The 138285-nt window shown below is 43.2% G+C and overlaps 15 protein-coding genes and 1 pseudogene across 19 annotated transcripts in view; 8 read left to right on the top strand and 8 right to left on the bottom strand.

The window, feature by feature from the left end:
* Positions 1 to 2741, top strand: part of sall2 (spalt-like transcription factor 2) — a 9031-nt gene extending 6290 nt beyond the window's left edge. Inside the window, exons 3-4 of the mRNA XM_076162104.1 lie at positions 1 to 1371; positions 1479 to 2741. The exon at positions 1 to 1371 is cut by the window's left edge and continues 2471 nt beyond it. Of these exons, the coding sequence (XP_076018219.1) occupies positions 1 to 1371; positions 1479 to 1802 (1695 nt within the window). The 3' untranslated portion in view covers positions 1803 to 2741. The remainder of the gene's footprint in view (positions 1372 to 1478) is intronic.
* Positions 2742 to 3668: 927 nt separating this feature from the next.
* mmp14b (matrix metallopeptidase 14b (membrane-inserted)) lies at positions 3669 to 14397 on the top strand. The gene is made up of 10 exons (XM_076162172.1): positions 3669 to 4292; positions 10696 to 10844; positions 10955 to 11077; positions 11246 to 11553; positions 11999 to 12160; positions 12270 to 12430; positions 12531 to 12669; positions 12899 to 13049; positions 13148 to 13263; positions 13347 to 14397. Exons 1-10 carry the CDS (start codon positions 4191 to 4193, stop codon positions 13883 to 13885), a joined length of 1950 nt encoding a protein of 649 aa, XP_076018287.1. The 5' UTR covers positions 3669 to 4190; the 3' UTR covers positions 13886 to 14397.
* A 7659-nt stretch (positions 14398 to 22056) lies between these two features.
* On the bottom strand, positions 22057 to 35733 carry acin1a (apoptotic chromatin condensation inducer 1a). 2 transcript variants are annotated; one of them, XM_076162189.1, is made up of 18 exons: positions 35563 to 35733; positions 34115 to 34180; positions 33854 to 33965; positions 33707 to 33762; positions 30847 to 33564; positions 30584 to 30727; positions 30363 to 30448; positions 28020 to 28077; positions 26098 to 26137; positions 25752 to 25894; positions 25505 to 25648; positions 25218 to 25413; positions 24753 to 24898; positions 24504 to 24611; positions 24261 to 24368; positions 23865 to 24171; positions 23580 to 23680; positions 22057 to 23481 (listed from the first exon to the last, which is right to left on the bottom strand). In XM_076162189.1, the coding sequence occupies exons 1-18, from the start codon at positions 35698 to 35700 to the stop codon at positions 23146 to 23148; spliced, it is 5007 nt and encodes a 1668-aa protein (XP_076018304.1). In that variant the 5' UTR covers positions 35701 to 35733; the 3' UTR covers positions 22057 to 23145. The 2 variants fall into 2 exon arrangements, with proteins under 2 accessions (XP_076018304.1, XP_076018305.1); XM_076162190.1 differs by having other exon boundaries at positions 30363 to 30445.
* A 227-nt stretch (positions 35734 to 35960) lies between these two features.
* On the top strand, positions 35961 to 37747 carry cunh14orf119 (chromosome unknown C14orf119 homolog). The gene is made up of 2 exons (XM_076162193.1): positions 35961 to 36619; positions 37180 to 37747. Exons 1-2 carry the CDS (start codon positions 36239 to 36241, stop codon positions 37351 to 37353), a joined length of 555 nt encoding a protein of 184 aa, XP_076018308.1. The 5' UTR covers positions 35961 to 36238; the 3' UTR covers positions 37354 to 37747.
* A 96-nt stretch (positions 37748 to 37843) lies between these two features.
* Positions 37844 to 51454, bottom strand: LOC143010053 (uncharacterized). 2 transcript variants are annotated; one of them, XM_076162191.1, is made up of 45 exons: positions 51342 to 51454; positions 51016 to 51089; positions 50873 to 50917; positions 50770 to 50794; positions 50478 to 50543; positions 50287 to 50376; positions 49776 to 49844; positions 49541 to 49636; positions 49262 to 49348; positions 49081 to 49179; positions 48702 to 48767; positions 48526 to 48615; positions 48313 to 48399; positions 48119 to 48208; positions 47855 to 47947; positions 47144 to 47239; positions 46997 to 47059; positions 46825 to 46887; positions 46664 to 46732; positions 46423 to 46506; positions 46126 to 46212; positions 45473 to 45556; positions 45314 to 45382; positions 45137 to 45226; positions 44786 to 44875; positions 44606 to 44695; positions 44460 to 44522; positions 44296 to 44358; positions 44149 to 44217; positions 43754 to 43843; positions 43404 to 43490; positions 43209 to 43292; positions 43042 to 43110; positions 42862 to 42951; positions 42690 to 42779; positions 42498 to 42587; positions 42323 to 42412; positions 42138 to 42218; positions 41910 to 41972; positions 41752 to 41814; positions 41248 to 41391; positions 40144 to 40290; positions 39315 to 39461; positions 38919 to 38966; positions 37844 to 38803 (listed from the first exon to the last, which is right to left on the bottom strand). In XM_076162191.1, the coding sequence occupies exons 1-45, from the start codon at positions 51415 to 51417 to the stop codon at positions 38256 to 38258; spliced, it is 4164 nt and encodes a 1387-aa protein (XP_076018306.1). In that variant the 5' UTR covers positions 51418 to 51454; the 3' UTR covers positions 37844 to 38255. The 2 variants fall into 2 exon arrangements, with proteins under 2 accessions (XP_076018306.1, XP_076018307.1); XM_076162192.1 differs by having other exon boundaries at positions 42714 to 42779.
* A 3058-nt stretch (positions 51455 to 54512) lies between these two features.
* Positions 54513 to 59922, top strand: dhrs1 (dehydrogenase/reductase (SDR family) member 1). 2 transcript variants are annotated; one of them, XM_076162181.1, is made up of 9 exons: positions 54513 to 54677; positions 55260 to 55403; positions 56347 to 56490; positions 56566 to 56645; positions 56876 to 57008; positions 57393 to 57539; positions 57619 to 57676; positions 57805 to 57885; positions 59214 to 59922. In XM_076162181.1, the coding sequence occupies exons 2-9, from the start codon at positions 55260 to 55262 to the stop codon at positions 59348 to 59350; spliced, it is 924 nt and encodes a 307-aa protein (XP_076018296.1). In that variant the 5' UTR covers positions 54513 to 54677; the 3' UTR covers positions 59351 to 59922. The 2 variants fall into 2 exon arrangements, with proteins under 2 accessions (XP_076018296.1, XP_076018295.1); XM_076162180.1 differs by having other exon boundaries at positions 54516 to 54677; positions 55255 to 55403.
* Positions 59923 to 60665: 743 nt separating this feature from the next.
* Positions 60666 to 64923, top strand: homeza (homeobox and leucine zipper encoding a). Its single transcript, XM_076162179.1, has 3 exons — positions 60666 to 61105; positions 61827 to 61917; positions 62300 to 64923. Exon 3 carries the CDS (start codon positions 62324 to 62326, stop codon positions 64328 to 64330), a length of 2007 nt encoding a protein of 668 aa, XP_076018294.1. The 5' UTR covers positions 60666 to 61105; positions 61827 to 61917; positions 62300 to 62323; the 3' UTR covers positions 64331 to 64923.
* A 1396-nt stretch (positions 64924 to 66319) lies between these two features.
* LOC143010010 (uncharacterized) lies at positions 66320 to 69218 on the bottom strand (annotated as a pseudogene).
* Positions 69219 to 70520: 1302 nt separating this feature from the next.
* Positions 70521 to 72555, bottom strand: zp3f.1 (zona pellucida glycoprotein 3f, tandem duplicate 1). Its single transcript, XM_076162355.1, has 10 exons — positions 72455 to 72555; positions 72208 to 72374; positions 71985 to 72088; positions 71595 to 71683; positions 71329 to 71509; positions 71153 to 71258; positions 70975 to 71060; positions 70801 to 70895; positions 70655 to 70724; positions 70521 to 70579 (listed from the first exon to the last, which is right to left on the bottom strand). Exons 1-9 carry the CDS (start codon positions 72513 to 72515, stop codon positions 70675 to 70677), a joined length of 939 nt encoding a protein of 312 aa, XP_076018470.1. The 5' UTR covers positions 72516 to 72555; the 3' UTR covers positions 70521 to 70579; positions 70655 to 70674.
* A 1492-nt stretch (positions 72556 to 74047) lies between these two features.
* Positions 74048 to 76003, bottom strand: LOC143010009 (zona pellucida sperm-binding protein 3-like). The gene is made up of 10 exons (XM_076162117.1): positions 75937 to 76003; positions 75684 to 75868; positions 75507 to 75610; positions 75336 to 75427; positions 75076 to 75256; positions 74885 to 74990; positions 74590 to 74678; positions 74401 to 74489; positions 74247 to 74319; positions 74048 to 74153 (listed from the first exon to the last, which is right to left on the bottom strand). Exons 1-10 carry the CDS (start codon positions 76001 to 76003, stop codon positions 74138 to 74140), a joined length of 1002 nt encoding a protein of 333 aa, XP_076018232.1. The 3' UTR covers positions 74048 to 74137.
* Positions 76004 to 76419: 416 nt separating this feature from the next.
* nedd8l (NEDD8 ubiquitin like modifier, like) lies at positions 76420 to 78106 on the top strand. The gene is made up of 4 exons (XM_076162201.1): positions 76420 to 76578; positions 76793 to 76840; positions 76931 to 77013; positions 77728 to 78106. The coding sequence occupies exons 1-4, from the start codon at positions 76561 to 76563 to the stop codon at positions 77849 to 77851; spliced, it is 273 nt and encodes a 90-aa protein (XP_076018316.1). The 5' UTR covers positions 76420 to 76560; the 3' UTR covers positions 77852 to 78106.
* Positions 78107 to 78217: 111 nt separating this feature from the next.
* ap1g2 (adaptor related protein complex 1 subunit gamma 2) lies at positions 78218 to 89837 on the bottom strand. Its single transcript, XM_076162200.1, has 22 exons — positions 89729 to 89837; positions 88649 to 88851; positions 87661 to 87785; positions 87429 to 87570; positions 87063 to 87159; positions 86898 to 86974; positions 86704 to 86799; positions 86461 to 86541; positions 85796 to 85894; positions 85639 to 85694; positions 84944 to 85057; positions 84283 to 84423; positions 83724 to 83778; positions 82651 to 82773; positions 81925 to 82014; positions 81710 to 81837; positions 81457 to 81561; positions 81147 to 81285; positions 80897 to 81044; positions 80528 to 80670; positions 79938 to 80036; positions 78218 to 79621 (listed from the first exon to the last, which is right to left on the bottom strand). The coding sequence occupies exons 2-22, from the start codon at positions 88847 to 88849 to the stop codon at positions 79526 to 79528; spliced, it is 2355 nt and encodes a 784-aa protein (XP_076018315.1). The 5' UTR covers positions 88850 to 88851; positions 89729 to 89837; the 3' UTR covers positions 78218 to 79525.
* Positions 89838 to 90801: 964 nt separating this feature from the next.
* slc7a8b (solute carrier family 7 member 8b) lies at positions 90802 to 97775 on the bottom strand. Of its 2 annotated transcripts, none has more exons than XM_076162301.1 (12): positions 97687 to 97775; positions 97153 to 97305; positions 95451 to 95655; positions 94946 to 95097; positions 94207 to 94332; positions 93352 to 93505; positions 93108 to 93231; positions 92789 to 92892; positions 92345 to 92441; positions 92110 to 92259; positions 91823 to 92000; positions 90802 to 91401 (listed from the first exon to the last, which is right to left on the bottom strand). In XM_076162301.1, exons 2-12 carry the CDS (start codon positions 97253 to 97255, stop codon positions 91277 to 91279), a joined length of 1518 nt encoding a protein of 505 aa, XP_076018416.1. In that variant the 5' UTR covers positions 97256 to 97305; positions 97687 to 97775; the 3' UTR covers positions 90802 to 91276. The 2 variants fall into 2 exon arrangements, with proteins under 2 accessions (XP_076018416.1, XP_076018417.1); XM_076162302.1 differs by having other exon boundaries at positions 91264 to 91401; positions 93014 to 93231.
* A 1299-nt stretch (positions 97776 to 99074) lies between these two features.
* On the bottom strand, positions 99075 to 104736 carry prmt5 (protein arginine methyltransferase 5). The gene is made up of 16 exons (XM_076162391.1): positions 104611 to 104736; positions 104196 to 104314; positions 103567 to 103652; positions 103315 to 103449; positions 103030 to 103142; positions 102860 to 102909; positions 102598 to 102761; positions 102348 to 102509; positions 101960 to 102037; positions 101701 to 101759; positions 101421 to 101543; positions 100764 to 100939; positions 100382 to 100585; positions 100171 to 100281; positions 100017 to 100081; positions 99075 to 99805 (listed from the first exon to the last, which is right to left on the bottom strand). Exons 1-16 carry the CDS (start codon positions 104706 to 104708, stop codon positions 99653 to 99655), a joined length of 1896 nt encoding a protein of 631 aa, XP_076018506.1. The 5' UTR covers positions 104709 to 104736; the 3' UTR covers positions 99075 to 99652.
* Positions 104737 to 105937: 1201 nt separating this feature from the next.
* psmb11a (proteasome 20S subunit beta 11a) lies at positions 105938 to 106750 on the top strand. The gene has a single exon (XM_076162116.1). The coding sequence runs from the start codon at positions 105938 to 105940 to the stop codon at positions 106748 to 106750; it is 813 nt and encodes a 270-aa protein (XP_076018231.1).
* A 416-nt stretch (positions 106751 to 107166) lies between these two features.
* psmb5 (proteasome 20S subunit beta 5) lies at positions 107167 to 112736 on the top strand. The gene is made up of 3 exons (XM_076162353.1): positions 107167 to 107436; positions 108151 to 108457; positions 112083 to 112736. Exons 1-3 carry the CDS (start codon positions 107212 to 107214, stop codon positions 112364 to 112366), a joined length of 816 nt encoding a protein of 271 aa, XP_076018468.1. The 5' UTR covers positions 107167 to 107211; the 3' UTR covers positions 112367 to 112736.
* Positions 112737 to 138285: the final 25549 nt, after the last annotated feature.

Here is a 138285-nt window from a genome sequence, read left to right as displayed (position 1 = left end):
CCAGCTGGTAACCTGGCGATCAACCAGTGTGGCGTTTGTCTCCGGGTCCTGAGCTGTCCCAGGGCACTGCGTCTGCACCAAGCTACGCACCTTGGAGAACGACCTTTCCCATGCAAGCTCTGTGGACGCTCCTTCTCTACCAAAGGAAGCCTGCGGTCACATGTGGCCACCCATCACGCCCGTTTACCTAATGCAAGGATCCAGAATTCTTGCCCACTGTGTCAGCGTAAGTTCACCAATGCTCTTGTGCTCCAGCACCACATCCGTATGCACCTTGGTGGGCAGCTGCCGCCAGACGGCGCGGATGATTCTACAAATGAGACCCAAGCTGAATTGAACACCAACCCTATACCACAGTCTCAGTCCCAACCCAATGACCTCACCAGCGCCCCTAGTGAAACACCTCCTCTTGCTATAGAGGGCCAGTCTTACAGCAAAGCTCCAAGCTCACAATTCCAAACACCGACAGTAAGCTCAGTCACTGTGAATCCTGTAGACTTTACTATAAACCCCAGCAAGTCAGGATCCTCCAGTCCAGACCTCATCCCTCCTGTTGACCTCAGCCCAGACCCCTTCTTAAATCCCACCCTACAAAGTTCACCTTTGGGCAGCGTAGATCCCCCTGTGCTTTGTGTCAGCAACCCCATTCCTGCCACTCAGCAGAAGGATCACACTTCCTCGGTCGATGAAGATGCCATCGTGGAACAACAAGCCAGTGTTGAAGGGCATCTATCTAAATCCATCTCCTCACCCACTTTCTCTGCTGTTACCAAAACTGATGTGTCTCCTAATGTTATGATAGTGGACCCTGCAGAGGATGAAGCTCCTGCGTCATCTGATGTCTTTCCTGGCTCCAGAACAAACCTGGAGGACTTACAAAGTATGCCGGTCCCTTTTGCCTTCTCCTCCTCGACCCCCATCCTGAATGAAGACATTCCTAATGTAGCACCAACTCTGGAATCAGGGGTTTCCCCAAGATCTGAATTTCTTGAATCCATGGAAGAAGACAAAGCCCAGTCCCCTGCACCAGCAACACCAAAGCAAGACCAAGCAACTGTGCCTGATGAAGACCCCCAAATGGCATCCACGTCAGAAGGCGCAGACACTATGGATGCTGAGGTGAGAGTTGCATCACAGAGAGCTGCAACTTCTGCAAGGGAGACGCGTCAGAGCTTTCATTTCGGCTCGTATGGGAGGGAAGACCAGGTGGAAGGTGATATGATAGGTGGATCAGGACCAGTGGAACCAGATGAGACGTCCGCCCCTATCAGCCTTGCCCCGACCCTCCCATCGCCTATGTCTCGCTCAGAGAAGAAGACCTACTGCTGTGCTGAGTGTGGAAAAGAGTATGCCAGTCGCAGTGGACTAAAGGTGAGGAGAAAGAAATATATTATCCTAAATTTCATGGATGTGTTGGTACAATGTCTTTGAAAATCCCAAACAACATATTAAACTCTTATAATTCTGTTCCTTCACAGGGGCACATGAAGCATCATGGTGTGGCAACCAAGACGGCACGGCCACCAGCCAGGAGTAGCCGTTCCTCCTCAGATCAACTTCCCGCTTCCACATCTATGACTTCCTTGAACATTCCCGCCACCAGGAGCTCGTCGGGCTTCTGGAACCAGTACCAAGCCTTCCTCAACACCAGTACCGAACCAAGCGACGACCGGACCCTCGGCCCAGCCACCGGAAGCCAAGGAGACAATGAGACAACAGCACGTTCAGCAAAATCACCTGCTAGGTCTCAGATGGATCCGAGGGTCCCTGAGGAAATGAAGGAGGAGTCAAAGATGGAGTGATTTGCGGCGTGATGTTCTGCTCTTTGCCTTTTGGGGCGAAACTGTACAGACTTTGACATGAGCACTGCTTCCTAAACACATTTCAATAGTCTGTCACTTTAATAGAATGTTTTGTCTGTTTGTGAAAATTGTGAGTCAACCACTTTGGTCTTGTGTTAAAAAAAAGAGAGAGATAAAGATAAATAAATATAAAAAAAACATATTTAAGAAAGTGAGTCTAGTTATTTCTGGATTTGTTTAAAAGTGAGACTATCTTTCTGAAGGTGAAGTTGTTTATCGTTTTTTGCAAATTCTAACAGATATATGTTTGGATGTTTCATACCAGGCTCCAATAATTCTTTTGTTTGTTCTTACAGGCTTGAATTTGGCCTCTTAAGAACAAAGCTGATGTTGTCAGCTAATTGATGAGTCGTGGAAAAACAAACTAAAAGAATTTGAAATAATTATCTGTCATCATCTAAATATTCTGGTACTCATTGTGTCGTCCATGCGCCAAATTAGATTGCATTGTCTTTGCTAACTCAATTTGACTGAGGCGTTTCCTAAAGATACGATTCTTTCCTTCAGTTACCTAGGGAACTGATATGAATGATGTAAGGCGGTGAAACAAATTCTCAAGCAAGGCCAACAAACTGATTGTTTCTGTGGCAAGTATTGAATTCTTTGTCTCCATCGTGTTCTTCAGATAAACTTCTCACACATATCGTGTTTTGTTTTTCCGTATGTTGTCCTGTCAGTGTGTGAGGCCAATGAGGACATGGGTATTTAGTGTGACCTTTGACCCTTTAGCTTTGTGAATATCATGACTGTTGTTTGGTCCAAAAGTAATATTGTAACAAGCTATCAGTTACTAATTATTTTTGTTCATGTCATTTCTTTATAAATATATATAAAGGAACCAGAAGTCAGTGTCCATTTGTTGTAAGCTGTACTTTCAGTATCTCCATATTAAAAGCAATTTGGAAAAAAGAAAAAATCTTGCTCAATTTTATTTGACAGAATTAGTGTGTTGCAGCTCTTATCGTCATAAATCAGTGTGTAAATATGCTTGAAGGTGTTGTATTGTATTGCATTTGGATCCGTGGAGACACAAGAGTCCAGCTGTTACCGCCATGTTTGTTCCCCGATGCATTTGCCACCGAAGAAGAAGAAGAGACAAGCGGAGATCAGAGGAAACGAGAAGAAGAAGAGAAGAGAGTAGTGTGGTTGATTAAATACATCGTGTTTGCGCTAGAGGGCGACATTTTCCTTCTTTGACTACACTGCAGTGACTACCTTCTTTTCTTGAGTAATAAAGCCCAGATCCTTACTAGTCTCACAAACACAAACAATGTGTCAATTAAAAAAAGGGTATTAATTAATTACACCGATAGGAAAATACCCTAACTTATAAACTTAAAACAGATTTGTACCAGTAAAACTTTTTTAACACAATGACAACTCAGGTATGTAGGATTTGTGTTTCCAAACTAACAAAATAATCAATTAAATACTGTATGTCACTAATAATGCATCCAGAGTCAATATGTAAATAAGTGAAGTTACATTTATCAAACTTAACCATGATTAACATGCAGTTTATCACTTTACAACACTTTGCATTCGTTATGTATCCCCATATAGGAGTTAGTTAGTTCGCAGTAATGAGAGTTACCTGTGATTTATTACACTCATTATATTTCGTTTATTGCGAATTGTTTCCTCGGGGTTGCACAAAGCGGCAGTTTGTTGCATTTTAAGGGGACATAAAGGCAAAAATACAACGATGCCAAGTCTAATGTCAAGGTCACTAAGTTGCTTCCAGCCCTCCGTGACAGAGGGGGCGGGCAGATGTTGGGAGGTTTACTCCCCTCCATTTTCCAGCGAATGCCTCCAGGGACCATCAAACTACCACGTACGCAGCGGACAGGGAAGCAGGACGAAGGGGGGATCCAAACAAGCCGACTGGAGGATCGAGGAGACCGGAATGAGTTGAGATAGCTTCATGAAAACAAAGTCAGGCAGCAACATCAGGCGCATATTGAATTTGGAGACAAAATACGCACAGCCCGCATATACAGAGTCTCCTTGTGCACTTTATCCGCGTTAATTTGGTTTGGTTTGGTTTGAAGGCGCATAATAATGCATAGACCAGATAAGAACCTGCCGTGATTTTAGTAAGTTTAGCCAGAAACGCGCAGTTACTTCGCTTGGAAACCATTTTTTTTAAAATCTACCGAAAGTGATCGTTTGCTCCGTGCGAATTCTTTCAGATGATCTTTTTTTTTTTTTTGCACCAGATGATGTTTTGACAAATAGCAAAAAGTCAAGGCTGCGCTGTAAAGTGTTTACAGGAGGGGGGGAGAGAGAAGTGTCCGGTTGAACTGCGTATTTGTGGAGAGTGAGAGGATGGCACAGGGGATCAACGCGCTCAGGCTGCTGCTGCTGCTGCCGCTGCTGTGGGAGCAGAGCGCACAGCAGGGAGACAGCCAGCGACAAGTCAACCCAGAGGTGAGCAAGGAGACTGAAGGGGGTCAGGGTGGGGGGTGAGGGAGAGCGATGAGGAGGGATCAAAGGTGAGGGGATGAGGGGTAAAGTCAGGTAATCAAGCCTGGAACTGTGCACGCTTTAATGTCTTTACATGTCATCTTGTCTCGTAGTCAGATTTCAAACTTGTTGATGACACAGAACAGGACTTAATCAATCAAGTAGAATGTGGATCTGCGTTGGGAAAAGTTTAAAGACAATTCTATTATTCATGCACATTGATTTGTTTCGCTTGTTCCAAAAAAAAAGAGACTCCAGGAGTGAAGAATGAAGCTTAGCAAATGAAGTCATAGGTGAAGAATCAAGGAGTAAATGAAAATATTCCTATCAGTTTGGAAGAATGATTAAAGAGAGCAAAGATAGAAGAAGAGCAGCCCTGCACTTCGTCATATACTGGTTTCCCTTCATGCCCTTTAAAGACTTACTTTAAAAGCCTTTAACATTAGTAGGAACATTTAAACACTAAATGGTCCACAATACCACAAGCCTGTTGTTTGGGCGCGGGGATCTGGGAAGGGCTCTGACCCTGGGCTAAGAGGAAGCAGCCCATAATGATGACAGCCTGCAGGAAAACACAAGAAAAGTGCTGAGAGGGCAAAAGCAGCTGAGCAACAGAAAGAGGAGAAATACTGGGGCTTGTACTGTGGTCGGAGGGAGGGCAGAGACAGACAGACAGGGGTGATTTTTGTGGGAACGGGGTGATTGAGTTGAGTTTGTGGGTATAGATGTTAGAAGCAGAGGGATGAGGAGATGCAATTGTTGACATCTGTCCTGAGTTAGGTCCTGGGTGGACTGGGGGAGGGGAGCTTTATCTCAGAGGCTCTGCAGCATCTCAGCCTCAGCCAACTCAACTGGGGGAAAACACTTTTTCTGCAGTTCTTTGCTGCTTTAGTATTGATATGGATCAGGCAAGAATGAGCCACAACCTTCTCCTGCCATTGTTCTGTTCTCTTCCTTTCTGTTACATTCTATTGTCTTCTACTTTGCTGCCACTTGCAACTTCTGCACTGTTCTGGTTCAGTTCTCTTTGGTTCTGGTTCTTCTTGCTTTCCTTTATCTTCTGCTGTGCTGCGTTCTCTCCTATTGTCTCATATTCTGTTTCTCCCCCGTGTCTTGCCTTCTGCACTATCAGCAGTCGGTCCTCACAGTCAGAGTAGCAGTCAGGAAGTTCTGCGTTTAGCTTTCAGGATGCAATTTTGTTATGATACACCTACACACCTGCTTCCTTCAGCATTAAATACCATCTTTAGTGTGTGTGTGTGTGCGTGTGCGTGTGCGTGTGTGTGTGTGTGCGAGCGTGCGTGCGTGCGTGTGTGCGTGTGCGCGCACATCATGGGTTTCTAGGTCATATAGTGGCGCCAAATGTCTCTTCGATCATTTCTTCCTGCATATGGACTCTGAATGAAATCTCCAGCTGTGCCAGTGGAAGAAAGTGAGTGTTCCATAATGAGAGTTAACTCAGCTGACCTACATTAGGAGTCTGAAGTTAAAGGCTACAGTCTTTGATCCAAATGTAAATAGAAGAGTAGCCCCACTGTCAACGTTGTGATCAGAGCCTGGACTGGAACATTCTGTCAGAAAGTACATTCATCAATTGGTCTTTTAAAACAGTTCTAAGTCATTTAATTAATGTCTCCATTCGATCTGTTTGGATCATAAATATTTGTAAATACAAGAATACAATCTATTATCATTGAAATGACCGATCGGGCCTTTATTTTGAAAGACTATTGGACTATTGAAAGACCATTCTGTGTCTTAAGTCACAGGATTTAAAGAATGTAAGTGTATGATGCCAAACACTGCGGTGGTGTTTGAATTTAACAGTAGGTGTAATTAAGTAAGCAGTGAGCTTGTGTGCAGTGGTCAGTGGGTCGGGGATCGTCAGGATGTGGTAGATGTGTCATTTCCTGTAGTCTGGGGCATAGACAGGAAGTGGACAGTCGCGTGGTTGAACACCTTGTTATGTCAGATTGTGGCATCCTATACAGTCACTGCAGTACAAACAGATCAAACACACCTTCTCCATGTGTGGACAAATCTGGAAACACACACACACATTCACATATACACACACACGTATACACACACATATATATATATATATATATATATACATACATACACACACACACACACACACACACACACACACACACACACACACACACTGTAATGGATCTCGACTACAGTCTGAGGTCATTCACTACAAAGGCAGATAAAGTGACATGAAAATGAGAGGCGGGTGACAGAAGTGGAGCAGAGAGGACAGTGAGGGAGCTGTTACAGCAGCTCGGCACTGAGAGGATCAGAAAGGACGGCATTGTGGGGAAGGCATGATGCAATCTGGGAAAAGGACAGCTGGGGAATGAAGCAATTAGGTAGATGAATAAGACAGGATGTAAGGAATATGCACCACGCACAGTGGTGGCACTGCTATGACGTCTGCGTCCTTCTTCCTGCTTCCACTGTGAGAAGAGTAGATTTAAAGCGTACGTCGGGAATTTTACAAAATTGTATTGTTTCTCCGGAAAATTTCCATTCAACCTAAGTGACATACCGGGTCAGAGTCTATAGAACAGTCCTTTATGGAGCCATGTTGCTCTTTCATCAACAGCACAAAGATAGTAGTTATGCTCGCCACAATAAAGGCTCATGCTGTCCCTCCAGCTTTATGGGATTCCACACCGCAGAATTTAATGCAAATTCAAGAAAAGGCTTTAATTTTCCACGATGCTGCAGAATTTCAAATCATTGGCACATTTCTTTAAGGACACATGAATGGGTTTGAGCGATGACACCAGTACACTCGTGGTGTCTTACTGGTTATTCTGGGGTAGGAAGTGAATAAGGAAGGGTGCATAGTGTTCAGACAAAGCCACATCCTAATGGTCACCAGTGGGCGGCCTGAATGTGGCCTCACTGACGAAAGAGAGGACGAGTTACAGGACATAAGATAATACACAAAGTCATTACCTCATTTCCTGTGCGTAAAGGAAGTGAAACATCAAGCCTATTCGAGTTTTCAGAGACAAAATCCGCTGATTTTTGATTGCTCTAATTTCCTCGGTAGTGATTGTGTGTTTTTCCGATCATCTGTTGTCACTCTTGTTGTTGTTGGCAATGAAATGGTTGTTTTTAATAGACAGCAGCTGGAGGGACGCACTCGCACACAAACACACCCACACAGGCACTGCCTCTCTCTCTCTCTCCCTCCCTCTCTCACACACACACACAAACACACACCCTGGCTGGACAGGTCAGAGCGGCCAGCTGTCTTTTTGGAGGAGCAGCATTATCCTTCAAAGTAAAACACATAGAGAGAGAACGGACAAAAGAAGTGTAATCTTACGTCACAGACACACACACACACACACTAACAACCATCAACAAGCTGTTTGAAGTGAAGCGGGAGCAATAACTTCACAGGTTTATGGCATCTGACATGATCCCTGAGTACTCTGGACAGCATAATGAGGAGCGCTGCATGCTCTATACCCAGTCTGCCTCATTTGGCCTCCCATCGCTCTTGACCAGAGTTTTTTCCATTGGCTCTCACAGAACGGAACAACTGACTCTTTTTTTATTTTCTGAAATGCAATCCCTCCTCTCTCTCTCTCCCTCTCTCTCCCTCTCTCTCCCTCTCTCATCCTATGCGACGAGAGCGCTCAATCCGCTGACATGCATAGCAACTGCTGTTTTATTCTTGTGTATCTTCCATTCCACGATAAGGTCACACATCACAGAGTGTGAGCCAGCCGCACCCTTTACCTTCTACCCATGAGTTAAGTTCTCCGAAATGGCATCGGGCGCAATAAAACTCTACCGTTCACGTATTCAAACACTCATCCAGTACAAAATGACTGTTTGAACTCTTCTTCTTCCCTGCTATGACTGTGGAAAACAATCTGAAGCATTGTAAACATTGTAGAACATCATCTATGTGAGGTGGGGGCTGGGGAGCAATGCTGGGAAAGGCTTGACTAATGTGTTTGCGATCCTATCCCAGCGCGTCTTTACTTTATTTGGCTCTCTTATTTATAGGCTCATGTTGTAACCTGCAGCATCTAGAAACAAATTCAAGACTGCAGTGACTATGACTGATTATTGTCAAGTATGAATTTAACAGTTTTTGTAGCGGATCATCAGAATTCGTCCAGCGTTGCCCTTTAACTTTATTTCATTACTCAGCAGTGGCTTTCATGTTCAAAAGTTTCCAGGCCACATTTGTAGGTGTTCCACATCAAAAGCCTATATTAGGTTTGCCTGTCATCGCCGGTGCCACTGTAAATAAAGGGACCGTTTCCTCTTTCTGCTACTGCTTTAGTTAGTCAGCCCATTACTGTGGTCAAATATAGCCCAGTGTGACGGTGAATAAGACGTTGTCAGGGGCTATGGAGGAGGAGGAGGTGTGGGAGCCTTGTTCATTCAACACCAGCCTTTTGACAGAAGTTAGGATGTTGTAAAACCTGAGACATTGAGTGAGAAGGATGGAAACACTACAGTATAAAAGGAATTACTACATTAGTTAGAGGATCCACAAAGTGCACAACTGTCAAACAGTCAGTCTAAGTTAGGACTTCTTGATTCAGTGACCTTCCATCTTTGCTGTCTTCCCCACTCCCCCCCTCCTTATGGATGTGCTGGCCAACAGTGAGTCTTTATGTGTCCAATGGAGTTCCCAATGGTGAGTCAGAACCAGAAAGGGCTCATTGAGGGGTGAAGTCTAAACACTGAGACCTCCATGTCTACTACTACTGGAGAGGAAGGGACAGAGAGAGAATGAAGGCTGACTGACCTGATCTGTGGCAGCTAAATACAGGACAGATACAATTAGTTTTCAATATCTGCTATCATTAAGTAGGTCGACAAAAATAATAAGAATAAACAGTCATGCATAAGATAAGATTTGCAAGATCTGCAAAGTTTCATGGCGAAAGTTTCTCATGTTTAGTGTGAACTCTGCTCTGTAAATTAATATAAATAAAAGAAAATATTCTGAGTCCGTGCCGACATCCCCACCTTAACTTGTTGTCATCATTACATTTAGCAAACATTAGCTTTCCAGCAGATTGGGTGATCTGGGCGTTGTTGTTCATACGCATTTACCCTCAAGTCCTCCGGTTTTCCATAAGAGACAGCGGAGGCAGAGGAGAGGATAGCAGCAGGAGGAGGGGTGGAGTGCGGAGGCGAAGACAGAGACAGGGACGTGGGGGAGAGTTTGACTTTGAGGTTTGGATGCCATGAGGAAGAAATTCCCAGTTAAATTACTGACTGACGCTGCTGCTCGACTGGAGACGGAGGCCTGCGTCTCACCCTGGGACACTCCCTACATCTTTCTCTCTCTCTCTCTCTCTCTCAGCCCTCCACTTCCCTCTCCAAACAAAAAATGTTCATGCAGCAGTTATTGACAGGGAAGCTTTGTGTGTCTATAAATCCAGTCGCGCTTGTTGTATTTCTAATCCATAAAAACACATCCTGGGAGCGGATCACAAACTCCCTGTTGTGTCCTGAGCAGAATATCTAAGCGGTCTCGATTTTCACTGCCCTCACAATAGTCTCAGTGATGTTTTTTACCTCTAAATTGACAGGAAAAGAGTCAAGGAGAGACTGTGTGGGAGAGGTATGGAACTAAGTTGCTGGAGCTATTCCAGATGCTGCACTTAAATGGATTTTAAGGGGAAAGTAAGGTCAAGTTTAGACATGTAGGCCTGAAGGATTGGACATGTGACGCTGAGTCAAATGAATACAGGAATATAATGGGTCTAACCTCCACCACGACTTCAGTGTAAACATACCTTTAATCTGCAACTCTTGTGTTTAATCTTTAACTCAGAGGGGAATTTCCTGGTTTGGTTTCTGTGTTGCACTCTCAGTTGAAACACGAACCTGTTATTTATGCCGAAGTTTCACCCACTTCTCTCCTGATGACCACACTTTCAGTTGACTGCAGTCCACACCGTCACCGGAGAGCCCGAGTGTTGATAGTTGAATAGTTCTGCATTTAGTCATTGTTTGGAGAAAATCCAGATACTTGTGATGATGTCGCTCCTGCTGGCCAAAAGAGACAAAAAGCAAAGAAAGATCATTATTTAAGCTTATTTTCTCTGTCAACGTGGAATGTATTTTCAGTGCAGTGATCCGATTGCAAAAACATCCAGCATCATACAACCTGCCTTCTTCAGCCTTATGTTTCATTACCATACAAATCCGTTCCTTTTCCTTTCCCATGGTTTGATTTTGTTAAACAGAAAATATCACACGAGAGATGAAATGTTTATATATGCTGTGTGTTTACCTCCTAAACTGGAACAGAGGTCGTGAGTCATTCTGTTGATCTTTGCCGTCTCCTTGCTTTGCTCCGCAGTCGTGGTTGCAGCAGTATGGTTACCTGCCACCAGGAAACCTGAGGACTCACTCCCTCCGCTCCCCTCACTCCATCACCTCAGCCATTAGCGCCATGCAGAGGTTCTACGGCCTCACCATCACCGGCACCATCGACACCAACACCGTCGAGTGAGAACCTCCAAACACATTCGTTCTCGCTCGCAGTGACAGCGGAGCATCCACAGAGAGGGGAGGAGGTATTTCTGGGTTGTGACTGGGATGTGTCTTGTGTCTGTCAGGGCCATGAAGCGGCCTCGCTGCGGTGTGCCGGATAAATTTGGCGCCGAGCTGAAGACCAACCTGAGGAAGAAGCGATACGCCATCCAGGGCCTGAAGTGGGACAAGAATGAGGTCACATTTTCGTGAGTGCTCTACATCTATCATGAGCACGCCATCTTTACCAAAGTTTAGATTTTACATTTGTATCTTCTAATCATTTGCCATCACACACTCCAGTATCTGACACCAACTGTCTTGTCTCTCCCTGTCTCACCTTGCCCCACCCACACACTCCCTTACCCCCTCTATAGTATACAGAACTACACGCCTAAGGTGGGCGAGTATGAGACCTACGAGGCCATCAGAAACGCTTTCAAGGTGTGGGAGAGCGTCACGCCTCTTCGATTCCGCGAAATCCCGTACAGTTACATCCGGGACAAGGTGGAGGAATTTGCAGATATCATGCTCTTCTTCAGCGAGGGTTTCCACGGTGACAGCAGCCCATTTGACGGAGAGGGGGGTTTCCTGGCACACGCCTATTTCCCCGGTAACGGCATGGGTGGAGACACCCACTTCGACGCAGCGGAGCCGTGGACAATTAAAAACAAGGACCTGATGGGTGAGGGGCTGATATTTGTTTCCCTTTTTGATTCCTTATAATTGAAGAGGAGCATAACCACTGGGCGTTCCTTTGCTTTTGTTGAGTTGGGGATCTGTGTTTTGCTGCAGTGAAGATAACAGCAGCAGCAGCAGGTCCCAGCATGTGTCGGTGTGTTTGCCTGCAGGGGTGTGTTGACGCAGGAAAATGGAGAAGTGTTTTATTTCTGGAGTTCGGGAAATCACTTATGTGTAATCCTGCTGTGTCAGCTGTATCGTCACATGATAGACAGCAATGACAACATGTGACCTAAATACAGAAGAATATTTTTATAGCCACAGATATTCACGTGGTTAAGCCTGCAAATGCCCCGTTGGCGTAAAGTCAAACCATGTAAAATTCCCCTCCCATGCTGATGTCGTACATTGTGCGTTTTCTGCTCTGAAATGGTGATTTGGTGTTTTAGGAAATGATGTTTTCCTGGTGGCGGTGCACGAGCTGGGCCACGCTCTGGGTCTGGAGCACTCCAATGACCCCTCGGCCATCATGGCTCCTTTCTATCAGTGGATGGACACCGATAACTTCCAGCTTCCTGATGACGACCGCAGAGGCATTCAGCAGCTTTACGGTGTGAAATCAATCAACACTTTCTTTGTAATCTTTCATATGTTTGGGCAATAAGTGTCTTAAATGATGTTCTTCTTATTCATGTTAACATTATCTGTGTTTTCCCTCAGGGTCTGGATCGGGCCCTCAGCCTCCTCCTGTTACACCCCGGACACCTTACAATGAGCCCGATCCCACCTACTCACCAGACAAGCCTCGATACGGGCCCAGCATCTGTGAGGGACACTTCGACAGCATCGGCATCCTCAGAGGAGAAATGTTTGTCTTCAAGGTAAACAGACCTGACGTAATGATGATGATGACGATGATGAAGGGACAGTGTGTCCGGCAGGATGTCAGAGCTGAGCAGCAGGGTTGTTCTCCTCTTTCAGGATAAGTGGTTCTGGCGAGTACGGAACAACCGCGTGCTGGATGGATACCCAATGCCGCTTGGTCACTTCTGGAGGGGTTTGCCCACTCATGTCAACGCTGCTTTTGAAAGAGAAGATGGGAAATTTGTTTTCTTTAAAGGTACGGCTGGATGAAATATCAAGATCAAAAAGTGAGGACAGGAAGTCAACAATCCCCATCTGACTAGCAAATTCAAATCTCTCTCTCTCTCTCTCTCTCTCTCTCTCTCTCTCTCTCTCTCTCTCTCTCTCTCTCTCTCTCTCTCTCTCTCTCTCTCTCTCTCTCTCTCTCTCTCTCTCTCTCTCTCTCTCTCTCTCTCTTTCTCTGTCTCTGGTCTCTCTCTCTGTAGGAGACAGATACTGGGTCTTTACTGAATCCGTTCTGGACCCTGGTTACCCAAAGAGTCTGAAGGAAATGGGCAAAGGGCTTCCCAAAGATCGGATAGATGCGGCTCTCTTCTACACCCCCACTGGGCAGACCTTCTTCTTCAGAGCAAACCAGTGAGTCACATCCCTTGTGTGTGTGTGTGTGGATACGTATGTGTGTATGTATGTTTCACAACCCAACTCTTCCTCACCCTCTTCCATTCTTTGTGCAGGTATTACCGCTTCAATGAAGACTCCAAAAGCGTTGATGAAGGCTATCCAAAATCTGTCAGTGTGTGGCAGGGAGTGCCTGACAACATCAAGGCTGCCTTCATGAGCAAAGATCAAGGTAAGAGTGTTATTAGGATCATATTTGATACTTACTTTATGTCCTTCGGTGCAATTCTCACATTTGTTTGCGTCTCTCGTCAGCATACACCTACTTCTACAAAGCCAACAAGTACTGGAAGTTTAACAATCAGATGATGCGTGTGGAGCCTGGATACCCCAAGTCGGCACTCCGTGACTGGATGGGCTGTCCCAACGAAGACTCCAAGACGGATGGGGGAAGAGGCGGAGGCGGACACGACAAGGATAAGGAGAGAGAGAAGGACAAGGAGCGGGAAGACAAGGACAGAGCTAGAGACAGAGAAAGGGACAGAGAGAGGGACAGAGAGAGGGACAGAGAGACAGACAGGGAAACGGACAGAGAGAGGGACAGAGAGAGGGACAGAGAGACGGACAGAGAGACGGACAGGGAGAGGGAGAAGGTGGAGGATACGGAGGTGATCATTATTGAGGTGGATGAGGAAGGGCGGGGTGGCGGCGGGGGCGGGGCCGCGGCTGTGGTGCTGCCGCTGTTCCTGTTGGTGTGTGTTATCGCGACGCTGGCGGCTTTGTTGTTTTTCCGTCGGTATGGCACCCCGCGCCGACTCCTCTACTGTCAACGGTCCCTACTAGACAAGGTGTAGACAGAGGTGGAGGGCAGGGAGATAGAGAGGAAGGAAATGTTAGAAATAATGAGGTGAAAGAAGAGAGAGAGAGAGAGAGAGAGAGCAGAAGGGAGAGCGCCAGACTTGCATTTTACACTAATAGTACCACTGCCAATTTCATTTTTTGTAGATTCTTCTCGCTCTATCTCTCGACCACTCCGTCCCTCTACTTTGGTTTGTTCTTCCCTCTCTCTCTCTCTCTCTCTCTCTCTCTCTCTCTCTCTCTCTCTCTCTTTGTGGTTACTGACGCCAGCTCATCGCTGTTTGTTTTAGCCTTTTTCAATGTCTTTATTTTGTAGATTTGCCAGTGGTCAGTGTTTGTGTCCTTTTGACTCGTCAGCTTTGAAACTGCATCGTCGTGGCGCCCATTCTAGCATGCTCCTTAGTGTAAGCAAACAGCATCTTTACGTTTGTCCTGCTCCCTCTTCATACAAACACACACCAATACTCTTGAGAACCACAGGTTTGTCGTCACTAGGTATGTCTAAAATGTCTCCTCCGTCCTCTCCTCCTCCGTAACCCGGGGAACTGAAGTCGTTTCCTCCCACAATCGTAGGAAATTAGTCAATCGCTCCTCAATCCTGCGTGACATCATTGTGTCCACTCCTACACACTTGGGAGTTTGACAACCAAAAAATGCTTTTCATTGGATTGACCACGCATTTATCTTGAGTCAGAACAAGAAAATAGCAGAACATTGCTCGGTTATTCAATAGGAACAATAACAAATGATATATACCTTATTATTATTACATAAACATAATAATAATAAGGGATAGCCTGTTGCAGATGACACAGCCCGTCTATGATGAATATGGATTCTATATTTGTATGTATGATCGGCTACTAGTATTCTAACAAGACTAAAAGCTTTCAAAGGTAAAAACAATTGCCCACCACCACAGAGACTGAGGTTTGCGCCCCGGTGGCAGTACTTCAGGCTTAGTTGTGGGAAGCCATCAGCGGATTGATCTCATACATCCTGCTACTGGTTGGTTGGGGCACCTGGGGGAATAGCGTGAACCTCTCACTTGTGTTATGCCCAAAGTGACTGCACAGTAGGGGAGGCACGCAAGACAAGGACTGCAAGGACACGGGGAATAGTATGTACGGAATTTGGGCGAAAAAGAGGGGAAAGCACTCTGATAGGGCCGCTTCATTCAGCAATGTCAGGCACTCTCGACAGTGGAGGAAATTTGTGATTTTGATGTCCTCCCCCTCAACCTCACATTTACTGGTATGGGACTGTAGTAGAGGAGAGGAGGAGATATTTAATGTGACGTACACCCACCTTGTTTCTTCCAAATATGCGATTTTGTCAGAGCCAGCACGGATGATAAAAGGGAAACAAACCATTAATCTTCACTCTTCTGAAGCACCAGATTCACTCACATCTGAGTCGAGCGATAAATACCATTGTGACTTTATTCTTTAAACTTTTCATATCAAAGTCTTTACTGATTATTATTATAAATGATGTTGTCATTATTACTATGACTATTAGTATTATTGTTGTTGTCTAAAGAATGTGTTTTTGTACATTGTCATTAAAAAGTCCTGCTGGACAGTGACATACAGTTTTTGAAAGTGGCCTTAATTTTATATGTGGGATCAGTGAATGGGGGATGGGGTTATGTATTCCTGAAACTTGACTGTTTTTCATTCCTTGAATCCATCTCAAGTGAAAATAAATGGAAGATCTGAAAATGAGTCGTTTTTGTCATTGCACTTGTTTACAACTAAATGAAGTGTGGTGCTGCTGTGTCTTTCACTACTCGCCAGGGCTTATTAGTACTTTACAAGCAACGATAATGATACTAATGATGATGATAATAATGATAATGATCTAGTTTTCTCTGTGTTTCTCCTTCATCACTTACTTTTTTACATTTTCTTACAAAATAAAATTATTTCAAAAATACTCATGTGCTTTCATTTTCACTTAGTAAAGCTTACCTTCCTCGTTTACTTACTTACCTTTTCCCTCCTTGCAGTAATCTAGGAATGTTGTAATGCTTTCTCACACACCGCTCACATCATTACGCCTCTGTATCGGAGCTCTCCCAGTCTTCCTCGACCTCCAGGTTTCTTGCTCCCCAACCGCACCACTCTGCCTTACTGGGGCACGGAAACTGGCAGACTGAAAACTGGGTTGGAAAACACAAAGTAAATCCAAAGCTTAAGTAGAAACAGGGATGAAGAGGAGTGTGTCAACCCTGTTGCTGCAAACAGCAGGAACACATATCTCAGCTTAAAGCAGATAGAGAAAAGGTGTGTCTGTGTGCGTGTGCGTGTGTGTGTGTGTGTGTGTGTGTTTGTGTGTGTGTTCTTGTATGTCCACACTTGTAAGGACCAATGCATGCCAGTAGGAAGACCTTGGCTTTATGCCCATGTTTACGTCTTCAAAAGGAAAGGCATGAATTCAAAGTTTAGGGCTACAGGGTGTGTGTGTGTGTGTGTGTTTATTCCCTAATGCATTTTTGCAGCAACAAATGTATTGATTTGTTTATTACGTAATATATACAGTATGTGTACTCCCATCCACCACGAGCCAAGGAAAGCTTGTAATCTAACAAAAACCTCAGCTGCCTCCCCACTGCCCCTTCAGGATCCCACTCACAAACAACATCATTAGATGAAAAGAGGGTGTGTGTGTGTGTGTGTATATTATGATTACAGCAATCGGCTGTGTAATTAAAATGATGAGGTGCAGTATTTCCCTGTTATGCTGAGAAGATTTAGGGCGTCCATTTGTCTCCACTTTGCTGCAGTGTTTTGCAGAGGGAAGGGGGGCTGGTGGGGGGCGGGGGGTAGCAGTCACGAGGATACTGAGGGGTGGGGGGGGGTGAGGGGGGGTAAAGGGGCGGCGTTTGCAGTTTGAAGTCACATTTGGAGGCCAGAGATGGAGCAGAATTCCATGAGCAACATCTGGAATTCAAACTGCATAGTGAGGGCCAGACACACAGCAGGACAAAGCAGTGAGGGGTGGGGGGGAGGGGCTTTTTATGTGCATGTGTGTGAGTGTGGGGTTGACAGTTTGAAGTTTAAATGGCTGTTTAGGTGCAATACTCGGTCAACTACAACATATTTAATCAATTAATCGATTGTTTTACCCGTATCAGTAGTTTTTGTATTTTTGAGTATTCCAGGGAAGCTTTGCAAATAAATACATTTATTTAAGAATGGATGTATAGATGAGGGATGGGAGGAAGGTTACATGAAGGAAGGAAGGAAGGAAGGAAGGAAGGAAGGAAGAAAGAAAGGAAGGAAAAAGTAAAGTAACTGATATCACCTCAGTCATCAAACAAACGTCATGGAGTTAAAGTCCCACAAAGCGTGAAGACAGGATTTTCTAAGTATTACTTAAGTGCCTCAGGGAATGCATTTGGTTATTTTGCACCAGTGTGATCATGTGTTTGTGTCTTATGACCTGCACATATGCCAGACTGAGTTTGTGTGTCAGTATTTAATGTTTTCTTTTATCCAGCTGATTCTGTAGAAAGAACAAAACACCTCAGCATATTTTCTACCACACTCTCTCTCTCTGTCTCTCTCTGTCTCTCTCTCTCTCTCTGTGTGTGTAACCGGAGAGCTTTTCTTCACTGTCTGTGAAATGACTCACTTCTTTTTCACAAAGACCTCACCACAATGCTTTGGCCTTTTCCAGCCATATCCTCTCCCCTTCCTCACATTTCACCCAGATAAAGAAAATTGGACTTTCTAGCCTTGATTCCACGGATCAGCTTCAGTCTTCACTTTAATTTGCCCTTGGTCTGTTCTTTATAAAAAAAACAATCCTAAAGCCTTCCATTGCTTCCCCCATGCCAAGTGCCCCACTTTAACTCAACTCGTCTTTCTCTCTCTCTCTCTTTAACATTCTTTTCAGCAAACTTCCTTTTATGTTTCTCTCCGGCTCTGCACTGGACATTTCCTTTGGTATGTGTGCAGCCTGCAGGCTAATGAATAATGGAAACAGGGGAAGTCCTGTTCTGACCCATTGTGTCCAATAATGCCAAATCGAATAACTACATGACCAACTCCCAGTCAGAAGATGCTGTAATTTTCTTGTTAAGTGACCACAGTTGATTAGTGTTGCACACTGCCTGGTAACATGGATGTGGGATAATGGAAAGGGGGCTTTTCTAAATGGAAATGCTATGTGGCAATATGGGTTACACATGGTTTTCATTTCCATCTGTTAGGGCCCTGCAACATCCTGCAACCAAGCAGTGACAAAACAGAGAGGAACAGAGGGTTAACAATCATCTGTATCCTCTGCTTGGTGACGTTTTGTTTATCTGTAACCAAAATATTCCCATATTTAATGTCTGGATTATAATGACATTTATTTTACATCACAACATAAGTGAAAGCAGCAAGCAGCCACAGACTTTCCAAAGAATTTGATGCACCGACAGTTTTAGGAAGTTTTGGGAATCAAAGGAAACAATGGAAACAGGAAAAACATGCTTGCTGATGAATACATTTGAACAAAAGACCATAGTATTGCAAATGCAGTTGAAACGATTTCTTGCACAGCCACAGTCGGCGTCTGTTTCACATGTACACCAAATTGTGCGCACTTTGTTTGAGAACTGTACTGTACATGTTACTAGTTTGCTTACATTTTCTTTGTAAATATGTTTGCCCCACCAGTAAGTGGCGCTGTTGCAGGACCTTTTGCTTGTCCTCATGGCCGTGCCCTCAAAAAGCATTCTGGAGATTCAGCCTTCCTAAATTTGTTCTATGTAACTTTTTTTTTTACCAATGATAAGCACCACATTTTGTGAAAATTGTAGATTTGTAGAAAATGATTTCCCACCATTTTGAATGTGTTTCTCCAAAAAATTCAAAATGGTAGAACATTTCCCTTTGTGGCTACGAGCACAGATTTTATGCGGACGGATCCAACAAATCTAGGAACATTTCATTTTCATCTCTTAATTACAGTTTTGGTGACTTTGACAACTTCCTGAACAGTGTTGAGTTCTAATATCAATTTTTTGCGTGGGTACAATTCAATATTCCAGCAATTTTACTGCGGTTAATGGGTTTTGTTTTCTTTTGTTAATATCATATAAAGGTGTTGTTATCTTCAAATACTCTTTCAAAGCAGTGATGGAAGTAGAAAGAAGTAATTTGTCACCACGTTTCATTTGTATGTCACTCTTGCTGGCTGTGCGTCACGTGTTCTGCTTGTTATTCGTTGCTCTAATGCAGAAAATGTGTTGCCCTTAATGAACACAAACAGGACATCTTAATCTCTAACACAGCCTCACTCAGACGCGCTCTCAGCTCATTTGTGGTATACAGAGTTCCAGTGGAACAGGGGGGATCAATATTTTATACTTTTTTTCCCCTTTATGGCTGCACCTTAAGATTCCACTTAGTTGCATGTGGAAAATATGCCTGGAAAATATCCTTTCCTTATTAGTTAAACATAATGTTTGTGCGTGCGTGCTCCCAGATGTGCTAATCTCACTTTCCCCTCTGTGTCCTTGTGTATTTCATCAGCCGTTCTCCCTGTGATCTTTTTGCTTTGTTTTCACAGCCGCGTGGGTTCTGCCCCTCAGTGCTGAATCAGCATGAAGCTATCAGTTTTAACCTACGGGGGCCTCTGCTTTGCTACACTTGATGTAATGTCTGGGCTTTACATTAGGCGTGGTGCGGTGGGAGCAGTCTTTTTTATGTCTAGAGAAGCTATTGTGTGGGGGGCGAAAATAATACAGGTGCAAGGAAGTTGAACAATCGACATTTCAGTCTGTTTTTGGCACACATGGCTCAGTTTCTCAAGCCTGGCAGGAAAAGCCTTCCTCTGTAGGAGATGCTGATTCAGGCCTCTTAACACGACTCTGCTCTAACCCAGCTATCCTCGCCCTGACCCAAGCATATCCGCAAGGAAACCCCCCCCCCTGTATCTGTCAGGATAGCGGGCACATTTCATCTCACGCCTAGATATATCTGTCACAACCAAAGAGACCACAAGAGAGAAGAGACGAGACCCTCAGACTAACTCACCTCAGATATCTTGCAGTCTGTTAACGAAGTATCATGCTCAGTTTTTCCTCGTCCTCCCATCTCCTTTTCATCGAGAACGGGCCACATCTGGTTTCCATAAGCACATACATGTCATTACAAAGAAGATGGGGGTTGGGGGGGGGGGGGGGGGTGGTGAAAGAGGAGTAGGGGGAAGGGTGTGTGTGTGTGTGTATATATATCAAGGGATGTTTGAAGTTTTAGGAGTGGCAGGACACAGAGCAAGATAACGACTTTTATCATGTCTCCTTTTTATGAAGTGGAAGAGCTTCTCCTTCAGTGAAGAATACATTAAATCTTTAGAATCTATGCATGTGTGAAAGTAAACCAAGGATAAATAGGATAAAGAGCAAGAAAAATGAAGTAAGAAAAACAATCAGTAGTACGAGCAGAGTTCAGAATGGCCACATCAGAGGTTGCCGTTAAAAGCAGAGCTCGGCGGGCCTCACAGCGAGACACAAAGGCCGATGCGGTTACACCGACGGGAGGAGAAGAAGAGGGGGGAGACTGCTTACAAAGCCAGAAACCTTTTGTTTATACTGCCTACTCATCGGCATAGCGAGTCCTTGGTCAGCTGACTGGCTAATCGTGGGGAGAACTGACCTGAGCTCTACCCCAGGCACAGGTGGTCTGCAGTGGTCTTCCAGCGCTACTGTTGCTCTTTTAAGACCAACAACTGTACAGAGATGGGTTTTGGATACGCGTCCACAGCTGTAGACACACTGATCTGTTGCCTCTGCTGGTTCAGTGCTCTACAGAGATTCGTAGCCCTGGTCACCTGTCTTCATGGCAGGCTGCACCAGAGAGAATGTGGGCAGCTGCTTTACCCAGCTGGGTAAAGCAGCTTGAAAAAGCAGTCGGCGGCTTTAAACACCTGTGGACCCAAATGGAAATGAGATGTAACTGAATCTTTAGGTCTTACCTTTCACACGGCAGAACCCTTGAGGACACTGGGGCTTTGTTTAGGAACTTGCCTTTGTCTCACTATCTGAATACATCGTCATGTAACCATGCAACTACTGCCCCTGAACTGCTTTTGCTTCCAATCCAGAAAGGTTCTTTGTGCATTGTTTTCAGATAAGCAGAGTGGACTCAAAGTGTTGAGACTCAAGTTTCCCCACGCCCTGTCAAGGAAACGACTATATTTAAACAAAGAAAACTACATTTACTTTGTGTCAATAGTCATGTTTCTGGCATTTACTGTTACAATTACTCCAGTAAGATGAAGCAAACATGAGAATGTGTGAACAAAACTTTAATCCATGCTGCCTCTCTACTTAAATGTCAGTCTACCTCTTTATCTTCACCCCAGCAAGATAACAAACTAGATCCAACTTTCCGTATGGCCAAGACATCATCGCTTTGCCCTGCACTTCATCTTATCTTGAAAGGCTCCAGCTCTCTGCCTCACATATCATGGAACACCATCAGACAGATCAAGACTTCTTAAACTTCACTGCTGCCTGTCAAAAAACAGTTACGAAAGACAAAATATTGTTCTTTGCCGCTGTCTTCATACCAGTCATGCTGCTCTACATAGAAACTTGGCCCTGGGGTTGCGAGAGGTGCCAGGGTGAAGGATTCACTGGTCTTTGCAGAGTCCAGACAGAGAGAGTTGCATCAGGGTGGAAAAATGTTTTGCTCAGCGACCATGGGGCAGTAATTACATAGAAGCACTGCTGAGCTCTGCAGGATGAACGTCAAGACTGTGGAGATGGAACAAGGGAACAGAAGAGGGAGAGCGCAATACATGATTTACAACATACTGAGAAGGGTGGGTCACTAAATGTTAGATGGGTTGCGTGGGTTAACGCTCTTACACAAGCCAGGAGACAAAACGCCTTTTTTACAAACCTCTCGCCTAAAAAGGAGACATTTTCCCTTTAAGTTATTAGTAATCAGCACATCAGCTCCTCTGCACTTCCCTTACCATCTCCCAGTGCTGTTGAACTAAATAGTTTCCCATAGCAAATGTCACAGTGCCGAGCTGCAACCCAGTGCAACTCTGACATCTTGTGGATTCAAAGTGTTACCGTGGATTTCCTAGACGCTTACGTCATCCGTTCAGTCAAAGCCCCATCTGCGAGGTGTGCGGAGAAAGAATTTCACAATACTTTCAAACTTCAACTTTTTATTTGTACATTCACCACTGATAGGCGTACTCAAAGAAGGAAATAAAAAAAGGGAAAACAAACTTGTACTAAAATGATAAAATCAGGATTAAAAACATTAAAACCGAAAAAATTATGATGCGTCCTCCCCCTCTCGGGCCTCTAAAGACGTTAATGCAGAGGAGGAAGAAAGGAGAGAAGGAGGGAAGGAGGGTAAAGGAGGACACAATACCAGCTTATGTCTGGTGTGACAAACAGCCTCCTCTCTTTGACAGAGGGAGACAGGAACACTGCATAAGCCTTAGTAGTTAATCCACAACCTGTTCAAAAATATCCCTAAGCTGCCTCATTTACAGACTTGCACCTCCAGGTAAATTGCATGGATCTGTACAAAGTGTCCAAAAACACCTATTCCAATATTTTTCTGATTAATGTGAGCTGCTGCACAGAGGGGGGCAGAGGGGTTTTCTCTCTTTAGGCAGGCTGGCGGAGAAGAGCTGAAGACCGCATGCAGCAACAAAAGTCCTCATCCTCGTTAGAACTGTGGAGCTGTTAGAACACTGAGGTGGCAACAATTGATTGCGAATCTGAATTGGCACCTACACTTCGGGGGGGAGGGGGGCAAATGGGGAATATCGGGAGAAACGTAACGACAAAAACATAAGGAAAAAAAATAAACCCCAGTGTGCCACGCCGCTATGCTGTCGAGACAAAAAAAACGCAAAGGATAAAACAGAAGCAAGTTTAAATGGAAAATATATCAAAGCTCGACATAAGCAAAATGTACAGCACTCTGGGAGCCAACACTGCAAAAACAAATTAAAATCATGGTCCCCAGTAAGCGTGACTGTAGGTGTTCGTGTGTGTTCGTGTGTGTGTGTGTGTGTGTGTGTGTGTGTGTGTGTGTGTGTGTGTGTGTGTGTGTGTGTGTGTGTGTGTGTGTGTGTGTGTGTGCTTTAAAAGGCGACGACAATCTGAGAAATGCTAACTACATCGGTTGGTCCTCTGTTGGTTCTTAGTTGTAACAAAGTACATGTAGTGAAAGGGAAATGGAGGAGGGGGCAGTCCACAGTTCGCTCAGCCGATTGGCCATTAGCGCCGCCTCTCGCGCGGGTCACTGCGGCTACGGGAGCGTCTGCCCCCGCCTGTCCCGCTGCCCCCCGGTCTACGGTAGCCATCCCTGCGTTTGTCGTTCTCCCTGTCCCTGTCTCTCTCCCTCTCCCTCTCTCTCACTCGGTCTCTGTCCCTCTCCCTGTTTCTGTCCTTGTCCTTGTCCTTCTCTCCCTCGCTCGCTCTGTCTACTGTTGGGCCTCCCCCGGGTTTCATTCTCTCCTTGCGCTCTTCTTCCCTTTTTTTCTCCTCCTCTTCCTTACGAAGTTTCTCACGCAGTTTAATCCGTTCTGCCCGGGCAGCTTCCCGCTGAACATACTACAACAGAGAGAAGATGCATTAAAACATAAAAACATTTAACTCGGCTGTTTTGAAAAGTGTGTATTGAAGGCCGCATGCACGTGTTAGAGTCTCACCTGCTCTTCTGTGAGTGGAAGCCAGTAGATGCAGGGGGCTGCTTTAGTTTTGCGGAACAGGTCATCAAGCAGCTTTGCAGGAGGATCCTCAGCTGCTTTCTCTGCCAAACACATATTGAAGAGATAACGATATTGATACTATAACAGAAAACAGCAGTGTACAATATATTGTGCAGTATAAAGTAAAAGATCACAGGGAGCCAAAGGACATGTGATGTCCACTTATGTCCCCCGACAGATATTGAACCTCAGAATGCGGCTTTCTGATAGATCTGTAGCTCTTACCCTTCTTTTCAGTCTTCTTCTCCTTGCTTTTCCCTCTCTCTTTTCGTCGTCTCTCTCTGGAGCGTGACCTTCTGGCACCTCCCTCTTTCTCTTCTCCGGGTTTTCCAAACTCTTTGACCTTGTCACGGTCCCACTCACGCTCAGCTCGAGCCTTTTCCCTCCGCTCCATCTCGCGCTCACGCTCAGCCCACTGGTCTCGCTCAGGCAGCAAAGAGGCCAGGCCCAGTGTCCGACCACGGCCGGGGCCCGGGACCTGGTCCTCAGCTCCGGGTTTGTCAGCTGCACCCAGGCCTTTGTGGAAGTCCAACTACCGAGCACAAACACGACCAGGTTAGGGAAGGTTGACCACTGTGCTGCTTCAAAAGACAAAAGTGACCGATCAAAGTATGGGCTTACGTCATCTTGCTGGCAGAACTCAACACTGAGGACCTTGGGGTTACTCTGAGGCCATTTCACTCCATGCAGAGCTTCCCGTGTGGCCGCTGCCTCCTCTAAGCTTGAGTACTGAATACAGAGAATGGACGACACACCCATGAGTTCAATCTTCCATAGACTAGGAGTGTGACACAGCCTCAACCAAACATCAGAGTGTCATGATATATCCCTCGTCTAGATCAGGGATAGACTATACTAACTTACAGTGACGTAACAGTGGGACTTGATTTTGTCTATCCAGAAGCCATCGTCCACCAGGGCGCCAGTTCGGCCCAACAGCTCCTTAAGTTGACCAAGAGTGAATGGCCTCACCTGATCAGAGTTAGAAAACAGACGCACGAATCAACAGCAGTACCACAAGTGATGATTTCTGTAAGTGCTGCATCAAAGTGTAGGACAATCATCAGCAATCACTAAAAATACATAGTATGAACGGTCAGAAAAGCCTCTTACCAGGTTGGAGATGTGAACAATGTTAGAGATTTTGCCCCGTGGTGGTGAGGGTTGCCTAGCTGTGCGTACAGGGTCATCAATAGTGACGGACACGCCGGTCTTTTGCTGGCTAATGGAGCGACGGATGAGGGTGTCACTGGCGGTAACTGGGAAAGAAAACAACAATTATAACTTATTATTTTATTGACACATGGAGGGATGAGTCGTCCCAAGTCCTTGAATGTGATCTACCAGCACAGTTTGTACCCTAAACACTGTAGAAACTAGCAAGCAATGTAGTGACATCAAAATGACCTCACCGACATTCATTACTGAACCCTATTGTTATAGAAAACGTGTTTAAAAGCAGGCATTCACTCCATTCAAAAACACAGCACAGGAATATGCCAATGTAACTACTGTTATGTGACGGAGGAGAGGAAAAGGTCAGTGTCATTAATGAAGACCATGCGATGGATCTATTACCGCTGCTGATTTCTATGTCAGGACTGCTGTGAGATGGCGACTGGCTTTCCATGGCATCAGCAAATGAGCTGTCAGTCTTCTCTTCGGGGGCCTGTATTCTCTCTCTTTCTCCCCGCAAGTCATCCTCCTCCAAGTCCTCACGTCGGCTCCTCTTTGCCTCTTTCTGTCCATTCTCCTGGCCCTCTGCGTGCACGACCTTCAACAGATGGAAGACACCAAGAAAATCAGTTTTCAACTTGGAGATAATACCCGTGTATTCAATAAAAACATGGGAGCTGTGGACCAACCTGTGTGACAGTGCGTCGGATCTGGAGGTCCTGGTCTGGGCGGCTCCGGTCTTCATCCTCAGCCCCAGAGAGGGCAGCTTCCTCTGGGTGCAGGTCCACAACTGCCTCCTGGCCAAGACTCGGCCGCATATCTGGCATCAGAGACTAAGAGCAGAGAACAGGCAGGACAGAGGAGTTTGTTACACTCGACACAGCTTCAACAGTGAATTCACCGGGACATCGCAGAGTCTCTCTGAGCTGCACATACCTTGAGCGAATCAGTTGTGATACTGAAGGAAGGTTTCTTGGCAGTGACTGCTGTGCTGGAGCCCCATCTCCTCTTGCGGCCGGCTGCACCTCCAGAATCTTGATCCCCCTCAGAACCGACGGTGCCTGGGGATACTTTGCTGCCTGGTGAGATGGGGAAAAGCTTTTAATTTGCAAAAAACTATTTGCGTGATATATTGAAGAGTTCATGGTATCTCAAATCCATGCACACACTACTTAGGCTGCAGACTCCACAGTTAGGCTATTATGCAGAATTCCGGAAGCTAACAACGATGCTATTACATGGCAAAACAGATGAAAATGATAAGTTGGGAGGATGTACTCACTGCTAAGGGAGATCTTACGAGCTGAGAAGGCCTTAGGTGTCTGAAACAGAAGAAGATAAAAACACAACCCAACAGACAAAGGGGAGGTGAGAGGAAGAAAACCATGGTTGGACACAAATGCTCGAGGACACTTTGGAGAGAGGGGGCAATAATAGGGAGGGGGACAAATGGGGATAGAGGGAATGATAGAAACTGCTGGGGAGGGTCTTGATCCGATTTGAGTCCAAATGACGTGTGTGCCCATTGTTACTGACAATCTACACCTAAAGATTGCGGCATAGAACAAGGTCCATTTGGTTGGAAGCGGCCAATTGTAGTTGCAGTCTCTATCAAACCTCAAAAAAGGGACTGGGTGGCAATACTGCAGTTTAACTTCCAAAAAAAGGTTAAAAGATGTATTTTTAAACCTAAGGAGAATTGACAAGAGAAAAGTCCAATTAGGCTCAAACACACTGAGGTCTGGCAAGGCTTCAAATGCAACACTAAAGACAAAATTTGAATAATCTTTGATGAAAACTGCAGTAGCCATGGATAAGGCCATTTCTCCCAACACAGACTACATGGAGCAAGAATGACAACTAAGTATACTCTAAATAACTTTGTGGTAATTTACACAAACTGCTACTTATTCCCTGGTACCACTGACACCTGATCCTTACTGGGTTGGATATGGCCCAATCACGACTGCATGTACTGTATCTAGGCAACAATGGTCCAATCAATGGTTGTTGAGATGTTTGAGGTGGAAATCTGAGTGGTGGTTGGCTGGCGGGACGGGTTCGATAGTTCATTGGTGTCGGGGGCCTGGAAATGTTTTGAGGCCAAAGTGGTAATCCTCAGGCGATTCAACACAAGTCCTTTTTTAAATCTCCATCAATTTGGTTTTGATGATAAATGTCACTGTCATTCAAAATCCAGAATTCTGATCAATGTTCGGTCGTGTTTGGGCGGCAGTAAGTTCATGCGGAGTCACGAGGTTGTAAAACTCCAGTGACGGCTGATGGAAGAAAGAACCCAGACGGTAGGCTCCCTCTTCACATCGCGGTAATAACTTTCAAGGTCATTAGAGTCCAGGTCAAAGCTTCACAGCATTTTGCTTGGTGTCCTTTGTGTGCGTTGTGGTACGCACAATGTCCATTTTCTGCAGCTTTCTGTGCAAGAAACAATCTTGAAGTGAGAGGGCGGTTGCCATTGTTGTCTCTGGATTTGAGGTGTACACGACTCCTTGTTTGTGTCTCCTTTGAACCGATTGCTGGGTCAGATAGAGGACAACAAAGGCTAACAGCGAGGTCAGCCAGACTGACTGTGCACACACATCTTTGAAACTTTTAGTCCAATCAATATCTCCTTTAAGCCATATCCAGGAGAATGAGGCAGTGTTTGTTGCCAGGGGTATCCCACTGTGGTGAAGCCGCGGGGGCTTATCTGTGGCCAACTCAGGTTTCTTGGGGAAACAGGTGAAGCAGTGGTAGAAGTAGTATGCAGGTACCGTTAGGGGCAATGGAAGAGGCATGAGCACCTTTGTAACAAAGCAATCAATTGGGGTTTAAACAGCAGTCGCAGTGAGACAAAAACACCCTTGTCGCTTTTTTGCCTGCAATAGTGCTAGCAAAGGTTTTACAAACAGCCAAATGAAAACATGACTTCCAACATACATTCATACTGCCTATGGCTAGTGAAAGGTTCTCATTTGGTCATCTGATAGAAAGATATATATAGTTTTTAAATGCAAAGCCAAATTTGCAACAACAAATACAGACTTCATGTATTTTAATTAAACCTTTGAGCAAAATTCAACTATAGATGGGAATGAATATGATTTGTACTAAGGCGTTGTGTGTTTTGGTCCATATATTTCATCAGCTGGAGAATTCAGACAGCTTGCAGGGCCATGATGGGCCAAGTTCGATCACCTATCTTACCTCCTCACTGGTCTCTGGAAGCTTCTCTGGCTCGGACATGGCAGTGTCCTTCACCTGCCTGTTTGGTGTGAAAGTACACAACAGGACATTGTAAATAAGATGAAGATTAAATACATATTTTAATTCTAAACGGTGTATGCAGGTGAAGTCACAACTTCATATCAAAATATGGTGGATCAACTAACTTGGTGAGCATTTTGTCCTGTAAATAAGGCAAAACTGATAATGCTTTATAATAACACAAGTATTAGAATTTAAATATATTAACATTGTAAAGCTTGTATGCACGAGCTGCAGGCCCAGGGACTACAGATCAAACTGAGCCTCACACACTCGCACACATTCACAGAGATGTTATCAATGTGTCCTTACACACTCAAAAAAAAGAAATGAATTGGGGGAAAAACGAGTAAATAGATTATTTCTCTGAAATAAATTCAAGATTACTTCAATTCACCTTCCCGTTGTTGTACACATTTAAATGTGATTTAACCACTTATCGCTTTACAGCTAAATATATCAGCACGTACAATCTTAAACACAGATAACTTTCATTTAAATATGACCCAAAGGCACGTCTCAAAATCCATAATTAAAGCCCATCTCCAGGTGAAACTAGTCCGTTGGGATACACAGCAGAGAGCAGTTAAGTTAAGGTTTGAGCACCGCGGTCCTCCTTCACGTTATGAACCCGCGCCGCACGCTCCCTTGCCGCGATGCGCGCACCCGTTGATTGCTGCTCATTCCGACGACATTAGCTCGAGTTGCCGAATGTCAAACACGCCGGCCGTGTCCTTTTAAAGCGGAGCCTGCGGGCTGCAGCGGCAAATGTTGCGTCGCATCGAGACGCGTCTCCCCCTCTCCCTCCTCCTACCTTCCTCTCCGCACAGCTTAACCGAACGCATCCATGTCCGCGGAATCCTGCGCCCGATATAAGCAGCCTCGCTTTGCTTCCTATTCAGCTGAGCCCCCGGTGGGAGGAAACGGGCATCGGCAGCTCGAGCGCCGCCGCACAGCCATGTTCCAGCGGAGGAAAAAAGATCATGTCTAAAAACAGGACCCGCGTCTCCTGAGCAACACCGGCTACCAGGCAGCCTCATTAATCGCCTGATGGGAAATTCAATACCTGATATTCTCCTGAGAGACCCTGCCATCGCTGCTGCATTCACAATGCAAACCTGCCGACCGTTACAGAGGGGAAACGTCTATATGATCTGACGTAAATGTGAAAGTGGGATTACAAAACATCACGTGACAGCACACACAAACAAGTGCCAATTACCAAGCTTCCAATACATTTACATACGGTTATAAACGTGCAGAGTTATGTGGTCCAACACTCCAGTACCAACATGTATTTTATCCAGATCCCTTCACTTTTCAAAAGCATGTCAGAATTGACGAAAGAAAATCTGTACACCCCAATTTTTCGGCATCATCACTGCAGGTTACATGCACTGCTGCATTAATATCTCACAGCTGTGGCCTCACAGAAACCTGTATCAATTGTAAATATAAACCTTAAATTCAGCCATTTTCCAGCCTTCACTAGTTACATTTGATGATGCTCGACAGCCAATGACTTCCGTCTGTTTGTCAGTCCAACACTTCAGCGTAAAGAGACAGATCTTTTAATTCATGACTGTGACACTGGCAACAGGCAATTGATTATACCCAAAGGGTGGGCAACCAAACAACCAATCAATTTCCCAGCTTTTCATTTATCTCATGTTGCAAGTTAGAATTCCATCTACGATTTCTAAGCCCTGGCAAACAAAACCACATTGATCTCTACATTTTGTGAAATAAGTATATAAACTTCTGCATCCCACCAAATATTAAGCGTCTTATTTTAATACACATTTTAGTGTGCACTGTCCACAAACACTATGTGGTGTGTATCACATATATTGTGGCATAATTCATGCATCCACGGCATAAATGTATCCATCGGACTTGAACAGACTATAGCTAACATCTAAGAATGCTGCAGCTGAAACATTATTTTTGACCCACCAAATGATTGATCACTAAATCGTGTAGCCTGTTGGTGAACAAGTTCGATGCACCTGGGAGACATGCAGTAATTAAAGCAGTTTAAAATAGAAAAACCACTCAATGCCTGCTGAGAGGTTCTGAAATGTCACATGATCAGCCTGCATCAAAGACTGCCTCCAACAGACAAGCTTAGTTATCAACCTGTTCACACATATACAGTCCGTGTGTGTGTGTGTGTGTGTGTGTGTGTGTGTGTGTGTGTGTGTGTGTGTGTGTGTATGTGTGTGTATATTTGTTCACACCATGTACAGCACATGTAACCAACAACAAAGCTGAAAACCAGACCTATGCTTGTCCTTTTCCTCTTCTCCGTCACTGTTCTCCCTCGTCCGCTTTGTCTCCTCACCAGCAGATGCTCCAGGGAATTGCTTCTGGGAATTAAAAATGGGCAGGAAAGGTATTAGGTTGAAAAAATATGTACACTATAAATTACAGCATCATCTAAATTTGGCATTACAGAATGTGGACATGTGCTCTGGACATCAAAGTCCACTCAGATAGCTGACCTTGGTATGACAGCCTTCATCTGCTGTGTTACTTTTCTCCACTGACATCATTTTGGAGGCTTTTGGTGATTCTTTCAAAACCCCAACCTGGGCCTCTACTGCCACCCTATGCTGAGGGGAGGGATCTCTCGCAGGTTTCCCTTCCTGTAAACGAGGGAGGTAGAGAACAATAAGAATGCTGCAGTTTGATCATCTTTGTTGGCCACACGGATGTCACCTGATATACAAGACGAAGAGGAGAAAGACGACTTCAGACCACTTACCCTTCTACGAGCTTTCTCCTCGGATGATGTCGATGAGCTAGAGGACCGAGATGAAGAGGACCCAGAGTCAGAATCTGAAGAGGAGGAGTCATTAGAAGATGACTTTTGTCTGGATCGTTTTCCCTCCTTCCTTGCATCTTCATCCTTCTGCTTGGCAGCCCCCAAAGGGCTTAAAGGAGGTTTTCCTTTGTCTACCTCCTTTGCTTTGTGGGGCGATTCCTTGACTGTGTGATGTTGAGTCTCTGCTGACGCTGCCTCAGCTTTGAAATCTGACACCTGGCTTGGATCCTTTTCTTTTTGAGGGCTTGGCACTTCTTGTTTTGCGCGGATCTGCTGGGCTGCAGCAGGTTGATGGACTTCCGGCTCTCGTTCACCAACGTTGGTGGCCAAGGTGACGGGGGAAGCTTGAGGCTGTGGGCTGTCGGAGAAGGTTCGGGGCCGCTTAATTACCATGGATGTGGAAGAGGATTGGGACTGGATTGGAGAGTCCCTGAAGAACCGGAACTTCTTGAATGAGGACTGAGGTGATAGAGGTGTGCCCTGAATTGATGGTGACATGGGTTCACCAGTTTCTGCTGCCTGGGCGTCTCTCCGGATTACTGGAACATTGGTTTCACCACCTTCAGGTTCCGCTTCCTCTGTTGCAGACTTTCTAATTGGGCCTGCGGAGGGAGGGATAGAAGTGGGCAGGGAAGTGAGCCCGATCTCGCGGCCGCGCTTTGAAGGAGGGAGATGACTCTCTCTCTCTTTTTCAGCCAGCCTAGCTCTCTGTTTCTCTTGCTCCAGTGCTCTTTCCTGCTCCTCCTTTTCTTCCTCTGCGGCTTTCTCCATCTCCAACTTTTCACGCTCAAGAGCCCTTTTCCTCTCTTCTTCCAAGGCTCTCTCCCTCTCTTCTTTCAGAACTCTCTTCCTCTCCACTTCTAAAGCTCTCTCCTTTTCAAGTCTTTCTTGCTCTTTTGCCTTCTCCAATCTTTCTTGCTCTTTTTCTTTCCTCTCTCTTTCAGCTCTTTCCCTCTCCTGTCTCTCCAGTTCTGCAGTAGCCTCTCTGTCAGCTCTCTCTTTGTCTTGTTGCAATACCCTTTCCCTCTCTATCCTCTCTTGCTCCAAAGCTTTCTCTCTCTTGATTCTCTCTTGCTCCATCTCTAGTCTCTCTCGCTCTAAAGCTTTCTCTCTCTCTAGCCTCTCTTGCTCTAAAGCTTTCTCTCTCTCCACTCTCTCCTTCTCAAGTCTCTCCTGCTCTAAAGCTCTCTCCCTCTCTATTCTCGCTTGCTCTAAAGCTTTCTCCATCTCCATTCTCACCCTCTCCAATCTTTCTCTGTGTTCTCTCTCAGCCTGTTCCCTTTCCAGCTCCAAGGCCTTTTCTCTTTCAATTCTCTCCCTCTCCTTTCTCTCTGCATCCAAAGCCCTTTCCCTCTCTTGCTCGAGCGCCCTCTCTCTCTCCTGCTGTTCCCTCTCCAACGCCTTGGCTCGTTCTAGTGCCATTGCTCTCTCCTTTTCTTCTCTCTCTCGTTGTAGAGCCATCTCCATCTCTTCTCTTGCTCTCTGCAGAGCTCTCTCTTGCTCCCGAGCTCTCTGCCTTTCAAGCTCCTTCTCCATCTCCAGCTGAAGGGCCCTCTCTCTTGCCAAGGCTTGCTCCCTCTCTTTAGCCAAAGCTTGCTCCCTTTCCACTCTCTCTCTTTCTAGAGCAAGTTCCCTCTCCTGCTGCAAGGCTTTTTCCTTTTCCTCTCGTGCTAAGGCCTGCTCTCGCTCTAAAGCTCTCTGTCTTTCCTCTCTCTCCAGTGCGAGAGCTCTTTCCTGCTCTTCCTCCAGTTTTCTCTGCTTCTCATTTCTTTCCAGCTCAAGAGCATTTTCTGTTTCCACCTCAGAGTCCCTCTCTTCTGTTGCAGTGGCCCTGAGCACACTTACAGGTGCTTGAATATGAGATGCATGTGCTCCCATGACACCCTGGTTGGTGCCTGGAATCACGCTAAATGGCAAACGGCCTGCAGTGTTGGCTGTGTGAGTGATGGCAGATACTGAACCCTCCGGAGGCCCTCTGCCAGGGAAAGTTGCTGATGGGGAACTGTTGTCCTGCCTGTGGGCTTCCCCAGCACCGCCATGCCAACCTGCTCCAGAGAAAGCCCCTTCTGACTCCATTTTACGTGCCAGAAGAGTCAGCGGGCCAGGCTTGCGCTCAGCATGTCCACTTCTTTGGGGCTCTGGGCTGCTACTGCGGCTGTCGCTGCTGGAGGAACCAGAGCTGGATGAACTGGGTGAGCGATGCCTAGCTGGAGCTACATCTGGACTAGGAGGACTCTGTTTAGGAGTATCTGGAAGAGGAAAGGATAACTCTGGAATAGGAGATGGGGGAGGTGTTGGCTGACGGAGTTGAGGGGACAATAGAGAGGGGACATGCTGCTGCTGAGGTTGGTGGGATGCAGCAGACCTCTCCCTTGCCGCGGGTCTTCTGGCTGGCTCTCTGAGGTTTCTCCTCCGAGCATTGCTGTCCCAGTCATCGTCTTCGCCATCATCCTCACCATCTTCGCTGTCGTCTTCATCACTGTCATCTGGCCCGTGCTCACCACCGGCAGAAGCCGGTGCTGAAGAGGCCGATGGAGGACTTGATACGTTCGCTTCCTGGTTCCTCTTACCCTCTGCCTGATTTACTGAACCTGACAGCCCGGCTCCGTCAGAGGGGCCAGGTGGCTTGTGCTGCTCCGCCGACACTGGCGCGACTTCCTGATGAGAACAGTAAACATGCCGAGACTGAGATTGTTGTTGACCTTTAAAGCTTTTGCCCAAAGCATGCAGCAGATAAGACATGGAGAAAACATGACTTGTCCACATGAGACAAGAAATAAAAAAGCTAAACATGTCTGACCTGGGCCGGAGCAGGATGTGAGGTGCTGTTGTTGACTTCTGCATGGTCCTCCTGATCTGTGTAAGAAAAAGGTTTCAATTTGCATTACAAATCGGTACGGGTGTAGTGACGTTACAGCTATCAGTAGATTCTCTAACTAAAACTCACCATCAGTTTCAAACGCCTCACGAGCCTCTCTCTCCAAGCGCTGCCTCAGGAGCTCTTGCTGCTTGGCCAGATACTGCTTGATAAAGCTGTTCTGGCTCATCTCCTCCCCAATCTAAACACAGAAGACACTGGTGAATATGGGCCGCAAGCCCTGAATACCGCACCCAAGTGACGCCACAAAAACATTACAACCGATGCACATTTGGCCATTGAGTGAAGGGGCGTCAGTGTTTTATGTAAAATAAACAAAGAGGCACCTACCTGAGAGTTTGGCTGCAGTCCAATGTGAGCAGTGGAGGTCCTCTGGAGATTCTCCAACATGAGAGCCTGTTATAGAAATGAGAGATTTGAAATTCATTCATTCATTCAGAGAGGTTTGTACGCATCCTCAATCAGACTCTCTGTATATGTCCGGGGAAATATGAACTGACTGACTCAAACTCCAATCATGAAGCATAAATTCACCAGAGCAACCCGTTTTAATGATCCATTAAATATCCTTTCATTTATACCCTTCTTTTAGTAACTGATTAATTATTTAGAGTTAAATACTAAGTATTTAAGTAAAATATGAAGCCAATGGTCATAAATCATCAGAATCCAAGTTGAAATGTTCAAACTGTTCATTTTTATATACGACTAAAACAATTTCTGATTGCACTGCCATTCTCTGTGTAATCCAAGTAAGCAGGGCAAAATGGATATTTTCATACAGATTTTCTAACAGACTGTGACAACAATAAATAATCTACAGTATTACATTTCTCATGGCCCATATCAATATGAATTCGTCTATAGCATATTACACAGCGGGACTCAAATGTGATACATTGAAACCAAAATTCAGTATCAAACACTCAAATTGTTGGTTACTAAAACAGAAGCAACAAGTGTTTATTTACTCTCTAGCGCTGTGTCTACAAACATTGTGTAAGGGCCTGCTGTTAATGTGTTAAACCTTTAACATTCAATGTTGCCCAGTCTTTCAAAAACGAAGCGAGTGTAGTTTTCGTGCGGCATTGAACAGGCCCACTTCAAAAGAGGGCTCGTTACGTAGATACATTTAAAGAACCAATGGCTTGACCATGCATGAGTGTGGAGAAAAGGTTCCATACTTTGCCACAATGCAAACAAAACGCCGTAAGGACACACAGAGGATCCCACTCCTGGGCCACATTAGTCAAACTACCTTTATATATGATATACAACACCATTTTGCAGTTTAGACATAGAATTAATAAGAAATTATGAAAGGTTGATATAACTTGTTGCTTAAAGGATAATAGAAAGCAAACTTATCAGCTACGCTCGTGAGGACCAACAGTCGACAAACCGCCGGTAAAATACAGAGCAGCAAGCCAATCAGTCGCCAAGGCCACCGCTCAACTCATAGCATTAGCAAGCGGAGCTAACCAGCTAACAGGACAACATTACCCGGGCACACACTTTAAGATTAGCCGCTAAGTTGACCCAACTATCGGCGTTACGGCGGTTGGTCTGTAGCTACATGACGAAAATACAACTCAACAACAGCAGAGTGCAAATTAACACATTTTGCAACTGGTTACAGCGCAACATTCTGGCTAACTCCGATACGCCGCTCAGCAATAACGATAGTCAGTTGTCGGCCCTCGAGACAGCATCAGCCCGTCTCTTCGCTACCGTAAGCTCACAGCACCACCGACGCCGAATTCTGCCTCAGAACTCACCCCTTTGAGTCTTTTGATGAGGGCATTTTTATGCCCGCTCTTAGAGAGTCCTCTCTCCTCCAGGGCCGCTTTTAAATCCGCTACCCGAAGAGACTGGAGCGGTCTCCCGTCCAGCGTTACGTCTTCGAGGTCCGCCATTTTCCGTTCCTCTACTCCAGCGAGAGCGACGAGCAACGCCTTCCCTGACTGACGTCATCACAGACAACTTCCCTTTCATTAAAATATCACATAAAAATACGTTTAAATTTATTTTAAATTCAGACAAAAACAAACAAACAACTTAAAATATTTATTAATAAGAATACATCTTAGATACTACTTTAATCATTTGCTTTGCGCACCGTCGGTGCAGGTTGGATTTTGTTACACTAATTTGTCTGTGCCCTCCTCCCGTAGGTTTCATGTTTGCTAGCATGATTAGCGTGTTGCGCTCGAACATCAATAGAAATAGGCTGCAAACGGGGTGATTTTCTTTTAGAAAGGATGCGCGATCTCAGACACATGTGTTTAAAGTGTTTTTCTACTGTTTAATGTCGTTGCTGAGTTTGAATGCTGCCTCTGAGAGTAGACTAAGGCTTTGCTACAAGGTGCATGTTTACATTATTCAGACCCTCTGTAGGAGCAGTAGCTAATGAAAAACTTTTCTGCTCAGATCTCAACCTGAAACAAAACAAACATGTCGTGGTTCTATCATGTCAACCAAGCCTCAAATCCACCGCAGCAGCTTCCTGACAGTATTCCGAGCATGGCCACAGGCTTCTCCAAGTTCAGAGGACCAACAATATGCTCTTCACCCAACACAGGAGACTTTCCATCAGTCTCTCAAGGTGCTCCAAGCCCTCCCAGCCTCGAGAACTTGTCCTGCGCTTCTCCGTGTGCAGGTCCGGGCACAGAGCCAGAGCCAATCTCCTATGTAACCCTCCAGGAGCAGCGGTGCGTCCTGAGCTGGTTCCAGGGCTGGAACACCAACCATAGGGAGAGGTTCCTGCAGGACCTCCTGGGGAAAGCGGTGCCCGGGAAGGTGTGCACCCTCCTGGATTCACTCGGTGCTCTTCAGGTACCCTTTGCTCTCATAAACATCGAAGAGGATGGGTGCAGTGTGGGGGGAATTACCCAGTAAAAGTAATCTATTAGGAATTACACTAATACTATTTACATTTTAGACTGCAGTAATTTCAATGTAGACAGGTCTCAATCTGCTAAAAATACAAAGATCGGTTTTCTAATAACCTGTGGCTGCTGAACATGGTGCCTCCATTGGACCCCCAGCTGTTCACACAAAATCCACCTCCTATTTCCAATGTGAAACCAAACCATATCCACAACCCTAACCCGAAACTTAACCTTAGACGAATGCTAATATCGTTAAAAACTCAGACCTGGCACAGAGAACAGCCATCTCCCATTTCTCTGCTCTCTCAAATATGGAGGATAAATAAAGGATAAATTATATGTATATGATTTGGAGCATAGGTATGCTGTATAAACTGTAACAATCAAATACAATAACAGATTACCAGTTAATCATTAACCCCTGCAAAGTACTGTTTATTTCCCAATACAACTGGTTATGTGGTCCAGGTGTTAACAACAACCTTACCTTTGTTTCATGTTTAGGTTATAGACAAACTACCAAACATTTTCGAATGCCAGCTGCGCCTGTGGACCCAGTGGTTTGAGTCATGGAGTGAAGAGGAGAGGAACCATTTCCTACACATACTGGAGGAAAGGGACCCGGTTTATGTTGCCCACTTCTATAGAAGTGTAGCAGGCACAGCAGGAAGGGATTGAATATGGATTCAGTCTTTATGTAAATGAAAAGCACGTGTGGTGAGAATGTCCTTCGGTCCACAATGTGTATTGATGGGACTCTTCGTTGACTAAGACACAAACATGAATTATTATGAAGCTTTTGTCATTGCATTCATTTGTTTTTGTCAACTGCAGTCATAAACCGAGGTCATGGTGGAGGATATATGACTCAAAATGACCATTGATTAAAAACCAGTAGTGTACCATACATTATGACACTTTTTATAAAGTCCAGCAGTCCTGTGTATTATGCTTTTGTTCATGAATGAAGCTATGGCATTTTTTAACACGATGTACAATTCTTAAATTATGTAATCGAAGGATCCGGAATGTCACTGACAAGATAATAAATACATTTGAGATCAATTTCTTTGTGTATTCGAATTCCAATCAGTACACAGCACAAAGCATACTAGATCATCATTTATTAATATTTATTATTTATATTTCTCACTTTTTTTTCACAAGATAGGACATTTCTGACCAAGTTTAGTTACCAAATAGGGATAGAAACATTGAACTGCTGGGCCTTGGCAGAGGTATGCCTTGTAATGATTGCCCCCCTAGATTTTATTGTGAATGTAACAGTTTTGTCAGCCACACATTTGAAATTGTAATGTTAAACCAGCAAATACTCAACGCCCTTAAAAAGGTGTTCAGGGTCCCACCCACAACAAAGAAATACTGAAACATCATTAGTGTAGAGATTTGTTGCTTTATTGACTGCTTATAACACATTTTTGTATCATAAATCATCAACTTTGAGAGGTACACAATAGGAAAGATTGGCCATACAGATATGTGCTTGGACAAACATTTGCACATTCCTCATTTTTGCATATTAACCAATATCCGCCACTGTGGGACTTATGTTGTATTCTTTACTGTATCCAGTCTACTGAGCCAGCAGAAAGTAAAGTAATTGGATCCTCATTATCAGCGACACAATCATTGACAAATGGATAGATTTTGTCAGTAAATGTTTGACCTACAAATGTGTACAGATGAGCTCTTTTACCAGCGTCATAAAAAGAGATCTGGCCCTGTTGGTAGTCCAGTAGAATACCCAGCGTAAGAGGTAGAATCTTAACTGGAATAGTGCTCACTTGCCTATCCATAGCTCGCAATTGACCTTGTTTGTTCAAGGTTATTGTCCAGTAGCCATTAGCAGGCATAATTATAATAGATCCTCTTCTGTTAGCGGATTCACTGGCCATCCCAAGGTTGTAACACTGCTTCCCAGCTATAGACACCTCCCAGTAATGTCTGCCACCGCGGAAACCATTCATGCCAAGCACTGCGAGGGCTGTGTCAAACCGACCTGGTTGGTCGGCCACATCTTGCTCAGCTTGACCAATGGTTAACTGAGTGTTATCGGCAGACAGCGACAGTCTTGGATTTGCTGTGCTTGGGTCAAAAGTGGCGAATTCTGTAAACAGACAAATGCAGTAGAATCGTGTATCGTTTTCTATCGCATTTTACAAGAAAATTGACATTACTCGTGAAGTTGAAAGAGATTAGTTGAACATGTGTGATGGACTCACCAGGGTGTATAGTCTTTTCTTCTGTGCTGTCGAGTTGGTTGTGAATGTCTGAGAATAGAGTGAAAATGCATATTTGTTTAAAAGGAGGATTTGGTAAAACAAAAGTATACTCCTATTTTTGCTTTGCATTGAGAAAGGAAAGATAAAAGTAGACGTTATCATATTTCATTAGGTATCTTCAAATAAATTACATATTTACCACTATTTTATACAACAGCTCAAAGTGTACATAATCACAGATCACCTGAAAAATTGCTGTCAGTTGTCTAATCGTTAGTTTACCCATGTTAGGATTTGTTTATGTGAAAGGATGTGGTCTCTTTGGTCTCTCAGTATAATGACTGCTGACCCCTGCCACGGATGAAATAATATAGCACTTTGGAGAGTAGAACATACCGTTGTATTGGTCCTGCAGTTCACCATGGGCAGTGATCAGTTTTTGCTTCTCCTGCTGCAGTCTGTTGATGTTGGCATCTTGCTCATTCAGCTGCACCTGCAGTCTAGAAGCCTCTGCCTGGCTCTGGTCCAGATGTCTTTCCATATCTGTTCGTAAAAAACATCCAATGAGTCAGTTGATCTCCAGGATATCTATGTTTGTCTCTCTTAAGGTAATATTTTCCCTGAAAATTAGCTAATTCACATGAAACATGCAGGTGTTTCAGGGTTAAATGTCACAGGAAAACACTTTCTGAGGCAACAGTGGACATATTTGTCTAACCTAAGTTATATTTTAGGCTTATGGTGACTACCACTTTTACATGCCCGAGTAAGCTGATACAATCTTGTTATCCAGGTCTGTTACTCAGAGTAATAGAGCATGCTGCAATTTATGCCAATTCCAATTGCATTATGGTGTAACAGGATTTCAATCTGATTAAGTATGAGTAACGTTTTAATGTGCATGTAAATATACTGGGTGGCAAACAGAGAAAAGAACTAATTCACTGAGTAGTAAGACCTTAAATCCTTTTTCTCACTGTCAACAGATGCAAAAGCAGGGTCTCCCCCTCTCTCTCTCTCTCTCTCTCGGATTCAGTGGTCAGTGTTGCGTCATTATGGACCAATGCATGATGTTGCAGTTGAGTAACTACATCTGCCTAGAACTGTAGTAGTGTCAGTATATATATATATATAAATATAATTTTGGCCTGACATGGGACAGTAAAAAGATTGCTGACCCCTGCTATGGATGAAATAATATAGCACTTTGCAAAGTAGAACATACTGTCGTATTGGTTCTGCAGTTCAACATAGCCGGTGGTCAGTTTTTGCTTCTCCTGCTGCAGTCCCTTGATGCTGGCATCTTGCTCATTCAGTTGCAACTGCAGTCGAGTAGCATCTGCATGGCTCTGGTCCAGCTGTCTTTCTATCTCTGTTTGTAAAGAACATTGCGTCAGTCACTCTCAGTCAGTTACGTAACTCTCTATAAACACATCACTGAAACACAGCAAAGCTCAAAATTGTTGGAGACACCTCCACCACAAAAAAATATTATAAATGAAAATACAGGTAAAAAACCCATGTGCCAGCCCCCTCTTTTGGGACATCCGTGTCCCAAATCCATGTTCATTTCAAATAATCTATAATTAGTGCCGGCTCATGGAAACACCACTTTTGAAAGAAGCATAATGATGACACAAACACCAATCTGTTCGTAAAAAACATCCAATGAGTCAGTTGATCTCCAGGATATCTATGTTTGTCTCTCTTAAGGTAATATTTTCCCTGAAAATTAGCTAATTCATATGAAACATGCAGGTGTTTCAGGGTTAAATGTCACAGGAAAACACTTTCTGAGGCAACAGTGGACATATTTGTCTAACCTAAGTTATATTTTAGGCTTATGGTGACTACCACTTTTACATGCCCGAGTAAGCTGATACAATCTTGTTATCCAGGTCTGTTACTCAGAGTAATAGAGCATGCTGCAATTTATGCCAATTCCAATTGCATTATGGTGTAACAGGATTTCAATCTGATTAAGTATGAGTAACATTTTAATGTGCATGTAATATACTGGGTTGCAAACAGAGAAAAGAACTAATTCACTGAGTAGTAAGACCTTAAATCCTTTTTCTCACTGTCAACAGATGCAAAAGCAGGGTCTCCCCCTCTCTCTCTCTCTCTCTCTCGGATTCAGTGGTCAGTGTTGCGTCATTATGGACCAATGCATGATGTTGCAGTTGAGTAACTACATCTGCCTAGAACTGTAGTAGTGTCAGTATATATATATATATAAATATCATTTTGGCCTGACATGGGACAGTAAAAAGATTGCTGACCCCTGCTATGGATGAAATAATATAGCACTTTGCAAAGTAGAACATACTGTCGTATTGGTTCTGCAGTTCAACATAGCCGGTCAGTTTTTGCTTCTCCTGCTGCAGTCCCTTGATGCTGGCATCTTGCTCATTCAGTTGCAACTGCAGTCGAGTAGCATCTGCATGGCTCTGGTCCAGCTGTCTTTCTATCTCTGTTTGTAAAGAACATTGCGTCAGTCACTCTCAGTCAGTTACGTAACTCTCTATAAACACATCACTGAAACACAGCAAAGCTCAAAATTGTTGGAGACACCTCCACCACAAAAAAATATTATAAATGAAAATACAGGTAAAAAACCCATGTGCCAGCCCCCTCTTTTGGGACATCCGTGTCCCAAATCCATGTTCATTTCAAATAATCTATAATTAGTGCCGGCTCATGGAAACACCACTTTTGAAAGAAGCATAATGATGACACAAACACCAATCTGTTAGTAAACAACATTAAACGAGTCGGTTGATCTCCAGCATATCTGTTAGTTGTTAAATGATGCAGATGTGCAGTATCTCACCTTCACACTGGTTATTGACAGCAGTGCAGCACGGTTTCAGGTTTTGGATCTCATTCATTAAGTCTTATGGAAGGATGTGATTGAGAAAGCGACATTTATTGAATACCTAAGAAAATGTTGATCTTCAAACACAAATTCAGCCATTATATGGTTCATACCTGCATTTTCTCCTTCAAGCTGTTTTGCCTTTTTCTGTTGCGTTGCCAGTTGTTGCCGGAGTTCTGAGAGTGAACACAGACGTCATGACGTCAAAACTACAGAAAAGGCCATGGTATGAATATTTACTCTGCACCGTTTGTCTTAAGAACATATTGTATAGGATATTTTGTCCAAATGACAAAATGAGATATGCTTGACATCAGAAACATGACATTAGGGAGGCAAACCGTTTGCATTTCTTTCAGCAGCTTTGTTTTCCTGCCTCTCAGCCTCTTTGAGCTTTTTCTTGAGAGCGGTAATCTCCGAGACTGAAAAGGACAAATATAACAGCAATTGCTATTCTGGTGTAAACAGAAATGAACTGACAGTAATAAAAATAGTAATAAACACTCAAAACAATACATTTCCGTACTCAAGTCAAACTTCTCTGCATTTGAATCCTTAAGTAGCTGTCGACTGTCTTGCAGTTGCCGTTCTTTAAAATTCATTCTCTGTTGAAGCTCTGGAAATTAGAAAGAGCTAGATTAAATAGATTATTATATAACAACATTGTTACATCCCGTCATATGATGAGGTAACATATTTACCTGCGATCTTTTCATCATGTGTTGATTTGAGTTGTGATATTTCAGTCTCCAATGGTTTGATTTTCTTGTGAAGTTCCATAATGTCAGCCGCTAAGAAGACAAAGGGAGTAACTGGCGGTATTCTGAAGCCATTATTTCAATTATTGTTTTCGCACTTTGTGTCTGAAAAAGGATTAGGAGGAAAGAACTTACTCAAACTAGCAAACCTCATCTCACTCGTGTCCAGATTTTTTGTTTTAGTTTTGATCTGATTTCTTGTATCGTCCAATTTATCCTCCAGCTCTGTGAGAAATGCAAAATGTGTTAATTTCCTACAAATAAAACGTTTTTATCATAAATTTGAGTATACTGCAATGCATCCCACCTTTCATTTTCCTCAACTGTGTCTGTGTCTCACTTTCTTTAAGCTTCTTCATATTTGCTATTTCATCATTCTGAGCCAAGATCTTAAATACTGACGGAAAGAAAACATACTGTTAGTGTTGTTTTTTTTCACATGAATGGTCACTGTCTACATTTAACTGCCACTTTGATGATGACTCACTCAGTTTAGTATTTTCATTGTTTTCGTCTTGGATCCCTTCTATCATTTGATTCAACTGATCTTGAAGTGCTGCAGAAAACCATAAGATAATGTGAGACGTGAAGATAACAGTGTTGTCGTTCTAAATGACTCAACTAATGCCATCAGGCTACTTTCATGCCACTCACCTAGAATTTGAGCGTAATTGCTTTCATTTTGACCAGCATACACCAATTTCTCTATCTCGGTTTGTGTCTCAATAATGTGTAGAACTGAAAGGAAGGTTGAAATTTGATTATTGAACTCTAGCATGTTCAAATATCAGTGGTTGATAATTGTTTGAAATGAATCAAATTGGCTGTCAAATTGGCTGTTAAACTCACACATTTGCGGTTGAGCACTCCTTGAATTCAGCTGTTCTGTTTTAGCGTTCAGTTCTTTGTTCTTTTCTTTAATCATTTGTCGCAGCTCTGCAGATGAAAGACAAAATCATTTTATGCATGTATGTCCTCTGCCTTCCCTTTCTCATGGTGTGACGGTGTTCATCCCAAATACCAAGCTGTTGGTTAGATTAGAGTCATATTTGCAGTTTGAATTGTCATTGAATTTGAATTTGCCATATCAAAAGATGCACTCTAATAAATGTTTCACAAAGGCTCTACAGAAGTGCTCTTAACAAAGAAGGTGACGGCAGTGCGTATGCATATAAATAAAATGGTTAATACTGACTCACCTTCGATCTTGGTTAAATCTTCCTCCTCAGTGTTCTGCATTTCTTTGTTTAGTTCACCCAGTTTGCGAGTTAACGTGGTAATCTGAAGAACTAAAAGAAGCATGTAGTTGTTACCAAATAGTATTTGGTCAAATATGCAGATCAGATCAGACTTTGACCTGAAAGAAGAAGAAGACCTGAAAGAAGTCAAAATGCTGAACAAAGACTATACGGACTATGTAAAATGAGTATTTTCCCTCTGGACTCAGGTGGTTACTGTTTCTGCCTTGTTTAAGTATGCAATACAGTGTAACTGACATGTTCTCAGGTAATGTGAATTGTTACTCTGTGTCACAATAATCTAAACCTCAATGAGACTGAGTCAAATACCAACATTCAGTCGTTCCACCACTCACCAAGTGAAGTAACAGAGTTGGATTTGGCCTCCAGTTCGTTAATTTTGTTGCCCAGTGTGTTTTGCAGATCTGAGGGAGACACAACACAAAAAACAGTTAATTCTGTAGACTAAAACTGCAACCACACATTGCTGGAGACACACTCACCATCAACTACCTGCTTAGTATTGAGACATTTCGCCTCTGTCACATTCAGTTTGTTCTTCAGCACTAATTTTAAAGAGACAATCACAGGTTAACTGTTTGGCTTCTTTTTCTGTTTGGTACATTAACGTTAATAGGCAGAAAAACAATCAAAGCTCAGAACTTACATTTGATTTCAGCCTGATCACGTGATTGCTCCATTGCTGTGGTAGTCAGGTTTTTCCTCAGCTCTGAAAAGAATTATTTAGGCCTCAGATTATCAAACAGCCAATCATCAATGAAGTCAGCAATGTCAAAGACAAACAAGACTCACGGGCAATTGTAATGGAAGACATTTCAGCATTTGTGTTCTTTTCTTGTTCGTGATCTCTGAGCTGGTTCTGCAGGTAAGTGATTGTCAAAACTGAGGAACACATAGAGGACAAAACATTATGCACACAAATACATTTTTTTAGATTATTGAATGTTATCAGCACATTCCATATGCACTCACTCAAATTGGCATTTTTCTGATTTGTCTCATTCATCTTATTAATGTTCATCTCCAGCTCTTTTGTCTTGTTTGTAAGCTCCTTTGTTTTCCCTGTAAGGATCCAAGAAGTGACAACACATTTAGAAGTTGAATGTCCTATCTCAGGGTATATTAATAACAATACAGTCACATTAGAGTCAAACCGTTACATGGCCTTTTGCCTCATTGAGTCATCTTTCTGCTGTTTTATTGTATAAATCGTGTAGTTAAGTGTAAATATATATATGTATACATATATATGTATATTTAGTTTAATTTTTCTGTTGCGAGAAATACATTTTAAACCAGCTATGTGTTGTTGGATATACTTACTGCTTATGTCACGTGTTTGTGAGGTCTGGAGGTCTGACAGCTGTCTCTGCAGATGCTCCACCTGACTCTGGAGCATCATGATTTTCAACGCTGAAGCAAACCATAACAAAATTATCCTTGTAGCTCTCGACAAAATGAAGGTAGAGAATGTCACGGAAGTTTCTTCATCACACTTACTCAGTTTTACGTTTTCGTTGCCTTTTTCTCCTATCTCACCAATAAGGCCACCCAGCTGCTTTTGTAGCTCTGGGGAAAGTTAAAGGTCTTTTTGTCACATATATTCCATATGATTTGACTTTCTGATGATGATTACTTGGCATTTTAAATAAGACTGACCTTCCAAGTGATGCTCAGCTGCCTCATTGGCAGCATTATTCTGTAGGTTCCAGATCTCATTCTGCAGCTCAATGATCCTGAAAACTGAAACAAACACATGAAGTTATGCTGAATGTTTGGATTCAGAAACCAGTCAGCCCTGCTGTTAGTCAACATCACAGACTGGGCATCCAATTCAGTGGGTATTGAATCTATAACATATATAACTTATTTTACTCTTCCTATTTCAGCGAACCATATGATTTAACTGTTTTTTGAATATGTCTTCTAAATTTTCATATTACAGCTGTTTTTTTTTTAACATTATTAAAAACATAGTTGCCATTTTACTCCATAACAGTCCAACATGTTGTTAAGGATCATTTCAGATGAATGAATCTTCCTGCAACCTTTAGTCCATCTTCAATGATGGAAAGATTGAAGTCAATATGAGAGGTGAGGAGATGAGGATGAAGGTTGCAATATATGGAAAATGTGGTCTGAAAATAGCATGTATACTCAGTGTTTAAGATTTTAAACTAAAGATAGTTGCTTTAGCACCCCCATCAGAGATTGGAGATACATTATGAATACATGAACCTGACCGCAGGCGTGACACAAAAAGTCACACCCATGCTGAGGATCATCATGGTGTGTAAAGTCACTGGGCTCACTTAGTTTGGGTTTGTCAAACAGTTTCTCTGAGTCTGCAAACTTAGAGGTCATTTCTTGTTTTTTCTCCTCCAGTTGCTTCTGCAGCTCTGTGAGGAAAAAAAGAGAGGTAAGTGATCTTCAAAAAAACGTAGTTACTGTTAAGTGTTACTCTTTTATAGAATTTGCTTTAAAGTATTGTTGTCAGACAGGAATGATTCCAATCACACCACAATCTTACAGATTGCTGTTTTAGGTCTCAGTATCATGTCAAGGCAGTTTTTGTGTGTCAAACCTTTCACATTGTCTGTGTGACTCACCTGAGATCTTGTCCGGGTTTTCTGTGGCATCAATCAGACTGTCCAGTGCCTTCAGCTCAACAAACAGAGTAAATAGGCTCAGAGCTAAACCAGGAAACAGAGACAACATCAGGACACAGTTTACAAATCTGAAACAATGTGGATGACAACAAACTAGCTGGACACTGCATGGAAAATTAATAAACGGAATAATGCACTGAGTGAGTGCATTATGAGTGATAAAGATGGTAACCTCACTCACTGAGAGCTGTTTTGGAGTCTCCAGTTCTGTTCAGCTCTGCGATCTTCTCTTCAAATTCAGTCTTTACCTCTAATAGAAGCAGACATATAATCTACATTGTAAGCTGGAACTCAAACATGAATCCTCAGAGCTCTGAGCTAAACAAAATGTGCAGTGCTTACTCTCATATTGGTACTGAAGTCCAGAACATTCATCTTCCTTTAATTTCAGTTTACCCTGCAGATCTGTCAGGTAAAGACAAACACGGGTCATCAAAACTCTCACAGTTGAGCATTGTAACAATATATGCAGTTTTTTGTAAGAATCTTACACATATACGTACACGTGACTGACCTTTTAATATAGAAAGAGCTCTGGTGTATTCCTTTTCTTTAGCTTGAAGCTGGTTCTGAAGGTCTAAAACAAAGTAAAGTCATCAAGTAAAGTCTTATCAAATCATGGAGAAAGATAGATTTTTGCTGATCTACCCACTGTACTCACCAGTCACTTGAGTTGTTGTTGTCGTCGTCATTGTTGTCTGTTCTTCGCCTTCCGGCAGCTTACACACCTCTTGCATAATGCTAATGGTCTCCATGGCTGCCCCCAAAAAACATCTTTATTCATTTTTAACTTTTGAAAGTGAAAATCTCTCTTTTTTGTTTTGTAAGAGTAACACAATATTTTCCAATGGAGTTTTCTTACAATGAGTTATAGCATCTGAGATTGTACAGAGTTGTCACCTATTCTTACAATAGGTAAGATAGGGTAAGCATATTAGTCCTTATTTTCCAATGTCCAGATTCAAAGCTTTCTTATTGTTCTCCATCTGCATGTCAAGGAAACTTGTGCAGGTGTTGTTCAGAGACATTTGTGTGGATATACTCATTTAGTTAACCATGTTGTACAGACACCATATAAGATGCTGAAATCGGCTTTCTGTGCAAATGATTTTCAATTGCAGACAATTAAAAATTATGTTTTCCTTCAACACTCCTTTACCTTCTTCATCTTGTCGTTTCAAGTCAATTCAATTGTATTTGTGGACCCATCATCACAAACAATCTGTGTAATTTTCACTTAACTAATGTTTTTTGACTACCTCAAAGCTTTCCAGGAAGTCACAGGAAAGTCACTAAAAACATTTACATGTAGGGAGAAAAAGCTTGAAGAGTCAATCAAACTTCTCTGAAGGCAAAAGCAGCTGATACTCACTCAGTTGTGCCTGGCTGCCAAGCTCTGTTTCCTCTATTTGTCCTCTTATGTTGTGCTCCAGTTTCATCAGCTCCTCTAAAGTTTTTCTTAACTCTATGAGAAAAGACAGTGATTTATTAATGCCTTCCTTACATTGAAATCATAACATTTTTAGTCTATTAGGTAAAAAAAAATCCAAAATGTCAAATAGAAAACATACGAGTGAATCTGTTAGCAAATCTATTTAAATGAAATAGCATTTCAGGGAAGTAAAGCATCACTTACCTATAAGTCTGGCATTTGCTGTGCTTTTGCTGTTTGACATTAACACTCTATATTGATCCAGCTCAAGTTGCAGGGTCAAAATGTCCTTCGCTGAACAAAGCAGATTGAAAATGGCAAATTACTGCTTTATTAAACAAAAAAAGAGCAGCTAAGGTTTAATTTTAGTGTATCAAATGGTGAATATGCACACTCACTAATTTCTGAGTTGCTCTCCTCATTATTCAACTGTAAAACCTTCTTTTTAAGGAGATTGACCTTTTCCATCCACTGCCTTTGTGCAGCTGAATAGAAAACAAAGACGTATCATATCTGACAACATTATACATGTGCACTCATATGATATTTTCAGTCTTGGATTTACTTCAATTTTGCATACACAGTGAAAAATGACCAACATAGGGACTCACCAGTAGCCAGGGTTCTGGATTTCTCAGTGTGGGCGGTGATTTGTCTCTGTGAGTCTGCGATCTTATTTTGCACAGAAATCAGTTCCAGTACTACAGGGCCAACAGAGAGTGTGTCAGGAAATGTAAGATGATGATGAAAAATAACAAATGAAATGCTGCAGAGACATGATAGTGACCTGAGGAGCTGGTGTCTGCTCTGCCTCGCAGCTCTCTGATCTTACTGTCCAGCTGCTGTTGAAGCACTGAGGAAAAATAGATGTTGGTTATAAAATGTGACATTGAAATGTGCTTTAGAACGGCATTTTTTATAATAATGATTGCGATTAAGATTAGTATTATTTGCAAACATTCAAAATAAATCTGACAACATAACAGCAAATATTGGGAATCGGTTAAATTTATATAATAATAGATCAAATATAATAATACATACAGTAAATATGACAAAAATGCAAATAATGATGATCAGATACTGTTTAATAAATTATGGAAAAGTCACATTTATTGAAGGTCATATTTTGGATGGACTCTAAATGATTGATGAATTTTCTTTACCTAGAAATTGCCGATTCATTTCATCATGGGACTTTCCTTCCTTTGATTGTTCTCGCTGTAAAGCCCACACCTGGTTTTGCAGTGTGAACGTAGCAAGAACTGGAAAAACACACAACAAAGTTAAATCAGAACCACTAACGTACTGTATGTTCACAAACGTTACGATTGTTTCAGTTCTTACTGAGCTGAGAGTTTTGATGGCTCCGTTTCATTTGCTCTGTTGCAATCCCCTGTTCTCTGATCTTATCCCTCATCCTTATCTGCAGCTCTGTGGGACAATTTACATGCAAAAAAATTTCTGTTAAGAGCGTATACCTAACAAAGCCATTCTCATGTCAACTCTGAAAATGATTACTATAAGAATATCAAACACATAGACAGTAGCAGGTACACACAGATGATGCTTTATAATGGTGACTGTGCATGTTGAGAACAGAGGAAGAACATTCAAAAGGCTCACCATTGATTTCAGAGCCAGTTTGAGAGTAATTTGTCAAACTTTTTATCTTCTGCTCGAACACACTGATTTCGCAGGTGAGTGCCATGACCTTCAGCACTAGTGGAAGATATACAGTATGCACACCTTTTAAGCATATAGCTGATACCAAACACATGATCATACTTAACAAATGAAATGTTAAGATTATGGAAAACCATTAATGATTAATCGATTGCTCAAAGTCTGGCAAACTCACTTGAGAATGTATTACTATCAGTCATCTCCAGCAGCTTTTTCATTTTCCTGTGCAGCTGGGTTCGATAAGCTGTAGATCAAAGACACATTTTAGAATGGCATAGAATAGAGTCAAATAGAATTGAATAGGTTAAATTGACAGTCACAATGTAATTCTGCAGACAAATAAGTATTTAGTAGTAAGTGATTTGAAACATTTGCACCCACACTTCACTTGCTCAGTTATAAAGCACCCCACAATCACCTGCATGTGTAGATAGATAGATTTGTGCAATGTCATGCCTTATTCTGCCAGCAGGACTCTATGGTCCTTTGAGCAGCGTCTCATGTCTGTCCCTCTGTCTAAGATTAAGCCCAGAACTGATAGAACACTTGCTGTTGGGGCTCCACCCCTGAGACAGCCTCCACATGGGCATTAATTAATATACGTTTGTGTTTTCTGACTTCTTTTTAAGTCATTTGTGAAGCACTTCACACAAATCCTCAGTAGCATTTATAGAGAGAACACTTACTGTAAGTAGTAGCTGAGGTTGTTGCACTGCAGGTTGCAAGCTTCAGTTTCAACATTCTGACATCACTCCTCAGCCCAAATGCAGCGTCATCTAGCAGAAAATACAATCGATAGATACAGTTCATGTCATTTCACTTCTTCTTACACAATTATGATGTTCACAGGCTCGAGCCCTTGGAGTAAAATACTCACTCAGTTGATTGTTGAAGGTAAGTGCTTGTCGAAGCTGGTTGTTCAAATGCTCCACTTCCCGCACACCTGATCAACACAAAGCAGCATATTAAAAAAACAGCCGTTCAGCACAGCCAATAGGATTTTACACAAGGTTTACAAAGCCATGCATAACATGCTATGTTCACTTCTACAATACTAAAAAGCTACAATCACAATGATTAATAAATACAATAATCAATGTATTCCTGTTGCTTAGTGTATTCCACCTGTTTCTAAGACTAATGACTTATGTATAGATATAAACACTCACCAACACATGTTTTGATAGTAATTTTCTGTAACAGAAGAAAAGCATGTTGAATTTTAGATGACAAACTCCAGGATACATAAGGCGGACGAATACTATTTCATACCGTTATATTTATGTTCTTGGGATCAATTCCATCTGGGAAGGTTATCTGAGGGTAACAGGACACACAGGACAACAGGATTAAGATATGTGAATCAGTTCATCTAATAATAATCATTCATTAAAGTCAGAGTTTGGGAGACTTACTGGTATCAGCGAAAGGATCTTGTCAACATCTGCATATCCTGTTTTACTGATGAGTGTCGCAGCTCCTGGATTGACTGAAAAAACAACAATACACTCATTCCTCCACCAAGGTTCCGATAAAAGAAATTCCTCTCTTGTATGTCTAATGTATTAGAATTTATCAGCATCTGGACCAAATTGCAAAAAGTATGGAAAACCGTATCTTGCAATTTTAACAGATCATCTCCAACAAAATGTTGAATCTACCTGACTGGCCTCAGAATGTAATGGCTTCTTTCCTGGGCCATACCTCACCCTTCCACAAAGTTTCATTAAAATCTTCTTACCGTGTCTGCTGTAAGAAGCCTGGAAGACGGAGAAGAGAAGGAGTTGAATCCAGAGTAGATGTGAACCAGCAGCCATTTTCACCCTCCTTTGCACAAAACCAGTGAGTCCAGCTTTCACACAAGTCCCATGGGTTTTTATACACCTTTGGGTGATATTGATATTTGTTGAGTGGGTGGCTGGGGGACAAGAGTGTCCTCCACCCACAGAAAAGGAGGCGTAAATGATTAATTTGGCTTTGGATTAGTGTTGATACATCTGTGACTGCACACACTGAGCTCTTCAAGGCTGGGGCCCTTATTAATGACAAAATGTAAAGTAAAATCTCAAATATGCATCAAACAAACTTCTCTCACAGTCAATTAAGGGAGGGAGTGGCTCAGTGGGTAGAGCTTCCGCTTGGGAACCGGAGGGTTGCCGGCTCCCCCCTCTGCGAAGGGTGGTAATGTAATGTGAGTCGCTTTGGACAATCTGCTGCTGCTGGGAAAGAAGTTGTAATACTTGCAGCAATTTTTATTTGTCTGAAGCAAACACTGTGATAACGCAAATCACAGACCAATATACAGACGGACTTCACCCCTCCAGGCAAAATAAATAGCATTTCAGGTCACCGCACAGCTGCAATAGTGAGCAAAAGCTTTACTCGTGTGCCACCTCTGAGGTTTTAAAATATTAGAGTTGTATTTGTTTCCACAAGATAACACAAGCAAGTGAAGCAGCAGTTATTAAATAAATGATCAGTGCATCATTTGTGACTGAATGATGTTGGCCTTAGCAGTAGTCTGATGATTAGGAATATGACGATACTGGAACCCCCGACTGACTCTGCTCTTTACATTGGTCAGAAATCATGAAGTACAGGAAATGATTGAAATTGAGAAACGTGCATATTACACATCGTTATATTTCGTTGCCATATTGTAGTATACTGCCTTAGAAATAAATGATAAAGAAAATATCATGTGGCGACACTGACAAGACAACACTGGTGAGTTTATTTTTCATTGAAATGATCATGACATTAACACAGCTGCTATCTATAGTGAGATATAGTGTAATGTTTCTTTCTTCATTTTTTCCAAATGGTTTGAGGGCATTTATAAATGATTCACTAAATGTTGAATCAACTGATCTGGAGATAAGATTAAGAAGAGCTAATAAACCCATGTTGTCACGATGTTACGAAAAATATGGCAGGAGCTTTGGTTTTGTTACTGGAAGTGAAGATTATTTACTGCTTTTCGAAATTGTATTTGATAATGATTTACTAAATTTTTGCAATGTAGGTCATTAATGTGGTATCAAGAATCAGCAGAGGACTATGAGAAGACCCAATGAAAGCTAACTGCATACTGATTACGCTGACCTACATCTCAACAGGATTTACTGATAAATTAAACGACTGATAGGTGATTTGTTGAGGATTTACAGTGCAGGTACACTCAAAGTCACATCTCTGCAGTTATACGGCGGTTCCTGCAGTATTCTCAGGGCTTCATGCCCAAAACAACAAATGTATGGCCAAAATGTGTCTGGTCCAGTGGAGGCCTGTGTCATATGAGAGAGGGTTGGGATTAGTGTGCAGCAAATTTTGTTTAGAGGATGTTACTCTGATATTAGATGAGCTGAAGTAAAGCTGAAGTAAAAAACTTAAAAGTTTTAAAAAGTCTTTTTTAAAAAGTTTTTTTTAAAAAGTCTTAAAAGTTTAATCAAACAGAAAAAAAACACAAAATGTCATTATGTAATAATTATAGTAACGGTTACCAGAGGACATGTTTTTTACATTACTAACAAAGCAAAGTTAACACTGACCATATACAATACCATTCTTTCGGACAAGGTGACAAATAGAGGAGGAATGTGGAAATCTACAAATGGGAAAACTGCAATTAAGTTGTAAATAGTATATTTCCTATTAGCCCTCCTACATTTTTCTGGTATCCCTAAGGTGCTGTATCAATTAATAAAACCATAAGTTCAAGTGTTAGAAAGCATAAAGGAAAAACAGTATTTTGAGTTTATTAAGACGTTAAACCTGGCATTGGTAGGTCTTCATTAAATGATGAGGGCTAAGATAGAGGCGGCGATGTTAAGAATTATCTATTGGTTTCATCTCATCAAAGTATATTTATAATTTAATTATTTATTTATAGGTAGGTTTAAAGATTTGAGAAGTGAAAGGGAGATTCATGTAGTACTTGTAATTTCTAGCAAGATGTCAGTGTATTTATTATTATTGTTATTATTATAAGAGAGGAATTGATTGTAAAATAATTATTAAAGGCATTGTTATCCAAGGATAACGAGATTTCGAGAAAACAAAAAAATTCCCCAAAAAACTGCAATGCCATTACTGGAATCAACATCAACATTGTTATTGTCTTAAATCGAGGTTTGATGCAGGCTGACACCTTTATGCCTTGCAACAAAAATGTTTGCATATGTTTGTGTCATAGAAAGGAAAAAAATGTCTAGGGCTCTCGAGATCTTATTACCTAGGGGAAATAATTAATTATTGCCTTGATGCTTTATTGTTCTTGGGCTACACAAATAAATTTGACTTGGCTTGAATCAGAGAGCCACTGATGGAAAATCAGTGGTGAAAATGTGGTATGTTTTGAGGGGGAAAGGGGGAATTGTTGTGGAAATAATTTTTTAAAAAAGTTGGACATTTTGTTGCCATGAGTTTTGCTGCTTTTGTATATTCATATGAAACGTGACTAATATGACATAAATTTGGGATTTGTAATAAACTGGGCGTGAGCAAAAAATGTTTGAAATTCGAACCACATCGAAAGTACACCTACAAACACAAATCATTAGCTTTTTGGTGACGAACACATAGAGAAGAAAACATCAATTTGCGATATCCACCGACGTTGAACAAATAAGACACACTCGCTGTCCCGTGGTTGTTAGAGGGTGAGTAGATGCAGATGTGTGTTCATTCTCTTCAAACGCTCCGCTGTCGGTGACAACTCATTGTCTTGTCTTGTCTATGTTTGGAACAAGATTGTATCCGTGAGTCTCTCTCTCGACGTCTTCACTTTTGACGTTTGCGTCTGTTATTGAACGTTTTTTCCAAGTTGAAGCGAAACAGGAAGTGAAGAGACGTGAACTCGCTCATTCCACTTGTATACGCCCGTCCTATCGCGATAATACGGCGAAACGTAAACGGTGGAATGATTTCATGATTTGTAGTGTTTAGTGTTCAGTCACACGCCTTTGTCACCACAGATGCTTAAACGAGCCGCGACCTTTGGAGCAACATTACTCAAGTGTATCGTTACAGCTTTCTTCTGACCGCTCTACAGCTCATATTGTTTCTGTGGAATAAGGTGACGTATCTTTAGTTTCTAATGAAACGGAAACAAATTTCGAATTTGCAGATCCACTTGTTTTAGAAACTTTATGTGTCATGTTACATGCGAGTTGGTTTTCGGTGATTTACTTACTGTATTTATGTATTAATTTCGGATTGCAGTAGAAGTCTTGTTGTATTTGTGTCTATATTTATAAATCTGCACTATTAAGCAACTCTGAAATTATTGATTGTTGATTTATATCGCATTCGTTACATGAATCCGTAACCGCACATCATGTTTAAAAAGTGCCATGTCATGTTACGTAAAGCGCCTTGTTACGTAGATCATACTATCCTGCAGTGAACTATGGACTAGTTGGCGACAATGCAGACCTTTATATAGCTTGTATCTACTATTTGTTGATATCAACTGTTTACTTAAGATACACCTTAACTGAACTTACACGTCTACAATTGACCTTGCGCAATTCCTTTTGCCTTGCCAAAAAATGATAACAATGTGTGCGTGGGTGAGTGAGAAGAAGCCCCGATTGTTTTGTAATATTAAAGGAGAGCTCACATCTGTTCTTAAATTGTGTTGTCCTCTCCAGAGAAGATGTCTCTGTCTGGCTGGGTGTGTGTGGTGTCAGGCGCCTCCAGAGGCATCGGTAGGGGCATCGCTCTGCAGCTCTCTGAGGCAGGAGCCATCGTCTACATCACTGGCCGCCAGGAGAAAGCTCTGAAACAAACCGCAGCACAGGTGACACTTCTTCGCGGACCTTTTTTCTTTTCCTGACTAATTAGATTACCGAGACAGAAACGTAAAAATATCCCACTGATGCCCGCTTAAGCGATTAACACTGACTGCTGCAGTAATACCACATGTTGTCCACTAGATGGCGCAATGGGGGGAGGGGGCATTCTTCATCTTCTGTGTTTTTGCACTCTGCATACAATTTTGTACTTAATGTAGTAACATTTTTACACGCTTTTCTCCCACCATGTTAAGATCTAGGGAAGGTTCCACCGGTGACGTCACTATAGCCCACCGTCGACTAGTGCCACATATCACAAAACATGTCTTCTTGTCTTAAAGGGACAATGCACCGTTTACTGCTCTTGTCTCATTTTTCATGCTTATGTCACCCAATGTCTTAGATGAATGATATTCAATGAAACCATGTTACTCAAACCAAGAATTGTGTTTAAGGTCTTCTAGTTGGGTACACACTACATTAATTAACTACTAGTACATTTATTTTATATGGCTTTATTAATAATTACAAGCTTCCAATGAGACAATTAGTCCCATTGCTTTCTCTGTTCCTGCCTAGCAACTGCTTGTTACATAAAAAAATGGCCACCGGGTCAAACCTACTTGCTAGCTACAGTTAAAGTTGCATGAGTCGCACATTTCGATTGTTAAATGTGACATATGACGCTTTGTCACTTTTCAAGTCACCAGTTTGTTTCATAGCTGTAACACAAATGCTAGTTTGTAGTGAGCTAGGAATGCTGGCAACGTAGCTTGGCTATGTGAAACAGCTGTAACGTCATTAGTTGCCCAGATGGCCGCTCCATTACCAAGTTCAGCTGTCCAAACTAAGACAGTGATTGAACGTTGAACGCTACACTAATAGAAACTGGATGGATGTTTATGTGAATCATACTGTAGCTCAACTTAGTCTGTGTCCTTAATACAGGTCAAAGAGAGGGGTGGGAGCTGTATGCCAGTTATCTGCGATTCTACAAAAGAAGAGGACATCGAAGAGTTGTTTGACAGGATCAAACGTGAACAGAACGGCAGGCTGGATATCCTCGTAAACAATGCCTACGCTGGAGTACAGGTAAGTGTCGCTTTTTCTTTTTTCATTTTCTGTTCTCCTGTGTCTACATGTACTAACTGTTTACTGTTGTCCCAGGATATCTTTGAGAACACGGGGAAGAAGTTCTGGGAAACGGATCCGGCCATTTGGGATACCATCAACAACACAGGCCTCAGGTAGTGTCTGTGCTTAGTCATGTCTGATTAGTCACCAGCAGCTGGTGGCTTTGTCACTTCCTATTATTTAGCATCTGTTGTTTTTCTCCTTTGGAATGACAAATGGGGGAGAGCAACGTGCAGTTTCAATCCAGTTTCCATATACACAGCACATTGTCACTAATGTACAATGATTGCTTGAAATCCACATAAACTATTTTAACCTCTGTTATGTTTTCTTTATGTCTCAGGGGCCACTATTTCTTCTCCGTTTATGCATCGCGGCTGATGGTGGAGCAGGGTCGAGGTTTGATCGTCACCATTTCATCCATGGGAGGGCTCCGATATCTCTTCAATGTGCCATATGGGGTTGGCAAAGCTGCAGTAAGGTTGTGCCCATGAAGTCCTGGTTCCAGAGTTCACTTTTATGGATTCACAGACTTTGACATGTGTCCATAAGTTCACCTGGGTTCAGGGCTCTAACACTGGAACTCCACATGGAATTGTTTTAGCCTTTTTTGCACCTTTTCTACAATTGGGAATTACCCATAATTCAAAGCTTTTCTTTCAATAGAAGTGGGGATCAATTTTGAAATGATTTATGATATGATAAGCAAGGTTATCATCAAACAACATAACAAAGAATACAACGGCTTTGATGACAAAGTTATCAACAAAATCTGAATTGCGCAGACTTATGCACTTTATAATTACATCTGACCTAATAGAACTGTCTGTTATGTACTCTATGTTGTGTTTGCTTTGCAGTGTGACAGGCTGGCAGCAGACATGGGTATTGAACTGAAAAGCAGAGGGGTGGCTTCAGTTAGCCTGTGGCCTGGAGCCGTACAGACAGAGCTAATTACCAAGTTCCAAGAACAGGAAAACGAACCAAACCACGCTTTCGTTTCTATGGTAAACTATAATAAAAACAGATCCTTACAGTAATTAATAGATGAGTTTGAATGATTACTCTTTATCTCCATTTCCTCAGTTTGCCAATGCAGAAACCACAGAGCTGAGTGGGAAGTGCATTGTCAGTCTGGCAAAAGGTAAGATCATGAGATACTCACCTCACAGTCAGATTGATTAATTATAATAACATGAACATTTCAGCTAAAAGGGCTTTATAGAAACTAATGTTTGAGTAACTTTACAGTGAATTCTCTCTGTTTCACAGATAAAAATCTGATGTCACTGACTGGGAAGGTTTTAATGAACTGTGACTTGGCAAGACGTTATGGGCTAAAAGACGTTGATGGTAAATATCTACTTGTCCTACTTTGTCCTGTTTACAATTTGTGTGAGATTTCAACCTGGAATGATTTTTACATTTATTTTTTGAATTTAAAAAAATATTTAAAGAAATTTAAATGTAAAGAAATTTTAATTAAAATTGTGAAAGTTTTTAAATACAAAACGATATTTCTGGGTATGTTTACCATCTTCAGTATTTGCTGTTGTTATTTAATAACAATAATTGTGAATTGGCATGTTGTTGCCCTCTTCAGTGTAGATGTGTCACTTGGTGGGTCAGCCTTGCACTTTTTTATTCAAAATAATGTCATCTAATAAACAACGTGACAACAGTTATGTCATCTAAACTAAGGAACTATAACAGCAATGTCATCTAAAGTAACAAACGTTTACTAAATCTAGTTCCTTTGGGCAGGAGGACTAAGCACACTAAGCAATCCAGCATCTAGACCCAAATTACTTTACCACCTATGAACTATTAAACTTAAACTTTTTTCTTCTCAAATTGGGCCCCTGGCATTACTTTAGTTCCACTGGGGTCTAGCAACATCTCAACCACTCTCCCCATTACCCTTTCACTCAAACAGGTTGTTTCAGCCAATCACATTGGTTTAAGAGGCTCGGTCCAATAATCCATGTCCCGCCTTCATTCCTCTGCTGGCCTGATCTGTATTTCTCATGTTCTTACTTCATACTTCCATTCAGATTTTTGACAATGCACGTGACAAGCACTGTTTGCCAGGTTTACCCAAGAAGTGACACATTTATAGGGATGAAGGCAACGTGCCACTACAATTATCAGTCGAAGAACTGAGCTAAATTAGTCCCCTAGTCATCTGAGAAAAGAAAGAAATCGCATCCATGCAGACGGATTGCAAATTCGAGAGAACGGTTTACAAATCCATGCGCACATATTTGCTATAAGTGTGCTTTCCAGCAGCAAGAGCATCCACCAAGTATCCACATAGCACAAAAACTAACCTTAAAATGGATAAATTGCTTTTCTGTAGAATAACATCGTGTGAGTGTATTTATTGCAAATCCAAGGCATAGATTTTTTTTCTCAGATGACCCTAAATGACCCTCTGTATAAATTTGACCTATTGTTGCTCTTATTTATGTTAGACCACTTTTTTTTAATAAAAATTCTAATTTTTTCAAATCAGTTTTATATGTTATTCTTGGATTTATTTGTTAATCATTTAGTGCTTGCTACGTTTTAGTTTTCCTGACTTTTATCTCTGTATTCCCTGTTTTCATGACTGCTCTTGTGCAAAGTGGTACTTTATAGGAGTGTCATCATTCTGATTGTTGTTGACCATCTACTTCCAGGGCGTACTGTGACTGACTACACTTCTTTCAAGTTTCTCCTGACCCGGGTGCCGTACCTCTCCTGGCTCTCCCCTTTTGTTCCGTCATTCCTACGGGTGCCACACTTTGTGCTCACTCTTGCATCAGGCAAATTCTAAATATTTGTAATATCATAATTGAGGTGTGTATGAGGTACAGTATGTCTGCTAACTGTTCAACCTAAGCCTCAACCTGTACCAGCCTTTTCCAGTGGTTTTGGATCATATTAATCATTAATGGGTCTACATCTCCAAACAAGGCATAACAATTTTAAAAGGCCTACATATATGTGAAGGAGTATTACTTAAATTTTATATACACTTTTTACTTGAATTCAATCGTCCAGATGTAAATATGAAGGATCAGGTGTGCTGCAGCTGGTTAATATGAAGGATGTGCCACTATATTTGTACTTTAACATTGACACTAATGTAGAGTGGGAGTTAATTATGACCATATGTATTGTATTTTCTCAAGAAGTACCCAGAATCTTGACTATGCAAATCCCTTTCAATAAATAGTAAAACAAATTTGTGGCGTATCGATTATTTGTAGCTGTTCATGCTGTGCAAAATATTGATATTGCATAAGATGTGCAAAAAACTGTTCACATATTTTTGTCAGTTTCCTCAAAAGTAAAGCACCAATCTTAGAGAAAGTAATCCGGTATATTTGTCCCAAAATAACAATAGGAAAACAGCCTAAGCCTTAGGACAGAGGCTTTTGTTTATGTACCCTTAAGTAAAGTAAAGGGGCTAAAAACTCATTTTATAAACAATATCCACACTAAAACAAACATAGTCCGTTATGTTCTTTACTGTATCATAAAAGCAATGAAATACTTTTGGATTGACGGCGGGGGGCCTCTGGGAGAACGAGGGAAACGCAAGTCCAGGAAATGCACACCGCTTGTGTCCTTCAAATTCTTTCAAATGAAGGCTACATTTCTCAGGCACATTCGAAGGATCCTTCTAAATGGGACAGCCTAGTTGTGCAACTATGATGTAAGCGGCCTTCAGATGATGCATCCCATAAAAGGAGGCTGCCGACTCCTAATCCTTTCTGTGCGGAGTGTCCAAGATAGTTACCACAATGTTACACTAGATAAATGTAGGTTGTTGGACTTGGTGGAGGTATGGACTTTAAAGAGCCTGTCTAGTTTTGCGTTTGTTTGTTTGTACAATGTCTATTAAATGGCTTTGTATAGATACACAAGTCTACTCTGCTCTTAGAAAAGTACTACCAAGAATCGTGTTGTTCCATGGCTGCTGTGATTGGGTCTGTGGCCCTGATGCGGGGTCAGCGCTGGGTGGTTCAACGTGTTTGGGAGCCCCCGCATTAGCCCACCGCCTGGCATTCATTATACAGGCACCTCCTCCCTCCAATCCCCGGCCTGCTCCGCCGGACCGGCACACCCACTCTCCGTCACTGAGGAGTCAGTGCGGCCTGCAGGGCTTCCTGGTCCTCAGCTCCGCCTAGCCTCGATCTGACCGGACAGGGGGGAAACACTTCTCAGTTTCAGAACAAAAGCAACGACGGACGTACCGAAGAGGACGAAGTAACGACGAGCCAAGTTCACAGCTAAACCTCCCGGATTACATATTTGTGTCCGCTATAACGGATATCGACCGACGGCTTCAACTCTTACGAAAGGCGACAAAGTTGGTGGCTTCGCATCTTTGTATCCCGACGATAATCCGCCGAGGTGCTGATAAATAAGACAAGGGTCAAACAGGCAGACAGACGGCATTGTCTCCCTGGTCTTCCCAAAACTTCGCCCATAAAAGCCGGGCTGGCAGAAGGGGACTCCGGCTTTCTTTTGTTTCCTGTCGCCCGATCGGAGCTCGGGGATAAAGGGCTGTTTCGCATTTTCGGTAAGTTTATTTTTGTGTTTCGGTGAAGCGTGGCTGGAGACGGAGTGCGCCTGTGCGGTGTGGAGCCTTTTAGTTGGTACGCCATAAAGGGGGACACACTGGACGGCTATTGTCACTGGCACCGTGGGCAACTTTTCAGCCTTTTGTTGAAGTACCACGGATTAAAGCGATAAACTCCCGTGACTTATCAAAGTAAAAACAAATTGAAGAGTGGACCGCGTGTGATCGCCCTCTCGTTGTTATCAGTATGCTGTGTTTGGCTATAAAAACATTGAGAAGTACTACCTAATGGCTCGCTTAACGTGTTTTCCTTGCGTGGCCCGGACGACCTAAATCGTCGGCCATGGCGTAATCTCCTCACTGAATGCGCAACATTTCCTCTGCTGTCCCGCAGTAAATATAGCTCCTCAAACACGAAGACAGTTATTTGTAAAGCTCTCGCTTTGCATAAACAGTTATACTACCAATTCGGATGATTTAAGTAGTGGCTGAGATAAAGCAGAGCTATAAATGGGTACTCTGGTCTAAAAGTAGATTTGGAAACACATTTGTAGTATTTCCCTAATAACTTAAAACTTCACGTTTGAGCAATTCCACACCTGTTGCATAACAAATAACTCGTATTATATCCACAATATAGTTATCTTGTTTTAATGAGGAGTGGTCCACTTTTGATAAAGTGTGTTGTGTGTGACTAACAGGCTGTTTCATCCATCTACAGGTTTCTGTTGGGGTGTCCTTCTTGGTCAAGAGGCTACACTTATCTTACGAGACTGAGAACTTGGAAGTGGAACAAAGCCGACTGGGAAAGGGTGAGAAAGTAGACTGATGGAGTTTCTTGCAGACCCCCCACCCCCCATTACCATGCTCCCACCCTTTACCACCCACTCCCCCACTCCCACAAAACAAGTCAGTCGCTTTGGGGGAGGGGGACTCAATCTGGACAGGGTATACGACTGGTTTCATTGCGGGGTTCAGAATAAAGAGCGAAAAGTGGGGGAGGGGGAAACAGCTGTTAAAGAATGGATTCAAAATAGTTGAGAAAGTTCTGAAAACACCTTAGTTGTGGATGAGCCTTTCTTAATCCAGATCCCTCTGCCCCCGCTACAGTGATTTTGATATGCAAATTTAAACATGGCTGTTAAAATGGGCAAAAACAACTAAAGCAACTGTTTCTTTTTGTTTCTTTTCTAGGTAAGACTACCTTTAATATCCCAGATGGCATCTTACAGTGAACACAATGGAAGAACTGGACTAAAAGTGGGCAAGAAGGAGCCTTTGGAAGGCAAAGTGACAAAGACAGAATGTGAAGAACAGCGTGCACCTCAGCGCTCCTCCAAGGATGTCCGCCACACCGTCACCACAACTGATAGCAATTCAGGCACAGCGAGCTTTACCACCAACAACAACTCTGTCGTGTGTCTGCCTCTAGTGTCCGAGGGACTGAAATTGGTGTGGACACAGTCTGATCAAACTCGCGAACTTGATTCCATCCCAGAACTGGTTCAAGCATTTAACTTGTTCCCGTACCCGACTTCCCGTGAGGTTAATGTCCTGGCGCGAATATGTGCATTGCCCTTGGACAAGGTTAAAGTATGGTTTATGGTGCAGAGGATCAAGTATGGCATCAGCTGGTCTTCGGAAGAGATAGAGGAGACGCGGCGAAAGTTGGCGATGCCTGCAATCTCCGCTGACTGTACAGAAACAAAGGAGGAGGCCAAGATAAAGAGCATAAGTGGAAGTTGTGAGGAATTGGTAATAGATGATGAGGATGGTGATCAGGCAGAGGGCGCTCTTTCCAGCTTGGTTCCCCAGAAGAAAAAGCCAAAGTATGAGTCACCAGATTCCTACAAACCAGCGAAACCCTTTGCCCCGTGCTTCAGCTCTACTCTACCACCCCCTGAGGATTCATACTACTACCGCCCCCCAGTGGAGACGCCTGCAAAAACCACCACCGAGGTCTCACTTGACCTTTCAGAGTCTTCAAATACTCAACAACAGCGTCGTCATGGGCGCTACAAAAAATCAAAAGTTCAGCTTGCCGCCCTTCGTAGCAGCTTTTTGAGGGAGAACTGGCCTGCAGAGGCAGAACTGAGGCGCTTGCAGGACGAAACAGGGCTTAGCCGCAACGACATCCGTAAATGGTTTAGCGACAGCCGTTACCAGCTCAGGGTTGGCAGAGGAACCCTTGCTGCAGCACAGAACTATTCGCACCACATTGCGGCTGCAAGTAAAGATGACCAACAAAGTCAGCCTCTACCACTGATTTCTCAAAAGACTCATCAGCTAAACGGCGTGAAGGTTCAAGAGGTAGCTCGTACCAATGGGATTAAAACTACACATTTCTTTCAGGCCTTCTTGACAAACACCCTAGAAGCTTTTGGAGAAAAGCTACGAGAAGAAGACACTCCAGTGTGTGAACCTGCAGCGGAGAATTCTGATACTGCGGAGAGTGTGAAAGACGAGGAACAAAATGAAGAACAACCCTTAGAGCTGACCAAGTCCAGCCAGATTGAGCCAGATGTTCCACAGCAGCCACCATTGAAGTCCTCACCTTGGTCTTCCCCCTCTGGCAGCCCGCCCCAGACAGCTTCACCTAATAAACAACTTTCGGAGTGCGTCAGCACATCAAAGAAGTCGGCCCTCTCACCCAAAGCCACTTCCTCACAAACACACACGCGCCTCTCAGGGAACACCCCATCCAATTCCCCCTCCCTCACTCCCGCTGGGAGACCACGGAAGACGAAGGAGCAGCTGGATGTGCTAAAGCAGCACTTCTTACGCTGCCAGTGGCCGAAGAGCGAAGAGTACACTGAACTTGTTAAGCTTACAGGTTTACCCCGTGCAGATGTTATTCAGTGGTTTGGGGACACGCGTTATGCTGTTAAAAATGGTCAGCTGCGCTGGGTGAAGGGGGTTCGTGAACAGTTCTTGGCTGAACTTGCTAACCAGCAAAGTAGCAGTGGTTTAACTAATGGAAATGGCTCTGGGGCAACTTCTCGGGGTGGGGGCAGTCGCAGAAGAAAACTTCAAGCAAACGGAACAAGTGCAGATACCCCCGATGTCCAACCGCTGGTAACTTATTACCATTCAACCGGCCCGCTGCATGAAAAAGACCTTGACTTCTTATGCAAGAAGTCAAAAATGAGCTACCAGCAAGTGCGCGATTGGTTTGCAGCTCAGGACATTAAAGAGACTGACCAAGAAGCCAATGTTACAGAGTGAATAAGACACTGGAACCAGAGATCATCAGAGAACACAAAAGACATTTTTGGAAGCGGGTGGAGTGCTCCTTTTGTCCTTCACATGGCAACAAGCATAGTTATTTTGGTTAGAATTGCTTTAATTGGTTTGTGACATCCAGTCTTCCTGGTACAGGCCTAAAATCAGGTTTGTTTTTCTATATATGCTGCATTTCCTGCTTATCCTAATATAATTGGACTTGGAATATAAGTTTGCTGCCTGTGTATCTGTAAATAGGACGGTAATCTGTACATCCTTTACACTGGTCTACTATATTACTGTCTTACTGTGTTTAGATTATCACTACTGCAGATTTCCTAGTATGTTTTTGTAGAGATATAATTTAAACTGGCTGTACATTTGGTACTTCATTATAGCAGACAGGAACCTGCTCAGAAAACTGCTTATATTGATTAATCTGTTGACTGATCACTGTGTTTAATCATTCCTTTACAGCCAATAATTCCTTTTCAAGAGAAGCACACTGGACACGTACACTTTAAATTGACATGTTGCACTTTGGTTTTAGAGCCTGCTGCCGTTTTGCTCATTAAATACAGTTCTTTTTGCAAAAATTGAATACCTTAGTAGAGTGTCTTTTTTTGATCCCATGATATCAAATCCAATTACTTGGTACAATCATGAAATGCCATTACAACTGATTCCAAGGTTATAATTGCAATTTCTTTAAACACATTCTGATTTATGATATGCAGTAATACTTTACTTTATCTATATCCTTAATAGTTAAATATGTAAATATTAAAACAGCAACAACATCTTAACTCTGAAATTAAGTTGAAAACTTAATTTTCACTTCATTCTCTATTCAGTTTGAGTTTTTTCAGCCTTACTTCGCAGAGGGGGGAGCAATTGAGGGTATGGTGCCTTGCTCCGGTTCGAGCCCCTGCGGAGGTGCCCCTGAGCAAGGCACCGAACCCTCAATTGCTCCCCCCTCTGCGAAGGGTGGTAATGTAATGTAAGTCGCTTTGGATAAAAGCGTCTACCAAATGATGGTAATGTAATGTTACTAATGGATGTTATCCATTCATATTTCTCTCAAAGTGATGAATTTAGACAAGTTAGTATGAATGTGACCCCACCTGCAACTAGTACTAGATATTTCAGTTTGACTCATTCATGGATGGGTTCATAGATTTATCAAACGTGTTCATGCACTGCTTTGTTTGTGAAGAAACAAGGCATAATAGTTGTGACGCTACAGGGTGGAAGTGGTTTATTAAGTATCAAATACTCAGTCATCTAAGTGTTTGGAACAAACTGATCATATGGAATTGGAGAAGCCAATTAATTATTGGTTTGCTTCCCTTTGATTGAAATCTATTCTGGTTGAATTAAAGCGGACTGGAATCACTCTTGATGGTGAAACTGCAAACCTTTTTAAGAGCCTTCTTGGGGCATCACTTTAAGGCTCCGTGTTAAGATTGTTACACAGGTTGGAAGACCAAAAACAAAGCTGGGCAGTAGTACTATTTGTGGAACAGCCATAAAACATTAATGCAAGTATGGTTTGTGGAAAAGTGAGTTAGTGGTGTCCTGTGTTCAACTGGAGATCTTTCAAATTACAGTTACACATAGTTCTGATGTAAAAATGAAAACAATAACGCATGTTAAATTATACTTACTGCAAACCTGTTAAATGTTTACCTTCATAACTGCAGTTTGTGATAAATCCAGTTGATTCCGGTTGCAATATTTGATGTATTATGATTTAATGTAAAAATCAAACAAAGTTTCAATTAAGTCAGTTTATTAAGCAGTTATATACGACACATCCACATTACAAACTAAAGATCATATGGCAGTTCAATCACTCAATACACTGAAAACAATGTGCGACATTATATCCATATAGGCAACACCATAAAACTCGAAAATCAAAACCATTCAAACTAGTATCAACCGTGTGTGTGCAACAACTACATAATGGCCTGGGTGGCCACTCATCAGCTAGAATGTGAAAACACTGGAAGGAGTCCTCTGCTGAATTCTAAGATCAGGGGAAATGGACAAAAAGTAACAAAAGACTCATCAAATCAAAATGTCAAACAGCAGAGGTTTTATTAAATAATGTCTTACCTTGTAGGAGTGTTAAAGAATGTGGGTGTTCCTTTTTGAAACAGGAGGACAAAACCCATTATGAAATTTGATGCATCTGGAGTGATTAAGTGAAGGTAAGCATGATAACGGGCCTAAAAAGATTCCTATCTGCAACCGCACTTACTGATTCCATGATCAGGAATAGAGCTGCGACTGGAAACAGATGTAGCTGATCCAGGAGTCTGACAAGAACAGGGTGGCAAAATGCTTCATTCTTTTCATACGATAAATGCAAAAATTAAGTTTCTGTTCTAAAAGGCTACGTTAATATTAAACATTGACCTAACATTAATACACACAATGTGTAAAATCCCGAGAAGAGTGAGACACACTACTATTTTGTATAGTATATACCATTGTTTTAGACACTAATATGCTTCAAACTCTGAGGCAGCGGTTTGAGGAAGACCCTTTCCTATTTCAAAGGTCTATATATAGGAATCTTCCGATTGGCCTACACAGAGCCCTGACCTGAACCGCATCACTGTAGCACCTTTGAAATTAATTGGGACACCAGCCTCACTGATGATACAGGGGCTTATACAGTATGTATGTCTAAAAACAACCTGGATTGAGTAGGATGACTTACTACGAGGGAGGCAAGACTGCGTACTCTGTCTCTGATCCACCCATGGGACCCAGCTGAGCCTGTGTGACTGAGCCACAAACAGAATGCAAAATGTTTGAGCCAAATGTTTTCTCATGCTCCACAGCTTCAGTTATTGGATGAAGACGCATGCAAAGACTGAAATCCACTTCCATATCTCACTGTACCTTATATTGTGTGATCGGGGCGTAACTTGTAAATAAAAACATGCAGATACAGGTAAGTTTATAATCACCACAAACATGAACAAAGTATGTAATGCACACAAATGAACACCACTACAAGTCACCTTCACTAGGGCTTACCTGGTGAGGTGACGGCCACAGGGAGTGACAGCCTCCGAGTGCTATATGAGCAGAAATTAATTATAATAATGGCATAATCTAAAATGAACTCAAGATTTGTAAAGTTTGTAACATATGATATGAAAATACAAGTTGGTCTTCACCCATCTGTGTAGAATTGTCCTGGTGAAACCTGTGAAAAACATGAAGTTACAGGTTTCATTTGATGGACATTTTGATTTCCAGCATCTGTATTGCATAAACGTTGTTAACATCAGCTTGTGGAAGACTTACCCTTCTCTGAGAAAGAGGCTTCTTTAATTCAGCGTTCTCTCGTTTCAGCTCCAAAATGTGCTTCTTAAATTCGGTGTTTTCTCTTTTAAGCTCCGACAGTTGCCTTTTGAGGACAGACGTGAGTAGAATCAAGTTGTACTCGGCAGCGAGAGGCGACACGGTTAAAAATGACCGAAATCACCTGTAACACTGGTCGGTGAACTCCTTCAGATGCCTTTCCAATTCCACACACTTGTGCTTGAAGTGAGCTGTGACTCTCTCTGTCTGTGCCCGCTGGAAGAGTGCAATCTGGGGAACACCAAGACCCAAACTGTGGCTGACTCCATGACATTGATAAACTGACAAGAAGACCACTCTGCGTCATTGCCCGCCTTTTTTGACTTGAGGGAGTCATGCTTCCCTTTGAGTAAAGCATGGGAGGGTCACATTGTCCCTCCAGATCCTGCCATCCTCCATGTGCCTCAGCCTACCAGTGCCAGTCAAAATTCAGAGATGTCCCCTATCTTTGCTCATTAAACTCCCAAGTAAACCCCAGAGGTCCAGAGTCCAGATTGAAAACAAAAGGTAATCGGGTTTTGTCCGGCCTGTGTCTTTTGTGTTAACATCTGTCTTATATATACATGTCATCCCTTTGTGCGAGTCTACTTGTTCTTTTATTTTTAAAACTATGCTGTGTCATAACTGTGTTGCTCTCCTTTGTATAATGCTGATCATTGAAATTTCCCTGTGTGTTTTGTTCTTTTCCTCCTTGGAAAGCATTTCCTGCACCTTGCTAAAAAAATTGTTATATAAAGAAACCTTTTAACTGAGGCAATTTCTTGCTGAATGAGAATAGACTGCTCTGACATTTAACCTAAAAGTTGTTTTTATATTTTCCTGTATAATAGCATCTCTTAATGTCTCTGCAATTTATCTACTCCACTTGGCCATTCAAGGAGAATAAATCCCTCTCTCTTTTACCTCTCCTGATGCCTCCTCCATTTTCCAGGTTTTTAAGGTGCCTTGTTCCTGTCCTTTTACACAGTTTTGGCTGGTTGGGACCCTTTGTCAGGCCTGTAAAGCCACAGTATGTGATTTTGGGACTGTACAAATTAGTGTGACTAGAACTGACTGAGTGATGAGAGCTGAGTGAGTGACGAGTGCTGTACCCAAACCTGAGTGTTGCGCTCCAGCTGAGACTGGATCAACTTCACAGGGTCCTTGAAAAACATTTTCTCCTGAAGTTTCATCTAAAAAAACACAAAGATTGAGTCAACTATGTTACTATAACTATGTATAAGAAGATGTTAATTCACTGTGTTATCATAATGTACAGCTTATATGCTCATTACCTCGTCAGTGATGGGCAGATAACTGCAGGTGGATCCACAGATGTTGCACTGCTCTGTGGGGGAAAAAAGCTAAATATCAATAAAGACCCCAAACAACTAACTGATAAGTATGCTCTATATTTAACTGTCATACCAGAGGTGATGCATGCATCACAGCAGATGTGGCCACAGCTGGAGACAGCAAACTTGGCCCCACTCCTTCTGAAGCACCAGTTACAGTGGAACCAGTCCATTTCAAGTCTGTCTCGCTTCTTCTGGAAATGGACATATAAAGGACAAGTACAAGTTGACTACGAAATTAGAAAGCTGCAAATGAGCTGCAAAAGGTCTCCCAGGCTTCCTGCCAAACATATGTAGGCTACTGACTTTTAGGAAATATACAACCAAATCTATTTTTTTGTAAGTTGAAGCATTTGGGATATTTGGCGTTCACTTACAAGAAAGAAATAATGACTCACTTTTCTTTGTGTTCCATTTTTTCCTCCAATATCTCCAAGATGTTAAATATAAATTGGTGTTGAATTTTGTAAAACACTTTAATTTATTTGTCTGGTTTACTGTCACATCTAAACATAAAGATGGCTTGGCTAATTATTAATTCAAAACGTGTTCATACTCACACGTTTCCAGAGCGGTAACGCTAATGCTTTTCTCAAACTATGCTAGCAGGACAGAAACCAGTTCTTTAGCTCGATAAAAACTGACGTGAGCGCACATTAGCAACTCCTGTGATTAGTTAAGATATCAACTCAAGTTATAGGGCAGGTTTTAACATTTTCGTTCCAATATTAACGTAATAATTGTCGACATTACCTGTGTCTTACTTTATTTTTCGGATTCGCCGTTTGCGCGCAAATACCAAATCCCGCCTTCTCCTTTGATTGGCTGAGGGGCTACTGACGTCACCTTTGGTGCGCCGGCATTTTACCCCCCAACTGTCAGTCAAAGGTGCTGATGGAGGCTGTACACCTCAGCTTTACCAACCCGAACACTGGGATTTAATTATATATATATATATATATATATATTTATACATTTGATTAATGGCTACTTCACACTGTTTCTTCAAATAATTTTACTCTATATTTGTACCATTTATATTTACATGTTCAGTCAAATAAGTAGTCCATAAAATGACAAGTAAAATTTGTGCTTTTACAGGATATATGGCCATATAGGTATTCAATACCATTGTTGCTTTAATCTAATTTACTCATCACTTTCCTGTTCTCAGGCAAGATGTATGGATTGAAAACTCATTTAGTTTACATCTTACAGACTATACCCAATGCAATTTAATGTCTTTATAAGTGGTTTATTTGCAGCACTTTTTCGTGAACCGATTTTAAAATGGAAGACGCTCAGAAGCTCCTGAGCTTATCGTCTCTACCTGAACACTTAGTTGGTTCTTTTTAAACTTATGCAAATGAAAAAACTAAAGCCAGTAGAGAAAGCTGCAGCAAATTGCATCCAAATATACACATACCTATAATAAAACTAGAGGGCACCAAGCTTTTAATGGTTAACATTTTATTGTCAAACCAAGAATAAAAAAGTCCAGGTAGATGAAGCCAGACTCATGATAAATCCATTCCTGTTGAGTTGAAACGAAAAGTAATTACATTTCATGACGTTCCATTTCAATATCAAGTGTATTACATTCGCTTACTTGGATGATTCTTCAAGAACTCAAGTCAGTGGCAACTTAAGGACTGCTTTCTGCACGACTCCATGATTACCTAAAGAGAAAATAAGACTAAGATCTGCATTCATAAGAGCAGTTTATGGCAAAGTTGTGTCGTCATTGCTTATAACCTGATGCTCCAATGCTCCTTGCCCTCCTGGACTTGCAACTGGATTCACAACAGTCACATAATTGGCTATATGAAGGGTTATCCAGCAGCTCCCAGCTGATTGAGTGGAAGAACAAGGCAGAAGTCAAAAACCCATCCGTTGAAATTCAGGTAGGATACAGGCTTTGCCCTTTACCCATGCTCCTTCACATAGTGGCAGGCCTTCTTGCTGTTGTCAAGACCAATGGGATCCCAAGCCGCAAGCTGGCAGTGCAGAAACACCTGAAACATATTTAAAGTTGTAACCAAACTGTAAGATGGATGGAACATCTGCGCCATCAAGGAGAACATACAACACAGGAAGACGAGCTCACCTCTTCTCCATCAGCAAACCTGAAGGCTTGAACACTCAAGCGGATTTCTGATGACTTCACTCTTGGCTCAAATCTTGACCTCGCTCTCTTACTGTCCACAAGGCATCTGTGCGATTAAGATGGAAAAATGTTTTTAATATTCCAAACCCCCAACTAAACTCACTACTTCCACTTACCCCTGATTGTTGATGATTGGGAACACGTTGCTGTCAGGTTGTAGCTCTGGTGTGGTGGCAGCTACACATTCCTCAAGAAGCAGCAGCAAGGGCTGATGGGACTTCTGCTCCACACTGGCCGTGATGCGTATAAGGGAGCCCAGAGGGAAGGATGTAGATTCAGCCGGACCCGAGAAGTCGTCTACAGCAGATAAAAAGCACAGTGGAAGATTCCAAGCACTTTTGCGTGTCCATTTGCATTTCATTCAATAATTGTGATTACTTACCATTCATAAGTCCAAAGTAGAATGTTAGATCTCCCAGACCATACGTGTGGAACGTGGGTTCATACATAACAGGGTACCAGTCTTTGGGCCTGTGATTAAGGAAGAATAAAGCAAATGAAAAGCATCTACCTTGCTTATATTACTTTAACTGCATGGTCTAATGTATGACAGATTACACCCCTGTCATTGCTGAACTTGCCACTCTTAGATTTGGGAGCATGGGTGCAGATTGGATTCCCCTCATGCTCAATTCCAAGCTAATCAGACCCTAAATTTTGTACATCATTTTAATGTTCCTACTGGGAAGCGTAGACCAAACTTCTCCATCAGTTTGATGAGCATAGCAGCATCGATACACTCCAAGGGTTAATGGAACCTGTGAACACCCACCTCTCATAGACACACACAACTGGGTGAGTGAAGGGATCTATGACAGAATCAGGAGTGGAATCGTAGGTCAGATCATTGGTGTATGTGATCGTGTCGCCGGTCACCTGTAAGAGATTGGTGAACATCAGCGAGGCGTAGTAAGCATGACACACACACACACACACACACGTGTGTGTGTGTGCGTGCACGCACGCACACATGCCTGGCTGTGAGCAACACTCACCATTTTCCTGAAGTCACAGTCTCCAAGGTCCACATTAAATTTAGCTTCCATACCAGAGACAGTGTTGGGAAAGCAATTACCCAGATGGAGAAGAGAAGGATCAGCCTGGGATCTGCTTTCTGTCCACACCAGTGTGACAAAATCAGGCCCACAGTCCAGTTTCATGTCTGAGAAGGAGAAAGCATCAAGTTTGTTAAAAATTAAAAACATGTATATTTTCAAAGAGCATATGTTGTTGCGACATTACCTGCATTTACAGCAGCTGCTAAAAAGCTAAAAAGCAGCACAACGTGCCAAATGAAAGCCATCACGACTGAACACTGCAACACTGTGACACTGTAGCTGCTTAATTCTAACTGACTGGGAGGTACCAATCAAGAGAAGCTCCTTCAGCTGGTATATGTCAGCAAGCTGCAGGTGAAAACCATCAACTTGATTCAATTTTTGAAAAACCTCCTGTCTTATTGCTTCCATTTTATTTTCACAATAAAAAGCATTATATGTGACTCATGATTGAACGATATCAGTACAGTGCATTTACATGCACTTCAAAACTTTATACTTTGATTCAGGGAATGTAAAGTTTTCATCCAATATCTTATATCTTTTCTCATTGAAATTGATTATGTGACTGCAAATTAATGTATTCACAAATGTAAATATCTTATTCTTCTTTATACTGAGTATACCTCACACTATTTGCGTTGTCCCCTCCATCTCATGTAAACAAACACTGTGTCTCTCTCTTTCTCTCATAACCCAACCAGTTAAGGCAGATGGCCGCCCACCTAGAGTCCGGTTCTGCCTGAGGTTTCTTCCCATCAAACAGGAGTTTTTCCTTGCCGATGTTGCCAAGTGCTTAGGTTTCTTTTAATCCTAGGTATGTCAAGTGTCTTGAGATAAATGCGGTGTTTTGATGTGTGTGCCATAATAGTAAACACAAATAGAGTCTTGTGTCCATGTGCACAGGAAATCATTTTGATCTGATATTCTTAGTTTGCTTTGGGACATTTCAGAGGATAAAACATATTTCAAAACAGTTTTTTGACGACCAGCAGTCATATGCTGCATTCTATTTACATTTATACAAAGGATATTCAAGTTGCATTTCTGAGATTCCTCTGAAAATTCTGATTTCCGTCCTCTGTGCATTCCATGACCCGCAACGCTAAATATAAACAAGGCCAAATTCGTCTTTAAGTAGTTAACCTATAAATACCTGAAACATGAGCGGAGCGTGCAAACCACAATGAAACAGTTCAAGAAAAATGACAGCTCAGTAGAGAAGCCATTGCACATTTATCATACATTACACACATGTGTTAGATTTACAGTTTAGTAATTCAAGATTTGTGCAACACAGCATTTAAAACTAGTGATACATCCATGTGTGCATTTGACTGTCAGAAGTCGCCTCTTTCTGAAGTTAAGGTACAGTAGATGGATTTGGTCAAATTTCTCATTAATTCCGACATTGACAGCCAGATTTGAATTTTTTAAAAAAGAATCAATTGGCTCATATTGTGATGAATCCCGATCTGAACCCATGGAATTGTGTGATGGTGATAAAATAATGGCCCACTTACCAAGAGCCAATCATAATGCAGCAGTATACGGATAGAAAATGCAAGTTAATGCACAGTGCCCAGCCTTGAAGCTTATTAAAGCACAGATCTGTCTGAGCCACAACAGTACTGGAAAGCCAGAAGTAGGCCTATATGGCCTGATTGATATATATAGTTTTGCTAAAACTACAGTAAAAAAAAAGGACAAGAATCATGGTATACACCAGCTTTATTTGGCCCCGGGATATTTTGAGATGGATTTATGAGATGCCACAGCAAGTTCAGTTTTAAGAATAGAGCGCGAGTGCAAGTTATCCGGTCATCCATTCCATCAGTCTTCTGTTGTGCAGGATCCCTGGAGCTTCCTACACCAAACTTTTTCTGAAAACAATTAAATGAATGTTGGAAGTTTGCTCTGTACATTTAAAAAAAGGTTACAATACAAATATTCAACAGGAGTCATACTTGACTGACCTGTCCTTTGACTCAGAATGGTCCACTATGATCAGAGGCCCCAAAACAGCATTTTTGCCAAGGCCCTGGGATTCTGAAGTGGACAAAATTGCAAAATCTCTTCATGGAGAAAAATGTAAATGTCAATAGAGGAAAGGTCAGCATGATACAATACCAATGATTCCTCTTTTGGCACGGGACTTGCAGCTTGAATCACAGCAGCTGCAGAGGGTGCTCCGATTTGGGTCATCTAGCAGTTCCCAGCTAAGAGAGGGGGCCAATGTATACAGATTTATATTTAAACAATATATTGTTAAAATACAATACATTTGTTTCCATTTATCTGAATTCACATCATGTTTACCTTTCATTTTCCTTCAAATAATGGCAGGCTTTCCTGTTTTCGGTAAGAACTTCAGGATCCCATGCAACCAACTTACAGTGAATGTACACCTGAGAGCACAAAGGTCAAATTTAATTTAAATTGTTTAGGTCCTCCACGTTTCAACTAAAAACAAAACTTAATAACTGCCTACAACAGCAGAATGTCCACAATTTCACAGTTTCCTCTGCAAAAATTCTAACCAATTCCAACCGATCTTGGGTTTTCTTCCTCTGGCGCAAATTCCGCTTAAAGTCAAGTCACTATTCCACCTCACCTCCTCTCCAAGTCCGAACTTGAAGGACTGCAGGTAGACGGTTAGTGCAGATGTGTGGTACCGAGGAAGGAACCTGGAGTTTCCCCTGATGCTATCTAAAAGACATCTGAAGAAATCGTTCCATTCTCAGATTAGCAATGGGAATACTTTGCTCTTGGAACAATCACAGTAAAGACTAACCTGAAGCCTACCCCTTATTGGTAATGATGGGGTAAACCTGGCTATCAGGTTGCAGCTCCGATGTGGTCGCTGCCACGCATTCCTCCATGAGCAGCAACAAGGGCTGATGGGACTTCTGCTCCACTGCAGCCCATATTGGCATGAATGAGCCCAAGGGGATGATATTTGTGTTCGCTATTGCTGTTAGTTCCTCTGGAGGGGCAGTAACAGTGAGAATTTGTCGTTGAATTTGTATTTTGTAGTTTTATAGCTTGTAAGAGTGAGAAATCACCATTGAGGAGCGCCATGTGGAAGATCAGTTCCCCACGGCCTTCAGAGACTCCTGAGCCAGGGTAAAGGGAAGGAGGAACCCAGCCATCAGGTCTGAAATGAATGCAATGTGTTTATCATTTCACATTTCAGCAATAAACTTGAATTTTGTTGACAAATTGCAACACTTTACCTTTTGTAGACACACTCAATTGGATATGTGAAAGTTGCAGGTTGCGGCTTTGGATACGGTCGGAAGGTCAAAGCAGTTTTGTAGACGAGTCGCTTTCGTTTCATCTGTTGAAGAGGATGATGTCATTCAGACACTTGCGTGGTAGAATCTTTTAGTTGGATCTGGCATTTACTTTACCATTCTAGTAATTTTGCAGTCATTGAGGTTATAGTCAAACTCCACATCTGCATCTCCAGTGGGTAAAGTAGACATATGCAACGGCATACAGCTCCCAAGAAAGAGACGATGTGCATATGGCACCACCTCTGCTCCGATTCTCCATGTGACACTGACCGAGCCATTCTTACAGTCTACAGTGATATCTGCAAACACACACTCATCATGTCAATCTCTGTCATAATTACAACTACAAAATATCTAAATATAATACCTGCATCAGCAACAGTTGATGTGAAAACAGCCACAATCAACACACCAAGGTTGAGATGCATCACCATGACTAAATGTTCCAAACCCGGTGTGAGACTGCCACACTTAATGGACCTGAGTACTAATGAGCTGAATGAGCAACATCTGTGCTCAAGCAGCAGGACTAAACCTTTACTCAGACCTGCTACATATTGTTTGGTGTTTTTGTGTGTGCTCTGAGGATTTCACTTTACTAATGATGTTGGTTCTCGACAAAACACTTTGGCCAATATAAGAATATAAAAAAGATAACGAATATTTTCTTTTTTTTTCTTAGGTCTGTGTATAACAATGTGAAAAAACATTGTCATTTGCAAATAACGAAATTGCATACGAAATAAAATAGATACAAATAAAAGTATAGTAGTTGAAAAATAAAGAGAAATGTCCCTTTACGTAACCAAACACTGTGGACGTCGCGGAACTACGTTTCTCTTGCGACGGCGGAACGTTTAGCGTGTCGCACAGGAAGTAGACCGTGAGTGAGCTAGTTGGACACAGCTAGATTGTTATTAGCTACTTTGAACAAGAGTATCGTTTAACAACCGAAGTTTCGACTGGAGTCGTAGTTTATAATTAAGTCAACATGCTGATCAAAGTGAAGGTGAGAGATATTGTTCAATTTCCAGTCATGTTTAGCCGCCAGCTAACGCAACTGCCGGCTAATGACGCTTTGAGTCTGTGTGCGTGAATCAAAGTGGCGTGAAATCGGTTTGCTTGGGCTATTTTGTGATGTTTCATTCATTTACATTAAAAACAAGAAGAACTGCGCGACTGACTCGTTTCTGAACGTGTTTATACTGTAATCGATGTTTCAGACGCTCACTGGAAAAGAAATAGAGATCGACATCGAGCCCACAGACAAGGTAATGAAATACGCAAACACGCCAATGTGACTGTTATGAAGTAGTTTAATTCCTGCCTTAATGTATTTCCTTTGTGTTGTGTAAATGAAGGTGGAGCGGATTAAAGAGCGGGTGGAGGAGAAGGAGGGAATCCCCCCTCAACAACAGAGGCTCATCTACAGTGGAAAACAGATGTGAGCTCCTGAATACACACACACACACACACGATTCAAACTGTGATAGAATCCCTGAAATCAAGACATTAGGACATTACAACCAACAACACGGACCAACGACAAAGATAATACAAAAACCAAGAGCAGCACCTCCAGGGCTTCAGCTTCATTGAAACCCAGATCTTCATTCACTTTGCTACTAATTCACCTCTTTTCTCACCTCTTTAATGGGAAATAGCACCGTTAACATTTTGGGGGGTTTCATTTTGAATCGGGTTTCCTCTGAATATGAATTTAGTTTGGATGAGGTCATTTGCACCCTGCATTAACATGTTCTTGTCTGGATGCTGTCTGTAATGCGATCCGATATCCAGTTGCAGTACATGTCTGACCACAAACAGATATTTAATACTTCTTCCCGCCTGTAATCATGAAGGTTGTTATTGGTCGATGGACATGTGATGCTGAAATGTTCTACTTCTCAGTTTTGGATGGATATGGTTGTGTAATTGTACGCTCAGGCTCCGTAAGTCTATCAAGATGTGTAAAATGTGAGTATTCTGTGGAGTCGAAGTGGACAAAGCAACCGCTCAGCAGCGAGTCTGCAAAATAAGACTCGGTCTGAGGGTTTTCATCCCGATAAATTGCATTTGCAGGAGTGCATAAACTGTTTATGTCGTATGTAGAGACTCAATTTCTCTTCTTTTCCTCTTCCCTCTCATTTTTTTCTAGGAACGATGAGAAGACGGCAGCAGACTACAAGATCCAGGGAGGTTCAGTGCTCCACCTTGTGTTGGCGTTAAGAGGAGGACTCGCACTCCACACACCCTTTGCACACCTCAGTTATTTGTCATGAGTGCCAAGTCCTCCCTGGCTGCTGTCGCTGTCTAACCAGTTACAGCACAGAGAGATCGCCACCACACACCAAAATACCAAGATGCCGCGCTGATGCACGAAAACAAACAAACAAACAAAAAGTGGACTTTCTGTTAAATCCTACAGTGTTTTTGGCTCTTTTTTTGTTTCACCAGTAGATCCAGGCACTCGCCCCGAACAAGTCAGTTTGAGAAACACTGTGGTTATTTTGCTTGTGAATAAATGATTAAAATGATTTAAGCGTTGTTCTCCAAAGATGCACACACCGAGTAAAGATATGACAAGTTGTGGATGAGGAGTCAGGGAAAAAAAGGATTTCTATTAGAAAATGACACAAGAATTCTAACAATGAACAGAAGCGACTTTAACACAGACCGTTTTTACCTTTCAGTTTCAAGTCATACATCTTTTATCAGGTCATCAGTGTTTGTACCCCCAATTATAACACACGCAATCCGTCAAATTATGCATGATGCTGTCGTCCCTCAGATGTATTTGCCAGTCCACATTTTCTTGTCTTGTAAATAGGTCAAAATATAACATTTTGTAGACAATAATCATACCGTATAACTTGTGTGAGGGTGGGCTTTTGTAAACAATGCACGAGGACATAATGGAAAAGGAAACATGCGCTGCTTGTCCAGTAAGATTATGATTAAAACATCTTGAATTCCAAAACCATTCTTTGACCTCCCAAACTAAATGTAATTAACATTTTAAGTCCACGAGGAAAAGCTCAGGTACAAATGGAACAAAAGGCACGGGGGGGGGGAAACAGTTGGGAGATCCAATTTGTGGATAAAAAGGGGGAAAAGGAACCGAAACGATGAGGTCGTGTTTTAAAATCCCCCCAATACATGTTGTATTTTCCAATAAATTAAAGTTCCACACGCGGGATAAAGAGCATTCCTTATTCATCACTCTTAATAGTGGTCATCAGCCATCAGTGTTAAGTGATTGTTTAACACTACGTTGCACATGCACTCTGTTCCAACTCTCTGAACTGCGATGAAGGCAAGATTGTGTACATTGACGTCTTCACGGATGGAATCGCAGTATGCAGAGTATGAGATGTTAACACGCCTGAATAAATGTGATTGACAGCCACGAGTCTGTTCCCCAGTAAAAGAAGGGAGTAAGCTTAATATGATTTATGTAGATTTCAGTGAAATTTGGGAGTTTGGTTCACTGCATTAAACGCAAGCATCCCGGTTCGAATGTGGAGTTGAATGACGACTGTAGAAAACCTTCCGAAACCTGGAAATTCAGACTAAATAGTGTTGGTAAGTTGATCAGGTGACTCAATCTGACTGAGCGGTAGACAAAACAAACCACGGTAACGTTCGTATGTATGGAGTGCAACATGGATCAGAATACTACAAGATAGCAGCCCGTATAAATACTCACTTCACCGCATTCCCCCCGGGGCGACAGTTGGACAGTGTTGATTGCACGAGTCCCAGAAAAATACAAAGATTTTGGTATTTCTGTGATACCTGCATAAGTATCTGCCATATCGATAACGCCATCAGTCCAGCTATGATACAGACTAACAGTATTATACAGCCATACAAATAAAATCAGTAGTGTATCAGGTCGGTGAGGTTTGTTATCTGCTGGTTGGTTCACAGGCTGATGGGACTTGTCGTCGCCGTCAGTGGCATCCTGGGAAGGTGTCGACCTGGACTGTATCCTGAATGAGCGACCCCCGGCTGGTGTAAGACACGCGGATCCTCATCCTCAGGTTCACCTGCGAGGGGAGAGCAGGGATCAGTTTGTACCGGTCATCGGCCCAAGTCACCCGTCTCCCCCTCGTCTCCTTATATGTTGTGTATCACATTCCACGATGGTTACAAATGGACCATCACACTCTTACCTACTGCCTACATCACTCCAAAATTTGCAGCTGTTGACTTGAAATCATGATTCACTGAAATTCCCCCACTATTTTAACATTCATGAAACTTTTACTGCTACAAACAAACAAATATTAAATTGGAATCTTCTCCTCCATCGTCCCCCAGCTGTGTGTATCTGTTGTGTGTCTGTGTGTGTGCCTGACTTACCTTGTTTGGGTTGTTGAGGACCACCATCTGGGTCACCTTAGTTGTGCCTTGTGCAGGGAGTGAGTCCCCACTGGGGGCGTTCATGTGTAACTGGACACTCTGTGAAAGGATCAGAAAGGTCGTCCAGAGTTGAAGCCGAGAAAACACACACACACACACACACACCTTCAGTGCCAACACAGAGAGCCGGACAAGGTGCAAAACAACAACAACAACAACCGCCCAACGAAAAAAACAGCGGAAATTGGAGATCGGCGCAGCAATCGCATCAAGAAGGCGCCAGGGTAGAATCACAGCAACTTGTTCTTTACACATCAACATGACAGATAAATGAAGAGTGACAGAGCTTCAATCAGGCCTGCAGTTTTGATCTCGACCCGCAGTAAACGTTCTGAAGCCGAACCCGATCGTAATCTGAGTAATGAAACAGCTGACCCCATTCCAAGTCTGACGCGGCTTAGGAATGATCTCCGAGTCCGACTGAAAAAAGAATTCCCCCGGGGCGACGCGAACTAAGATCGGCGCGTTCGGCTCGGGCGCGGATGATTAACGCGACGCAGACACGTTTGTTTCCATTACATCACACTCACCTTAGGCACGGCAGCCTGCAGAGTGAAGCCACTGATGTCTGAGTCAGAGGAGTTGGAGGCTGTGAGTGTGAGTGTGAGGCCCGACTCTGTCTGTTTGTCACAGCGCAGTGTCAGAGTCACACTGTTCTTGTCGTACACGGTCACTGAGGGAGTAGTGGAAGATACAAGTAGGTTAACATTATTATCATCATCATCATCATCATCATCATCATCATCATCATCATCAACTGTGCTCTTTTATTCTCCTACACTTCAGCTGCAAATATTTCTTTACTCCTTCTTACTCCATTGCATTGCTTTGTTTAAATTAAACTTTCTTTCCTGTTTCTTCTTTGAGTATCTATTAGTGTGTGTATCTGTCTGACGGACCAACTGCAGGCGTTGTGAGCTCCAGGCCTCCCAGCAGGTCCAGCAGGTCTCCTCCGGCGGTGCTGGCTGCGATGACGGCCAGGCCGGGCGCTGGGCTCGGCTGAAGAGGCTCCTCAGATCCGCCCAGCAGGTCTAAGAGGTCACACACCTGAGGAGGAAAGCGGCCCGATCAAATCATCAACCATCTCCCGTCTCAGTGTGTGAGAGGACACAGGCCGTTTAAAATGAATGAATGGTTGTCATCGTGTACCTGGTTGGTGGGCTCTGGCGCCACCACTAGATCTGCCTGCTTGAGTTTAGGCCGCTCCTTCATGGTCTCCTCTGACTCCCCGTTAGTGTGGCCCGGGGAGTTCTTGTCAATCACAGGCATCCTCTCCAGCACCGCCGCCCTGATTAGAGAAGAGAGATCTCAGAGTTGTTTACAAGCCAAGGACAGAAACAAAGGAATATAAATAGATGAATTCCTCACAAACCTATAAACAAAACTTCAAACACCGAGATAGGCGTGCTTTAAATGTTTTAAGTTAAAAAGCAAAAACACATGAAGTGCTGCTGCGTACCTCATGTGGTCGTATTTCTTGAACAGAGCGTTGTATTCAACCGCCCTCTGTTGGAGCTCCACGTCTATACAGCTGCCATAGATGCTGACGATGCTCCTGATCCGACTGACGGAGCAGCAGCAGTGACGGAGAGAGAGCAGCAGTTAGAAGACAGGAGAGTTACAGCCTATTACACATCATCTGGGTCTGATTGTGAAATGACAATGTGAGATTGTGAAAGGTGGCGATTGAATTCATCAGAAACGTTGCTTACTCCACATTCTCAGCGATGCGTGTGCTTAATTTCATGGTGGCTGTGAGAGCGAAGCCTCGGGTGGCGGGCGACGACATGTGAGACTGTAACACCGTTTCCAAGGCGTCCAGGACGTCGTCCTCACTGACCTAGAAGAGTGGAAGTGCAATACAGGATCTGAACCGCCGCTCGATATTAATATCTATTTTTCAAACGCGGTCTTTAGTGGCGTGTACCTGGGCGGCTTCCGTCTCCTGACACTCTCCTCTCAGCAGCAGGTCTCCGTACTCTCCTATACACCAGCACGCCACCTGCACCAGGGATTGCTGCGCACACACACACACACACACAGAGCAAATATCAACCTCACACATTAAAAGAAAGGGATTCTTATTTTTGTCATTGTACGAGTACAACGACATTCCTCCTCTGCATTTAACCCTTGCAAACATTCTACTCGATCTGCAGCCTAGTGCCTTGCTCAAGGGCTATGGCAGGAGTAATTAAACTAACCTGACGCATTTATTTTTTATGGCGAAGGAAACGGGAATACTCACACACAAAAGATTCAAACACCAGGATGCATAATGAAACATGCATGTAATCTTAAAGGAATGCTTCTTTCTCATGCTAAAAGGTTCAAAAACATCTAAATAATTTGCAGTGTCATCTTATAATTGAATGGCTGTTGACCCAGTTTGACCCTGACTATGATTCAAAAGCAGCAAAGCTCCTGAAACATCTGGGCCAGTTTGCCTAATTCCACAGGAAATGACTGCGGTGGAAAACAGGAAATTGTCTTCAGCTAAAATGCTTTAACAGCAGAAAACGACACGGCTAAAATTAACCGGAGAGTCCAAACTCTAAGCAAAAGCTGTTCCCCCTGCCCGGGCTCAGGACCGACGCCGTCTTTCCTCTCGCAGGGGAACATTTGCGGTAGTTTTGTTAAGAGCTGCACACACCTGAGAGATGTCGGTCACCAGTGCCAGGTAGAGTTTGTGGACGGTGTAAGAGTGCAGGTCGGAGGCGGTGGTGATGAGCTGGATCAGGTTGGGAACCGTTTCGTCTCTCACGTCGCTCCCAGCCTGGCAGGGTGAGGCCGAGAGTCAGATACAACTGTGCACTAGTTCTCACACACACACACACACACACACACACACACTAACACACATGCACGCTCAAAATAGGTCGGCAGCTGAGCCAAGTAAACATGGGTCACCCCTCCGGCCTTAACCAGTGTGCTACCTTCATCCTTCCTCTTCACCTTTCTACGCTTCATTTCTTTGACAGAACACAAATACAACTATTTCAGTTTTTTTGCTGTCCCCATTTTGCCTACAGTGCAAGCGAATGATGGCACACGCGCGCACACACACACACAAGTACACACACTCCGCTGAGACAACTATGAAGTGAGTAAGACAGAGCGACACAGAAATGCACTCAACTACGCTCTCTCTCTCTTTTTCCCTCTCTCTCCTCTCACTTCTGTCCTCGCCACGACAAAAGGCAGCTATGGAGAATAAACGCCGCCATTTCCTCTTCGACTTGCCTGCCAGCGTGCCTCAGTACATCGTCAACCTCTTACATTTGATTTATTCTCCCGTTTGGTGTGCAACATGAGTGTGAAAAGGAGCATTTGTCCGAGAATCGCAGGAGCAGCGGCCAAATGTATGTCTGATGCTTTAATCAATTAATAACTAAGACGTCTAACCGTCTACACCTATAATTGAAATGTACAGCTTAATTATAAGGCCGGTTTTGCAAGTGTCATGCAGGTAAAAGGGAAAAGAAGCCAGCTGTCAGCTTGTGTATCAAAAAGCATTGGCTGAGTTGAGAGAGAGAGAGAGAGAAAGAGAAAGAGAGAAAGAAAGAGAACGTAGTCAAGCACATGTCTTTATTGCTGTCTGTCTCTCACCATCTAACTCCACCCTTCTCCCCCCACCCTCACCATCTAACTCCACCCTTTCCCCCCCCCCCCCCCTCTCTCTCTAAAGGTGGTGGGTTAGACGGCACAGTAGCAGTGTGTATTTACCGTGGTGAGGACATGCAGGATGGTGTCAATGTGCCAGCGCTGAGAAGGAGCATACCTGACAGAGACACAGACACACACACGCTCAGTGGTGCTCCGGCACAGGTCAAACACTCAAACACACACGCACGCACGCACAAACACAGGTCCAACCAATGTCCACTGGCTGCTTTGAGCACACGTGTAAACAGAGCAGTGCAAAGTGTTAGAGAGCGATTAGCTCTAAACAGAAAAGCCATTCATCGTCACCGTACCACTGAAATAAACAGGGTTATCATTCAGAATGGAGACAGACACAAAGTCTACTACACACACACACACACTTACACCCACTGACACAGCCATGCATTTCTTTTAACCCTTTATACTTCCCATTACAAAAAAACTATTATGTTCTGAATTTTATGGTTTTGACTTCAGAGCCATTTCAACGCGACTATGCACATGAGGTGGTATATAAGGGGTTAAAACACGTCCATCCATACTCCGGTGTTAAATGCACATGCACACAAACTCGCACGTGTGGCATTCATGTATGCGCACGTCTGCTTCCTTCAGTTACCTCTCTGCGGCGTTGAATATGCCACAGGCGGCTTGAGACCTGAGCTCGGGAGGGCAGGAGGAGAGGAAGAGGAGGAGTTCCTTCATCATGGAGCGGATGTTTGTCGGAGAGACCAGGGCCAGGGACAGCTCCAACGCACGTCTAGGGGGAGAGTTGGACACAGAATATTGTTTGTAAGTTATTTTCACTCTTTCAGAAACTAGACATTATGAGCATCAGAGCTGCATCATCACTCACAGACAAGCACCAGAAAATCTCCCTTGGTAACTCATTTTGCACGATGTAATCAAACACGGCAACGCTAGAGGAGGTGACTATAATGTTGATGGCGAGATTCAAGCAGAAAAGCAGCCGTGGCACCATCGTAGCCATTGTTGTCTGCTTCTGTTGTGGTTTCCTGTCACTCCTTTAGGTTTTTGGGGAGTTTTCCCCTCGGGGCCGGGCCTGTGACTGTCTGTTGTTGTTGTTGTGGGTCTGTAAAGCCCTTTGAGACACTGAATGCCATATTGGCCAATACAAATAAATGTGATTTTCATTTGATTTGATTTAAACTGCCCTCAATAGTTCTTCTGTTTACACTTCAGGTTAATTTTGGAGATGGAACACAGGATACACACGACGGCGACATATGCATATGTGCCTGATGAACAGAGACAGGTACTTTTTGACAGAAGCGTCATGATCCTTCAGGCAGTCCACTATGGTCCCCCGGTGTCGCTGCACTGCATTGTGGTCCGTCAAAACGATCTTTTGAAGAGACATCATGGCAATGTACCTGCCGTGCATACAGAGTGGGCACCAAATTGTAATATCAGTTTCATCACAGCACTCAACGATATAATACGCATCATATTTAATCAGCAGCCAACAATCCGAGTTAAGAGCTAAGAGTAATTTAACCTTCTTGGCTTTCTGTTGAATTATCTCATGGACTGATGAAGTATTTATGTGAGCACAGGGAGATCTTATCTGTGCAATGAGGCTGACAGGGGCAGACTAGACTAGACACACAGGCCCCGCAGGTAAACCCAGAGCTGCTGGCTGCGCAGCCCCGACAGAGGTCAGTCCGAACTATAGCCCCATAACAAAACCCTGAGGGATCACTTAACACACTTCTGGATGAGAAATGACACGGCGTGTGATCAAGAGATCCAGGGAAAATTATTCATAAGCTCCGGACTGATAACTGGAGGCTTGGCTCTCTGGTTGCAGGGAGTTAGCTGATGAGAAGTACTGGTAATGGAATGAAAGATAAGAGAGCGATAAGAGAGGAAGGAGGGAACGAGGGAGTGGACTGGTTAAGGGAAACGGGAATTGAAATAAAAGGAATGCGGAGTAACGGCAAAGTGTACGAACCGAATGTTCCTGTCGCTGTTCAGGAGAAATCTGCCCAGGATGTTCACAGCCAGAACCTGTGGCAGAGGTGAACATGCATTATTCAACACACAGGAAGAAGGCTCGGTAAGTAAGACAGTGTGGATGTAAACAGAAAGTGGCGATGTCTCTCCCTCACCCTGAGGCCGCTCTCTGACTTGATGTCCAGCACTGTGAGGACGGTCTCATACAGCACGGCGTTCCCTGCCGTCTTACTGCTGTCGGTGTTGGTAGCCACCTGGACAAGAAAGACACAAACACACACAAGTGCATCAGCAATGACACAGCCAGGGATGTCAGAGGTCGTTTCTATTTCACGGACTCACTGCCATGTTTGATTGTTTGTTTGTTTGGGTGATGTTTTTATTGGATTTGGATCAAACATGGCAGATTGGCTGGGGTTAGCAACCAACCAACCAACTTTCAGCTTAGTGCTCATGTATTTGTAAATGACTCTTCTTGGTCATATGTATTAAATTAGTATGGATGTGAATATTCAAGATTTCCTCACTGCTACATCCACGTCACGTGATGTTGCTACCTGAGGCTCAATCAGAGGCTACGGTTACACTTTGCCACTTCATGAGACATGTATCTGTTTTCTCGTCTCCGCCAGGCTACATGAAGTGTTGTAGTGTAACCGAGGGCGTATTGGATATTTGTCACATCGGGATCTGATCTGCCGAACCACTTGAGGGGGGCGGTTTAGGTCACGTTGTGATCGGATCACTTTAATAGCAGGTCTTGGCTGCTGCCTCCTCGTCAGTGTGTGTTTCATGCGGCGGCGTGAAACGACTGGAGTACCTGTGCTAGGAGGTCGTTCATGGCATCACTGGCTACTTCGTTGTTGCGGCCGAGGATCCTCAGTAACCTCAAGATGCGAACCTACGGACCATGAGGCGGAGGAGAGGAAAGAACTGATTAGGAAAACATTTCAGACTTCTGGCGCTGTATGTCCAAATGTCCAGGTAAACATGATAGCATAAGCGAGAGAGTGATCAGGGATCTGACAGAGGCGAGCGGTGCTGCTGTTGAGACCGGACTGACCTGCAGGAAAGGATCGCTGACTCCTGCCACGTCGTGCTCTGGTGAATAACCCGACGTGATTAAACCTTTCATGATGTGAACCATATCTGGCACCGTCTGGGGAAAAACACACATCGTAAACACGCCGTATCACAAACATGTACCGTTACTGCATTGATTTATGAAGTGAGCATGTGTGTGTGTTTGTGTCCTACCTTCCTGAACTGTTCCAGAGTCTCAGGGTTTCGCTCACACAGCTTGGTGATGAGAACCACAGCACCATGTAACACACCTAGGGACCCAGGCAGGAAACTCACTGACCGGAAACTCAACACGCAGATTTCTTCCTTTTTTTTAAAAATACGCGTCGATCTACATACCGTGGTTTTTCTCAGAGAGGAGGGAGCGAGCAGCGGGGGCGAAAAGCTCCCCCAGGTCCTGCACTTTTCTGACGATGTGAACGGCACACAGTGCAGCCTGGAATTACAACGAGGAAGACATCAGTACCTTACAGCGACACAAAGCAGGTTACTGAGCTCGAAAGCAAGCACTTAGAATGATTTGGGCTCAAACAAAGATGGGGAGATTAAGTGAGACACATTGGGTGAAACACAGAAAGAACAGAGACCAAATTATCAGCATCAGAGTATTGTGGGGTTATGAACCTTCTGATGTCATGTTAACGTGCTGAGTGGCAGTTATTCAAACACACAAATCTACAAAGGACAGCTGAGTCAGCTCCTGACCTTCTTCTTAATGTAAGAGTTGGAGGCTCGAAGCAGCCGGTCAATCTCCGGCGCCAGATCCCTGCACATCTCGGCTGAACCCATACAGGCCAACGTGCACAGAGCCAGAGACTGCACATACTGGCTGCTGTGAGACAGGTCACTGAGAACACAACCAACAATAAATAAGAAACCGGTCCAGCGAGGATTATGCATTTCCAGGTCTGGTTCTGTTAGTTTGGAGCGTCCTTACTTCTTGATGGAATTGGTGATGAGCAAGCTGGCATCCTGCTTCTCATCCAGCAGCATCATGGCTCCCAGGTATCCAACACGTTTCTCACTGTAGCGAGGACTGGCTATCATTCGAACACACTCCATCTGACACAGAGAAAAAGCAGATTTATACTTGAAGTTATTTGAAGAGGTCATAGAGGAAGCATGCTAAGAAAAGAAGTAGTAGTCAAAGACGACCCCTGCCAAGATCTAATCCCTCCATCATGTTCTCAGTCGGCCCTGTGGCCTTCTCTCAGTTGAACAGAACTGCAACACCTTTCTGGGAAAGCTTCCAGGAAGCAACATACACGATTACATTCCAAATCCACTTCTGCTGACTTCCTTCAATGTGAAGGAGCAGCGGTTCAGTTTCAGTTCATTGAGCATTCTGCTGCCACCTCACATGGATTTGTGGAAAGGGCTTAAGTCCCTACCAACCTCAAATAATAGAGGAGGTTGGGTCCGGCCTTGCGATTATCTATTTATTTGTCATATAATAGTAATATCAGTGTAAAATGCAACTTGTATCCTGGTCAGATTCACCTCTCCACAAGCAATCTGTGGAGAATGAACTTGTTCTCGTACTCGTCTACTAGGTACTCAAAGAACCTTGTTTAATGTCGTAAACCTGCTCAATTGTTGAATTGTTGTCTTGTTCGAGCGAGATTTTAATGAATGTTAAGAACGTCCATTGTTTTTGTAGAGAAATGCAAAAGTCCTAAAGAGTGCTGCGATTAATTTCCTCTGTGAGTAATGACGTGTAATCTTTTTCCCAATTTTAAGAGCATAATAAGTAGCTGTTAGTGGTTAACCCTTTCAAACACTGAACAGAGGTGTGTTGGGAGCATTACTGAGGGAGGGAAACACAGATGCTTCAGCTGCATGGAGGCTTCTCACACTGGACCGCACTGCTGCTGCTCCACCAAATCCAAACAAACCCATGACACATATTAGTAAAATCCCCTCACCTGACCAAAATGAGCCGGGTAGCCCAACATGTGCACATAGAGGAGCTTTGCAAGGTTGTGCGAACGTCCCCCATTGTCAGCTTGTCTGAACTGAGCCCGGATGGCAGCGCATTCCCTCTGGATCACGCCTCGCTCCTCAAACTGGGTCCTGGCTGACCTGATGGCCCGGATCATCTCCTGGAGGGGCACTGATGGAGACATGCCTGTGTGTGTGGAAACAAGTGTTCAAGTGTATCAGCAATTTTCCCTTCCAAGAGGCTGCATTATTTAGGTCTCTACAAGGAAATACATTGTTATTACCTATTTGGACAACATAAATTATAGTAAGTAGTTATCCTACTAACAACTGAGCATTATACTGCCCCTTTCAATGAACAGGTGCACTGGATTAACGAGTGGTCAATATGTTTTCGAAGGTGGAAAACCGGAAGAGATCGTTTAGTTGTCCCAGCGAATGCCTTATTTTTTTATTGTCTCTCTTTCATTAAAACAAAATGTATATTCAAAACTGTTAATCAGACGATTGCTTTTATATTTTACGTGATCTTTGTTATTTCTTTAAATACAATTGTGGCAGCATTTTCGAGTTATACTATATTGACGTTTTTTGGGGAAATTACAACATTATGGCTACAACAAACCTTTTAACTTAAGCAAAAAACGAAACATGACTAAACAACACAAAGCAAGCATCTTTGAGCTTCAAATAAACATCGTATATCATTATAATTTAAAACACAGGACCATGAATACACATGGACACTGAAAGACAGCAACATTTGTAAATATGTCCTCGCTAGATTAAACATACGTCCTCGAGACATTTTAAACCAAACATAAATATTGACTTTATTCACAATTATACGAGGACGTTCACGCCGGCAGTACAATATTCTTGCTTACGCTACATCAAGCTAAAGTCACCAGTTACCGCGGTCACAATTTACACCATTACACCAGGGTAATGAAACAGATGTAAAGCCTGCTTCACGAGAGACAGCCGAGCTAAAGAACCGACTGAGCTAGCCTAGCATACGGCTGCTTCTTTAAATAGTTTAAGACAAATAAAAAACATCATACCTGTACTATGTCCGGACACCAGCTTTTATTACACCGATTCAATCGACACATAAACGGCACCCAACACCCAACTACTGTATGAGCTCCATTGGTGTCAAATCTGCCGAAGACTGCGTAACTTCCTGTCATAAATTTCAAAATAAAACCGATAAACTAGTTACCAGGCGGAAATATGGTTATTACTATAGTTTTTAGAAATGTAGATTTAAGAGAATGACAGTGAGTGATAAGGATATGACACAAAATTTGATTTTGTAACACTTTTGTAATGGGGTGGATCGACTACTGAGAGATTGATTGCTAAATTTTGAGTTTATAGTGGTGTGTGTTTGTGCACCTCTGGGTCGAAATTACTGAAGGGTGTTGAGGTTTGTTACATTGGGGATTAAGGATTTTTTTTTTTTGCACGCTTAGTTTGCCAGGCCTTCATTATATGGTCTACCCGACTAACACCAAGAGGCAGGGGTGATTTGTATGCTTAACAGTGAATGCCTTCCATTGTAAGAGCATGCTGTGCAAGTTCTCCGTTGTTCTTTCCTTCTAACCAATGATTCCCGCAGCCATTTCTTAACCCAACCCCAAGCGAGTTCATGCTGATCAATGTCCGGTGTCGGTACAATATTACAGCCAATGCTCACTACAGATATTCGATCATGATTTATGCTTTTACGTTGAAGGAAAGTTATTTTAAGTTCCTGATTTATGGTTCAAAGTGACCACCTTGATGCAGATAGGCTGTCCGTCACTTCCGTAATTTAACCTCCGTGTGTGCCCGCGTGTACTCCGCCCCCCCATCGGCAGGTGTCCCAGCAGGTGAATTAAACATTTATGAGAGAAGCCGCGGCACTGCAACATTATGCACAACAAAAATGATAGAGGCACAAGATTTGAGACCATATTCCCAATGGCTGGATTAAGTAAAACATTAAAATGACCCAATTGTTTTTATTAAAAGCATTGTCTAAAACTCAAATTAAACGCGCGGTCATACGTGCGTGTTTTTTGCGTGCTTAAATGTCCGATATCAGATAAACAGTTGAATTCAAAAGGCTCTGTAACCATTCGTTGCATCAACACGTTCGCTCAGTTTGCATTTATTAATATTCACACTTGTACAGCTTCGTCATTCACGTCAACAACTTTGTATTTGAGGGCAACAAAGGAGTATGGTGATGACCCAGTGAGAGTAAAACCCATTAAACCATCTGGCAATATAGAAAACGTTCAGTTTAGTGCAACTACAGTGAAAAGGTAGTATTAGTATAATATTTAACATGAAAATACTACATCCTCAACATATAAATAGACAATTTCCAAGGCAATGCAAAAAGTGAAAATGACATCAAACGTCTCCAGTGTCTTCTCACCTCTGCTGCCAAGACTTGTATGAGAGCAGCAGTGTTGAGGATTAAAGGCCGAGTAAGAGCAAAACAAATCCAGCATTGTAGAAAATCTCTCTCGTTTGCGTCAGGTCAATATGCACTTGATCATTTTGGAAGTCTTCAATCTTTTTTGCTTAAAATGTGGGCAGCCTTTCTTTACACGTCTTCAGCTGTTTATGGACTTCTCTACCTCTCCGTCTTCCTCTCCAGGTCCCTGCTTATCCAGGCTCTCCTCCTCTGTGACTGGGTAGACCACGAAACCCAGCTTTTGGCACAGATGGGTTATCTTACCTGGATGCAATTGGAAAAATGGTTATACATTTAAATACAAAACCTGTATAGGAGGTTCTCAGTCATTACTGCCACCCGATTTTGCATCTGTACTGTATCATGGTCTAGTTAATACCATGTTAAAGTCCATCACTGAGACCAAAGTCATAATTGAAGGACTATTTGGGCTTGGCAGAGGTATACACCCACTCCAGTACCTTCTGTGTGGCTCCTGTAATTACTTCCTTCTCATTTTATCCAAACCCTTGTTCGCAAGCTGAACTATGAGAGTTCTAGGAGATCAAACAAAATACTACAAACACACACTAAAATAATAAGAATGCCTCATCCTGCCTTTCTGAAAAGAGCCCATAAAAGTCAGCGTTGTACCTTTGTAGGCCCAACAGTCAAGCCTTATCTACAACACGAGTCATTTCCTCACCAAGGGCGCGATCAAAGCATTGTGGCTTCTTTTCCCAGTGGACCCCCAGGAAATAAACAGGAGCGCCGGTCATCATGATGGCGAGGCCCATCCCACAGACGAGGGGCTCGGAGTAAAGGGAGAAGATCATGAGGAAGGCCCAGAAGAGCAGGTAGATCACCGGCCACACCAGGCTCACCTGAAGGATCAAACACACACACTCTTGGCTTCAACACACAACTCTGTGGTGGGAATCGTTTTGCTCGTGTTCAAAAGTAGAAACTCGGCTCTTATGTCGCCGTCCTCACCTTGATTGGTCGATGCATGTTGGGCTGTTTGATGCGCAGGACAATCTGCCCGGCGACAGTAACGCCATAGAAGAGGTAATTGATGAAACCCACATAGTTTATGAGGGTGTAAATGTCGCTGGTGCACAGCATCAGCAGAGTGGAGATCAGCTGGGTGCGGAAAGAAGGGAACACGTCAAGCAACCTGGACGGAGGACAACGTGTCCGTCCGTGTCGTGTGTCAGACGGGACTCACTGTGAATGCCAAGGCCGGGATGGGAGTGCAGCGCTTGACGTGAATCATGGCCAGCAGACGCGGAAGATGACCTTCCCTCGCCCCGGCAAAGAACAGCCTGAGAGACGAATCCAGAGACTTCCGTGAGAACAGAGCCAGCTGGAGTTTGCTCAGCGTGTGAACAGCTCAGGAGAGTGCAGAGACAACCACATCTCTGCACGCCAACTCTCCCATTAGGAGTCCATTTAAAACTCATATTTCAAATCCAAATTTCTAAATTTACACAGCCAACGCATTTTATTCCTGATTAGCGTCTCACTTTCACACTGCTTACATCCAATTCTGAGTGTGCAGGTACAGGTGTGGGCTCAGAGTGTGTGTGTGTGTATGGGAGTCAGGCAGACGACTGGAAAGCACAAAAGCGTCACCAACAGGAAGGGAAAGAACAGGGGAGGACAAACTGACCGTGACGATGTGAAGAGGGAGCCGTTGACCCCTCCGAAGGTGGAGAGGGCCACAGAGATGGGCATGATCCATGACATCACTCCCAACAACCGCTCTCCAAACGTCTGGGAGAGAAGATGAGGAGCGAGAGAAAGGAGGAGGAAACGATACCTGGATAAAGCACTACGAAGATGGCCAGATCACAATGATATGCAAGAGTGTGAACAAGTTAAAATGACTGAAAACCTGCAACTAGAACATTTGAGGGCGATCGAACACTCAGACACACTCCTGCATTCTCAACATTCTGATTTGGAAACTCTTGATCCTTTTCCCTCACCACAGCCACAGCTTTGGACGCCAGGAGCTCGCGGGGACTCATGGCTGTGACGTAGGCGATGTTGGCAAAAACATAAACAAAAGTCACCAGCGGGATGGAGATGTAGATGGCACGAGGCAGGTTCCTGAAACACACACTTGGCTTCTCAGGGGGAAATCTTAATCAGCTATTCATCAAAAAACCTTAATGAATACAGGAACCCTGTGCACTGTACATGTGACCAATGTAAGTGTGTTTACGTCACCTGTGTGGCTCCACCAGCTCCTCTGTGACATAATTGAGGAAGTTCCAGCCTCCATATGCAAAGGAGCCTTGCAGGAAAGACAAGGCAATCAGCCCCACATCGTAATCACGGAAGGTCTCGAAGGCGTGTGCCGGCTCCAACCAGTAATAGTGACCTGGTGTCCAAAAAACAAGACATTAGTCCAACCTGAGGAGACGTCATGGTCACTACCACACTTTCACCAGCAGAGGGCACTGGATGCCCTCTAACGCCCCGTGCTAGTATTCAATCAGGTGTTTCAAAATCTTGACTTGACATTGAAGTGTGTTAAAATCATTCTAATGCAGCATTTTATGCACACATTTTGCTTTTCAATTTAATAACAGTATAATATTAATTCAGAATCAGAGGATCTAACTACGTGGTAATATATTTTTGGCTGTATTTAGTAATGTTATTGTATTGAATACATTACGGTAAGACATTTTAACATTGTGTCTGTCACGTAATCCGTGAATCTGGGTGTTTAATTCAATTCCAAATTTTTTTATTGGCTCTTAAAACCCAAGAGTGACCTTAAAATCAAGTGTTGCACCAGAATGTTCTTGTAGGTGTAGTGTTGCATTGGCTTGTGGTGGCCAGCGCTATGTCACACCACTGAGTTGATTCATCGAGTCTGGAAAACGCGGATGAGGATTATAATCGGGATGAAGAGCTATGAGGGACTGTAATCCCCTTTTTCACATTAGGATCACAGAAATCCCACGAGGGGACTCAAATGATCCCGTTCAAAACAGCTCGGAGACACAGACGGTGAGGAGGAGGAGGCAGAAGTAGAGTGAGGCGAAGAACAGCAGGGCACGAGACCAAATGTACCTTTACAGATCTGGACGACGCCCATGGAGATGATGAGACCCAAGGCCAACAGCTTGCCAGCAGTGAAGACGTCCTGGACGCGTGTGGCCCATTGAACACTGAAGCAGTTCACCCACGTCAACAACACTGTGGACAGCAAGACAATACAACACGATATGTACAAACGCACACTTTGTCTCACACACAACGGTCATTTATAAGCCGTTTGGCATTAGAACAACATTTTTACAGCCCCTTAAAGCCTTTGATAATCTTCTAACCCAACAAGAATAAACTGAACAAAATCTCACACTGCTAAGAGAAGCTGAACTCTGTGGGTTACAAGCTGAAATGGCAGAAAACACGACGCACAAATGTCAAGTAAGATTATACTTTGATTAGTTCAGTAGATCCCAGCAGGGCAGCACTGCAGGAGACCGACTGGTTTGAGAAGAAAATCCCATTTTCAACCTAATTCTCACATTTGCAGCTGTTTGAACTCCAGTCGTTTCCTGCACTGACATTTACAGAGTTTTTGCTGTATTTTGGCATTCGTGCTCTGCTCAAAACCAAAAATTTTCGTGAAACGCAAGAAGTGTTATGACCAACGACCGCATGTTTCATCAGAGGATATCCAATTTACGGATTATAATTGTTAGAACAAATGAGCCAATTTTAGACGTGGGGTTGGGGTTGGGGGGGGGGGGGGTTAGGACTCGCTAAATATCAATTTCCTCCTCAGTTTGCTTGCGTGACTCACACAGGCAGGCGGCAGCCAGCAGGCGGAGGCCGGTCTCAGGGGGGAGGCAGGAGGGGAAGAGGGGCTGCAGGATGTAGTTAGAGAAGGTCAGGGCGATCACGGCCTGGTTAGTGGGGTAGATGACCAGCACGGCGATCCACAGCCGGAGAAACCTGGGTAACAACACGCGCCGCTCGATAATTAGACAAGGCGACACACTAATGTCTCACAGAAGCATTGTAAATACGCAACATTGTTTAATGAGGAAAAAGAGTTCTAATTATAGAAACATGGGGGAGAAAACAAGCAGAGTTAATTGTCAGAGCAGCATAGCAACTAACTGCACTATTGTACTGAGGGCAGGTGTGCTGTTGCGATAAAGAGAGGAGTGCAATGAGGTAAGTGGGTTTGCTGGCAATAACTGCATTTCTGGGGGGAGGAGAAGGGTGGGAAGGGGAAGGAAGGACGGTTAAAGCATGGAGTGTGTGTTTGGGGTAACGGGAAATGCAGATCGGCGTCACCTTACCCGGCCAGTCCTCCAAAGATGTCGTTGACGTAGGCGTAGTCTCCCCCCGACTTGGGGATGGTCACACCCAGCTCCGCGTAGCAGAGGGCGCCGATGGCTGTGATGCCTCCAGTGGCCAGCCAGACAATGATGGCCACACCTAGCGAGCTGGCATTCTCCAGGACCCCCTTAGGACTCACAAATATCCCCGATCCAATTATGTTGCCTGATAGTTAAACAGAGAGCAGAGCAGAGAGGGGAAACCAGGGTAAACAGTGATGGTCTATCATTTACATAAGTTCATTGACGTTTCTTCAGCAAGTGAGACAAACGGGTGTAATCATTTTGAGCACATTAAAGCTTGACCTATGCAAAAGTCATCAATACTGTGTAATGCAAATGTTACTGTTCTAAATCCCCCATCCAATCAGTGCACAGCACACAGTGGGAGGAACAGAGTCTAGTGGACACTAAAGCAGAAGACACTTTTACATTTAGTCTTTTGGCAGAAGCTTTTATCTAAAACAACACGGACAAGATTTAAACAATCTACAATACAAGCAAGGACCTTAGGAAGAGAGCAAGAGACCGCCTCGGGACCACAAAGGAGAAACGTCTGGCCTGAGACTTGTTGTAGTGGCAGCACCGGGCCGCCGTTTGTTGGCAGAGCGGCGTGAGCTTGAAGGAACAAACATGAAGGAGGGATTTCAGATAAGTGGCCGCCATATTTGACGCCGCTTTGTAGGCCGGTATCAAGGGCTTGAAGTTGAGGCGGACAGCGACAGGGAGCCGACGGAGGGATGTGAACATACCTCCTCCGATGTCCAGATAGTAATGGACATACCGATGTCAACACAGATGGGGGGGGGGGAGCGGTATTACTTTTGAACAAGTTAACATGTGTGGAAAGAAGGGAAGGACTTTCCTGGGAACATGCTGGCAACATTGAATGAGCAAGTGCAAGATTTACGATCTTGGGGGTGCAATGAGAACGCCCAGCAACAGAAACCCAGCATAGAAGCACAACATTACAAGGGGAGCGAGTCCACTCTATTGTTCAACTTCTTAGTTAGGATGGAATGATGCAACTTTCTCACACATGTTTACAGTATACATTAAATTAACCAGTGAAAGAGTTAACCAGTGAAATATGATCAAGTCAAACAATATATGTGCATGCTGACTTGTGACTGAAGAATAAATGCAAGAAAACACACCAATTGCAAACATTGTGATGTAATGTTATGTAACAACTGCACTTTAAAGAGGTCTTCATACAGCCTGCAGCCTCATTTGCATCTTTACTGAGCTACAAGTTCATTATGAGACATCAAGACAATATGTGGCTTCTACAAAGTGTTGGCACGGTGCCGTATTAGTGACAGCACCAATATGTGTTCCCTGTGCCAGATGCAAGTTGACTACCGATTAAGATTTTGCTTATTTTATCAACTGCACATAAACATCTGTGAGATCTGAATTCTGGTTTTGATTGAATGGATGCAAAACCAACTTATTTTTCAGTTTACTGTAGACAATCTCTTGTATGTGAATTTGGCTCTAAATGAACCTATCCAACTAAAAGATTTGATTTTCAAGCTTTTTCCATCAGCTCTGACTGTAAATCTGCAGAAATCGTCTTCATTTGGTCCTAACTTTACCTGGAATACCAACCGGAAATGGCAGCAAGGGACCCAAAGTTCATGGTTTGATCTTTACTTACCAACTATGATGGCACAGCCGCTCATCAGGCCTATCTGTTTCTTCAGTGCCACCTTGGGGCTTCCTTCATCCTTCCCTTCCTCAGACACAGAAGTTCCGCCCATGCTGCTGCAGCTCCTCTTCCTCGGACCCTCGCTCACCCACTCCTGTTCACCTGTTCAGGTGTTTGTCAGCACATCAACTGCTAACATTTTAAGCAATTTGAAAGCTAGTTGAGCAGAGTTAAACAGCATATTTCTCGCTTTCCCCCCGTTTGAACATGATTTTTCACCATTCAGGCCATATTTTACTTACTTTACCAACAAACGCTACATGTGGCAACAGCAGCTTTAATAATTCACAAAATGCAACACGACGAACCACAGCGCACTGAATGAGACCGCAAACTGACTTTAATGGCTTCATAAACAATATCAAACACAGATTTAGGCCTTTCACCCCCAATAACCGACAGCAGCAATCAATCAACACCCACCGTCCTGCTCTTTGTTGTGGTGTAAATCTGAAACAAGTGGTTTGCAAAAGTTTCACTCACCCTCTCGGTTGCGATGACGAGTAAATCAAAACAACATAAATAGAGGGAAGACTCCTTGTTATGTGACGGACTGCATGGTGGCCATAAACTGTGCCGGCTGGCCGTGATGAAAGAGATAACATGAGACTCCCAGCTGACTGCCTGCAGAAATAGAAAAGCTAGTTACTCTCAGCCAATCAGAGCGCCCTAAGATGTCTAAAGCCCCGCCTCCTTCACGTATGATTGAATTGAGTGATCCAAAACTGTGGAATTTCAGGATTATCCACATATGTAAGATTCAATTCAAGTCAACATTACAGACTATAGTGCTAAGAAACGTGTTTACATAATTAAAACCTTTTGCAAGTCCCAGATCAGATTCAAATGCATGAAACAGATTATTATGTATTGTATGGGGCTTTGTATATAACATTTTACTGCGCAGAGCAAAGTATTTCAAGGTAGAATTGCTCAAGCAGTCAAAGCATTAGTTTCCATTTACCTCCAGGCATGGCTGTCTATCTTCAGCAACAGGGATTCGCCTGATATGCGCAAGAAATGTGCGTGTTACATGATAAGACAACATACGGCGTGTAAGTGAACCTACACCAAGAGCTGAATGATGGAACTTATCCGACTAGCCAAAATGGGCATAATATTTAGGCCAAAATGAGTAGACTATTAAAAATGGACAGGATGAGGCATGGAGGTGGTTTGTGTCAGAATCCAGACAGGAATAATTTGTACATTATAAGCACCGACACAGAAACTGCACAGCATGAGTGCGTTTACAAATTAGAATTTATGACTTCATAGAGGTGGGAGAGAGGCAAGAAAACACAAGGAAAGCTGCAGTCTTTTCAGTGAGGTCTTAGGTCAAGACAGGCAAGTCTCAAACCTCAACAACTCTTAAACCTTTGAGTCCTCAACCAAGTCCATATTAAATGTAGTGCGAGGATCATCAAGGTTTAATGGCAAATACCTTAATATAATTATTTCCTGGTTGAAACTTGCCAATTCTATTAAGTGACACATCAATATAGGCAGGTCAATCGTCAATCTTAAGTGTTTCCAAAGTCAAAAGTGGAGTTGCAGATGGAGTCTAAAAGCAAATCAGCAAATTTGTGTCAGAAGCACTAAGCCCTGACACATTCCTGTTCCATCTAACGGACCTTTAAGTAAATCTACCTGAGCTAATGAAGTAACATTCATACAGAAACAAATATTACTAACAATTAGACCTACTGGTTCCAATACTAGATTGGGTTCTCAGGGGACATCTACTGGAGAAATCATACAACTACACCTAACAAGAGCACTGACGCATCTCTTACTATTCAAACCTTTACAATAAATTCACACAAAGATGCCACAAAGTACGACCGCACTAAAATCAAACGACACCTATATCTTATGAACATTACAGTTTCTTTATTGACATGGATCAAACGTACAGAAACAATGAAGGAAAGTCGAATTTAACAGCTCAAAACAACACGGTATGTGACCTGAACAGCTTCAAAACCCAACTTCCTCACGTTGACAAAAGATGTTCCCTCAGCATGTGCCTTCAGTTTGGAATGTCTGCTCAGTAAGGCATCAATCCTGTTGGATTAGTGTGTCTGTTTGCAACTGAACAGTGCGGTAAAAAACACTTAGAAAAAAAAGCATGATGGACTGAGGGTGAGGTGTTTGATCTCATTTTGAGCCCAAAGCCTGCAGAAAGTGACTCCTACAACAAACCTACACCAATTCATATATTTGGGTTTTCCCCCCATCGACGATTTCATTGCCGACTACAAAGTGCTCACACGGGCGGTTCTCAAAAAGCAGACGGCAGAAGCTCAGGGACTCGGGACAGGTCTAACAACACCAGGCTAACTGTTTACATATAGAGTCAGGGTCAAAGCTTCCTTCAATTTCCCCCCACAAGTGCCTACAGAGACGTGATTATGCTGATTGGCGGGCGTGTCGACGGCTTTCGTCCTCACAAGCCGATGGTGTAGGAGCGGCCTGCTGGGTTGTGGATGGCGGAGCAGGACGGCTCGGTCACGGCCCACTCGTACCACACCTTCTTCCCGTTATTGCAGCGCCAGAATCGCACGGCCACATCGTCGCCACATGACAGGGCGATGGGTTGCTGGAAGAGAGAGAGGTTGAGGATTACACCAAATCACAACAAAGGTCAGCTGGAACTTTACATATAGACCATTTAAAGAAATACAACATTCCCTAATGAGCAAGCACATGGAGACAGAGGCAAGGACAAACTCTGAAGAACCGTCCTTATGTGGAGCTAAAGGGAAAGGGAATTACACAGGCTTCTGTAATGGGATGATAGTAGAACTTACTTTGAGGGGGAACAGGATTGGGAACCAGGAGAACATCCCGGGTGAGTGTGTATCTGGTTTTATACCTGCAGGAAACAAAGGCGCAAGGTATAAACATGGATATTCAGATCAAACAGCACCGCAGCTGCCGCCCTCTTTAATAGATAAGACTTACTGAGGGTGACATCTTTGTAGAGTGTGGTCTCAAAGTAACCAGCAAAGCCGTGGAGCACAGAGTTACAGTCCACTTTGTATCTGAGGCACTGGTACCGGTTATTGTTCATGTCTGAGAGGAAGCAAAAGGATGGTTACCACATTTGTAAAGCGTCATGTTGAAGTGTACACAAGACAAAAAGCTGTTTGGTTCAGGCTGTGTGTGTGCTTACCCGTGGTCGGGTGTGTGAAGGTGAAGCAAGGCTTGGGTTCTGCCAGCTGGTGGAAGTTATGCAGGCGCACGACGTAGGGCGTCTCGAAATGGCACTCGGGGTCTTTGTCGCGCTCCCGGCAGCCTCGTACCTCGTTGTAAAGCTTGGAGGAGGACAGGGGAGCCAAGAAGGAAGTGTAGGAAGACGGGATGCTCACACCACCATCTGGGAGAGACAGGGTGAGGGAAAGGGAAAGAGAAAACGGGTGTGAAGTGAATATGAGCGGCAAAGAAGCCTGGATATTAAAAGAGATAACATTTCTTCTTCTTCTTTTCAACTTGCACATAACAATTAATGAAAAGCCTGTCTGTCTGTCTGTCTGTGGACATGCATGGCGGGCTACCTTTGAGGAAGTGCTGCGCTCCATCCAGGCACTCAGGGGACAGTTCATTGTCACCAAACGATCCGAGCAACTCGCTGACGATGATGTCGGCCTTCTCCGGTGCCGCCCACTCGCGCATATCGCTTGACACGACTGTCACCTGATCGCCCCACTCTTCAAAGCGCCAGTTCTCCAACCTGAGAGAACACGCACGTCTCCATCAGTTACAGTCTCACTAACAAAGCGTTCAACTTTCACAGTGACACCATGAAGGCCTTGTGTATCTGTCCAAAAGAACCCAGATGTGGAGAGCGGTGGACATCTGTTGTGCATGTGGTTATGTCCAGAATACAAGAATACATTTTGCAGAGGATTGTACTTTGGCTGTATTGTGCAGGGTTGTGGGAGTACAGTCACAAAGGCAGCGCTTCAGCTAACCTGCATATATTTGGACTGGGGAAGGAAACCAGAGCAACTGGAAGTAATAAAATGTGTCCTTATTCTTCATGATGCCAGAGAGACGCCGAGTGTGAAACTGGCAGACATCCCCTGCTTTTCTTTCTTATTTCAACATACAGTACGCCTGCACACATGCCTGCACACCTGTGTGTTGGTGATGTGGAGCACTCTAGACTCTGCACTCAAACTTCAAGCTAAACATGATGGTATAGCACTCACGTGACCACAGCGTTGGGGTTCTTCTCCACGGCGTACACCCTCAGCAGCCTGTCTGCCTGTTTGGCAGCACGCAGGGACGCATTGACCAGGGGACCCCTGCCTGCACCCAACACCATCAGCACCCTGTGTCAAAAAGAACAAGATCATTTAGAGAAACAGGCCATTACCTCATCAGCGGTCTACTGATCTATCTGAGGGTGAGAGCTGTTACTAGTTCCTTTCATTTCAAGACAGGAAGGATTACATGAACCCCTGTGAGTCCCTGTGTAGAGCTACTTACTGAACATTGGTGTCTTTCTGCTCCTCTGGAACTCTGTCAAGCAGACATTTACAGACGGCCTGTAGACACAAGACAAAGACATTTTGTCAATAGGTTGGCGGCCAAACTCCACGAAAGCAGTTGCAGCCCAGATCCCTTACTTCTAATCCACATCTGTAGTTTTTAATTGTGTAAAGCAATAACTTTGATACTACTTTTACATTTACATGAAAGACTGCAGCTGGTAACACTATGCTACAGCTGTGTCAGATATGCTCACCTGTTGATACTGCGAGTATTTGATTGGATCCTTCTCAAACACTTCATAGGTCTGAGACTCCAAGTTGTCCATGAGGGGCTAGAGGGAGAGGGATCGATCAATCCATCATCATCCAAACAGTCACCGTATGCATAAACAAATGAAGCCCCTTTTCCCACAGAGCTTTCTTTACATCACCACTCGGGTACAGAACACAAGTATTTATCAGTAATAAGGTTATTATTCACCGCCTGTACAACCAGACTGTAGAGGTCACTGTCACCGTTATTTTGTCTCCCTAAGCATCTACTCCTAACATTTCTTTTCCCTTTGTCTTTCTTTTCCGTGTGAGTATTCGACAAGCTCTGAGAGAAAGAGGCTTCTGGGAACAAAGGGAGCATCCACATACCTGGAGGGGTGACTGCAGGTAGTCTTCATAGCCTTTGGCAAACATCTCATAGGCGTTGGGTGCAGGGCGGTTCTGGTTGAGGTATTCCAGGTACTGCAGGTAAGAGCGGAAGTCCTTCTCAGTGTGGCGACTGGTGCCTGTGAAGATGAACTGAGCCTCCAACTGAAAAGGAAAACACTCTTTTAGCAACAACAAACAAATAGAAGTGGTGCTTCATTGCTATCTAATGATAGGAATCAAAGTTCTATACCTTGAAAAGACGGAAGATGATTCGCTGATGGGCTTTTGACAGCACAGGGAAGCCCTTCTTATTAGTTAGGAAGATGCTGGTGGGGAGCGTGGCCGCTTTGATCGGCTCCCCGAGCCACTTATCGACCACGGTATCCGAGGGAAGGTCTGCTCCGACATCAATGGCTGCATAAAAGCAGCATTTTAGCACCAAACACAGCTATAATTATTCTTTAATGCCCTGACATTGCCCTGGGTTGTTGTTTCACAGTGTGCTCACTCACCAAGACAGATCCTCTTGTTGTAGTCACATAGAGTTCTAAATGAGTGCCACCTAAAAGAGGAGAGGCAACACAAATAAATGTGTCAGGAGCTTATAGGAAATCAATAACTGCTATTTTAGTATGCAGGCGGCACGCAGCCTGTCCAGAGAGTGGACCGGCATGAAACTAACCAGCTCCAGGTCTTCTCATCAACATTTGTGTCCTCCGCGCTCGTGTTCGGTTCGTTCTCAATCAGATCTTCGCGCAGGTCCTCTGGAGCGATGAGCGGGACGCGAATCCAGAACTGATGGGTGACAGAGAACAACAGCTGTCAGTGGAGATGAAGTGCATCCTACACCGACAGAGGTAAGGTCTATGTGAACGTCTACAGGAACCTTCAATCTGTTCTCTTCTACGCCATCTTACTCATATCACATAGACACATATGGGCAGGATTCTTTAAGTCTCCGTCTTACATTTGAAGAGTTGTGTCCGACATGGATGTGGTTCAGCAGCAGGCGGGCTAAATTGGCATTATTGGGGCCCTTCAGAGGGATCATAAACACGGGCAGACCCAAGTAGGCTGAGAAGTTGAGCTCCTGTGCCAGAGCCTGGAAAGACGCACGAGACAGAGAACCATCATCACACAGGGTCGACACAAGGAGAAAAAAAGCACAGATGTGAAACCTTGGGAACAAAGTAACTGTGTGAGACTGTGTGCAACTTACAGCCTCAGAGTTTCTGCGCTCGGTATCGATTTCAGAGTCTGCCTCGATCCATTGGGAGAGTTTCCCAACAATAAGCGTATTCCAATCTATTCAAAGGATAATAGGTTAGGAAGCATTAACCACGGGGGCTACACAAATTTGGCAGTTCTTAAGTTCTCATTCTACAGGATCAACAGGAAGAAACCTTTGTGGTGGGAAACTACAGAAGGAATCCAGGAGAGAAATCAATGTTCACTCCCAGTGTGCACTATGGATTTCCCATCTGCTCTATCTTAATGTTGTTCTATGTGTTGTGAGTGTTCTTTATTAGTTTGTCCTGCTTCCTGGCAAGAAGCTGCACAATTTAAGTAAGCAGGTCTGTAGGCCTTTGAATAGACCAAAATGCAGAGGACACAATTGGTTGTAAATATAATGACAACAAACACATCAGACAATGAATTAAGTTTAACAGAGCAGAGACATAATGCATGCAAATTAAGAATGTCTTCAAAGGTAGGTAACTTGTGATCCCAGGGTCAACAGTTCAATTCCCGAGAATGCAGGTGTGTCTCTTACTTTAGGAGGGAAAGTGTGTAAGTTTACGGAGTAGCAACAAAGACACTGACGTAATGTAACAGAGCAGCACTGACCTCTTCCACACAGCAGCAGGTCTGAGCGGGTCTGGGCACCGGGTCTGGATTTCGCAGGCTGCAACTCAAATTCTCTCTTGAATCGCGGGTGGAAAACGGGCATGGCGAGGAAGTCAAACCTGCACAGATAGAAAGTAACGGATGATTTGCAATTGTAAATTTTGGGAGCTCAAACACACGTTTCTTCTTCAGTTAAATGACCATTTAGCAGTAAACCAATACGGGCAGAGTGGAAAACACAAGCATCACTAACGCAGCATGCCAGACAGGCACGAGCGTCGTTGTGATTGGGCACGTGCTTTCATTTCACCGGTTAGCCTAGCAGACATACGAAAAATAAGACAAGCAAACCTCCTCGATCCCACATAAGTTCTCCTCAACCGTAAAACAAATACAAGTGCTGCTCCCTACTCACCCGAGTTTAGCAACCGCAGACAAAGTGTCGGCTACCTCCGGCACACAGTTCAAATCTCTCCCGCAGGAGACCCTGCTCCCCGTGCTGCCGGACGCCATGATTAAACCGACTGAGTGAACGGGAGAGCATCTCGTTGTTCTTGCTCACGAGGAAATCGACGCCATCTTGGATCTGCAAAGGCGTTGATAGTAATCAGACAGTAAGGTTTTTGGAGCCAAAATGGCTTCGGATGTAATTCAGTTGCTTGACTTGGATATTATCGCGATATTTCGGTTTTGTAACTGCCTTCAGAGTATGAAACTCAGGGCATCAACATTGAACGTGAAACACAATTGTAATCAATACAATTTATTAAGAATAGAACCACGTTAAACAAGAAAAACGTAAATACATCAATAAATAAATAAAAACAGTACAAACAGTTTAATGTGACTTGGATTTAATTTTTTAGACATTAAGAAAATAGAAATTATGGGCAATATCATATCATGTGATTATTACAAATGTATTGTTGTTACATTTACAATTAAGATACGTTTAAATAGAAGGCAGTTTGAACAGATCATGTGAAGTTTGCAGAATCTTGCATATTGGGCAATATGTTTTTTTAGAGTCACCAGAAAACCTAAAAGAAAACCTTATGTGTCCTCAGAACATAATCAAAGTCTATGAACAATCTACAGAATGATCTTTTAGCTTTTTAAATTTCTTCTGCTGTTTTAGCCAAACTGAAAATGACATGTATGAACTTGCAAATTGACTCGTTCACTTAGCAAACGTTTGCAGAAAGAGGCTTCTCTTGATATCGCTATCACAACAAGTAAGATCAGATATCGCTTATGTCAAGTTATTGCTTTTGGTATAGGCCTGAATGTGTGCTTATGTGGATATGCATGCACACAAGCTGTCATTCATTGAAGTACTATAAAAGGATAGTAACAGGTAGGTCATTTACAGTTAATGGTAGAGCGAGACAGTCCAAAAAGAGAATAAGGGCAGTACATACTATATTACAAACCTCAGTGGGATCTCTGTGGGGCTCATTACTCTCTTCAACTATTTTTCCTGAGGATCTATTTTTGTTTTATCTGTTTTTATCAAACACAAAAGGAATTTTGATTTTGTGATCAATTTGCCTTACTTGCCTCAAATGGCTTTAGAAGATATTTGTCGCTTCAAAGACAGTCTTGCATATAACAAGGGCTTAACTCCTGCCTCACTTTTGGAAGACACAGCCTCATCACTTCGTATGACTGACTATCACAACCATGGAAGGGGGTGGCTGAGGTCATCTGACCGGAGTAGTGCAGTCCCACTGTGTTTTTTCATGCCAGATTTGGCAACAACTGCCCGGAGACCTTTCCTTCTCACTCATGGGACGACAACCATGGGTTTCATCTTCCAAGGTGGTGTCATTGCAGCTGCAGACACACGAGCAAGTGCTGGGGGGCTTGTTGCCTGTCCAGCTGTTCATAAGATTACTCCAATTCACTCCCATTTAGTGGTGACCTCTTCGGGTAGTGGTGCAGATTGTATGCTGTGGGAACGAATTTTGACGAGAGAGATCAGACTTTACCAGTTGAGGTACAGACGCCGCCTGTCCATAAGTGGCACTGCCAAGCTCCTCTCATTTATGCTACACCCTTTTAAAGGGACAGAAGTGTGTGTGGCCCTTACACTGTGTGGCTGGGACAAGGATGTGATTAACAGTGACACAGCAGCCTTGAAACAGATGACGACATCCTTAATGACTGATCCCGTCAGTAATGAAAATATTACTGCAACGACACATTCCACATCCTCTAACAGTGGACCAAAGTTGATATATGTATGCAGTGATGGCGCCCGATTGCAAGGAGATGTCTTCTCTGTTGGATCAGGGTCTCCTTATGCTTATGGAGTCCTGGATAGAGAGCTGAAGTGGAGCCTAAGTAAAGAAGAGGCCATCGCCTTGGCCAGAGAAGCTGTGTTCAGAGCCACTCACAGGGACGCATATTCTGGAAACAACGTGGACCTCTTCCACATTACAGCCCAGGGATGGACCCAGAGAGAGAGAGAGAACCTGAAGGAGGAATATTACAGGGACATGCAAAAGAAAGCAAAGATGGTGGAGGACAGGAAAAGAGGGACAAATGAATGAGCTTTGTGTGTGTGTGTGTGTGTGTGTGTGTATTCATGTGAAATGTTATAGCCTATTTTAATCGTTTTTTTTTTTAGATCTAGGGAAAGTTCAATGGAAAATAAACAAACTAAAAAAGTATATTTTGGCTCTGTAGAAACCCACAAGTTTGGCCTTTACATGGAATGGTTTTGTCCACTTCTGTCCCCTAAAACGGAATTAAGAGGCAAAAGGAAAGGAAATTCATTAGTGTGATTACATTATGTCAAGTCGGACAAAAAAATAAGCACAAGCGGTTGCAGAGAATGGATGGAATTTCTGTTGTGTAATTTGAATTTAATTGTTCTTCTCTCCAGTCTATCATTCTGTTGATGTTATAGCCCTCCACACACATAGAGGGCGCTGCTCGGTTCATTATCTGGACTGAATATATGTTCCTGGCTCAGCAGCGGAAGTTGCTAGCTCACCAGACAGTTACAAAGATGGCTCTCGCTAGCGTGTTGAACAGTGATTGTGCGGAATTTTCATTTGTAAACGATAAACGTTTTGACTTCGGCTGTGGACTCGGACAGAGCGGTCCGGAGTGTGACGATACGCCCGGAGACGGTCTCAATTTTTCGGTGAAACCGGCGCTGTGTGCTTCCGACAACGATGGCGTCGAGAGGAAAATAGAGTTTCTGCACGGAACCACCACCTTAGCGTTCAAAGTAAGATAACGAAGCACTAAATGTACTTAAACACCGCTGCAGAGGTCACTAATATTTAGTAATGTCTACACACACCTTTCTTTCTATGTTTCTCACCTTTCCATCACGCTTTATGTCTCGCGCTAACGTTAGCATGGCTACAAACTGCTTTCTCATTACGAGTCTTCATCTGTCACTTCAATGGCATTTCTTTGCTCCAAAATCGGCCTGACAAGAAAGTCTAAGTAAATAAGAGTACATCATATTTACCAGAGTAAACTGTAACAAGGTTAATTTCTAAGTACTGTACATTATGTTAAATTTACTTTTTATTGTGTGATGTTTACTCCTTGTACATAGCTGCTGAAGTTTAAATGGGTTTCTACCTTGAAATCCTCTGTAATTCTTTTACATTTGAAGGCAGCTGTATTTTGCTTTGGAGACTTTATCTTGCAAGTCATTGCATTTGTTAAAATTCCTTGTTTTCCCCCAAATTGATGTAACATGAATAAACCATGTGGGTCTTGACTTTAATACCGTGAATTTAGGTCAAAAGTAATGATAAATGCAATTATTGAAGGACTAATTGCATTACAAGATAATTATAAATACTTCCATCCCAATACCCATTCCATTGTAATTAAATCATTTTTGGCCCGTTTTCTACATGTTATTTTCCAATGTTTGAACCGCGTTTTGACGTAATATTTCCTCCTCTCTCTTGTTTCCTTTCAGTTCCAGCATGGTGTTATTGTTGCTGTGGACTCCCGGGCCACAGCGGGCTCCTACATTGCCTCCCAGACGGTAAAGAAGGTGATTGAGATCAACCCGTACCTGCTGGGTACCATGGCGGGAGGCGCTGCCGACTGTAGCTTCTGGGAGCGCCTTCTGGCCCGCCAGTGCCGCATCTATGAGCTCCGGAATAAGGAGCGCATCTCGGTAGCGGCAGCCTCCAAGCTGCTCGCCAACATGGTGTACCAGTACAAAGGCATGGGGCTCAGTATGGGAACCATGGTGTGTGGCTGGGACAAAAGAGGACCAGGTAAATAGAACAGCTGTATATGACACACAGAGCTAAGAGGTTTTCATCAACTTGTTGCTGGATGAACGTCGCAAATCTTCTTTTCTATTCTATTGGTCTGCTAAGTAAGTGATCAACCAAACTGTTGGCCTGTCTGCAAATGTGTTTCTTGGCCAGTATGGTGTAAATCTTAATCACAAGAGTCCAAACATTCTTTGTAAAGAGTAACACACTCCATTTAAAGAAGTTAGTAGAAGAAACTTTATTGCGTCAAATCACATGCAAACACGTCATCTGAAATGTACCTTGCGTGCCCCTCTTACATATCTCAACACACACACACACATGCATTACAGAGGGGTCAGCGCAGGGCAGCCATGATACCGCGCCCCTGACCTGGAACAGTTCGGTGCCTTGCTCAAGGGCACCTCGACAGTGCCCTAGAGGCAAACTGGCAACTCTCTGGCAACGCTGCCATGGTCCATAAGGGGACCCGAACTGGCAACCCTGTTCTCAGCCTGAATAGAGACTTTTATTGGAGAACTTTGTGTACATTTCAATTTGGTGTTAATCTTAAATGTTTTGCAATCTGGACTACAGTGATGTTGACCAAATGGCTTTTTCAATATTTTTCCAGTGTTTCCTCTTTATCTCACCAGCCGCAAATTGAATAGCTCCATTGTATAAACACTATTTACATTTAAGTAGACGTAGTTGCCGTCGTCTTCCACTAGATGGTACTGTAGCCACTTGGATGGTCAGGCCCTGTTTGTACTCCTGAGCTGTGGCTTTTGGATGCCATTCAGCGAGAGGCCATATATCACAGAAGGTGTGCTTAAAGAGGCCGCCACAGTGACACAGTAATGGGAAATCGATGAAGCCGGGACTGTGGGCCAGCCGGAGTGCGGCGGGATGATGGACAAAGGGTTTCAGACCTGGACAATTGGGTCGCATACATAATTCCCATACACCCGCAGAGATCAATGCCGGCTTTGTCTGAAAAGCAAGAGAGGTTTATGTAAACAATGATGCTCGCTGGTGTGCCAACAAATAGAAATGACACATGTTAAATCCTCTGCGATCAATTGGGGAAATAATGATTCCGGTATGGATCCAATAGGAAGGGTGTTGGACTCGCACTGGCCTCTTCTACACCAGTGATTGAATAGAGAGGTAAATGTCATGTAAATGAAATCAAACGCGATTAAGCGGGAAGCTCATTAGCCAGCTACAATCATGTCAAGAGCACTTATTCCCTGATGGAGTGTCTTTAGCTGCATGCCAAGTAAATCTAATAAAAATGATGTTGAGGAGCTTGACAAACATGGCTCTGTGTAATAACAGCAATGTTAGGACACTAGTAATCACTGTGTGTGTGCTTGGCAGCTTGGTAGAGGCCTGGTAGAGGCTTTAATCAGCACAGTGCCATCTACTGCCACCTGCAAGAACAGGTGTCTGCATTCAGGTGGTTTGTCATTTAATGGGAAGCAGCCTCGTGACAAAATATGTATTTTCCTGTACGTGAAACCTCATTAGTGGTTCTTGCTATGGCATTCAGTTTTACAGCTACTCTCTGGAGGCTGAGCGAGCGAACGGGCGCACACGCACACCATCTTGTTTAAATCTGTTATTTTACTGGCTTAGTCTCGATGGAAGCCCATATGATAGACAGAGGCTGACCTATTTGATGCCAGCCACCCGTCACTTGCACTGTGCCCCTCTCCTGCCTCTAAAAGCTGTCAATCCAACTAGATGCCCTGCTTTCTGTGTAAAAAAGGGCTTCTTAAACACCTGTCACTTGATTGATGGAGTGGAAAGAGTCTCTTTTGGCCGTCACTGCTGGAATGCTGCGACATCCAGGCAGCGTGCCCCCACATCTGCTTTTAATGTGGGGCCCTGTGAATTTCATCCCCTTTCTGTTTGTGTAGCACTCATCACCGCCTTCATGTTTCTCTGCGTGTTCTCATAGATGGATGAGTAACATCTTGTTGCGCTCCACAAAAACCCAGGTGTGTCTGGAATGGAGCTGATGGCGGAGACATGTGTTTTGGTGCCGCCACGCTTCTATACTTGGACCTCCCAAGGAGTCCTCATCCACCTCCGTCAACTGTGCTACTCGACACAAGAGGCCGCCTTCACGGCACCCTCTCCCTAGCTATTACGCTTTTTAACGAGTCCCTTACAGTTCTCAAGAGGAACAGGCAGGTCTCAGAATGGCAAATTACCCTCGAGCAAAGGCAGGCGGTGGATGATTATCATGGCAAGCTAACGACAGGCTGAGGAAGCTGCAATTTGCCTGTTGAAAGCAATGGTAAGCGCCTTTTTTTTTTTTCCTTCAAAACAGCAAGTGGCTCTCTATCCCTAATAGACTGTCACTATTATAGGCTGAGAACTGAGTGAGCCAGGATATAGAATCCAAGGGGATTTTGAAGTGTCTTTTTTCATGCGAGGAGCAAAGTGATGGAGCGACGCATATCAGGCGATTTAGTATGTGTGATGCGTCCCAGGATTTTTCCATGTGCGAGTATTATTTTCACACGTTTGTCACGGTGACGCGCTGTGAAAAACATGCCTTTCCCAGCATCTCTGTACCATCTGTAGGCTGGCTGTGGGCGAGCTCACAGGCTGGTGGCGGTGACCCATCCCGCGTCACTGTGGGATCAGGCCTAGCGAGTGTGTCATTGCGTGGAACAAAATGTCTCGCATGTGTGCAGAAAGCGTGGCGCGGCGCAAAACCGTCCCTCACAGGTCTGTCGGACCGCCGTACTAACTTGAGACTCGCGTTTGCTCGGTTCCATTTTGCGGGGTGAACACACGCTTGCATGTGTCATTCAGGTGTGTGTGTGTGTGTGTGTGTGTGTGTGTGTGTGTGTGTGTGTGTGTGTGTGTGTGTGTGTGTGTGGAATGTGTGGAATGTGTGGAATGTGCGGAATGTGCGCGCTCTCTCCACGCGTTTGATGTCCACAGGATGTGACCACACTGTTGTATTCGTCCTCCTTCCTGATGGAGGTGCGAGGTGCAGTTACCTGTGCTGCTCGGGTTGCAGGTCGATAGTTAATTTTTGGCCTTGTTTGCTGAGATCAATAAGGCCTGCAGCAGGGCCCCTGGGCGGCCAGCGATGTGTCCCCGAGCTGCGTCAGCAGGTTCCGCGACCGGCTTCGTTTACTTGAAGAGGATGCAGCTGTTCGTATCTGCCAGCTTTACTTCATTTGGAGAGGTTGCAGCTGTTCATATTCTCCCTCTGGAGGACATGCTGTGTTTGTGTGTGTGTATGTGTGTGCGCACAAGTACAAGCGTGTGTGCTTGTTTGTGTGAGCGGTGGTGTTCCGTGTACTCTGTTTTCCTTGCAGAACTTCACACCTGAGTTAGGATCCTGGAAGAAGCTTGACATCAGACACAAGTAGAGCTTGAAACGCACCTGAAGTTTTTACCAAATCCAAAGTTCTAAACCAACCGAGTCCTCTCTACCAGATGCATGCATAATCTTTTCAGTCCAGCACCGAATGTTGTCCAACAAATTGGCATCAATCTGGGGGCTTTCGAAAAGACGTTTCAATGCGCTCCACTGTTCTCCACTTCCCGTCACACACACACCCCCCACGTGTATGAAGTACTGAGCGCTCTGCCTCCCGTCTTCTCTCCCCAGGGCTGTACTACGTCGACTCGGAGGGGAACCGAGTGTGCGGTGACCTATTTGCCGTAGGCTCGGGCTCCATGTACGCCTACGGTGTGATGGACAGCGGCCTGCGGCAGGACCTCAGCGTGGAGGAAGCGTGCGAACTGGGAAGGCGAGCCATCTACCAGGCCACGTACCGCGACGCTTACAGTGGAGGGCAGGTCAACCTGTACCACGTCCACAGCGAGGGCTGGACCAGGGTCTCCCAGGAAGACGTCCTCATGCTGCACCACCAGTACAAGGAGCAGGCGTAATGGCGGCAACCAGAGCAATGTGGGCCGGCAAAGGAAGCGGGTAGAGCATAGAGGGTATCTGGGGAATTTCTTCCACTGTCTGTTTAGTTTTGAAATGTCAGCAGGGTTTAGACATGAAAGAAAGAATTCTGTGGCAGTTTGATTTCCACTCATAACCGCGTTCATCCTGTTGTTGGCTTAAACCTTTAGGTTGAACACTTTTACAGTACTTGTGAGCTCCACTTACCCCCATTTTAGGGCCTGGTAGGGGGGCCCAGATGATTCCAACATGCTTTAGTACAGCGTGGGAGTAGTGTGAGGTCTACATCTGTCTCTCTGCAAACAACACTACTGCATGTCTTCTCTCAATAAAACCTATGATGTTTTTCAACTGCGGTGTACGAGTGCCCTTTATTCTTTACGGAGACTTTTTCAACTTTTGAGAATTACTGCTCTATGTTAACGTCGGCGTCTTCATCTGATCTTCTCCATAATCCTTTGATGTAGTTATTTTGCCAGCATTTGTGTTTACATCTCAAGTCATCTGTTCCTCCAGCTGTACAGTCACTATTGTCGCCTCTATATGTTCAGCGTTTATTAGCGGGGAGTAACGCTGTCTAAATAGCACTATTTAATTGCATAGCAGCAGCCTCAGTAATTGTGCCTCCTCGGTTGTAACAGTGTGTTTTCCTCCCCTCATTGATAATGTTCCCATTCTCCACTCACATTGTACAAATACATCTTTTAATTGGAAGAGGAAATTTATTCTTTAATTCCTCCCCACCGCACTTGGCTATTGAACGTGCAGTGTTGTGTACCACCCTGCCATGGTGTTTTACAATGTAACGACCTGCACTGGCAGTGTGTGCCCCTCCAGCAGTTTTTATGCTTGGGAATAAACACTAATAAAGGGGATGGGTAGACATCTAAAGCCTCTGCACTTTCAGGTCGTGGTTAAAAACTAGTTTCACAGGTGACTAGTTAGCAGATGGAATAGAAATGTGATTTCAATAAATGGAAATGAGCGGGGGTCTCGCCTCTGATGCAGGTTTAGGTAAATGAAAAGATGGAAGTTACAGAGTCGGCAGATGCGCATGCTGCTGGCGGAGAGAGGAGATGCGGCAAATGTGGAGAAAAGCATTGATCTCAAGAAGAACGGAGCTGGGGGCAACGTTGGAGTGATTTCTTTTTTTTACAAATTAACTAAAACTGTAAATGATATCTAAGACAAGCAGAATAAAGGCTATGAACTCCACCACCATTCACTCCTGAACACAGCTGTATAGTCATGTAATCACAGAGTAGGAAGGCCAGCCTTGACAAATAGAACCGGCTTTTAGAGGGTTGCAATTTTGTGACATGATAATTCTATAATTGCTCGAGATATCATTTGAACAAAAGACACACACACACTCTAAGTGAGTACAAGGAGCAGATTGAACCAGTGAAACTAAAAATGGCTTGGCACACGTGGGGTGAGGTGTTTGTTAAAAGCGTGTTCTGTTTTGTTGTTTCTTCAAGCTTGCATCCTGTGACCAGAATACATATCTCCCATTCTCTCTAACTGATGAAGACGCTGTGTGGCTCTGTTCGTGTTTTTATTGTTCCTTTTTCTCTTCCCTAATATGGAACGGCCTATTCCCCCTGCTCTTGCAGTCTGTGTATGCTGAGGAGGTGCAGGCGCAGGCGGCCATGTGCTATTTCAGTGATGTCACCACCTGCCTCTCTTCACCTGTGGCATTCAAGCACCCAATGTGTTTTTCCAGCTATGGTGAAGGTTTGAAGGACGCAATCGATTTCACGTGACACAAATGTTGTAATTCTTGTGTGCTTCTCTTCTGGGCTTGTTCTTTCATATTGGCTGCTGATGTCATGGCACAAATACTCACATTTAGGAGAATGAAGGGTTTGTCCCAAGCCAGTAGTGTGAAGAATCCATAGAGTGAATACCCTTCCTCACCTTAGATACTATATATGCAGCTGAACAAATGTTGTATACTGTAGCTGTTAAAGCTGTGTGTGTGTGTGTTTCTGTGTGGCAATGGGCTGACATTCTACTCCTATGGCCGCTCACACGTAAAAGACCTATGTACGTTATGGTAGGTCACATGTGCTGCGCTTTGGAACTGTGCCAAGACCATTAGCCACCCTGTCTGTGTTTGACCTTGGCAGCAGACCACGGGCTGTGTGTGTGTGGCAGTGGAGCCACTCAGCCACTGTGCGTTTTGCCATGGAGATTGCAGGTTATCAACAGGTATTTTCAAATTGCTGCTATTATCTGAATATTATGAGCTTCCATGCGGTGTATTTTCACAAAGAGCTCGCACTGGGGATAAAAACGATGACGTCGGGGGGAAGGCAACAAAACGAGGAAAATAGCTTTTGGTTTGTGTTTTTTTTTAAACCTAAATGAGATGGAATGCTATGAAAAATACCAGCTGGTGATACTGGATGGTGCCAGCGAGATTTTTTTTTTCACACTGTCAGACGATAACCCCTATGCCCACATTATGCCATCTGTCATGTAGTCATATGTGAATTCACATCCAGACACCGGATCAGACATGAACACAGTCCTGAGGGTGGCCTGACTCCCCCCTCCCCCTCCCCCCTCTGTGTTCTCACAAACCTCAAATGTAATCGGCTATTTCCCACTTTTTTGAAACCAGGCTTGTGTAATTGCATCTTTAAAAAGAAAAACACCCCCAGCAAGCGTGCATGCCTTTGGTGATTTAGTATCCAGGAAGCATTGTTTATTCCTGCTGATGCTTTACCCTGACGGCAAAACAAATGAGAAGTCTATTTGGCTTGGGTAATGACTCCCGGCTCGCTGCCTCTTGTCCACCCCGAAGGCTCTCTGGGTGTCATATAATCACTACACCCAAGTCCTTAAATGTGTGCCAGTTCTGACAAACAACAAAGCTGGCGTGAAGATAATTGCGTTTGTGGTCTCTCTGCATCCCCTCTTCCTTGCCGCCGCCGCGCAGAAAACGCCAGCCACTGCCTCGCCTCGTTTGAGAGCTGCTGTTTTTCATCCCTCGTGATGACAGCCACGCTCTTGTCATTCTCGCCACGTGCTTCCCATGGCCGCCTCGCTCTATTCAAGACAGTTCTTCCCCGTCTCGCCCCCCCCTCTTCGGCAGCAATGTTCTTTTTTTCTTTTTTGGCAATTGCTTTTTTTGACGCGATTAATTCAATGACACGAATGAATACAGCCACGCAAAGTAAACAGTGCAGCCCTTGAGTTCTGTCCTATCTGAGTCAGGAGTTGTCCATTTCCCAGCAGGCACTTTTGGCCACAACATCTCTATTGCTGGCCTTGATGATGATCACGGGGGTGGTAGTGAGGATGAGGATGATGATAGCCCTTGCTATCGGTGCGGACGCTGTCTCAAGAGGCCTGAAACCTTTTGCTGTTTATCCCTTGTCATGACACCTGACTGTATAAATGGGGCTTGTCTGTTTGTTTTATCGTCAACAGCAGCAGGCTTTGCCTCCCAGGCAAACTGAGGCAGGGTCAGGGAGACTACGGCTAAAGACGTGGCAGTAAGAGCGATGGTGGCTGCCGCGGTCACTCCACTTACTCCCATGTGGCTCCTGGCTTCTTTTTCTCTTTTTTTTTATTGCACTGCATCCTTTAATATGTGACTGCGTCCTTCAGGGCAGAGAAAAGTGAATTGGGGATTCTGTTGCTTATCCAGACTTCTTGCTATTTTAGTGCTTGAACACCATTTCTAGTTATATGAGCACTTGAGATTTGTAACCCTGATTCTCCATTTAAGGATAGCCTTTTTTTTTTGTTTTGATTTGTTTTGATCTTCAATGAACTGAACATGGACTATCATCTCACATTATTATTATATTTAACAACCACAGGATAGATTTGGGTGTATATGCCTTTTATGATTTGCTTTCTTTAATACATTGACCGCACTAGTGGCTATGCAATATTTAACCCTTATTGTACACATTGTGTTGATCTGCGCAACGGACAAGAGCCTCGAGGACCTCAAGAAGTGCCATTAGACGTTGGAAAATGGAGGTAAAGAAATAAAATAACCTTTTAAGGACACTTGCTCGGTGAAGATGTCTGAAGCCGGTTTGACCTGTGATGGCAGGTGAGATACTGAAGTACAAACAAACAGACTAACTCAAGCTGAAGTAGGATTGTGTGAAAGTAGTGATTCAGATAAATCCCAGGCAGCAGCTACAGCATGCAAGACATTCACTAATGAGCATTAATTACCTTCAGGGTTTATTTGTTTGTATTTATCCAAAGCTTGCTCAATTACAGGGGAATGGCTTACATCATCTTTTCGTCTGTTTTTAATGATTTGAGGTAGTTTTGCATGATTTTAGATTTGGAAAAGAAGATTAGGCTTTAGTTTTGATTTTTATTAACAGACATTTAATTGAGAATAGATTTTTTTGGGTTGCATTTTCACTTTCTATTAACAGTAATGCACTTACAGATTTTATCATTTCTTTTCAAAATAATAAAGTAAAGTGCATTCTGCAGTTTAACACAGCATTACAAAGCCCCCAGTGGGAGAATAAATGCAAGTGACGACTCCCTGGAAAGCCAATATGGAGGGTAGGAAAACAACTCTCTGCCTCTAAACCAAACTCTGCAGGCTTACTGAGCAGAATGGAGAGAAAATTAATATTTTATGATGTTTCTTAAACCATGCGTTTAAAGCGACAGTATGCAACTTTTTAAAGCTGTTCTTGTTTTGAGAGATCCAGCCGAAATCTTCATTACATTCTGATAGGAATCCATCAATTGAGTGCTGGTTAGTGCGTCGTGCCGATGGAATCTGATTTAGGATAACATTTGAGTCTCAAAAATATGTATACTACTACTTATACGACTATTAGATGGGAGGAGTTATGGACAAAGGTAGGACTGAGGGCGTCTATCAAATCCACAGCTGCTTTAATTTCAAGATGTATCAAGGAAAGACTTCACTGATTGTCATATCTCTCATTAAAGCCCAAAACATATGAACACAGCCAGATTTGAAGTTATGATGACTATTTATTCCCAGACAGCTAAAAGATGGTGGAAAGCCAACTCCATGTTTACTTCAGATTTTAATACTAGATGGATGAGAAAAGCAATCCTTACTCTCTAACATAATGGAACTGAAACACTGCTATTTTGCAGTTGAATTGTGTCAACATTTCACATTAAACTGGAATGGAAATGTGGCTCGTAATGCTGCTTGAGTCTCTCTCTCTCTCTCTCTCTCTCTCTCTCTCTCTCTCTCTCTATCTTTCTCTCTCTCTCCCTCGCTCTCATCTCTCATCTTGCCTGTCAGTAAGCCCAGCTCCAGCTCCACTCTTGCCACAAAGTTTTAATGCATTGTGGCATAATTGTGTTCAAATTAAACAGCGTGTGGGTGTAAATACAGCCTCACAGAGAATGTGCCTGTGTGTGTGTGTGTGCGTGAGAGTCTGCCCTTCCTCACTTGCTGCTTTAGGCAATTGCCCATGTTGCCTATACTTAGGACCACCAGTGGTTTGATCTGTCACTCCGAGCTGCAGGCTTTTTGACAGGGCAGCCGGCTCCAGTGGAAGGCCCGTCTCAAGAGGGACTCTGCCAGACTTGAGGCCCCCTCTTCCCCTCTCCCTTCTCTTTCTCTTCCTCTGTCACCTCTCCATCCATTCACACGCTTTCTGTTCTACATTGACTTAATTCCCCCTGCGGTGCCCTCAGCCCTTCGCCCACATCCCTCCAGCCTAATCCTGCTCTGATCAATGCCACCTCCCTCCTGATCTGCCAGGAAAATGGAGGCATTAATTAACCACCCCAGAGCTCGTTACCCAGGCTCGTCCCTTTCAGCTTCCTGGCTCTTCACTGACTGCAATTGTAATTCAGCAAGGGTACCCATCCAAACGGACGATCACCCACTGATAGATGATCCTTTGGGCCGGACGTGACGGAACTGACGTCCAGAGGCCAGAGTGCTTCCGACGTGACTGACACACAGCTTTGGCACCAGAATTATGTGTGAGAGAAATAATGTATGACTTTCCTTTCCAGAATCGAGACAGTTGCCAGAAATGAGTAATGCTCTCTTGGAATAGCAGAATGTATGATCGCAAACAATAGTCCAGGTTGTCACTGTCTGACAGAATTGATGGTGTTATGTGGCTCAGAAGCTAATGGACTAAATAATGGAAGTAGCAGTTTAATTGCTAAATATCAGGAGCCTGATATGATTAACGGCATTCTGACTGATCCAAAGCTGAGTTTCATGCCTTATTTTTGAAAGAATATCACATTTTTAAATTCAGAATAGTCACTTTGTACTGGCTATCACTGCCAATAAAGTTTGTTCAAAATAAGGCTGGGACACAGAAAGTAACATGTACACATTGGAAATAATGATATAAAAAGGTTTAAAATAATATGAGTTATAGTGCTTTTGGTCATTAAAACTGACTTTTCCTTAATACAAGTTAAAAAAAGGAAAAAAAAGAATTTTTTTCCACCCTAAAATGCAACACAAAGTGCTTTGCAGATACATTTGACTAAAACAGGAAGAATACGATAAATGAATACATAAATAATAGATGTAAAATAAAAATGGAAGAAATCATGTACTATCTGGCAACATAAAATAAGAAAAGATGAAGTTATTAAATAAATAACATTGCCAAGTCACTCTGACTCACTCTCACTTCCCACACATTCCAGGCTTCCCATTGTGCCACAGACATGACTGCCTGCTCCTCTGTGAACAGTTTGCTTCTGCCTCCATGCCACGTTTCACCTTTCCCCTCTTTCCCTCAGCTGCACTGCTATCACTTACTCTCCCTCTCCTAACTTCCCCATTAGCCCTTTCTCATTCCTTCAGCCTCTGTCTCACTCTCTTTCCCTTTTTCCCTTTTCCCATCCTGGCACTCTTTGCTCAGGACCGATCTCCTCTCATTACACTGATGGTGCTGATGATTTAGAACTGATGATTCAGTTGAATGGTGCTCTAGTTGCTCATTGCCTCTCCAAGGCCTTCCTCTGCAGGCTTGCTCGTACAGTTTCGTGCCACACTGACAGCAGCCTCTTCTCCTGGCACAGCACCAGCTACTCTATGACTTCTTGATATCATCACATGTCACAATGATTTGTGTGCTGAGGTGCATTTTCCGTTGAAACATTTAACAAGGTCTCTTCAAGTGTAAGTATTACAGATTTAAGACGTTAGCACAGGCATCAGTGAGACGCAGCAAGGGGCAGTTGTAGCCAGGAAGGTGCTTTATATTTGTGACTGTGCAGGGAGACAATAGTGACTTGGAGGCCCTTTTCTCAACTACCAAAATTTAATGACAGTGTGACAACAACCAACAAAATTGATTTGTTTAGTGCTTTTACATTAGTGTCCACAGAACAACATGAGAATTTATGCCCATTCATTGTTGGATCTTGTGAATATTTGAGCAAACAATGAACATTGTACATGTTTATCATCTGTTGATACAAAATTGAGGCTGCCATGACTGTGGTGACTGCCTGTCCAAAACGTCCAAAGCCACAGGCTGGAAACCTCGCCTTCACTCCTGGCAACACGCTTGACATTAACTCTGCATTCTCTGGTCAACCATCCACAGGAGATTTTGCAAGAAACTGAAATCATAATAGAAGCATCATCAGTCTTTTTTTATATGAAAGCTGGGCTTCCAGTCTCAGGCAGTCAGCCACTTTTTGTTGATAGACCCAGTAGTAAATAAAACTACGTGCCTGGCTTGCAGTGCAGCACACCACTTCTGGGTGTCCAGAGAAACCGTACAAGTACATATAACAGCACCACGACAGGGGAGAATCATTTCACAGTGTTGGTTGAAACCTCTAAAGAACTTTCTACTGGATATAATGGTTTGTTGTTATCGATTTTATCCACTTTTCTACTTTTCTGGGTTAAGTGGCACCATTCACTCCCTCACAGGTGTGAGCTGGGACATAGGCTCCATCCATCAGTCTGTGGTTCAGTCTAAACCCAGCCACGCACACTGGGTGTGTAAGGATGGAAGGACCAAGGCTGCAACTTCATTTAACTTCATGAGGAAAGGTTTGATTATGACAACATTTGACATGGCAGCTCAAAACACCTAAACAAGCCTTTTTTATGTAAAATTTCAAAATTGTGGCTCAAAATGCACGAGCGTGGAAGTCCAGATTCTCCTGAAAAACAAAAACAACACTATATTGTGTTTAATGCTGATTGAGTGAATGAGCTCAGTATCACGAGTTTTATGCAAAGCAGTGTTCAATGTTACTTCTTGATCATCAAAAAATGATCTGGTTTTGAGTGAAAGTGTGAAAGTGTGAGTTGAGTGCACACAATTGTTTCTGGCTTGATTGTTGTGTAAATGCATATAAAGTTGTCTTACTCCGACTAAGACATGACTGAGATGATTTACATAGTTTCAGTCTGTTACTGAAGTATTGAAGTAAACATACTTTGATTTGAGCTGATTGCAGTCACATTATGGTTTATATGCGCCATTTAAAAAAATGCATTTATTGCCATTCGATCAGTATAATTCAAAGTTTACTGTACAGACAATGAGAGGAAGAATAAAGCTAAAAGTCTATCAGCAAGTTGGTTATTTTTTCTGTGGCTAATAGTCTAATTTTAGTTCTTGTGGAATTGAGTTGACCTCTGACCTCTAGCCAGTGTGAATGTCACTCCGAGCACAAGCGCTGCACACAAGCTGAACCACAGCCATGGTGTGCGTTTTGAATTACCTGCACTGCTGTTGACTTTGATTAGCCTCCGATTCACCCGACTCTTAATAACGACCACCGCACTTTCCTTTAATGCATTATGTTGCAGGCTTGAGCCTTAAATCCAGAGCCGTGTCCCATTTCCTCCCTTTGCCCTCACTCTCACCGCTTCCCTTCTTCTGATTGTGGATTCATGTGAAATGTAATGTAATCCCATAAACTCCACTTTGTGAGGTGAGTCGTTAGCCCTCACTCTCTCCCCATGTGAAGTATATCTTGATTTCACGACCACACTTGTCATTGAGCACTACAGTATCCATCACACCTTTCGAAAATAGAGGGCGGGAGTGCAGCGCGAAACAGAATGTGATTAAAAACATGCTGACATCAAAGAGCTTATTTTTCAGGGGTTTCCACTGTTCTCCCTAAAGACCCTTCTCATGTGCTGTTTAAGTGCTTTGGGCTCATTATTTCAATTACTAGTCAAGACATCCAAGAATTCTTCAGGGGGGATTTTAAGCAATTTAAAACTGGTGAAAACAAATTGATAATCAAAAGGTTTTGGTGAAAACTGGAATATAAAATTGGAAAAAGTGCAATGATGTTGACAATCCATGGCTAAATATCTCATTTCTTTGTAATAAGTATATTGTAGTATACTAATTTCCTCTGTACTGTCTAATAGATACATCGTAGTTACTTTGGGCATCTAGGTTTACTTTTGAAGGTATAACTCGTGGGCGTACAAACATAGACAAGCCAGAAAAAGTACAATCATTTACTTCTACAGAGTCCTGTGCCAGTGACAAGCTTTATTCACTACAAAGTCCAGTTGCAGACTCATTATTTTTGAGAAAGTTGGTTTGTTTACTAGTGTATTTATTGGTATAGCTATAGCTACGCGGTGAGACTAAGATGACAGCATCAAAGATAAATATTAGATTCTGGTGGTGAGTCCCTTAGAATCAAAGCCATTTGCGACGCTGACATGTAACCATTCTGAGGGAGAAACCTGTGTTTGAAAATTCTGAGATACATTTTACTCTTTAGCTGTAGCTTCAGTTGAGCTGAATGCAGTGCAGCAGTGACATCATGTGATATGAAGTATTAATCATTATTAGCCTTGAACATCAACCCTATGGAGGAAGAAGTAATCTTTTAATTTCACTTTTCATTCAAATTGGCTCCCATATGACACCTAAAAGCTTCTCTGTAAAATACTTTATTTGACAGGATCTTGGCCTTCAAACATTTCTGCATTCCTGCCAAGGCTGTAAAGAATAAACAAGGTGTCATGATGGACTCGATCCAAAGAGGGGGCATAATCAGCAAGAATCATTTTGTAGAGCCACTTTTGTTTGTTTAAGGCTGGTGGTTGTAGTGGTACTTACAGTAGATGCTGTCTGCTATGAGGTCTAACTTGGTTCTAAAGATCTAAGATGACATCTCCAAATCAGGGGGGTTTGCATCTGAGACAATGTGCAACTCTCCCATTCTACCACTCTAACATGCAGAGCTGCTTTACCCAGCAGTTGTCCAGATGTGGTGATGTGGTGTGAGTGGTTTTTTATTTATCTGACATTATCTTTTTTTCTTTACACCACTGTGTCCACAGAGGAAATTGAATGTCAAAGGGTCAGAGCTACTAAGGGTTTCGCAGGGCTTTTTACAGATGGTGATGACAAATACTGTTTGTCCATATAAACAAAAGTGACTCACCGGGGGGGGGGGGGGGTTTGCTCTGCTAAAATGAGAGAAAAGCCGAGTGTTTGGGTTAATGCATATGTATTTTAGTGCATTCTTATGTGAAACCGCAGAAAATGGGAGAAAAGAATGGAAATTCACGCATATGGCTTGCCACGGCTGATTTATCATGGCTGATCACCGTTGCGGCAAAGGTTATAGCATCTAAAAGCAGGTGTTGACTTCTTTGCAGCCATAGATTGTAGGCTCAGCAGCTGTTGTCACTCTTAGGAGGAGAGAATGTTTCTGATTAGAATATTCATCCATCCGCTGCTTCTTCTTCTTTGTAATTTCTTGCCCGTGTCGTAATATCAGCATTTCTATTTCTATTTCAATTCTTGTTTTACATTTTATATGAATAGTCTTTTGAACAGTCTTTTGCGGAGGTTAATCAGAAAACAGTCACCCTTTACTCTCTCTCATCTCCTTTGATAAAGCTCGATGGAACAGCACCTATGGAATGGAATACATTAAAATAGTAAACTTGTAATGAGGACTTCTTCTTAACTTATTTAATGATACAGTATATTTATAAGACACATAATTATAGATGTATTGTGAGGTACTGATGTAAAATAAAATCAGTCGAAAGAGAGATTCACATGAAATTACTTACATTTTGTCTGAACATTCTAAATGATGCTTTTGTGGCTGTGCTCATTTACATACATAATCAGTCTTAGTAAATTTGCTACTAAATTAAAGATTTGGTCGATGTGTCGTATTGCAGCCTTAAAAGTTTGACCAGCACTGTTCTAGAAACAAGCAGAAAATTGACAGATTGCTGGTAGAAAAGTCATTGCATGCAAATGTGGGGATTTTTATGAGCGAAATGGAGTTATTACCAGTGCAGCTTTTTGGATGGCGAATAAAGCCAAAGCCAAATTCAATAAAAAGCAAAACTGTAAAATGACTTCAGTCTCTCGAGGGTTAAATTAATGAAGAGTTTCCTCCCTGTAAAACTGCTGTGATGTTTATCAGATATTAAACTTCTTGCGCTGTGTGCGTACCGTTTTCTCTCTGTCCCTTCTGTTTCTTCCAAAGCAGCTCAGCTCTTTCCTTTTTTCTCTTGTTAAAACATCAGAGAAAGCCCGGGTTTTTGCTTCGCCTCAGCTTGTAATCCCAATCGTGCTTGTTACTACAATACCCTTCATCTAACTATTCAGCGGTGGGGTTTGTTATTGCTTCGGGATGGTCTTCCTGTACCATTGCTTGTTGTGGATATTTACAACAGCACGGCACTGCTGCTGCGTTATTGTTGTTTTTCAGCACAACCTTGTAAAACTGCTGGGGTGTATTTATACAGTATCTCCACCACAGTGAGCCACACTGCCGCCGTCCCCTGACATTAAACATTAAAGTGTTTTTCTCACCTCTGAGCCCAACGACACGTCTTTTTTGTGGTATTTTCTGCAGCCATTTATGCTTACCACATCAAGACTGTGGACATAATCGCACCACAGTCAATACAGAGGAAGATTCTTCAACTCTGCAACTGCCACTGTTGCTCGGCCTCTAATGCTGCATACGGCTCAGTCTGTTTGTGACTCAGCACCAAACACAATTTTATATATTTACTAATACTAACTCTAACACTAATTTAAACACTTATTTACATACTATTATTGTTGTCACTAAATCCATTTTAAGTCATAATTCTGCAATAATATTTATCTATCATTAAAAACCTTGTGTTGTAATTTCATATTTACCCAAATCAACAAGGACGTTTTTACATAAAAAGTAATTTTGTGTGTGTAAATCAAGACATTCCTCTGAAGGGTTGATCAAGTTTGAGCAGCAAGCCACTCAAAGCATTTTCTAGGTATTTCTACGATCAGTGTGTCGCCCTGCAAGCCTCTCTTTCCGACGTCTCATGGTAATTTGGTGCCTACTGTTTTGCTTATCACCTGAGTCGGCATTTGTATTGCCCTTTTATAGTCTTTCATCTTGGCTAATTGGTTCTGATCGTCCCTTAAGGGAATTCTGAGAACAAGATGGCGCAGATGATGAGGGGTTAAAAATATATAAGAGCTTAATGAAGGGTTAAAACGGCAAATGAGACGAGAGGGCAAGAGGTCTAATTGGTGTGTGAAGCAGCATATCCCAGCTACTCCTCGTCCTCCTCTTCCTCCTCTTCCTCCGCTCCCTCCTCTTCCCTGTACCGTCTGCTGCTGAGATCTCAGGCAGTAGCTGAGGCAAAGGAGAGGAGTCGGTGGCAACTGCTGCCTATATTCTTACACATTATGATAGCTGTTAACAAGTTGGATTCAATTTGTACCTGTGCTGTTATTACTGAGTGGATAGTGTGTGTGTGTATGTATGTGTGTGTGTCTGTGTGGGTGTGTGTGTGTGCAAATACAAGGTTAGCATCTGTGAACGTCAGTGAACAGCATCAAAGCCGCCTTTTCCTATTTTCCATGTGGTTTCATCAAGTCCGATGGGGGGCATACGTGTTTCTGATGGTCCTCAGCTTGAATACAGTTGGCCTGCTGCCCGTAGCAACCCCATGACCTCCTTATTTCTCTCTCTCTCTCATTCTCTGCTACAAATGGGAATTGCACGGCCACACCTGAGCTCTTAAGGCGCAAGCTGCTACAGTCAGGTGTTTCCCCCGACCACCAGCTGAGACACACACACGTGCACACAAATACATTACAGTTAGTAGCTCTGTGCCAAAGGTTTACTTACTTAAGGTATGCTTAATATGCACTTGTGAACTGGCCCTTTGCAGTTCCAGAGGGAGAGTGAGAAGAATGTCAACAAACATAGGTTTTCTGGCCCTTAGGCGGGCATTTATTCCTCCAGCATGTCTTATGTACATACAAACCATAAGTCAGACTCTTTGGTTCAGACCTAACTGCCTTTTTTATATCTTCTCAATGATCCTTCCATGTGAAAACCCAGCAAATGTGGGGAGCCTAAACACTTACCCTGCAAACAAGCCAAACATATCTACCAATTATACAAACCATACAATTCCCTAACAATTATTCCACAAACAATCCTAGTTGTATCTAAAGAAGAAGAAAGGACGCTTCCATTTTCTTCATTCACATAAATCCGATGGACTTCCTGCCTGTAGGCCTGCTCATTACTGCCTCCTGCTTTGTGTAGGAGTGACTCCCCTGGCTGCTACAACACTGCCAAGCACTGAAACCTCCTAGGTTACAATACACAAACATAAATACACTCAACCTGAAATATCACAAGATGGATCGCCCTTAATCACTTAATAGTAGAGTATTCTAACCAGTAGTTTTCTACACATCTTTTAAAACCTTTTCATATTGAGTAGCTCCTCCTTTTCCACTGTAATGCATTGGGGGTGTATTGTCCAAATTATGACCAGACTGACTATAGTGCACATAAAAAGACTATACAATAAACTGAATTTTTACAAAGTTGCTCACACTATATATGAGCTATTTAGTAACAATATATGATGACATTAAGAGTAAAACATTGTTGTAATAGCTCTTCCTGTGCCTCATAAACAACATGTTCTCACTTGTTTAATGAAACGTCTGCAAAATATACAGAAACATAACTTACCATTTTAACGTGCTTTAACACATTTAAGCCCTCTAAAGTCTCTTTTGGGGAAAACTCCCATCGTCCTCTGTTTTCATTAATGCAAAAGTGTCTATATGTGTCTGCGGGGCTTGCTACAATATTTTTGGCCCGTTTGTGATGCATTTTGAGTGTATGTACCAACTGCATAGAGACACTTGACTTTGATTTACATCCCAGACGTGTTGTGCATATTGTTTTCTCTCCTTTATTCAATATTTAAACAAACAGACCATCTAAGGAGGATTCTCTGTTCTCTCTATCTGAAGGCTGAGCACACTGGTGACATAACTCTTCTATCTCTAAATCAAATATCAGCGCCCTGACATCTGATGTGCACAGGCCTTGTGCCGGTGAAGGTTGTGTAGATGTATGAAATTTCTCTAAAATGTCAGAGCTCAGTTTGTTTTTCTTTTTTCCCCCTCCATGCTGTTTCATGCTCACACTCAGATATTCATATCTTGGGGATGTAAAATTTCAGCCGACGTGTCTGTCAGTCATTACGCCCATCTTTGCATGTGTGTGGTTGTCCTTACTGTTTGCTTTCCCACTGTTAATCTCCTCGTCGCTCTTGCCAAATGCCTCTGAAACAATCACCTCATGAACATCTCCTCTCCTCTGGCTCAGGATGTTTGTCTCCCTGTGTGCCTTGGATGAGTCTTGCAGCTTGATTGTGTTGGCTCATAAGTGTTTGTGCTTACCCATGTGTGGCTGCATGTTTGTGTAAGGTTATCCTCTGCTCACCCGCCAGTCAAACTTCCCTCTGTAAATCTTCAACTGTGTTAAAAGGCAAGGTCACAAAAACACACTGCCGCTGAGCCTTTAAGGGAGCAGCACAGTGCTCTTTACTCCTTCCTCTGCTGGAGAGGCAAGTGGAACCCAAAGATGGAGGGATAATCAGAGTTGGGCTCGCTCCAAAGCTAAAGACAAGGGCACACGACAAGACAACAACTGGTCTCCCTTTGGTATTTTAGCCTGTGACTGCAGCCAGCTTGTTGGGCGTTCACCTCACTGATGCTCTTCATGTGTACACACTGGTGAGACTTTATACACACACAAATCTATGCATATTCTTTACATGAAAATCAACTTGGTGTACAGCTTGAGGGCTAAACGCAAGAAATAGAGATGCTACAGCTGCACTACAAGTTGTGCATTTTTATTGTGGCAGGTTCAGAAGTTATTGCCAAAATTTCACAGTTGTCGATGTGAGGATTTCTCTTTTTTGCATAAGAACTGAATTCGTAACCACACTTATAATATGCCCACGCGTTACTTGAACGAGCCTCCCTTAAAAACATATGCATCAAAGACAGCAGTGGACCTTGTGATGACCGATTTGGCTGACATGCAAACTGCGCTTTCACGCCTGTGTGCCTGTTTGATACATGACAGGCTTGTTTTTAGATCAGCATGCATCATATCTGCATCTCAAACCAGTACAAAACGCTTAGTACATCTGGCCCTGAGTCTTTAAATGGACACATGGCGAGGAGTTTATCTTGTTGTGTATACTTGACTTGAGACAAACCGAAATGCCTACAAACGCTTTACACCCAAAGACAAACATGTTTTAGCCTGTGATCGCACCCCAAAACCAAAAATACAGTAACAGATGGTGAGTGCTGCATATACAGACAAATGTGGCTACCTAAGCAGATGCACACACACACACACACACACACACACACACACACACACACACACACACACACACTAGAACCAGCCTCCGAAATGCCTTTAAAATACAAGTGCATAGAAAACTGGCACATACAAACACACAAACATCAACCTGCGCAAATGGTGTAAGAAGGGAGTGAGTTACCAAGCGCACGCAGCATCGGCGGGAACTGAGGGGCCTGTGTGCAGCACTTGGATCTGGACCACATGAAGCACAGAGCAGTGGGGGAGAGAGATGGAGGTGGAGAGTGAGGGAAAGAGAGAGGGAGCAGATGGGTCAGCCATCTGGTGGATGGAGGAAAAGCAAGGGAGATGAAAAGAAGAGGGAGGGTGCAGTGTAGAGAGAGAGAGGGGGGGTTGGGGGGGGGGGGACAGTAAGGTGGAGGGTGTGTATTTTTGTGTCGAGGGGTTGTTATTTGTGTTTGTGTGTGTGGGTGTGTATTTGTGAACGGATAAAGCAGAAGGAAGTGTGTTTGATTTTGTGCGGGACTGTTTATGTGTGAAGCATGGTCGGTCAGCTGAGACCTCCAGTGCCAGTGCCAGTGACACACACACACACACACACACACACACACACACACACACACACACACACACACACACACACACACACACACATACACACACACACACTGAGTAAACTGCAGGTAACCATGAGTGTGAGCTATAAAAGGCTAATGTAGTATGAAGTGCTGTATGTTTTGATTACTGTGTCAAAACCCTGGACTGCCTTCATCTTGACCGGTGCCTCACAACATATTAACATTACCATGTGACACACATGTGTTCAGCACATACACACCTGGTGTTCGACCACCAGCTGTGTTTTCAGTCTGTGAGTTTTGCCTGATACAGCTGCCATTCAGAACAGTGTTCTGCTTCTAAAGAGGGGGGCTTGAAGAGATTGTATCAAAAATGGCCTTGGATTATCATCTGATGCCATGGTTCTTTGATGTCGTGGTTCAAAACGGTGGACTGTCCTCTCTCGGCAGAGTGATTGTTGTTTCAAGGAAAACAGTTCAAGTACCTTGGTGTCTTGTTTATGAGCGCAGGTAATAAGGAGCTTGAGATCGACAGGCAGATTTGTGCGCCATCTCAGCTTGAAGGCAAAGGCAGACCCCAGCGGTGTTTCGGGACTCACCCTGAAGGACAGAGTGGGGAGCTTAGACATCAGGGGGGAGTTTGCTCCTCCGCATTGAAAAGAGTCAGCTGAGGTCATCCAAGCATCTAATCAGGCATATCAAGGTGAAGGTCCTGTCTGTCTTGTTTTCTATTTGGTCCTCTCTCGTGTGGGTGTCTTTCCCCTTTGTTCTGAACATTGACATTCCATATGCGTCAGGAGTATCTGAGAAACTCAGGAGGAGAACACCATATCCCTGTAGCTTTCAAACCCAGCAACACCCTGAGAGAGAAACTGGTTGACCTAGGAGACCCCAGACCCAAACACAAGAAGAGCAACCTGGCGTCTGCAGTCCAATGCAGTGAGGAGCGCAAAGACCTGTACATCTGGGACTCCAAACTTTTTCTAGAACTGAAGAAGTCTGTCAGATGAAGGGAGAAACGTTGTCAAGCCTTTACTAGCAAGTCCAGATCCCTAAGTTTGTCTTTCCTTGGAAACCACGACCTGGACTCTCCTCTCTCCTCTCTCCTCTCGTTTCTGTGACTTCACTTCCTGCCCTTGCGTGTGTCCTGCTTGTGTGATTGTCTGCCCCTCATCAGTGCCTCCAGTGTGTGTATATATATCGGCCTGTTTTCCTGTCCTCTGCTAGATCCTGATGTGCGTTCCTAGTAACCCTGAGTTTTTGTTCCTTCTATGGATCATATAAACTCCTATCCTTGTTTTCCATGTGGTTTATTGTTTTGCCCCCTGCCTGTCTTGGTTCTTAGTTGGCTTTGTTCTGGAGTTCTGGACTTTTCATGCCCTGAGGCTTAGATGTATCTTTGCTGTTGTAAGACTGCTCCTGCTCCTTATCTCCAATTCTTGTCTCGCCTGCGTTTGAGTCCTCACCCCTGCACTCCACCAGTATCCTGGGACAGAAGGAGACCAAGGAGAAGGCCCAGAATACCCTGGGAATGTCGTGGGATCCCGAGAGTCGTCTTTGCTAAGTTTGCTTTGCATACTGCCTCTATCAACCTGATAGCCGGATGGAAAATGGATGGATAGATGATTATTTGGATATCCATTTAGTTTTTGTGTATCTTCTCCTCAATTTTGGATCAAATGTCCCAAAATCTTAGATATAGAAAGTCTGGACCAAGACAGACGAGGGTTTTATCATTGTTTATTTATGTTCCCCATTGTTTTGCTGTAATTGGCTGTGAAGTGGGCGTGGCTCATCCTTCAAAAAATGCCATATCTCATTAAATGAGTTTAGTCTAGCGTAACCAAACTTAGTGGACATGAGCTCTCACTACTTATATCACTACTCTAATGAGTGCATCTGTAATGTTTCTCTAGGTAGTGTTTTGTTGCTTACACAGACTACATATAGGTACATTATTATACTATGTGCATTATAATATGTATCCTTCTTCTATGCAGGCATGGAATCTTATGGCATACTGGCAGAGAATAGTAAGTGACACAAAGTCACAGTAAGTAAAGAGCACAAAGAGCGCGTTGAGTTTACTGAGATGTAGCCAGAGGAATGACACGCCATGTTACACGCAAAGATAGTTAATTTACTGAGGCAGAGCAAAAGAGAAAGCAAAACAGACAACACTGGGAGATAAGGCAAGCGATATAGAAAAGATAAGTGACAGGGTTGGAAAAAACTTAAAGGGGGAGAAGGAAGGGGAGGGGCTGGCATTTTGAAAAGAGAGAGATGCAGGGAGTGATGAGTGAAAATGGAAGACTGAAAAAAAGTCTGCTCAGGCTGAAAAGATCAAAGAAATGATACTTACAAAAGCCCAGATGTCAGAAAATGGAGACCAATTTATTGTGGATGGCAGGAAGCCAGGCTCCACCTGTAAATTACACCCTGGCAGCGCCTGAGCAGCACGGAAACAATACAGGCCCTGATGAAAGACAACGATAACATGATGGGGAGCGGCTTTACATGGAGGAATGGTGGTGATTTCACTCCCAACTTTGAATTCCGCTCACATGCTGTCGCCTATTTTCATCATGGTATGGAAAACGCTAATGCTGTAATCATTGTTAATATGATCGCAGGTATGGATAATTTGTCATTGTTAGCAGCTCACCCGCTGCCAACTCTATTCTGTGTGAGGAATGATTAATCAGCATACCATTTGTTCAAACTTAACTTTCTCTCTCCACGGATGCTTGGTGATTGTCATCATATATGATTATCACACACTTGGCTCTTGCGTCGCTATTCATAAACACGTGTCTTTGCCCACTTGTCCCAAATGAGTGTATAGAGGTTTTCTGTCATTTTCCTCTTTTATAACATCTCACATGATATCTATGCAGGTGTATGTAATCTTTCCTGTCATTCTTGGTATTCCAGTGTTCTGGTTTACCCTTGGGGGTCAAACATACCTGGGCAATATCAAGAGATGTGTGAGCTGAAATACCTTCTTTCTTTCTGCCAGCAGGTTTGACATTGAGCCTGTGCTCTTGGAGATGAAAAAGACACACACACACACACACACACACACACACACACACACACACACACACACACACACACACACACACATTCAAACAATTTCCAGACGTTTCACTCATTAATAATGCATAGTCAGACAATACTGCAAAATTCAGTTTGAAATTCTGACTTATTGTTTATTTATTTATAGCAGATGTGAGCGGTGCAGTAAAGGTGCTTATGTCCCTCATTGTTCTTCAAGTATAAAATGCATTATGAGATCCTCATAAAAGTTTACTATGATGTAAAATTCAGATAACAAGCAAATATAAACTATACATGTTCAATTAGTAGAGCAGTGACAATGCGCCAATAAGCTTTGTTCGAGGTAGAGGAGCTCAGAGAGGATTCTGTGTGCTACAATTAAATCTCAACTCTTGGCACTTAAGCATCAAGTTGAAACAGGCAAGTCACAAGTCCTAGACTTTGAGTTTCGAGACTTAATGACATCATCAGCCAGAATTATAATCTTAAGACTCAAACTGTGGATCCTTTTACAATTACTTTCCACATAAATGCTATGAAACTACAGCTAGGTGAGTGAGATAGGAAGTGGAGGGATCAAGACTAAGGGAAATGTTTAACCAACACAGGTTCATGTGTACACACACACATACACAAAAGTAGGCAATAGTAGATAATGGCTGTGTGTGTAGTGTATAGTGTAGTGGGAAAATCCTATTTTCCCCTTCTCAGGATGCATCTGGCATTACTGTTACTATGTTGGGACCTCTGATGTCTGTATTTTGTGCAACATTTATTACTAATTGGCCACAATGTTCTGTTTTTATACGATCTCTAGTATCAAAATGCCAGCATAAGCATTTCTCATAGTACCCTATCTGGATATTCATTGTAGCCCACTGTCAGGATCTGTGCGCTCTGTTTTGTTTTTGTTTTTATGCTTTCATGTGTTTGTGTTCCTGGCTGGGTGTGGCTAACTGATCCCTGATTCCTGCCTTCCTGACTGCACACACCTGACGCCCATTAAGTGCTTATCAGGGAGGCAGTAGCTCAGTGGGTAGAGCTTCTGCTTGGGAACTGGAGGGTCGCCGGTTCGAGCCCCTGCCGAGGTGCCCCTGAGCAAGGCACCGAACCCTCAATTGCTCCCCCCTCTGCGAAGGGTGGTAATGTAATGTAAGTCGCTTTGGATAAAAGCGTCTGCCAAATGAAAGTAATGTAATGTAATGTATTGTAATCAGCATTGCTAAATAGACTCCAGGTGATCCAGCCTTGCCTTGCCAGAGAGTTCCACTTTGATTCAATTTCAGTTCTGTGTTGTTCAGCGTTCTGCTCGGTGTCTCCAGCAGCAGCACCCAGCCTCTGTGTCTCCAGCTTCATCCTGGTTTGTGTTTATTTCACCTGTTTCCTGTTCTTGTCACTGTATTCCTCATAATTGGCTCCAACATTAGAATAACTTGATCGCTACAGATCACAACACCCACCAATGTGCTCTTAACTTAATGTAAGCATTATTTAATCTGTCTGTCTTAGACCTCGCCTGTAACTATGCAGTAAATAAAAAACAATGCAGCTCCTTGCTCCAGGCTCACTCAGAAACTTGGTTTGTAGCACTAATCTCAAACATTTGCTCCATTTGAGTTTGCTCTTGTAAACATGTGAATTAAATCTTACCAAATTACAAGTTTGTGCATTTCTGGAGTCATTCCATACAGATTGCCACCACAATAGTTAATGTGTTGTGGAGTTTATTGTTTTTTTTTACTGTGTACTGTACATTTTGTACACTTATGTTATGAAAATTAAAAAACATCTGTTCACAAGCTGGGCTGTGTTTATAGTTTTAGTATAATTTCTGCTTGTTGTCGTGTGTGTGTGTGTGTGTGTGTGTGTGTGTGTGTGTGTGTGTGCACTTCAAATGGCTTCAAATTGCCCAGAAATGCAGTAAATAACCTTCAATTTCTGAAAAACGACCCCCTCCCCCCAGACCTCGGAATTGTCAAAACCCTGGATACGGCCTTGACCGTGATGAAGATAAATGGTGTTCCTTATTACTCTGAAATGGAAGAATAGCAGGCTCCTCATCTTATATACCCTAAAGACATACTCTTAGTGCTCCGAAATGCATGCAAATCCAATAGACAGTTTGCAAACAATGCATAGGTGTCGCCAGAATGGGTTGGTGTCTGTAATTATACTAAATCCTCAAGTTTAGCATCAATATGCTTGATAATGCAACTTTAAGTGGAGTGAAACAAACTTGAAACTGCAGCTCATTTGATGGGGGGGGGAACCTCTCCTGTTTGGTCCTGCAGACTGTGCTGTGATGCTTTCCTCACCATGCGGGTTGGCTGTGAGCTGGCCAGGAGACTGCCAACACAAGCCACAGCAGCTGGCACGCCTCCTACAGCAAGGGAGCCCGGAGCTGCTGGAAGATGGAGGACGGGCAGCCTTCGAAAGAGCCCAGCGGCTGGGAGGTAAATGGAAAGCCAGGGCCTTACAGATATTTGACAGCGGAAGATGAATTTGGAACGGTCTATTCAATCTCTGAAATTTCAGTTGCAATGAACACTTATATGTTTATGTGCAAGGTCACTTTAGAAACGAGTCTTTTGGAGTAAGCCATAAATATGCGCGATAACATCTCATTCGTCAGCTGCCACCTGATGTGGTGATGATGTCGTCTGAAACGTGGGTCTTTTTTTCAACAACCTTGTCTAACACTTATCTTAACAAAACAGCAAAGTAACTATCTGATTCAAGAAAAGGATGAATTGACTCACAGACAATCCTTGAAGTAAGAAAGAAACTCCAAGAACATATAAACACCAGGGACAACTTGTCTTAATAAACTTGAATAACCGGAAGTTTAACAATTCTCGGGATGGCTGGTACTACCGTAATTTCCGGATTTATAAGCCTTTTCTTTTTTTCACACGCTTTGAACCCTGCGGCCTAAACAATGATGCGGCTAATCTATAGATTTTACGGGCTGACGGCCACCAGGGGGCGCTCTAGCCGGAAGCGCAAGAGCGAGACACACAGGTGCAAGAGATAATACGCCGAGGAAGACGCTACCTTAGTTTGATTGTTTTGAACAGACATTTTGCGCATCATGCACACACACCCCCATTATGGAAAACACACGAAGCAATGCATATGACGCAGCTTTTAAGTTAAAGGCAATCAATCTAGCTGTCGAAGTAGGAAATAGAGCTGCTGCGACTTTGGAAACGGCAGCGTAAAGAACTGACTCGGACACTGAAGAAGACGACTTTTATGGTTCGAGTGCGCAGGAGGAAGATTCAGATGGCGATGAATGACTTTTCTGGTAAGCTGTTTTACTGTTTTACTGCCGTGTTACAGGCACTGTGTTTGATGAAGCCATTCTGAGGCTGTTCAATTCCGACACTGTTTGGAAAAAAGCGGTAATTTTAAAATGTTCCGTGTAAATATCTCCTGTTACAACACCAGGACACCTGCGGCTTATAGACAGTTGCGGCCTATTTATGTACAAAGTGTTTTTTCTTTTAAAATTTAGTTGGTGCGGCTTTTATTCAGGTGCGCTCAATAGTCCGGAAATTACGGTACTGTTTGCTTCAGTATACTGTGTTTTATGGAAGCTTGTGTGTTGTGATATCATGGGAAAAAATTATGGATTCTTTCCTTGTTCCTTTAAAGAAAACCAAGGCAGGTAGGATGTGGAAACTTGTGTTTGAATGTCATGTTGAGCAATGGTCTCTAGAACAATTGTGAGCTTTGCTGTGTTTCTGTGATGTGTTTGTAAAGAGTTATACGCATAAATAACAAGGCAAAAATACAGGTGAGCTTTACTATAGCTGCTGGTAACAACTTCAAATACAAATCCTCGCTCTTGGTGCTCTAAGAGTGTTCCATAGGGGCATCAGTTGTCACAATGTAGGGCAAGCAAGTAAGAATAGGTTGGTCAGCCCCTTTGGAGGTGGGCACACACATGCAAAATGTTGTTGAAATAGAGATAAAGCAGGATTACAGCTAATGACGTAATCGGTGAATGGGCCTGCCTACTCATTGCATGTGGCTTGTGAAGGAGAGTGTAGAAGGCTCAGTTGAATGGTGGAACCTGTCCAACACGGAGCACTCAACAAGGTCGGGAATAAAAGAACATCTAAATTCAGTGGTATTGAAATAGAAATGCAAATCAATGAAGTCACAAAATATCAAAACATTCTACAGGACTGCAATTTTACTTCAGCTGCTTAAAAAAACCCCCTCATTTGGATGTCTATTACCTGTAAAAATCAATGCAGACCACCACACAAGTATATTGCTCAAAGAATAATGGTAATTATAGGCTCCCATTGTAATTCTTGTAATAACTAGATATCTAGGTTGTATAGCAGCAGCATGAAAATGGTGGGAGATGTTGGAATAAGCTCCCATGCTGAGTCTCCTGTGGCACTGAACTGCTGCCCCTTATAAATGTGTGTTAAATAAGTGTACTCGTATAGAGCTTTTATCCAAAGCACTTTACAATGACCTCACATTCACCCATTCATACAGTGAGGGGTCCAGTGTCTTGCTCAACAACCACCCTTTCACTGGCTCTCCGGGAGGAGCCCAGACTCGAACCAGTAACCTTCCAATCCCTAGATTATTGCTCGACCTTTCCTTGCCAGCGCTCTTTTCATCTTTTTTTTTGTAATGGAGTGGTCTTGTATTGTTGAGCATGTACATGTTGATCTCATGACTCTCATAGGCTTTTAGTTTCTTCAGGTGAAACATAGCCTCACTGCATGCTCCATGTTTGTGTGTGTGTGTGTGTGTACTGCAAATGTCTCTGATAGATCACGGTGCTGATGTATTTAACATGTCATCACATTTTAGTCTGGGCTCCACACAGTTAATTGTCGCCAGTTTCATACAATTAAGCTTAAAGATAGATTTTGATGGATTAGATTCATTCCACGCTTGGTTAATAACACAGCCTCATAAGGTGAACACACACAGAGCTCTCTGCAGCCTAAGGTGCTGGTGAAATGTGACAATTGCTGTGGCGCCTTAAATTAAGCAGATTTTTGCTCAGGGCTGATGTGTTGTACGTGGTTATTGGATGTTAACATCTCCTGCTTGTAGGCTCCAGTTGGCTTTTGTTTTGGTTATTTTGCATTTGAGCTGATGCGGTTGGTAGGCAGAGCTCTGTCCTCAGGTAGCATCTGGGCGCTCTGGGCCCGGTGCACACGCTTAATATGCTCACTGACACAGCTAATATTCATCACATAATTATGCAGGTAATTTATTGACCGTCTAATGTGACTGCTTTCCCACTATGAAAGATAAAGTGAAAACCACGAGCAGATTTGATCGATTCTTAGGACTCATTACTGTCCAGAGCGCTGGTTCAAATGTGTGTTTGTGCAGGAGAGCTTTGTTTATATGAATGTTCCACTGAGCAAACAGATTTAGTTTGTTATAGCAAGCTATTATTCATCTATTTATTATGACAAACCCTGAATACCACACACGCATACAGACAAACTAAAGCTTGAATTGGGTCTGAAGAGGACGATTGCATGCATAATGTTTTGAATATACAGCACATATAACACCACCATAGTAGATGTTGACAAATCTTTCTTACATTGTCTGTTTTATCATAGTCTATATTCACCTTATATCTGTAAACTTGTTCTAATCCTGAGCCTCAGATCCATTCTCTCACATGTTTGATGTACTGGGTGATCAGTTGGGTCCCTTCACAGTCAAGCAGTCAACACACTTATAGTTTTGTACTCAAGTCCAAAATTACCATTAAGAAGACTGAATGACGACATTCTTTCACTTTTCCTCTCTTGTGACTGAGGCGTTAAGTGATTATCAAACATTATCACTGTAAACATAGTCCATCATCATTTATTTCACACAGCAGACACACAAGGGAAATCCTCCACTCGCTTTTCTCTGTGTGAAAGAGTGTATCTCTTGTGGTGACATGTTAGGCACAGCTGGATACGGCGTGCAATTGACTACAATCCCTACGTGATTGTTGTGTTTGCCGTTCTATCGCCTCTCATGTTTACCTGGACAATAAGACGTAAACGGAGCCAACTGGCCCCCTTGGTTTGAAGAGCTTGTGTTTGTAACCTCTGAGCATCAAGACAGAGCACAATGGCCATAATGGAAAACTGAATAGACTCTGATTTATATAAGCTATCAATCTAACGGTTTTGGTGACTGAACATTAAAAATGCAACGCAAAGCATGAGGTTGCTTAACCATGGTTAGTGTGCTGCTGTTTCTTCTACGTGCCTCGTGTTTGGTTGATGGTCATTATGTTACTTTTGAAAAACATGCTGTGTACTTTTCTGCAGTTTGTGGATGTGAGGCAAAACAGAACTGAAATTACATCTGTGCTTCTTGCAGCTTAGACAGAATAAGGGTCATTTAAGTTGTATCCAAACAGATGTTCACTATCACACCAAAATAATCCTGAGCAAGCATTTCCAGACTTCTCATAAACATGCAGTGACTTGAGGTTTATGGGCTCTTCGTCTGTGGGCTGCAAGGGAGACTAAAATCCATCAAGGTCTTGCTTAATTGAAACGCTCTATATTTTCTCCAAGGCACCCAAATGTGTAGAGGTACCAGTTTTCAATATT

The sequence above is a fragment of the Genypterus blacodes genome, unplaced genomic scaffold (genome assembly GCF_046128005.1).
Source record: "Genypterus blacodes isolate CSIRO-AG114 ecotype Tasmania unplaced genomic scaffold, CSIRO-AGI_Gbla_v1 ptg000120l_1, whole genome shotgun sequence".
Taxonomy (NCBI): domain Eukaryota; kingdom Metazoa; phylum Chordata; class Actinopteri; order Ophidiiformes; family Ophidiidae; genus Genypterus; species Genypterus blacodes.
The sequence above is the reverse complement of the archived record's forward strand: the minus strand, read 5'-3'. Positions and strand labels throughout refer to the sequence as shown.

Bases quoted from the DNA above. Each gene is read 5' to 3' on its own strand.
- mmp14b (XM_076162172.1), top strand. From the start codon at position 4,191: ATGGCACAGGGGATCAACGCGCTCAGGCTGCTGCTGCTGCTGCCGCTG. The intron at 12,431-12,530 runs GTAAACAGACCT...CTCCTCTTTCAG, and splicing joins GAGAAATGTTTGTCTTCAAG to GATAAGTGGTTCTGGCGAGT. The intron at 12,670-12,898 runs GTACGGCTGGAT...CTCTCTCTGTAG, and splicing joins GAAATTTGTTTTCTTTAAAG to GAGACAGATACTGGGTCTTT.
- acin1a (XM_076162189.1), bottom strand. From the start codon at position 35,700: ATGGCGGACCTCGAAGACGTAACGCTGGACGGGAGACCGCTCCAGTCT. The intron at 24,612-24,752 runs GTAAGAGGCTTT...AACTCTGATCAG, and splicing joins TTGTTCACATCTCCAACCTG to GTGAGGCCATTCACTCTTGG. The intron at 24,369-24,503 runs GTAAGTTAGTAT...CTCTGTATTCAG, and splicing joins AGTCCCACTGTTACGTCACT to TACTCAAGCTTAGAGGAGGC.
- cunh14orf119 (XM_076162193.1), top strand. From the start codon at position 36,239: ATGTCGTGGTTCTATCATGTCAACCAAGCCTCAAATCCACCGCAGCAG. The intron at 36,620-37,179 runs GTACCCTTTGCT...TTTCATGTTTAG, and splicing joins ATTCACTCGGTGCTCTTCAG to GTTATAGACAAACTACCAAA.
- LOC143010053 (XM_076162191.1), bottom strand. From the start codon at position 51,417: ATGGCTGCTGGTTCACATCTACTCTGGATTCAACTCCTTCTCTTCTCC. The intron at 46,507-46,663 runs GTGAGTGAGGTT...TTCCTGGTTTAG, and splicing joins AGACTCCAAAACAGCTCTCA to CTCTGAGCCTATTTACTCTG. The intron at 42,952-43,041 runs GTGAGTCATCAT...TCTTTCCGTCAG, and splicing joins CAATGAAAATACTAAACTGA to TATTTAAGATCTTGGCTCAG.
- dhrs1 (XM_076162181.1), top strand. From the start codon at position 55,260: ATGTCTCTGTCTGGCTGGGTGTGTGTGGTGTCAGGCGCCTCCAGAGGC. The intron at 57,540-57,618 runs GTAAACTATAAT...CCATTTCCTCAG, and splicing joins ACCACGCTTTCGTTTCTATG to TTTGCCAATGCAGAAACCAC. The intron at 57,677-57,804 runs GTAAGATCATGA...TCTGTTTCACAG, and splicing joins CATTGTCAGTCTGGCAAAAG to ATAAAAATCTGATGTCACTG.
- homeza (XM_076162179.1), top strand. From the start codon at position 62,324: ATGGCATCTTACAGTGAACACAATGGAAGAACTGGACTAAAAGTGGGC.
- zp3f.1 (XM_076162355.1), bottom strand. From the start codon at position 72,515: ATGGCTTTCATTTGGCACGTTGTGCTGCTTTTTAGCTTTTTAGCAGCT. The intron at 71,061-71,152 runs GTGAGCTCGTCT...AATATGTTTCAG, and splicing joins GGTTTGCTGATGGAGAAGAG to GTGTTTCTGCACTGCCAGCT. The intron at 70,896-70,974 runs GTAAAGGGCAAA...CCACTCAATCAG, and splicing joins CACTATGTGAAGGAGCATGG to CTGGGAGCTGCTGGATAACC.
- LOC143010009 (XM_076162117.1), bottom strand. From the start codon at position 76,003: ATGGTGATGCATCTCAACCTTGGTGTGTTGATTGTGGCTGTTTTCACA. The intron at 75,611-75,683 runs GTAAAGTAAATG...CCTCTTCAACAG, and splicing joins ACTGCAAAATTACTAGAATG to ATGAAACGAAAGCGACTCGT. The intron at 74,320-74,400 runs GTATTGTATCAT...TGTCCACTTCAG, and splicing joins TGCCAAAAGAGGAATCATTG to AATCCCAGGGCCTTGGCAAA.
- nedd8l (XM_076162201.1), top strand. The intron at 76,841-76,930 runs GTAATGAAATAC...GTGTAAATGAAG, and splicing joins ACATCGAGCCCACAGACAAG to GTGGAGCGGATTAAAGAGCG. The intron at 77,014-77,727 runs GTGAGCTCCTGA...ATTTTTTTCTAG, and splicing joins ATCTACAGTGGAAAACAGAT to GAACGATGAGAAGACGGCAG.
- ap1g2 (XM_076162200.1), bottom strand. From the start codon at position 88,849: ATGTCTCCATCAGTGCCCCTCCAGGAGATGATCCGGGCCATCAGGTCA. The intron at 85,895-86,460 runs GTACTCCAGTCG...TTTCTTGTCCAG, and splicing joins TGAACGACCTCCTAGCACAG to GTGGCTACCAACACCGACAG. The intron at 80,671-80,896 runs GTCCGTCAGACA...CTACTCCCTCAG, and splicing joins GCTCACAACGCCTGCAGTTG to TGACCGTGTACGACAAGAAC.
- slc7a8b (XM_076162301.1), bottom strand. From the start codon at position 97,255: ATGGGCGGAACTTCTGTGTCTGAGGAAGGGAAGGATGAAGGAAGCCCC. The intron at 93,232-93,351 runs GTGACGTAAACA...TGTGTGTTTCAG, and splicing joins GAGCTGGTGGAGCCACACAG to GAACCTGCCTCGTGCCATCT. The intron at 92,001-92,109 runs GTGAGGACGGCG...TTGATCCTTCAG, and splicing joins ACATGCATCGACCAATCAAG to GTGAGCCTGGTGTGGCCGGT.
- prmt5 (XM_076162391.1), bottom strand. From the start codon at position 104,708: ATGGCGTCCGGCAGCACGGGGAGCAGGGTCTCCTGCGGGAGAGATTTG. The intron at 103,653-104,195 runs GTCAGTGCTGCT...TCCTTTGAATAG, and splicing joins CCTGCTGCTGTGTGGAAGAG to ATTGGAATACGCTTATTGTT. The intron at 100,082-100,170 runs GTAAGTCTTATC...TGTTTCCTGCAG, and splicing joins CTACAAAGATGTCACCCTCA to GTATAAAACCAGATACACAC.
- psmb11a (XM_076162116.1), top strand. From the start codon at position 105,938: ATGCCAGATTTGGCAACAACTGCCCGGAGACCTTTCCTTCTCACTCAT.
- psmb5 (XM_076162353.1), top strand. From the start codon at position 107,212: ATGGCTCTCGCTAGCGTGTTGAACAGTGATTGTGCGGAATTTTCATTT. The intron at 107,437-108,150 runs GTAAGATAACGA...GTTTCCTTTCAG, and splicing joins CCACCACCTTAGCGTTCAAA to TTCCAGCATGGTGTTATTGT. The intron at 108,458-112,082 runs GTAAATAGAACA...TTCTCTCCCCAG, and splicing joins CTGGGACAAAAGAGGACCAG to GGCTGTACTACGTCGACTCG.